We start from the raw sequence: 144179 nt of genomic DNA, 5'->3' as shown, positions 1-144179 counted from the left end.
AGCTTGGGGGTTTAAATTTAATGCTTAGTGGTTTAAATTTAAAACATTGTGGTTTAGAGAGAGTTGGATTATAAATAGAGCTTAATGGATAATAATTTATAAATTGTGGTTTAAATTTGATGGCATTTAGCCTTGTGGTTCAAAATTTGATGTCATTTGGTTTGTGGTTTAAATTTAAAGCTCGGGGGTTTAAATTTAATGCTTAGTGGTTTAAATTTAAAGCTTAGTAATTTAAAGAGACTTGGATTATAAATAGAGCTTAATGGATAAAAATTTGACACCAATTAGCCTTGTGGTTCAAAAATTGATTGAATTTAGCCTTGGGGTTTAAATTTTGATGCCATTTGGTTTGTGGTTTAAATTTTAGGTAAGTGGTTTAAATTTAAAGCTTAGGGGTTTAAATTTAAAGTATAGTGGTTTAAATTTAAAATATTGTGGGTTAAAGAGACTTGGATTATAAATAGAGCTTAATGGATAATAATTTATAAATTGTGGTTTAATTTTGATGTCATTTAGCCTTGTGGTTCAAAATTTGATGCCATTTGGTTTGTGGTTTAAATTTTTTGGCAAGTGGTTTAAATTTAAAGCTTGGGGGTTTAAATTTAATGCTTAGTGGTTTAAATTTAAAACATTGTTGTTTAGAGAGAGTTGGATTATAAATAGAGCTTAATGGATAATAATTTATAAATTGTGGTTTAAATTTGATGCCATTTAGCCTTGTGGTTCAAAATTTGATGCCATTTGGTTTGTGGTTTAAATTTTTTGGCAAGTGGTTTACATTTAAAGCTCGAGGGTTTAAATTTAATGCTTAGTAGTTTAAATTTAAAGCTTAGTAATTTAAGAGACTTGGATTATAAATAGAGCTTAATGGATAAAAATTTGACACCATTTAGCATTGTGGTTCAAAAATTGATTGAATTTAGCCTTGGGGTTTAAATTTTGATGCCATTTGGTTTGTGGTTTAAATTTAATGCTTAGGGATTTAAATTTAAAGCTTAGTGGTTTAAATTTAAAATATTGTAGGTTAAAGAGACTTGGATTATAAATAGAGCTGAGTGATTAAAAATTCATAAATTGTGGTTTAATTTTGATGCCATTTAGCCTTGTGGTTCAAAATTTGATGCCATTTAGCCTAGGGGTTCAAAATTTGATGCCATTTGGTTTGTAGTTTAATTTTTTTGGAAAGTGGTTTAAATTTAAAGCTTGGTGTTTAAATTTAATGATTAGTGGTTTAAATTTAAAACATTGTGGTTTAAAGAGACTTGGATTATAAATAGAGCTTAATGGATAGTAATTTATAAATTGTGGTTTAAATTTGATGCCACTTAGCCTTGTGGTTCAAAATTTGATGCCATTTGGTTTGTGGTTTAAATTTTTTGGCAAGTGGTTTAAATTTAAAGCTTGGGGGTTTAAATTTAATGCTTAGTGGTTTAAATTTAAAACTTTGTGGTTTAAAGAGACTTGGATTATAAATAGAGCTTAATGGATAATAATTTATAATTGTGGTTCAAAAGTTGATGCCATTTAGCTTTGTGGTTCAAATTTTGATGCCATTTGGTTTGTGGTTTAAATTTTTAGGCAAGTTGTTCAAATTTAAAGCTTAGGGGTTTAAATTTAATGCTTAGTGGTTTAAATTTAAAACATTGTGGCTTAAAGAGACTTGGATTATAAATAGAGCTTAATGGATAAAAATTTGATACCATTTAGCCTTGTGGTTCAACAATTGATGCCATTTAGCCTTGTGGTTCAAATTTTGATGCCATTCAAATTTTTAGGTAAGTGGTTTAAATTTAAAGCTTAGGGGTTTAAATTTAAAGCTTAGTGGTTTATATTTAAAATATTGTGGTTTAAAGAGAATTGGATTATAAATAGAGCTGAATGGATAAAAATTCATAAATTGTGGTTCAAAACTTTATGACATTTAGCCTTGTGGTTCAAAATTTGATGCCATTTAGCCTAGAGGTTTAAAATTTGATGCAATTTGGTTTGTGGTTTAAATTCTTAGGCAAGTGGTTTAAACTTAAAGTTTAACGGTTTAAATTTAAAACATTGTGGTTTAAAGAGACATGGATTATAAATAGAGCTTAATGGATAAAAAAATATTTAATTGGATTCAAAATTGATGCCATTTTCCCCGCCGCGGCGCACGGGATCTTTGGAAATTAGAGCCACGACGCTCAGAAGGTAAGAAAAAATGGCAATTTGAAGTCACTGCGCGCCGTGGCTCTAATTTATTTGGGTCGCGGCGCATAGTCATACATTTAATAATAATATAAATAATTTTTTTTTTGCCAATCACAACTTATGGCCTAAATTTTTTACCAATAAAATAATTTGGTTTAAATTTTAAGCCTAGTAATTTAAATTTAAAAGTTAGGGGTTTAAACTTTAAACGTAATTGTAAAGCAAAGTATGATTATGTTTTAAGCCTACAGGATTAAAACTTAAACCTTGAGGATTAAAATTTGATGTCATTTAATTTAGTTGTTCATAGTTTAAGCCATTTAAGGCTTGTGGTTCAAATTTTTAGGAAAGTGGTTTAAATTTAAAGCTTAGGGGTTTAAATTTAAAACATTGTGGTTTAAAGAGACTTGGATTATAAATAGAGCATAATGGATGAAAAATTTATAAATAATGGTTCAAAATTTGATGCCATTTAGCCTTGAAGTTTAAAATTTGATGCCATTTGGTTTGTGGTTTAAACTTTTAGGCACGTTGTTCAAATTTAAAGCTTAGGAGTTTAAATTTAATGCTTAGTGGTTTAAATTTAAAACATTGTCATTTAAAGATATTTGGATTATAAATGGAGCTTAATGGATAAAAATTTGATACCATTTATCCTTGTGGTTAAAAAATTGATGTCATTTATCCTTGGGGTTAAAATTTTGATGCCATTTGGTTTGTGGTTTAAATTTTTAGGTAAGTGGTTTAAATTTAAAGCTTAGGGGTTTAAATTTAAAGCTTAGTGGTTTAAATTTAAAAAATTGTGGTTTAAAGAGACTTGGATTATAAATAGAGCTGAATGGATAAAAATCCATAAATTTTGGTTCAAAATTTTATGTCATTTAGCTATGTGGTTGAAAATTTGATGTCATTTAGCCTAGGGGTTCAAAATTTGATGTCATTCGGTTTGTGGTTTAAATTCTTAGGCAAGTGATTTAAATTTAAAGCTTAACGGTTTAAATTTAATACTTAGTGGTTTAAAGAGACTTGGATTATAAATAGAGCTTAATGGATAAAAAATTTAAATTGAGTTCAAAATCTGATGACATTTATCCCGCCGCGGTGCCCAGTAACTTTGTAAATTAGAGCCGCAGCGCTCAGAAGGTAAGAAAAAAAGGTAATTTGAAGTCACTGCGCGTCGCGACTCTAATTTATTTGGGCCGCAGCGCACAGTTTATACATTTAATAATAATATAAATAAGTTTTATTTTTGGCCAATCACAACTTGTGGCCTAAATTTTTTACCAATAAAGTAATTTGGTTTAAATTTTAAGCCTAGTTATTTAAATTTAAAGGTTAGGAGTTTTAAACTTTAAACGTAATTGTTAAGCAAAGTATGATTATGTTTTAAGCCTAAAGGATTAAACATAAACCTTGTGGATTAAATTTTGATGTCATTTAAGTTTAGTGGTTCAATGTTACGCCATTTAAGGCTTGCAGTTTAAATTTTTAGGCAAGTGGTTTAAATTTAAAGCTTAGGGGTTTAAAATTAAAACTCAGCGGTTTAAATTTAAAACATTGTGGGTTAAAGAGACTTGGACTATAAATAGAGCTTAATGGATAAAAATTTGATACCATTTAGCCTTGTGGTTCAAAATTTGATTCCATTTAGCCAAGTGGTTCAAAATTTGATGCCATTTGGTTTGTGGTTTAAATTTTTAGGCAAATGGTTTAAATTTAAAGTTTAGCGTTTTAAATTTAAAACATTGTGGTTTAAATAGACTTGGATTATAAATAGAACTTAATGGATAAAAATTTATAAATTATGGTTCAAAATTTAATGCCATTTAGCCTTGTGGTTTAAATTTTTAGGCAAGTGGTTTAAATTTAAAGCTTAGGGGTTTAAATTTAAAGCTTAGTGGTTTTAATTTAAAACATTGTGGTTTAAAGAGACTTGGATTATAAATAGAGCTTAATGGATAAAAATTTATAAATTGTGGTTTAAATTTGATGCCATTTAGCCTTGTCGTTCAAAATTTGATGCCATTTGGTTTGTGGTTTAAATTTTTAGGCAAGGGGATAAAATTTAAAGCTTATTGGTTTAAATTTAAAGCTTATTGGGTTAAATTTAAAACATTGTACTTTAAAAGGACTTGGATTATAAATAGTGCTTAATGGATAAATTTTTTTAAATTCGGTTCAAAATTTGATGCCATTTACCCTGCCGCGGTGCATAAATTCTACGCTAGGAAGCCATTTTTTGGCAAATCTAGGAAGGGAATAAGATATGTGAAGAACAAGGAAGTGGGACTATTGGAAGAACTACTACTTCTTTTGCATGAAAAGAACAATAATGGAATTTCAATAGATTAAGAGACAAGTGAATAAGAAGAAGAAGAAGAAGAAGAAGACATAATGGTACAGTACTGAATGAAACAGAGACAAAAATTTCCATTGAATTACTATCACGATATTTTGTTTTGTTTGTTTACATTTTGAAACTACAAAACTATCTGGTTTAGTAAAATGTAAGACTCCAAAATCTATAAACTTTGAAATGAAAACCATGAGTGCATTTCTATAATTAACCTTGGCATACTTCTTCAGTCGGAGTTTCATATCCTTCATTCATGTGCTTGAAGTTTCCATGAACCCACAATTCTATTGCCATTTTCTTCCGCATAGAAAAAGCTTTATCTGGTCCAATTTCAAAAACGAATTTCCCCACCATCAATAATTCAACAAACTTTATGAGATAAATGCCACAATCAGTCCTGCAACATAAAAAAAAATATTTCATAAGATTTTTAACAATAAAAAAAAACCACAATTAATAAAACTAATTTATATTTTCAAAACTTACATATTATCTTGAAATGGAGTTGGTTCCCATGAATACTCAAACTCTTGACAACCTGAAGCATATCCTTCTCTTTTTTCACGGAAACGTAAGAAGTCAAAAATATAAGGAAGAACTTAGCAATATTTCTTTACATGATTTCTTACATTTTCATCACCATCTTCGTAGTAAGAATCATAAATAAAGATTTTTCGTTTATCAATCTCGAGAACTCCTAAGCACCAATGTTTAGGTGTTTTCCACCTAGAATAAAAAATGGCAGATATACAAAATTGACATCTAACCATGACTTCTCCTATAAGATTGATTTGCCAAGAATCCTATCAATTATAGTCACTTCCTTGCTCCAATTAAATTCTTTTATTTGAGATTCACTAACTACTACTTGCCTAAGAAATGCATCAAAAATGTAGTCCGATGTAGTACAATTTTGAAATAAAGGCGAGCAACTATGACAAATAGTCTTCCTTCTCAAATAATAAAGTGCTACATAAATATGCTGCAATATGAAAAATGAGGGACAAGAAAAATCATAAAAAAGTATAAAAAGAATAAAAAATTTCATAAAGCATAAAACAGGATAAAAAAGAAATTTAATCTTACAATATCATCAAGGAGGCCATTCTTGTCATATAGATCATGGAACCACTTCTTATAATTAATGCATTGATCGCCAAGTAGAAACCCTGGCATTGTTGCATAAAATGGATAGAATGGTTCTTTTTTAGAGCTAAAAAAAAACAAATCAGAACAAAAGCAAATGGTATTAATATATAAAACAATATAATTAACATAAATACTCAATAAGTAAACCAATTTACCTATGCTTCTTAAGACCAAGCTTATACCATGCCATAAATCTTTCTTCCAACTCCATTGAAGGCATATCATCAAAATTGCTCTCAAAAGGAAATCGTCCAATGAAATGTGCTTCCTTTTTTCTTTGTTCATTGGACAAAGCCAAAACAATTGCTGACAAATCATGGGTGTATGGAGAAGAAACAAATTTTCTTGGTTTCCTTCCCCTTTTCTTTCTTGAGTATAATTTCTTAACCTCATGATTGTCATTTGATGATTGGGATAAAATATTGAAAGTTGGAGTAGTCTCAAAATCTTTGTCATGGTCAATATCAATTTTACTTGTTGTAAATTCTTCAAGATCATTTTGAATTGGTTCCACATTGGAAACCTAAAAATCAAAATTAGATAGACAAATTAAGAAAAATAAACAAACATTTTGTAAAAAGATAAAGCACAAAATAATAAAAGGTTTTTCAATTCAAAGATAGGTTAAAAATTATACTGAAATAATTGCTAAAGGACCAACACATTCTACAGTGTTGAAGTCATTCATACTTTGATGCAAATCATCTTCAGATAAGGATTTCCCCTCTTGAGAAGAAGACTTCCGATATTTGCTCTTCACCTTCTCCTCTTCTCCTTCTCCAGGAACTTCCTTGTTTGCATCATGTTTCTTCATAAAAATCTCCATAAAATCAAAGAAACGTTTCATTCCCTCCTCAATATCATTCACCTTTGTTTTAATATCAGCAATATATTTTTTCATTACAATATTATCTTCTTTGATTTCCTGAAAAAATTAGAAGGGAAAAAATATATAATGAACAACATAGAAAAAACTAAAAAATATAAGAAATTGTAAACAACATATTTTCAAAATGCAAACTAGACAATAAACAAAAACAAGGACATAAGTTGGAAACAATAAAAAACGAACATTCAACAATGAAATAACTTCTTCATTACAACTACTTGAAGTATAACTTTTTCTCTTCTTGGTTTTTGAATTATGATCATCTTCTTCTCTCCCTCTTTTAAAACTTGAAGAGACAGAAAGCATAGCATGATGAAATAAATTTATTTCATCATTAGAAAAGGTTAAATGAGCATAAACCTATACATAAAACAAAATAAAAAAATTAATACAACAAATCTAAAATAAGAGAGCAAAATAAAAAAAATAAATAAAAACAAATTTTTACCTTTGATCTTTTGAAAGCTTTTTTCCAAATTGTCTTTACGTGAAAATTCTTCTTCCCTATCTTCCAATTCAAAATTATGGGGATTTTTGAACCAATGTGAATGGAAAACGATGATGCCAACAAAGGAATAACCTCAAATCCCCAAACTTGGAAGGCTATAGGGAAGCCACATAGCTCATGTCCTGTCTTTGATGAATCTAAGGCACTTGTGAGGTATTTTATTGTTTCGTTAAAACACCGGTGACCCCAAGGATATGCCTCAAAATTTTCTTCATCATCAACTAAATTTAGAACGAAATTGTAGTGCACCAAAAAAAATTTTTTAGATTATTTAAATTTTGTGTTTTATTTTATTTAAATGTTAAGTGTGATGAATTGTTTTATTTAAATGTTGTTTATTTTATTTGATTGTTTGATTTAATTGTTAGAATTGTTTGGTATAATCTTTTTGAAATTAAATTTGCTAATTGTTTGTTTGGTTAATTATTTTAATAAGTGAATAATTGTGTAACATGTTTATTTTACTATTAGTGTTACATTTTATATAAGTGTGACAATTGATGTGATTATGTGGGATTTGGTTGAATGCACTAAGGTGCATGGTAGATAATGATGCACCCTAGTGATTTAGTGTGTGCAAGTATATGGTAATAAGGTGCACATATGTGGATTTTCTACACATTTTATAATTGCCATTTATTTGATATTTTTGGGTAGTTTTATTTAATTGATAGGAAAATAAATAAATAAAATACAAAGAGGCAAGTGGTGTGGACGTGTAGTGTAGGATATTAGGGGGGATTGATTGATATCTTTCCATTTTTCTTTTAAGAGAATGAAATTTAATTGGATGATGATAGACATTTTGGGAAACCACCATTTGACTCTAATCTTTTATAATAAAAGAAAAATAAAAGAAATTAAAGGAAAATGGAGAAGAAAGGAAACTTACCATTTCCTCTTGATGGTGGCTTTATGGAAATGAGAATTTAAAAAGGGGATTAAGAAGGGATTAGGCCATTTCGCCGTGACCTAGAGAGAAGATAGAGAGAGAGGGAGGCGAGCTAGAGAGAGAGAAAGGAAGGGCTGCCATATTTTTCTAGAGAAGAAGAAAAAGAAAGGAAAGAGAAGGAGAAGAAGAAGAGGGTTTCGAACCCTAGGTAAGAATCTATCAACTAGTGTTTCACATATGTGCATTTGGATATTCTCCTCTTCTCTAATCTAAGGTTGATTTTGTGGTTTCTTTCTTTGGGTGTATGGTGTTTGGAAATCCTCTATAGGTGACAAGGTTTTCTTGCTAGAGTGTTCTTGATTCAACAATCAAGAGAGGTAATGGTTTTTATTAGCCTATATATTGGTTTTAATGGGTTTATCTTTGAGATTGTTGATGGTGATGTTAATGGTTTGATTATTGTAGGATTGATGATTATGATTTGTATTTTTTAAAGGGAATATGTTTTGTTTAAAAAGGGCTCGTGGGAATGATTGAGAAAATGGATTTGATAGAGTTTATATGAGGTTATATTTTAAGTTTATATTGCTATGATTATTTTTAAATCTTTGATTTATGTAAAATGGCAAAAATGATGATAGATGCATACTAGGTTTTATGTGAAGGTAGATGGGAATTTTGTGATGTTTTATGGTGGATCTTAAATGTTTAGGCCTAGGGGTAAAAAGTTCAATCATGTGCATTTTCTTGTGTGTTTTGAAATAATGATGATTTTAGAAATATGATAAGATGTATGTGATTTTTTTTACCAATGAATCTTGATATGCATAAAATGAGAAATGATAGAAATATGTTAGGGTTATTATAAAGGCATGTATGAAATATGGTGTTTATGAATTAATGTATGTTATTGCCATTGTTATTTTTGTTGGATTTCATGTGTAGATTCAATGGAATAGAAAAATGGGATTTTATAAGATTGCATGTGAATATGTTAGTAATATTCTTAGAATTATATATATAATAAGAGCATGATGAGATTTTGGACATATATGATTTTATGTGAAATTTTTGGGATAAAAGATGAATTTCATGAGAAATTAATCTTGCTGATTTTGTAAATAATTTGGTAAAAGTTTGATAAAAAAAAATGATTTGCATGCATAAGTAATGTCCTTGATGTTATGTTAATTTTATGAAATTAAAAAGGGTATTTTAAGTCCCAATAAAATGATATTTTACTCAAATAAATACCTACAGAATTTTTATTGTATTTTTAGAAAAATATGAGGTTTTAAATTGAATATGGTGATTTTTAAAGATAAAAATGGTTGCTGGAATTTTTGTAAAAAAAAATGTGAAGTGTGTTTCACTAAAATAAATTTGATGAGTTTTTGAAATAAAATTAATACCCTGAATTATGGTAATATTAAAAGTGGTATTTTAATATGGTATGAATGAATATTTTGATAAGTTATGATTTTTCTTTATTTTGATTGATAAAATATTTATATTCAATTTATTTGTGATTTTTAAAGAAATTAAATAGTAGCTGAAAGTTTGGTTTAAAAAGTTTAAAAATGATTATTTAATTGTCACATATGGATTTATGTTACATAAAACTAAGTCTTAAATAATTTAAATAAAATATATTTTCCCCACGCTTAAATATATATTTTTCTCACATCATTTATGTAACACAATTAACCAATATCAAATTTGATTTTTCTAAAGAAACATATTAATCATAGGTATTTTAATTAAATTCCAAGCTTTTGTTATTTCTTTGTAAATTGAGAATAATAAAGGAAATTGTCAAATATTTTTTTAAATCTAAATCAAATTATTTTATAAAATAAAATAATATTTTGAGAAATTTAATCAACCTAGAAATTTTAAGAAAAATAAAGCATGTTATATGTCTATTAATTTTAAAACGATAAAAGTAAGAAATGTAGAATTATCATTTTTAAAACGTCTCAATTACGCAATGTTCACACGTATGCATGTTACATGCAAATCCACTTTTACGTCCAAAATTATGTTTATTATTCAACTATGTGGTTTTTATAGAAAGATCATGAATGTAAAATAGGTCAAATGAGCAATATTCTTTTATGGCTTTATGTGTAGTTAAGAATAATTGCATGTGTGTAACTCTTATTATGTGTGCATGGTCCATGCACACATGAGTTGTATGAAAGGGAAATATTGTAATATTGTAATTTTTATGAACATAAGAAATGTTGTTTTGGTTATGGTATAGGCTCGTTGAGAGGTTGTGAAATTTCTTAACTCAAACCTGAGGTAAGGAAGTTAGATATTCTATGATTTTATGCTATGAATGGTAAGATTATTGTATGAATGAATTGTTATGAATTATGAATGCCATATGTTTATGGATGTTAGCGTGATGAACGCGACACATCAAACGAGTTACTAAGGATATAAAGACGTAACTCCTAAGGCGGACGCGCCGAGGTAATTCAAGGACCAGAGACTCTTGTTTACCTCATAGGGTGACATGGAAAACTTGCGGGCCATGTTCATCATGTATGTTGTATGAATGTGATATGATGATATGTTACGATTATGTTATGATATGCTATGATGATATGTTACGAAAACATTATGATATGCTACGATGATATGTTACGATAATGTTATGATATGCCATGATGTGTTAGATGAACGTTAGTGTTCGTATTTGTTGTATCCTTACTTGCTTATTGTTTGTACTTCCTTACTGGGCTTTTAGCTCACCCCCTTACTTTCCTTCCAGGTAGCAAATAGGATTTCTTTATGGCACGCGTGGTGACGTGAGGAGTTCTATCGCCGTGGGGTGTATGGCGTGGGGCATCCTATGGACGAAAAACGATCATCTTAAGACGCCATTTAAATTATGTTATGTTTTAAGAGACTTTCCAAATTATCAGTGGGACTTAGTTATTTAATTTTTGTTTCTTTTGAACTTTGCATAAAAATTCATGTTTTCTTTTAAAACTAATGGCGCCAACTTGCGTGGTTTTAAGCAAGTCCCCACTGAGACCTTGATAATGAGTGGTATTCTTTTATAAATAATGTTACGTGAATGTTTTATAAGTACTAGTTTAGGGCGTTATTTACAAAAATTGTCTACCAACCTATCACCTCTTTTACTTCCTAATATATTTTCAACCATGTATACTTTGATTAATTTAATGGCATCTTCAGCATCAATATCAATTCTTCTAGAATTAATGAAATCTTTCAACTGATTTCTTGAAATTGATGATTTTCCAGAGAAGTATTTAACAAGTAATCTATTATTATTGCTAACACCCATATCAGAATGAATGTCATAACAATTTAAACTTGTTATGTAAAGAACGCCCTAGACTAGTGCTTAATAAAACGGTCACATATTCATTGGTTCATAAAAGAAAAACCACTTATTATAAAAGTCTCAGTGGGGACTTGCTTAAAACAATGCAAGTTGGGCCCATTAGTTTTAAAAAGAAAATATGAGTTTTTATGCAAAGTTCAAAAGAAAACAAATCCAATAATTAAGTCTCACTGATAATTTAGAAAGTCTCTTAAAACATAACATAATTAAAATGGCATCTTAAAGTGATCATTTTTCCGTCCATAGGATGCCCCACGCCATACACCCCACGACGATAGAACTCCTCACGTCACCACGCGTGCCACAGAGAAACATATTTGCTACCTGGAAGGGAAAGTAAGGGGGATGAGTTAAAAGCCCAGTAAGGAAGTACAAACAATAAGCAAGTGAGGTACAACAAATTCACACACTATCGTTCATCTTTATACATCATAGCATCATCGTAACAAACATCATATCATCATCATAACGTAGCATCATAACATCATCATAACATAAACATCATAGCACATTCATACAAAATTCCTTGTGAACATGGTCCGCTAACTTGTCCATGCCACCCTTTTAAGGTAAACAAGAGTCTCTGGTCCTTGAATAACCTCGGCGCGTCCGCCCATGGAGTTACGTCTTCATATCCTTAGTAACTCGGGTTACGTCTTCTTTATCCTTAGCAACCCATTTTGATGTGTCGCGTTCATCACGCTAATATCCATTCATAACAATAACATATTCATACAAGCCAACATATAATCACACTATGGCATTCATAATTCATAACATTTCATTCCCACAACAATCTTACCATTCATAGCATAAACAAACATAAATTCTATCTAACTTCCTTACCTCAGGTCCGAGCTAAGTAATTTCACAACCTCTCAACGAGTCTATACCATAATCAAAACGACATTTCTTAGCTTCATAAAATTACTATTTTGCCCTTTCATACAACTCATGTGTGCATGGGCCATGCACACACAATAAGAGTTACACACAACATGCAATTTTTCTTAATTACACATAAGGCCATAAAAGAATAATGCTCATTTTACCTACTTTGCATGCATGATTTTTCTATAAAAACCACATGGTCGAATAATAGACATAATTTTGGACGTAAAACTGGATTTGCATGTAACATGCATACGTGGGAACCTTGCGTAATTGTGACGTTTAAAAACGATAATTCTACGCGTCTTACTTCTATCGTTTTAAAATTAATAGACTTGTAACATGCTTTATTTCCTTAAAATTTCTAGGTTGATTAAATCTCTCAAAACATTATTTTATTTTATAAAATAATTTTATTTAGCTAAAAAAATATGTGATAATTTCATTTATTATTCTCAAATTACAAAGAATTAACAAAAGCTTAGAATTTATTTAAAATACCTATAATTACTATGTTTCCTTAGAAAAATCAATTTTAATATTAGTTAATTGTGCTACATAAATGATATGAGAAAAATATATTTTAAGTGTGTAAAAAATATATTTTATTTGAATTATTTAAGACTTAGTTTTATGTAACATAAATTCATAAGTGACAATTAAATAATCATTTTAAACTTTTTAAACCAAACTTTCAGCCACTATTTAATTTCTTTAAAAAACACAAATAAATTGAATTTAAATATTTTTCTCAATCAAAATAAAGAAAAATAATAACTTATCAAAATATGCATTCATACCATATTAAAATACCATTTTTAATATTACCATAATTGAGGGTTGTTACACCCAGATTTCAAGGCTTGAGGTTGTGACCTCGAAAGCTGGATTCGTCAGGTGTGAGCTCGGGATGCGTAGCCTCAAAGATAGGTAGCCTCGAAGTCCTTATAAGTTCAAAAAACAGAACATCGGAGTATATCCATTGTCGAGTAGCCTCGGATCAAGTGGCCCGAACTTGGCATGGGTGCGAGCTCGGAATAAGGCAGCCTTGGTGATATTTACCCACTCCGAGCTGGTCTTGGGGAATGTAATACAACTCCTAATTTACTCAGAGACCTAGACTGGCATGATGCTGATTGCTGATCTCGAACGGCTTAGTGAGTCACCTAAAGAGACACAGTTCATGCATTCAAGAGATATTTATTGTTGTAACTTCCCTACAATAAAGGGATCTTAACTAGTCGGTTATACACCCCCTGGTCTTCAGGGGACGTTTCCTTGCATATAGGAGGTACAAACTTTAAAGTAATTAAATTTATTTATGCATAGAATAACTTCCCGAAACGTGTGGGATTGTATTCTAAGATCACCTCTATAAATAGAGAGGTAATGTACCTTTGTAAAGGACCGAAATTTTGTGATCTTGGGAGAACCTCTGGAGAATTCATTCCTGAAAAATTTCCAGAAATTTCCTAAGTCTTAATAACAAAGACTCGTGGACTAGGCAGAGTTAACTGCTGAACCACGTAAAAAACTCTCATTGTTTTACTGTGTTATTCTTGCCATAGTTTTTACTGTTTACATGCTCTACATTTTAAGTTGACGAAAAACAGCGTCAATAGTTTGGTGCTTTCATTGAGAGCCTTAAGCAGTACGATCCCTGAACAGCTATGGCCGCAAATGATCAAAATATTCCTGAAGAAAACTATCCACGTCGCCCTGGGAAGCAGCCAATGGTATATCCGGAAAACGAAGAGAGAAGTGAGTCCTCCGATTCTCGAGGACCTCCAGCACCTCCAGCCCCAAGGGATGATGAGGACATGTACTATAATCCTGAATGGTACATCCCCATTGTGGAACTTGAAAACCGACAGCTAAGAAAACAGTTGGCTGAGGCCAATAAGCGGAACGAGGAGTTGGCTAGGTTAGCCACGGAGACCCAGGCGGCTCAGTCCCCACCTCCGCGTGAGAACCAAGCCCCACCTCTGAGGGACATGCATGTTCCTCCCCGCAGGCCTCGTGGGCGACCTCGAAAAAATGCTGCCACAAGGAGACCGGAGCAACCTCCGCCACCGACAGAGCAATCCGCTCCCTCGAGACCCCGAAGAAGTACTCTGGCTAGGGCTCCGGTTAATTCAACTGCGGAGGTACCAGCGGAAAATGGGAATAACCGAGCCCCTACAGAGGCGCAGACTCAAATTCCTGGTAACACACAGAATGTTACCGACCTAACTCGGGCGAACTCAGGACCGTCCAGACCTCGAAATGGGTGGCAGCCACCGTCACCCATACGATTCCCTCCATCGCCTATAAGATACCCTTCGCCGCCTCGCAGGAACGCTCAACCAGTTCGAGATGATGAGGAAAGGCATGCAGGAAGGAAACAAGGGAATAGAGAAGCCTTCAGGGAGCGGAGAGGCGCCCATCCTACAATAAGTCAAATGTCGCGGTCTCGCACTGCAGAGCCGAGGCAGCATGAAAGAGATCCATCTCGGAATAATCATGCAACGAGCCTCGCCAGTGATGATTCAGGAGACACTAGATCAGTCAGCGTGTATGGTCAAGGTCGAAGAAATACTAGAAACCATAGGAACCGCTCCGACCTGCGGGAACATCTGAATCAGAATCGAGGTAGTGGTAATCCATCGAACCCGGACCTGAGAGATCGCCTAAATGGGCGCAAAGATCCCTTGCGAAGGCGCGAGCCTGGAATTGTGATCAATGATAGCCAATTTCAGGCAAGACCCCCTGCAGACCTGGTTCAAGAAAGAATTGATCAACTGGAAAAGGCCTTTAGGCTCTTACAAAATGAGCGAGGTTGGAGTCGGGATGAGGATTCTGATGAGGAGCTCGAACCATTCGATCCCCATATTTCCAACACTCCATTTCCTTAAGGGTTTCGGATCCCTCATGTCCCGCCTTTTGAGGGGAAGTCCAACCCGTACAACCATCTGAGTACATTTTATATCATAATGAGAGCAAGTAATGTGGGTTACGAGCTCAGATGCATGTTATTTCGAGCATCGCTTACAGGATCAGCAAAAAGCTGGTTCAAGAAGTATAAAAGACATTCGATCACTTCTTAGGATTAGCTATCAAAGGATTTCAAGAAACAATTCAGAGCCATGATCGGGGTAAGACCCGAGGCATCAACTCTGACCAACGTTCGGCAACAGCCAGGCGAAACGTTGAAAAGCTACCTCACGAGGTTTAATTTGGAAGTTGCCCGAGCTTGAAATGTGGATGATAGCGATCATCTAATGGCGGTCCAAGCTGGAGTAATGTCGGGAAGTCCTCTCTGGGACGATATGAAGAGAAAACCGGTGAGGTCCTTAATCGAGTTTAATAAGCGAGCTCAGAGGTTTGTCAATGTAGAGGAGACGAGGTCAACACTGAATATGACTTCTCAGCCCGTAACTACAATGATAAACATAAACTCTGCCTCAACCTCGGCGGACCCACCAGTTTCAAAGCCTCCTGCGGAAAACCCTTCCAAAAGAAAGAAGAACGAAGGGAGTAACCCCGAGGCAGAAGGGGGAAAGAAGAAGAAGGGGGAAAGGTATTTCTCCGTGTGCAAAGTGTACACCGAGCTCAACGAGTCTCGGGAGAATATATACCTGGCTAATGAAAACCAGGTCCCTTTCAGGCGTCCAGACCCTATGAGAAATCAGAAGTCCAAGAGGGACTCCAGCAAGTACTGTCGATTTCACAGAGACACTGGGCACACTACAGATGAATGCAGGCAGTTGAAGGACAAGATCGAAGGATTGATCTCGATAGGCTATTTCAAAAAGTATGTCAAAAATCAGAGTAATAATCAGGCTTCTACTAGCCAGAGGGCAGCTACGCCACAACCCGCTCAAAACAATAATTCCCGAGCAAGGGAAGAAGATAGGCCCCCTCCAATTGATGGAGAAGACGTAATAACCATCTCGGGCGGGCCTCATCTCGCAGGGATGGGCAAGAATGCCCAAAAGCGATATGTGAACGAGCTAAAAACTGGGGACGGGTCTCCTTATGAACCCGAACCTAGAGCTCCAAAGTGCCAAAAGATTGAATCTCAGCCGATAACCTTTACTGAGGACGACGCGTCCCATGTTCAGTTTCCCCACAATGATCAACGGGTCATCACTCTCCAGCCCACGAATAAGAGAGTTCACCGAGTTCTCATAGACAATGGGAGCTCAGTGAACATTCTCTATAAGGCCACCTTATAAAATATGGGACTCGTGCTTCGAGACCTAAAAGCATGTGTAACGACCTTGTACGGTTTTTCAGGATAGAGGATTGCCTGTATGGGATCCATCGAACTCCTGGTAACCTTGGGTGACTACCCAGTCTCAGTAACCAAGATGATGGAGTTTGTAGTAGTGGACCTTCCATCGGCCTACAATGTGATGCTCGGGAGACCCGCCCTAGTAGGGCTGGGGGCAGTCTCGTCTGTAAGGCATCTGGCCATCAAGTTCCCGACTTCTAGTGGCATCGAGACGCTGAAGGGAGACAAGTTAGCCGAAAGGGAATGCTATAGCTTTTTCGTAAGAGGAAAGAAACAGGCGAGCGAACAAGCACTCGTCATTATCTTGAATAAGGACGGGACGGTCTTGGAGATAGATGAAGAGATCGATCTAAGAGTGGAGGAAAAAGCTGATCTCGAACCATTAGAAGAGCTCGAAGAGTCATATCCCTCGAAAAATGTAAAGGTCAGGAAACATCTACGTGAAGAAACTAAATAGCAATTAATTTGCTTTTTGAAGAAAAACCAGGATGTCTTCGCGTGGTCACATTCGGACATGGTAGGAATAAGTCCGAATATAGTGAGCCACACACTAAATATCGATAAAAGCTTCCCACCGAAGAAACAAAAGCGAAGACAACTGGACGACGATAGAAAAAAGGCACTAAAAGAGGAAGTCGACAGGTTAAAAGCAAACTGATTCATTAAGGATGCTTTTTACCCCGATTGGGTAGCCAATCCGGTACTGGTCCCGAAGCCCAATGGGACATGGCGAACCTGCATTGACTACTCAGACCTCAAAAAGGCCTGTCCAAAGGACTGCTTTCCTTTACCATGGATTGACCAGCTCGTGGATGCCATGGCAGGGCATGGACTAATGTCATTCGTGGATGCCTATTCTGGATATAACTAGATTGCCATGTGTGCCCCCGACAAGGAACATACGAGCTTTATAACAGATAAAGGATTATATTGTTATAACGTCATGCCATTCGGGCTCAAAAATGCTAGGGCTACATACCAGCGGCTCGTGAACATGATGTTCTTAGAGCAAATAGGGAACAACATGGAAGTTTATGTTGACGACATGTTAGTCAAGTCTCAACTTAACGATAACCATGTTGATGATCTCGAAGAATGCTTTGCCGTGCTCCGAAAATATAACATGAAGCTTAACCCTCAGAAATGCTCCTTTGGAGTATCTTCAGGAAAATTCCTGGGTTTCATTGTAAATGCTCGAGGAATAGAAGCTAACCCAGACAAGATCCAAGCCCTGATCGATATGCCCTCACCTCGAAAACACAAAGATGTCTAGAGTTTGACCGGCAGAATGGCGGCACTAAGTAGGTTTATCTCGAAATCTACAGACCATTGTCTTCCGTTTTTCAACCTGTTGAGGGGAGGCAAGAAATTTGAATGGACGGAAGAATGTGAGTTGGCCTTCCAGGAGCTCAAGAAACACCTTGCAGAACCCCCTATCTTATCAAAACCTATTACGGGAGAAGTGATGTACTTGTATCTTGCCACTACCGAGCACGCCATAAGTGTGGTGCTAGTACGAGAGGAAGAAAAGGTGCAAAGGCCCGTATATTACATTAGTAAAAGGTTACTGGGGGCAGAGTCGAGATATCCCTTGATGGAAAAGCTAGCTCTCAACTTAATTCACTCATCTCGGAAACTTCGACCCTACTTTCAAGCGCACCCCATCCATGTACTAACTGATCAACCACTAAGACAAGTCTTGTCTAAGCCAGAAGCTTCAGGTCAACTTCTTAAATGGGCAGTTGAACTCGGGCAATTCGAGATCACCTATCATCCAAGGACAACCATTAGGGCACAAGCCTTGGCAGACTTCATAGTGGAATGTACTGGTATGACCAACAATGAAGTTATAACCCCGGCCCACGAGCTGTGGAAACTTTATGTTGATGGGTCATCTAATGAAAATGGATCGGAGGCAGGAGTAATTTTGATCACTCTTGCAGGAAGCAGATTTCATTCTACCTTGAGATTTGACTTCAATGCATCAAATAACGAGGCCTAATACAAGGCTTTACTGGCAGGACTTTGTATAGCCAAGGAGCTCAATGCTAAAGTAATACATTGCTACAGCGACTCCCAGCTGGTAATTAACCAAATTTTGGGAGAATACCAGGCTAGTGGTACAAGAATGGCAACCTACTTAGAAAAGGCAAAATCAGCATTGGAACACTTCGATTTCTATGCGATAGAACAGGTCCCCCGAGAATAAAACTCAAATTGGATGCCTTATCTCGGCTCGCCACTTCCACCGAGAATGATGAGCTAAATGTCGTACCAATTGAACATCTCTCGACACCTAGTATTAATGAGCCAGAGTAGGAAGACGTGTGTATGATTGATTCCGAGCCTACCTGGATGACTCTGATAGTCGAATATCTCGAGATCGGCGTCCTTCCGAAAGATTGGAGCCAGGCTCGAAAGTTGATGTATCAAATCCCCCGTTACACCATTATGGATGGAAGGCTGTATAGAAGAAGATATTCCATGCCATTACTTCGGTGTGTGACTCCACCCGAAGCCAAGAAAATCATTGAAGAAATTCACGAAGGGTTCTGTGGAGACCATACCGGGGGGCATAGCTTGTCTAAGAAAATCATACGCCAAGGTTATTTCTGGCCTACCATCAAGTCAGATTCTTTTGAGTACGTAAAGAAGTGTGATAAGTGCCAGCGATTCGCCACAATTCCTCGAGCTCCACCGTCCGAGCTGACTATGATGACCTCCCCATGGCCATTTGCGGTATGGGGAATCGACCTCATAGGCTCTCTCCCAACTGGCAAGGGCGGAGTGAAGTACGCGGTAGTCGCCGTAGATTACTTCACGAAATGGATAGAAGTTGAACCTTTAGCAACTATAACCTCCAAAAATTTCCTTGACTTTGTAGTGAAAAACATCATATGTCGATATGGGATGCCGAGGAAAATAGTATCCGACAACGGAACCCAGTTCGAGCGATTTTTTTACCAACTTTTGCGAAAAAAAAATGGAATAATAAAGAGTTTTTCGTCAGTGGCCCATCCCCAGGCGAATGGCCAGGTCGAAGCTGTAAACAAAACTCTAAAGAGTTCGATAAAGAAAAAGTTGGAAGAAGCAAAAGGAAGATGGCCCGAAGAATTGCCCCAAGTCCTATGGGGATATAGGACTACGGCCGAACATCGACAGGACATACCCCATTCTCTCTGGCGTACGGTTGCGAGGCTATGTTGCCAGTTGAGGTCGAAATTCTCACAATTCGAGCCCTCGCTTATGATCAAGCCTCGAACCACACTCAGCTCGAAGAAACTCTTGACTTGATCGAAGAAAGAAGGAACGAAGCTCAGCTAAAAAATGCTGCATACCAACAGCGAGCTACCAGGTACTTCAACAAAAGGGTTCGGGATCGAAAATTCGGTGTGGGAGATTTAGTGCTAAGGCGTGTATTCTTGGCAACGCGAGATCCAGCAACTGGCGTGCTCGGGCCAAATTAGGAAGGACCCTACCAGATAGAGTCATTCATTCGACCCGGTGCTTACAAGTTGGCGAGATTGGATGGAAGTTTAGTGCTGCGAGCATGGAATGGCGAACACCTATGGCCTTACTATCAATAATGTAGGAAGGGTGTTGCCTGTAACCATGCTTGTTTATCTGTACTGTTTTTCTATTTTTGGATTTTGTCAAATAAAGGGTGATTTTGTTTAATATGTTATCTTTTTTGCAATCTCTCTTAATTTAATAACCTATGGTCACACTCATAGGATATTAAGGGGGCATTAGTGGTATATATACCATCAGCTTGAAAAATAAAATAACATATACGAAATTCATACAAGTGTTTGGACATAATCAAACGCGCGAGCTAAGATAGTTTGGATGTAACCAAGCTAAATACATACAAGTGTTTGGATATAACCAAATGCGCGAGCTAAGATAGTTTGGATGTAACCAAGCTATCAAACATAAAAAAAAACGTACAAGTGTTTGGACATAACCAAATACGCGAGCTAAGACAGTTTGGATATAACCAAACTAGATTAAAATGTAAGTGTATGGATTACAAACCTAACACGACCTTAATAGGCTTGGAACAAACCAGCTGAAACTAATCGGCAGTAAGTTGGAGCATAACCCACTTCGGATAAGCCAAGACCGAGGCTGGAGTATCTTGCAAAATAATAGTTTCGACCTCATAACCTCGGAGAGATAACTGAGGACGAGAAAAAGTAACTAAAAAGTAAGATATAACTAAACTGTTTGCATTACACACCATACAAGTACTTTCGGGTGCATGGTTAAACTAATATCCGACCTTGATAAATAACGAGATTGGAAGCGGATAATTCGAGCAAACTGTGCATGAATGCATTGAACCTCGAGCTTAAATCCAAACTATGTTTGTGAGATTAAACAAGCATATACGACTCTTTAATATAAAAAGTGTGCAAAATATTTCAAACCGAGAAATGTAAAGCATATATATTAAAAGAAAGTCAAAAAGAAAGAGAAATTGTATCAGCCCTACGGGCATAAATAAAAACAATTACAAAAATAAAGGGACGCAGCCCCGAGGTATGATTTATGAAGGAGTAGTCTCCTTGGCCTTCTCAGCATCAGCGTCCTCCCCAGCTCCCTTTGCGCCATCACGAGCAGCCTCCTCCTCCTCAAGCCGAGCCTGCCACTTGTCTACGAATTTCGCCTCAAGAGGACTTAAGAAGCTGGTATCGAGGTCGACATTGTTGGCCCATATTCTATACATGGCCAGATCAACCGCCCGATCCTTTTTCTTCTTAAACTCTTCAAGAAGACGAGCCTTTTCTCCCTCAATGATCTCAAAAGTGGCGGCCTTATCTTTTTCGAGCTTGGTATTGACCCCCTTGAGCCGAACATTCTCCTTCTCAAGCTCTGCGAGCCTGGCATTCTGCTTCTCAAGCTCGGATGTCTTGGCTTTAAGCTCCTCGGCTCCCGCCTCAACCTGTGCCTTTGTTGCCTTCAGCTCATCACTCAGTTTGAGCTAAAGATCCTTCGCCTCCTAAGCATAGGACTTACTCGAATGAATCTCATTATTCAGTTTATAGTTGAGCTGAACGGAGACAGCAAGAGCCTAGCATACAGAGAAAACAACATTAACATATGGACCGTCTATAAAAACACTAGTAGCGAAAAGAAAAGTTACCATGGCAATAAGCTCGACATTCTTCTCGTAAAGTGTGTTGCAGTCTCAGGCGTTGTTCAAAAACTGCCAATGAGGAGCGTCAAAACTGCTAAAGCTCTGACCCACTCGAGACAGGATGTCCGAGCCCAGCGTAGCCCCATGGGGCCCAGTAGCATTTTCAACTACATACTCATCAACGTGAGTAGAAACTGACAACTTGTGGGTTAAGGAAGCTGAGGGTTTTTTAGGAGGTGGGCCGAGCGTTGAGTGAACCAAGATGGGAGGTTGAGGCTCGACCATAGTGGATGCCCCGACCTGTGGAGTCAGCTCCACAGTAGATCTCATGGCAGGCGGAGCTGGTGGAGGAGGTGTCTTTTCAGTCCTCTTAAGGACCTTGGTGGGCCGGTCGGTTTTTCGTGACCCCCTGGGACGCTTACTCCTCTTGGCTCCACCACTCTCAAGGATGTTGTCAAGATCGGAGTCCATTTCGCCTACACAGTTACACCACAATATGAGTTATCAAAAAATAAAATAACTCAGCATCATGCAAACATATATGGGATAAAAAGACAAGTGGAGAGAAACCTAACTGGAACTCTCCCCCGAGCTTGAGCTCGGCGACCACGAAATTCCCCCATCTTCAGAAGAGGCGAGGGGAGTACCTTCCCTATAGGTGGACGTCAACCTCGAAAGGTCCCTATAATCGTTGGTCCCATATTGGACGGCTATTCCATTCCATACCTCGTTCAGGCTATACATGATGTCGTATTTCCCGAGCCAGCTATCGAACCTATGAACCCGTTCATCTACCCAAGACCATACATAAAAATGACTCCTATCATCCTTACACAATACTAACCTATCGAGTTTATGCTTTAATAAGGAGGGGGACCACATATTCGAGCTTAGGATGACTGTACCTTGCTCATTTGAGCCCGAGCTTGAGGCCTCGTCATTGGCCTCGTTCCCTGATTGTCGACTCCTGTGACGAACTGGAGGCGGAGGCCTCGCCTCTCTCCTCAGGGGGAGGTTGCCCGTTGGTAGAGGCACGAGCTCCCAACGGTCATATTTTTTATTGGACCAGTCCGATGTGTACTGATCCTGTCCCAAGAGCCACAAGCCCGGAGCTTGTCTTCGTGCAGGAGATAGGAAAGGGATCTCCTGCCGTAAGGGAGTTCGAGCAGAGTCTCTCTATGCTCCTTCATCTCATCAGTGGGAGCATGGCGATGATAGTTGGCTGGAAAATCAAACGCATTTCAACTAAGTACGGGCCCAAAAACAAAGTTTGAGCACAGAAAAGAAGGAGGTTGAGGTACTTACGAATCCGTCTGAACGAGTAGTATCGAGACGGGGCTAGGCCATCTGTCCAGAAGAAGGCCTTCTTGAAGTCAGAAGGATGATTAGGAAGATCCTCGAACATCTTCTTCTCCTTCGGATAGCTCGAAAGGTAGTAGAAGTCGTCTCCACCCCGAGCTCGGGAAGGATTACTTTTCAAACAAAAGAGATATAAGTTCTCCATAGACGAAGGCCCTTCCCACTTCAGCTCGTGGTAAAGCGACCTTAGGGCAGACAGAACCCTATAAGAGTTGGTATTGAGTTGGAAGGGAGCCAGCCCAACATAGTCCAAGAAGCCTGTAAAGAAGGACTTCAAGGGAAAGATAGCTCCTGCCTTCATGTGCTCTTGGCTCCAAGCCGCATACCTCAGCCTGCTGTCAGGGTTTCCATCCCCCGGAGCACAGCAGCTCCGCTCGTCGGCAGTCGGAGCTCGGCACCTAAGCGAGCCCGACAGCCCTAATCCGTGAAGGGCCAGAATATCAGATATTTGTCCCAGCGATGTGACCGAGCTCCAGTAGTGTTCGGCCTCAAAAAAACTCCCTCCTCGGCTATGAGGTAGAGGACTCCCCCATCAGTGAAAACTGCAGATCACCTGGTTTGAAGGCAACTGTCACTCTAAGCTTAGGGTCAAGGGGAATCGGTCTAGGCTCGGTGTCAGGATCTGGATGAAGGGCGACCCTTAGTCTTTTCCTTTTCCCTTCTTCGACCTCGTCTATCTGACGTCGGTAGTGAGCTCGGGTTTCTTTTTGTTCACGAGCTAGCTCGTGTTCACGAATCAGACGCTGGTTCCGGGTAAGCAACGACTCCGGGCTCAGAGTTTTTGGCTTATACGGGATGGCAAGCAACGACCCATGTCGTCTTTCCAAATTCTGTGACATCTAGCAAGAAAGAAAAAATGGTGAGGGCCATGCATGCAAGGAATCAAGAATAATGATCTCGGAGGTTCAAGATCTAAATTGCTTGGATACAAGATGAGTTCGATCATGGTGACCCGATTAGTGTCATGACGTGTATTTCATGAGAATGGGAGGAAAGTGGATTTAATTTTTGAAAATCCCGAAATATCAGGAAAAAAAGTGGCGGTTATTCAAAAGTGGTATTCTCGGGAATCGTGCATTCTTTAAAACCCAGATTTTGTACCCAATATCTTGGTGTGCAAGATACGTCTTCCGAAATTTTAAAACCCATAAAAAATACCATATTTAGGTCTTCCTACATATGAACTGGACTTAGAACCAGTAATGTGGAAACCTAAACCTAATATCTATCGATCAAAGCATCCTAGTGCATTAAACTAATGAATGGACCAACAAAACTCTAGTGCCCAAGGTGCAACAGAAGCATAAACACACATGGAAAAAGTAATGCAAAGAAGCCATGAACAGAAAACTTACACGATGCGATCGGCGGGAATAGAGAAATGGACGATTGTATAAGCGACTGCAAGTACGATCTCACATAGTCAAAGATTTCAGCGTGGCTTTGCCTTCTCGGCTTCGAGAACATGCAAGAAATGGGCAAGGAGAGTTCTGGTTTTCCTGTTTTCCTTTTTTCCTCTGAAATGAACGTGAGTTAGGGAAGAAGACGACGAGGTCCAATTTATAGGCACATGAAAATGCGAAAGGCTGGATTAATCTGGGCCATTGGCCAGATTCCGTATCAAATCCGACGGTCAGGGATAAGTGACATGATGGTACTGTAAAGGTGGCAGGCGAACGATCGTGGGCAGGTTTCCAAGGTACTCAAGTACCTTGAATAAGCAATACTCAACTGACACGTGTCCATACTCGAGTATGTGTGACGGTGCGGTTCTTGAAGGAAGTAGTTCAAAAGTTTCCTTCTCATAGGATTCGAACTAATACTTTTGAGGGGGCAAAATGTTACACCCAGATTTCGAGGCTTGAGGTTGTGACCTCAAAAGTTGGATTCATCAAGTGTGAGCTCGCGATGCGTAGCCTCGAAGTCCTTATAAGCTCGAAAAACAGAACATCAGAGTATATCCATTGTCGGGTAGCCTCGGATCAAGTGGCCCGAACTTGGCATGGGTGCGAGCTCGGAATAAGGCAGCCTCGATGATATTTACCCACTCCGAGCTGGTCTTGGGGAATGTAATACAACTCGTAATTTACTCAGAGACCTAGACTAGCATGATGCTGATTGCTGATCTCGAACGGCTTAGTGAGTCACCTGAAGAGACGCAGTCCATGCATTCAAGAGATATTTATTGTTGTAACTTCCCTACAATAAAGGGATCTTAACTAGTCGGTTATACGCCCCCTGGTCTTCAGGGGACGTTTCCTTGCATATAGGAGTTGCAAACATTAAAGTAATTAAATTTATTTATGCATAGAATAACTTCCCGAAACGTGTGGGATTGTATTCTGAGATCACCTCTATAAATAGAGAGGTCATGTACCTTTGTAAAGGACCGAAATTTTGTGATCTTGGGAGAACCTCTGGAGAATTCATTCCTGAAGAATTTCCAGAAATTTCCTAAGTCTTAATAACAAAGACTCGTGGACTAGGCAGAGTTAACTGCTGAACCATGAAAAAAACTCTCATTGTTTTACTGTGTTATTCTTGCCATAGTTTTTACTGTTTACGTGCTCTACATTTTAAGTTGACGAAAAACGGCGTCAACAAGGGTATTAATTTTTATTTCAAATACTCATCAAATTCATTTTATTGAAACATACTTCACATTTTTTTACAAAAATTCCAGCAACCATTTTTATCATTAAAAATCACCATATTGAATTTAAAACCTCATATTTTTCTAAAAATATAATAAAAATTCTGTAGGTATTTATTTGAGTAAAATATTATTTTATTGTGACTTAAAATACCCTTTTTAATTTCATAAAATCAACATAGCATTAATGACATTATTTATGCATGCAAATCACTTTTTCATCAAACTTTTTACCCAATTATTTACAAAAATCAGCAAGCATAATTACTCGTGAAATTCATCTTTTATCTCAAAAATTTCACATAAAATCACACATGTCCAAAATCTTATCATGCTCTTATTATACAAATAATTATAAGAATATTACTAACACATATTCACATGCAATCCTATAAAACCCTTTTTTTTTTTTCTATTCCATTGAATCTATTCATGAAATCCAACAAAGCAATAACAATAACATACATTAATTCATAAACACCATATTTCATACATGCCTTTATATTAAACCTAACATGTTTCTATCATTTTTTTCTTTTATGCATATCATGATTCATTGATACATAATATCATATACATCTTATCATATTTCTAAAATCACCATTATTTTAAAACATACAAGAAAACAATCATGATTGAACCCTTTACCCCTAGGCCTAAACACTTAAGATCCACCAAAAAATATCACAAAAATTCTCATCTACCTTCACATAAAACCTAGTATGCATCTATTATCATTTTTGCATATTTTACATAAATCAATGGTCTAAAATAATCATAGCAACATAACATAAAATACAATCCTCATATAAATCTCATCAAACCCATTTTCTCTCAAACATTCCCATGAGCCCTTTTAACAAAACATATTCTTTTCATGAAAAAAAAAAAAACAAATCATAATCACCTCATCACCAACCTACAATAATCAAACCATTAAACACCACCATAAACAACCTCAAGGATAAACCCATCAAAACTAATATAGGTTAAGAAAAATCATTACCTCTCTTGATTGTTGAATCAAGAACGCTCTAGCAAGAAAAACCTTGTCACCTATAGGGGATTTTCAAACACCATACATCCAAAGAAAGAAACCACAAAATAAACCTTAGATTAGGGAAGAGGAGAAGACTCTAATTCAAATATGTAATACACTAATAGATAGAACTTAACTAGGGTTCGAAACCCTCTTCTTCTTCTCCTTCTCTTTCTTTTTTTTTCCTTCTTCCTTCTCTCTAGAAAATGGCAGCCCTTCCTTTCTCTCTCTCTAGCTCGCCACCCTCTCTCTCTCTTCCTCTCTTCAACTCACGGCAGCCAAGAGCACAAAATGCTCTTCCAAATTTTCCTTCCCTTCTTAACCTAATCCTCTCATAAAGCCTCTCCAAAAATGAAATGGTAAGTTTCCTTTCTTCCTTTATTTTCTTTTAATTTCTTTTATTTTTCTTTTATGATAGTTGATTGGAGATAAATGGTGATTTCCCAAAATGACTATCCTCATCCAATTTAAATTTATTCTCCTAAAAAATAATGGAAAAAAATCAATCAATCCCCACTAATTGCTACACGTCCACACTACTTGCCCTTTTATTTTATTTTATTTATTTTTCTTTCATTTAAATAAAACTACTCAATTATATCAAATAAATGGAAATTCTAAAATGTGTAGAAAATCCACACATGTGCATCTTATTACCATGTACTTGCACACACTAAATCACTAGGGTGCATCACTATCGACCATGCACCTTAGTGCATTCAACCAAATCTCACATAATCACATTTTTAAAATAAAATAAATACAAATTATTTAACAAGTAATTTTCATAAAAATATTCTACAACAATTCTAACAATTAAATAAAATGACAAACAATCAAGTAAAACAAACAACAACTAAATAAAATAAACAACATTTAAATAAAACAATTCATCACACTTAACACTTAAATAAAATAAATCACAAAATTTTTAATAATCTAAAAAAAAAAAAATTTTGGTGCACTACACGTTATAATACCGAACTCTTCAATGCCAAACTTTGTTTTGTTACCTCCAAAATTTAGATGCAGCTCATTTCGATTAGAGCTACCGTCCTCATGAAGAAGAAGAGCATGCATGATCATATGGGATGGTTCAAGCGATGCATCCAAAACCAAAATAAACCCAAGACAAGATTGTTTCAACATTTGTAATTCTTCATTACTAAGAAAATTTTGAATGCACCCAATATCACTCCAATAATATTGAGCTCAAATATTAGAATGCACAAAAAGTAATTTATCTTCACTTAAGTACTGCACAGACAAATAAAAAAATGAAAAAACATATAAGTTAATTATACAAAGAAGTATTATAAAATATCAACAAAAAATTAAAAATAATTGAATTTACAGATGATAAAACTTTTAAATACGTAAAAAACCATAAAAAAAATACTTACTTGAAACATATCGTTTGATTTTGGATGAACAATTGATAATGACTTCTTATCTTTGTTAATGGAAGATTTGGAAGACATTTTTGAAATATGCATAAACAAAAATAAACAATTAAAAAAAAATAAAAAATAACAATAATAATAAAAATGTATCTAACATTACTGAATAAATAATGCTTAATTAAAACAACTTCCTTGAAACATAAACAATAATATAAATTTGTTAATAGAAAAATATCAAAATTAAACCACATGCACAAGTATTCATAGAAGCACATAAAATGATTTGAACTACTCAATTATTCTTTATTTTGCATAATAAAACTACTTGTACAAATGAACAGTAAGAAACAAGTCATCAATCTATTTTCATATTTTAAACAAAAATTATATAATGATATTAGAAATAGGATTTTGGAATCATTAGTATAAGTTGGAAAACTATGGGATTGCACTGCAGCACAACAAATGTAGCGCTGCGGCGCTCAAGGCACAGAAAGATATGGGTTCAGGCGCTCTACGGCGCTCAGGGGACCGAAAGATATGGGCTTTGGGCGCGCTACGGCGCTCAGAACACGGGGATAGCCTGCTTCAGGGTGCGCTGTGGAACTCAGGGGACAGTAATAAAATGGGCTTTGGGTGCACTACGGCGCTCAGGAGACAAATGACATATGTGCTGGGGCGCGCTGCAGCACTACATGAATAGATATCTGTTTTGCAACCAAAAATAATACAATTTAAGCTATCTAAAACTTGGGGTTTAAATGTGATTTTTTCATTATATTTGGATCTGCAGAACAAAAGTAGGAAAACTTGAATCAGTAGGGGTTTTGAAATCAAGGGGATAATCCCCAGTCATGAGAAATAAGAATGAAGCATATGTTACTAAAAAAAAACCTTTACTATCATATCTAGAGAACTTAGGGAGATAATAGTTCTAATTGTCTTCATTATAAAATCCCCTCTCTAATAGAGCTAAACCCAATCAATAACAAAGCATAATGGTGCCAATTCTTAAGATATATAAGTGAATCCAAAGCACCCAACTAGTTGGAACTGCATCAACTCTTCCATATTTAAGCCTCAAAACCTCCTCCTACAAAAATAAGATCCCCAAGATTTTAATTATGTAAACAAAACAGGAATTCAGGATTACCCTACTATTAAATGAAAATCACCATCAAAATAAAATCATAAAGAAAGGCCAAGATCTAATTGAGATTAAACTGACTACACATTAAATTTAAATGCTCTAACAGTTGCCTCTATTATCCAAGGAACTCAGATAATTTAGCTAGCCTCGGGACTGGTTTGAGACAATCTACCCAGAATTCCATTTCATATTGGGGCAAAGTTAGATCCTAACTCTTCCTATGTGGTTGGTTCCCAATATTGTCTGAGTTTTCATACGCATTGGACGAGAGTTATCATTGGTTTGTTGATAATAGTAAGGACTTTAACAACCCTCTTCCCACAGGGCTCAAAAGCAAAAACATACAGACTAGCCAAAGACGGGTTCTTATTTTTATGCTAATTAAGCCTTGAAAATCAAATTTTAAGCATTTAAGGTCATGGCTTAAATTTTAAATTTAGTAATTTAAATCTAAAACCTTGACATTTAAATTTGTAAAGATTTTGGTTTACATTTTATAAATTATGCTATATAATTTAAAATGATAGTTTAAAGACACTTGCTTTAAAATTTAAACTGAACGGTTTAAATTTTAAGCATAGAGGTTTAAATTATAAACATAGTGGTTTAAGATTTAAGAATAGAAGTTTAAATTTAATGTTCAGGAATTTAAAATTTCAGCCAAGTGATTTAAATCTTAAGCCTAGTGGTATAATTTTAAGTCATTTAAGCCTAGGGGTTTATATTTAAAGCCATCTAAGCTTAGAGATTTAAATTTTATCCTAGTAGTTAAATTTTAACTCTAATGGTTTAAACCGTTTATATCAATCTTTAAGTTGAAAACTTCAATTTTAGCCCCAATAATACAAATGTATCTAACATTACTGATTAAACAATGTTAAATTAAAACAACTGCCAAAAAACTATTTCTACCCCTTTTAAAACTTTTTTTGTATTTCTCAAGAAAATGCTCTTTGGGATTTATAAACCTTCATCCATGAATCTTTCTATTTGTGCATGTGGTGATGCTGATTGTATTGAAGTTTGTGACATTAAGGAATGGCTTCCAAGATCAAATATGGATCATAAGCTGTGGAAACTTGTTCTTTTGCTAGGAGAATCCTATTTGGCACTTGGACATGCATACACGGAAGATGGTCAGTTGCATCAAGCATTGAATGTTGTAGAGTTGGCATGTTCTGTTTATGGATCAATGCCTCAACATCTTAAGGACTCAAGATTCATCTCATCAATGATAGGTTGCTCATTGTTGCAAACGAAATTCAGCTATGAAAATGACAGAACTAGATCATATAATGGTGATGTGAAGGATGTGATATCTAGCTTAAATGAAAGCCTTGCTGCATAGCAGTTGTCTTCATCATACTTATTCTGGGCTAAGGCATGGACACTAGTTGGAGATATTTACATTGAAAACTACATGGTTAAAGGTAATGAGATCTCGATAGAAACAGAGAGAAAATCTTCTACTACAGAGTTGAAAGTATCATCTGAGGTTGTTAAGGAAGTTAAAAGGCTCAAAAAGAAGCTCGGGCAGTATATGAAGAACTGTAGTTCATGTTCTTTGGTAAACTGCAGCTGCCAGAGTGATAGGGCAAGCAGTGGAAGCAGCGCAAGCAGCAGGAATGGAGATGTGCACTCAACAGCTTATGGCAAGAAGCATAACAAAAAATCTTATGCAAAGAATAACATCTATTCACTTTTGGCAGATCATGAAGATGACAATACTAGTGGCAAATTGGAAAACAGACAAACTGCTGATGGTGGACAATTGCATCACAATAAAGATGCTGCAAGTTTAACAGGTGTTTCTAATACAAATAAATTTGTGGTAAAAGGAGTGGCAACTACCAATTCTAAAAGAGCTGATTACGCTTTGAAAATGCTTCACATGGGATCATCTGTGACTTCTCAATCAGAAACTCCTTCGACTGAAACACCTAAAGGAAAGAATGGGGACATATTTAAGTACCTCCGAGGTCCTATAGTTTGAGATGTTGAATACCATTTGTCAGCTGCTTTAAGCTGTTATAAAGAAGATAGAAATGCAGTGACTGAATTTTCATCTGGTTTGGGAGTGTAATATTCGTTTTCTCGAAAGGGCAATTTCGTAATTTTCCCACTATGTGCATCCTTGTCATTTTTTTCTTTTCTTTTCCTTTGATGGATTATTGGATATATATGACTTCCAATGGAAATAAAATTCATGGTTTCTCATGTTTGAGTTTTTGTGAAATCACAACATGAGAATAATGTCAAGTGAATAAATAATGACTCGGGTTAAGTTATTTATTTAATTAAAAATTATTACTATTATGAGCATAATAGTAATAATAATATGCTTGAAATTATTTTATCATATTATGTGTAATTTTTGGTTTGCCATAATATTAAATATTTGAATTTGCAAAAAGACCATAATATCATCAAGTTTGAGATTGGTTCAAGGGGCATTTTAGAGACTTTATTTCTTCTGTTTTAACATGATTAAATATTCATAAAATTGGTTAAATTTTCGAAATTTAATTGATAATATCAGTTGTGGAACTTAGTCATTTTATTTTATTTTTTTAAAAGAAAAAAAATAAGGAATTCCTTGAAAAGAGGATCTTACCACTTCAAACGCTAACTTATTTTCTAAACCTATTCTATAACATGTTACCATGATAATCTGAAGGAGAAATCGTGGAAATATTAAGGGAAGCAAAGGATTGAAGAGAGAGAGTGTTATTATCGTTTTTTTTTTTTAAGAGGAGAAATTTTTGAGTTCTTGCACTTGGGAAAAATCTGGGCAGTAATGAATATTGTAGAATCATTCTAGGGGAGGAAATAAACATTTTGAGTGTGAGAAATACATTTATAAAGCCTCAGATTTTGATTCACCATTTTTATCCAAGAAAATGCATATCCTTGGATAATTTTGGATTTAAGTGTGTTCAAGAGTGTATGGTGGGCGTGGTTGGTGATAAACAATCTTAGGGGACTCCAAGAATCGGTTTTGACGTGAAGAAACAGACTGAAATTGTCTAGAGCAAGAAAAACCAATTTTGAGCTCCATTGTTGGCGGTACACCAACGTTGGAGAAGAAGACTTCGACCAAGGCGACTGTGGCGTGATTCTTTGTGTCTTAGGGTCGTTTTGGACTGCTGGAACACGTGTGGGAAGTTTCCAAGTGGTTTGGAACATTGGGGTAGCCGGAAACAAAAGAAACAACCTCGCCGGCGCGGAAGAAGACAACAACTCCAGCGAGAGCTCCGGCAAACCCGATTTGGGTATTTACTGAGGTGTTTTTTTTTTCTTTTTCAATCTTAAAAATTAGTACATTAATTTTATAGCATTTTCCAACTCGTTTCATATTTTTCTTTGAATTATAATGATTTATTGAAGTTTACATAAAGATTAATTATGAAAAATATTTTTATTGTTCAGAAAAATATGATTTTATATTTCAATGATATCTGTATGATTTAGAATGGCTTTGTATGTTTAGATTTAATTTTTTATCGTATTTTATAATTTTCTTCAATTATTTGCTTTTAAATATGTGATTTAAGAAAATAAATGTGGAAAATTATTTAAAGTATTCTAAAAATCCTAAGAATTTTTTATATGTTTCAAATGAGATTCTAAGGCTCTCTGTAATTTTATTTCGAATTTGTATCATTTATGTAATTTTCATGATTTATTTGGCTTATTTTATATTTTAAATATAAAAAACTATTAATGCTACTGTTCTGAACCCTAGGTAATTTTTGTGTGTTACTGTATGGTGTAGAAACTGATCTGTATAGTTAGATTCTATTTTTAATCAGTTATAAATTTTTCTTTAATTAATTAGTTTTTCTACAAAATTAATTAAGAAAAATAGTTATTTTTCCCAGAAAATTCTAAAATAATTTTTATAAGTTTATTTTGGATTTTTAAACAGTTCTGTATGTTAGTTTGATTTTTGGGCCGGTTGTGTATTTATTTCTATTATTTGGGTTTTATTTGAGAAATTGACGAAAAATAATTTATAAATGTTAAAAAAATTATTTTGCTGGTCTTATATGCGAATTTTCTGATTATTTAGGGTTTTGGAAAAGTTGTTTATTAAATTTTGTTGTCATATGATCATTTGTATAAAATTATTGAGTCTTTAATGTAATTATGATATTAAAGAGTATTTTGGTAATTTTCACATAAAAAGTATTTATATGAATTCATGCAATACGTTGGAAACATCGTTGTTTGTACATTTACATGATGGTTTGAACCTTTTGTGGAAAATTATTTTAATTTACGTGTCATGCATGTTAAAATGGCATAGTTAAATTATTTAGATAATTAGGGTTTTGAAATAAAACCTTAACGCCTATTTTTTATTTTTCCCGAATTTTCGCTGTGTAATTGGATGTCTAGGAGCTAGCAGTCGTCGAGGTGACGCAGCAAGTGGTTCGAGACAAGTTAGCGGGAAACGCACTCTTGAAGGTAAGAGGAGTGGACATCTGCGCACAGGATGTACGTTATGCGTACAACCTTGTTTTCTTATTTGTTAGTTATGTAATTAAATTTGTGACCTGAATTGTTGCATTAGGTTTGTCACACCCAGATTTCGAGCCTTAAGAATTGTGATCTCAAAAGCTGGATTCGTTAGGAATGGGTTCATAATGTCTGGAACACGTGTCCGCAACCTAAGCACTGGACCTACAAGCAGCAGGCAGCTTTGAAGATGGTAGCCTCGAAACCATTACAAGCTCGAAAGACAGACATCAAAACACGTCTGTTCTCGGATGGCCTCGGATCAGGGTCTCCGAGCCTGACATAAGTATGAGCTCGAAGTCGTATGACCTCCGGGAAATGTCATAGCTCGAAAGCCAGTAAGAGACCTGGGTGGGAACAGCATTGACAATGTGGATTGATAACTCTGAATATCCTAGTGAGTCATTTTAGAGAGACGCGGTCTACATTGATTGTTGTAAATCCCCTGTAATAAAGGGATATTTATTATTCAGTTATACGCCCCTTGATCTTCAGGGGACGTTTCCTTGTATATAGGATTACAGGCTTTAAATGCCATTAAATTTGTTTAAAGATACAGAATAACTTTCCGAAATATGTGGGATAGTATTCTGAAATTTCCTCTATAAATAGAGAGGTCATGCACCATGAAAAGGGACCAAAATTTTGTGATCTTGAGAGAAACTCTGGAGAATTCGTTCTTAAAGAATTTCCATAAATCATCTTAAGTTTTAATAACAAAGACTCGTGGACTAGGCAGAGTTAACTGCTGAACCACGTAAAAAATCCCATTTGTGTTATCATATTTTTCTTGGCCATAACCAATTATTGTTTTCGTGCTCTTATTTCACTGTTGACGAAAATGGCGTCAACAGTTTGGTGCTTTCATTGAGAGCCTTAAGCATTCAGTCCCTGAACAAGTTATGGCCGCTAATGATCAGAACGTTCCTGAAGAAAATTATCCGAGACGCCCTGGGAAACAGCCGATGGTAAACCCAAATGTTGAAGAGAGAAGCCGATCCTCCGATTCTCGGGGACCACCCGCACCACCAAGGGATGAGGATATGTATTACAATCCTGAGCGGTACGTTCCCATTGTGGAACTTGAAAACCGGCAGCTGAAACAGCAGTTGGCAGAAGCCAACAAGCGAAATGAGGAGTTAGCAAGGATAGCCGTAGAGGTGCAGGCGGCTCAGCCCCCGCCTCCGCGTGAAAACCAAGCTCCCCCTCCTAGGGACGTGCATGTTCCTCCCCGGAGGCCTCGTGGGCGTCCACGAAAGAATGCTGCCACAAGAAGGCCGGAACAACCTCCGGCACCAGCAGAGCGATCTGCTCCCTCAAGACACCAAAGAAGTACCCGAGCTAGGGCCCCGGTTAATCCACCTGTGGAGGTACCTGCGGGAACTGAGAACAACCGAGCCCCTGCAGAGGCTCGAACTCAAGTCCTTGGGAACGCGCAAGATGCAACCAACCCATCTCGGGCAAACTCCGGACTGTCCAGACCACGAAATGGGTGGCAGCCACCGTCACCCATACGGTTCCCTCCATCGCCTATAAGATATCCTTCACCTCCTCGCAGGAATGCTCAACCAGTTCGAGATCAGGACGAAAGGCGTGCGGGGAGGAGACAAGGAAACAGGGAAGCTTTCCAGGAGCGGAGAGGCGCCTTATCTGAAAAAAGTCAAACGTCTCGGTCTCGCACGACAGAAATGAGGCGGCACGAAAAAGACCGATCTCAAAATAATCATGCGACAATTTTTACTAGTGATGACACTGGAGATACCAGATCGGTCAGCATGCATGATCGAGGTCGAAAGAATACTGGGAGCCGCAGGAATCGCTCCAACCTACTGGAACACTTGAATCAAAGTCAGGGTAATGTTAACCCGATAAACCCGGACCTGAGGGATCACCTAAATAGGCGTAAAGACCCCCTGCGGAGGCGCGAACCTGGAATTGTGATCGACGACAACTGATTCCAGACAAGACCCCTCGCGGACCCAGTCCAGGAAAGAATTGATTAGTTAGAAAAGGCCTTCAGGCTTTTGAAAAATGAGCAAGGTCAGGATCGATATGAAGATTCTAATGAGGAGCTTGAACCGTTTGCTCCCCATATTTCCAACACTCCATTTCCCCAAGGATTTCGGATCCCTCATGTCCCAACGTTTGAGGGAAAGTCCGACCCGTACAGCCATTTGAGTACATTCAATACCATAATGAGAGCAAGTAATGTGGGTTACGAGCTCAGATGCATGTTATTTCCAGCATCACTGACAGGACCAGCCAAAAGCTGGTTCGGAAAATATAAAAGACACTCAATAACTTCTTGGGATCAGCTGTCTAAAGACTTCAAGAAGCAGTTCAAAGCCATGATGGGGGTTAGACCTGAGGCGTCAACCCTGACTAACGTTCGGCAGCAGCCAAGAGAGACATTGAAAAGTTACCTTACAAGGTTTAACTTGGAAGTTTCCCGAGCTCGGAATGTGGATGACAGCGGTCACTTAATGGCTGTCCAAGCTGGAGTTATGCCAGGAAGTGCTCTCTGGGACGACATGCAGAGAAAACCGGTGAGGTCCCTAACCGAGTTTAACAAACGGGCACAGAGGTTTATCAATGTAGAGGAAGCAAGGTCGACACTTAATGTGACTTCCCAGCCTGTAACTACAACGACAAACATGAACTCTGCCTCAACCTCGGCAGACCCATCAGCTTCAAAGCCTGCTGCGAAAAACCCTTCCAAGAGAAAAAAGAACGAAGGGAGTAACCCTGAGGCCGAAGGAGGAAAGAAAAAGAAGGGGGAGATATATTTCTCCGTGTACAGAGTGTACACCGAGCTCAACGAGTCTCGGGAGAACATATACCTGGCTAATAAAAACCAGGTCCCCTTCAGGCGTCCGGACCCAATGAGAAATCAGAAGTCCAAGAGGGACTCCAGCAAATATTGCCGATTTCATAGAGACACCGGGCATACTACTGATGAATGTCGGTAGCTGAAAGATGAGATCGAAGGATTGATCTCGAGGGGTTACTTCAGACAATATGTCAAGAACCAGAGTACTAATCAAGTGACCACGAGCCAGAGAGCAGCCACATCGCAGCCCACACAAAACAATAATTCCTGAGCTAGGGAAGAGGATAGGCCCCCGCCGATAGATGGAGAAGATGTGATAACCATCTCGGGAGGGCCTCATCCCGCAGGCATGGGCAGAAATGCCCAAAAGAGGTACGTTAACGAGCTGAAGACTGGGGACGGGTCTCCCTATGAACCCGAACCTAGAGCTCCAAAAAGTCAAAAGATTGAATCCCAACCAATAACCTTCACTGAGGAAGATGCGTCCCATGTTCAGTTTCCTCACCATGATCCGCTGGTCATCACTCTCCAGCTGGCAAATAAAAGGGTCCACCGAGTTCTCATAGACAATGGGAGCTCAGTTAACATTCTCTATAAAGCAACCCTTGAAAAAATGGGACTCTCCCTTCACGACCTGAAAGCATGTGCGACTACGCTTTACGGCTTTTCAGGAGAAGGAACCGCCTGCATGGGGTCCATCGAACTCCCCGTGACCTTGGGAGACTACCCAGTCTCAACAACCAAGATGATGGAGTTCGTGGTAGTAGACCTGCCTTCGGCCTACAACGTGCTGCTCGGAAGACCCGCCCTGGTTGGGCTGGGGGCAGTCTCGTCCGTCAGGCATCTGGCCATTAAATTCCCGACCCCTAGTGGCATCGGGACGTTGAAGGGAGATCAGTTAGCTGGAAGGGAATGCTACAGCATTTCCTTAAGAGGAAAGAAACAGACGAGTGCTTGAGCACACAAGCACTCGTCATTATTCAAAGTAAAGACGGGACGGTCTTAGAGATTGATGAAGAAATCGATCCAAGGGTTCAGGAGAAAGCTAACCTCGAACCCTTAGAAGAGCTCGAAGAGATTCAGCTCGAAGAGCCCGATCCCTCGAAAAAGGTAAAGGTTGGAAAACACCTCCCATCAAGAAACCAAATAGCAACTAATTTTATTTTCTAAGAGAAACCAGGACGTCTTCGCATGGTCACATTCAGACATGGTAGGAATAAGTCCGAACATAGCAAGCCATGCGCTAAATATTGACAAAAGCTTCCCTCCGAAGCAACAAAAGCGAAGACAGCTGGATGACGACAGAAAGAAGGCACTGAAGGAGGAGGTCAATAGGTTAAAAGCAAACTGATTCATTAGGGATGCTTTTTACCCTGACTGGGTAGCCAATCCGGTGTTGGTCCCAAAACCTAATGGGACGTGGCGAACTTGTATTGACTATTCGGACCTCAACAAAGCTTGCCCGAAGGACTATTTTCCTTTACCAAGGATTGACCAACTCGTGAATGCCATGGCGGGGCATGGACTGATGTCATTCATGGATGCCTATTCTGCATATAACCAGATTCCCATGCATGCCCCCGACCAGGAACATACGAGCTTCATAACGGATAAGGGGCTATACTGCTATAATGTCATGCCATTCGGACTCAAAAATGTTGGGGCCACGTACCAGCGGCTCGTGAATACGATGTTTTCAGAACAAATAGGGAACAACATGGAAGTTTATGTTGACGACATGCTTTTCAAGTCTCAACTTAACAATAACCATGTTGATGACCTCGAAGAGTGCTTTGGCGTGCTCCGGAAGTATAACATGAAACTAAATCCTCAGAAGTGCACCTTCGGGGTATCTTCAGGAAAATTCCTGGGCTTTATCGTGAACGCTCGTGGAATAGAGGCCAACCCTGACAAGATTCAGGCTCTGATCGACATGCCCTCACCTCAAAGACACAAGGATGTCCAAAGTTTGACCGGCAGGATGGCGGCACTGAGTAGGTTTATATCAAAATCTACAGACCGTTGTCTCCCGTCTTTCAACCTTTTGAGGGGAGGCAAGATGTAACGCCCTACTTCCTTAGAGTCGTTACCAAGTGTGTTTAAAATCGTGCTTTCAACTCGCTAATCGAGGTTTTAATTCAAAACGTGTAACTAAGCCATAATTAAAAAGAAAAAAATTAGAGAAAGTAGTTTTTCATAGCTAATCATAAAAGTTTACACTTGGGATCCCAAAACATAGTTTAGAAAATATTTACATTACAAAACTGATCAGAGTCGACTAAACGACAAAATCTAAGTTCATTTACAAGCATCTCCCAAAATCCCCTAGCTGTGACAGCCAGGCTGGCCGGACATGTACGCGCCGCCTCACGCCAGCTGTGCTCATGATTGGTTGATCTTCTCTTTACCGTTACCTGCACCACAGAGCATCTGTGAGTCGAAGCCCAGCAAGAAAACCCATAACAAATAACATATGCAATACACGAATCAAACATATAAACAGGCCACCAATGGCTAAACACATACAGCCTAGCCGTCCCAGGCGTTTACCAAGCCCTGGGTTCGCGGACCACGCCGTAAGGATATCCCAAGTATCCTGTTAGGGACTCGCCCTGGCAACTCGCACCCCACGTGCTCAACGCCGCTCCCGGCCCCTTGCCATTCTCGGCCTTGCACTCATCATGCTTGATGCCGTTCCCGGCCCCACGCCGTTCCCGGTCTACACCATTCCCGGCTCTTGTCGATCACACATATAATATCAAACACGATATAGCAACAAGCACAGAATTCAAGCATAAACAGATAAAGAGCCATGCTCTACAATTCTAGTATATAGGGCTCGGCCCTGCATGTCATTTCCATTCAATATATTGGGCTCAGCCCTGCACACAAGCTCTATGGAAACAAGGGTTTTCTTACCTGAGTTCCGAGCTTCCTGAGCACCGATGCCCCGAGCACAGTCCGCTAACGTGAGCCTCGCCGAAATCCTAGTCACAACACATAACAATATCCGACCATCAAATTCTAACCCAATAAATAACCTCAAACCCTAACCCTAACCTCCGGGACCTTGAATTCTATCAATCCGAATGATAAAATCCATCCCGAGCCTTACCCTTTAAGTTCCCAAGTCAAAAATATCATTAAAATCCTCACTGACACTAAGGGCCGCGGCCCCACCCTCTAGAGTCACGGCTAGCCTCAAAACAGAGGCTAGCTCTTCACTGACCCCCACACGGGCCGCGGCGCGCCCAGCAGGTGCCGCGGCGCGTATAAATTCTCTCAGCCCCACATGGCTGCGCGCGCACACGGGCCGCGGCGCTATACAGCGAACCCAGATTTCTACACCAGTTTTCCATCCCTCCTTCAAGCCAATTCCCACCAAAACCAAGCTAACATTCCTAGCTAATAACACCATCATTCCAGCTTAATTTCAACACCAAAACCCAACAAAAATCTACTCCAAAATATAACTAGAACACCCAAAAACAGCCTAGATTCTACCCACATGCAAAGCTTGAAAACACAGCTGAAACTTGAACATATCTTCCATGGAAAACTTACCTCTTGCTGAATTCAAACCCCTGATGTTGAACCTTAATCCACAAGCCTTAAGCTTCTGAGTTAACACAGCTGAATCCCTTGCTTATGCTAGCTTGCACCAAGAATTCCCTATGAGTTTCCTCTTGAGTGTTGTCTTAGAAAGTGAGAGAGAGATAAGCATAAACTAACTTCAGTTCAAAGAGAAGTATGGGTCGGTTTCTCAAGGTTTCTAAACAGTTCCTTTCTTTTATTATTTTATATAGCTTAAGTCTAAAGGTTATCTCAAGGCTCGGGGTGTCAAAACGTCCCCGAGGGCAAAAATGGTAAATTCCCTAAATATTCCCACCTAGGCATTCTATCCTCAAATATATCTCCAAATATTTATTTCTATGTCGCGATAATCCCATAACTCAACTAATACCCGAATTACCCCTCGACTCGCCCCGAGTCCGAATCTCAACCCCGTTGTGACTCTCTGGCTAACTGCTCCCCAGGACTGTCTCGGATCCTGCTGTACAGACATATCACACATATACAACATATATTTCATTTATCACATTTATGCCCCCAATATCCAGATGGGCCCACATGCACATTTAACTCAATTAAACATGCATCATAATCATATATACACATAAATTCACATATAAGCAAATTAAACCACTTATTGCCCTCCAGGCACACTAATCAAGGCCCTAAGCCCGATTAGCAAATTCGGGTCGTTACAACTATCCCCTCCTTACAGAGATTTCATCCTCGAAATTACCTGAACAACTCGGGGTACCGCTCCCTCATCTCTGACTCAAGTTCCCACGTCGCCTCCTCAACCTTGCTGTTCCTCCACAGCACTTTCACTAAGGCGATGGTCTTGCTCCTCAAGACCTTATCTTTTTGGTCAAGAATCTGAACCGGCTTCTCTTCGTAGGTCAAATCCTGATCAAGTTCCAAATTCTCAAAACTTAAGACATGCGTTGAATCTGACATATACTTCTGGAGCATAGATATATGGAATACATCATGAACCCCCGATAAAGCTAGAGGCATCACTAATCTGTAAGCTACCTCACCAACTCGTTCCAGTATCTCGAAGGGGCCAACAAACCTGGGGCTCAACTTACCCCGAATGCCAAATCGTTTCACACCCCTCATGGGTGAAACCCTAAGGAACACATGATCACCCACCTGAAACTCCACGCTCCTGCGTCTCAGGTCTGAATAAATTTTCTGTCGACTCTAGGAGGCGAGCATACGCGCTCTGATCTTCTCAACTGCTTCATTGGTTCTTTGAACCATCTCTGGACCCAAATACCTTCTCTCACCTGTCTCATCCCAATGAATAGGTGATCGACACTTTCTTCCATAAAGCATCTCGTACGGAGCCACACCGATGGTCGCCTGATAACTATTGTTGTACGAGAATTCAATCAAAGGAAGGTACCTACTCCACGATCCCCCAAAGTCAAGCACACAGGCCCGCAACAGATCCTCCAATATTTGAATCGTCCTCTCGGACTGCCCATCCGTCTGAGGATGATAAGCGGTACTAAACCGTAACTGCGTGCCCATAGCCTTCTGCAAGCTCTCCCAGAACTTGGAAGTGAAGGTGGGGTCTCTATCCGACACAATCGACCTCGGAGCCCCATGAAGTCGAACAATCTCCTTTACATACAACTCAGCATACTGCTCAACAGTATAGGTTGTCCTAACAGGCAAGAAGTGGGCGGATTTGGTATACCTATCCACAATCACCCACACAGAGTCATGCTGTCCCACAGTTCTCGGTAAACCAACCACAAAATCCATAGTAATATCTTCCCACTTCCATTCTGGGATCCCCAAAGGCTGCAATAACCCCGCTGGCCTCTGGTGCTCAGCCTGGACCTGCTGACAAGTTAAGCACTTAGCCACATAATCTACCACATCCCTCTTCATGCCCAACCACCAATATAAAACTTTCAAGTCTTGGTACATCTTCGTCGTACCCGGGTGCAAAGAATAAGGAGTGGTATGCGATTCATCCAAGATCTCTTGCCGGAGATCAGAATCCACCGGAACACAGATCCGACCCTTGTACTTCAATAATCCCATCTCTGAAATGGAGAAGTCCTTTGTCGCTCCGACTAAAGCACTCTCTCTATGACCTCGCAACAGAGAATCCTTCTCCTGCGCTTCCTTGATTCTCTCAAGGAGTGTAGACTGAAGAGTGATGTTGGCTAACTGTCCAACCACTAACTCTATACCCGCTCTGGTCATCTCCTCAGCTAACTTATCGGATATCTGCCTCGAGCTAAATAACTGTCCTGGGCCCTTCCGACTCAATGCATCTGCCACAACATTAGCCTTCCCAAGATGGTAAAGGATATCACAATCATAATCCTTAACCAACTCTAGCCACCGCCTCTGGCGCATATTCAAGTCCTTCTGGGTAAAGAAATACTTTAGGCTCTTATGGTCAGTATATATCTCGCACTTCTCACCATAAAGATAATGCCTCCAAATCTTAAGTGCAAACACCACTGCTGCTAACTCTAGGTCATGTGTAGGATACCTCTGCTCATACTCCTTTAACTGCCTTGATGCATAGGCTATCACCTTGCCAGCTTGCATCAACACACACCCCAAACCCTGCCTCGACGCATCACAGTAGACCCCAATTTTTTCATTCTCTGTCGGCAAGCTAAGTACTAGCGCAGTAATCAATCGCCGCTTAAGTTCCTTAAAACTGTTATCACATCTGTCCGTCCAGACATACCTGGTCTTCTTCTTTGTCAACTCTGTCAATGGCGTAGCTATTCTGGAGAACCCCTCAACAAATCGCCGATAGTACCCTGCCAAACCCAAAAAGCTTCTCACCTCAGGAACATTACTCGGTCTAGGCCAATCTCTGACCGCCTCAATCTTACTTGGGTCAACCGGAATCCCCTCCTTACTAACGATATGGCCCAGAAATGTAACTTGTGGCAACCAAAACTCGCACTTACTGAACTTAGCATACAACTTATGCTCCCTCAACCGCTGTAGTACCAATCGCAAATGTTGCTCATGTTCCATCTCTGTCTGAGAGTACACCAAGATATCGTCGATGAACACAATCACAAACTTGTCCAGATAGTCCTTGAAAACTCTATTCATCATATCCATAAAAGCTGCTAGGGCATTGGTTAATCCAAAGGACATAACCAGGAATTCATAGTGTCCATACCTCGTTCGGAAAGCGGTCTTTGGTATGTCCTCCTCTTTGATCCTTAGCTGATGGTAACCTGATCGGAGATCTATCTTGGAGAACACTGTCCTTCCCTGTAGCTGATCAAACAAATCATCGATGCTAGGCAATGGATACTTATTCTTAATGGTTAACTTGTTCAGCTCCCTGTAGTCAATGCACATCCTGAGGGACCCATCCTTCTTCTTAATGAACAACACTGGAGCACCCCATGGCGAGTAACTCGGTCTAATGAACCCCAAATCTAGCAACTCCTACAGCTGAATCTTCAACTCCTTTAACTCCGCCGGAGCCATTCTATAAGGTGTCCTAGATACTGGCTCCGCTCCTGGTATCAATTCTATAACGAAGTCAATCTCCCTCTGAGGCGGCAACCCTGGCAGATCCACTGGAAACAACTCCGGAAACTCACACACCACCCTTGTCTCACCCGGTCTAACCGGCACCACCCTAGAAGTATCCACAACGCTTGCCAGGAATCCCATGCAACCTTTCTGTATCAGGTCCCTAGCCCGTAAGGCTGAAATCATCGGTACACGCGGTCCACTAACTGTCCCCACAAACACAAAGGGTACCTCCCCTTCTGGTTCAAAAGTCACCATCATGCGCCTGCAGTCTATCGTTGCCCCATACTTGGATAGCCAATCCATTCCCAAGATCATGTCAAAATCATCCATCTCTAACTCAATCAAATCAACAAACAATTCCCTACCATCTACCTCCATAGGTAATGCCCTAATCCACTTCCTAGAGACTACCAATTCCCCTGTTGGCAAAAAAGTCTGAAATCCCCTAGCATACACACCACTAGGTCTGCAAAGCTGGTCTATCACCCTAGAAAATACAAATGAATGGGTAGCCCCTGAATCAAACAATGCAGAATACAAAGAACCAGCACTAGAGATCTGACCTGTCACCACTGAGGGGCTAGCCTCCGCCTCAGTCTGTGTCAAAGTGAATACCCTGGCAGGAGCAAGAATGTCACTCTGCTTCTGCTCTTCCTTCTTAACTTGAGGTCAATCCCTCTTCAAATGGCTGGCACTCCCACAAACAAAGCAGGCCCTGATCCTGCACTCACCCTGGTGTCGACGCCTGCACCGTGGACACATAGGAAAACTCCTCCAGTTATCACCACCACCCTGTCGGCCGGTGGTAGCACCCCGCACTCTCCTATCAATACTAGGAGGATTAAATGAATCCGGAGCTCTTCTTTTCTGCTCACTGGGGCCACTGCCCCGACTGGTCCTAACAAAAGGAGGCACTGTCCTCCTGGCATCGCGCCTAACAGCGCTGTCCTTCCATATTTGATCCTTAGCCCTCTCAGCAGTAAGGGCCTTATCCACCGCTTGGCCATAAGTGGTAGTCGCTGGATCCAAGGTGATATTCACATCGCGGGCAATCATAACATTCAACCCCCGCACAAACCTATCCCTCCTGGCCACATCTGTCGGCACTAGATCTAGCGCAAACTTCGCCAATTTATCAAACTTTATGGCATACTCTATTACTGTTGATCGATTCTGAGTCAGGTTGATAAACTCATCAACCTTCGCGGCTCGCACTGCCATACTGTAATATTTCTCGTTAAAAACACTTCTAAACTCCTCCCATGTCATAACCGCAACATTCCTCCGCTGGCTCACCGCCTCCCATCAGATGCGAGCATCAGCCCTAAGCATATAGCTTGCACAGGCCACTCTCTCTTGTCCTTCGACACTCATAAAATCCAAGATCAAAGAAATCAGGTTCATCCACTGCTCTGCCAACAATGGGTCCGAACCACCCTCAAAAGTAGGAGGTTGCTGCTTCCTGAACCTTTCATACAAAGGTTCCAACCTATTCTCCAGAGTAGACTGAACAGGCACTGGCACTGCAGCCTGCTGCATTGGCAGCCCAATAACCTGAGGCGGGGCCTGCTGCCTCATCTGTCGTAGTTCTTCCTTTGTTCTTTGCAGTCTGGCTTCCATTTCAGCCAATATCTGTTGCCAGTTCTGTGGGGCAGGTGGAGGGTCCTGACCCTGATTGTCATCCTCGGCCCTACTGCCGTGGAGTCTAGCTGATTGACGAGGCATCTCAACAAATATGCCTGCAACCAACGACGCCGCTCATTAGGCAAGATAACAACATCCAAAACCACCTCCCAGGCACATCAGTAATCCACACAAAACAGCTCATATAGCATATAACACACAACGGGCCATGCCCTAGCATCATGCATATGTTAACTAATTCATCATGCTCTATACAAAATAAATAGGTATACAGGGCATTTAAACACATATTCAGACATACCAACCATTCTTACCAACCAACCCTGAGTTAAGCCTGTCACTGACTGCGTGTGTACATGTTCGGTCAATCTCTAGATACAATAACCTTGGCTCGCTCTGATACCAAGTTGTAACGCCCTACTTCCTTAGAGCTGTTACCAAGTGTGTTTAAAATCGTGCTTTCAACTCGCTAATCGAGGTTTTAATTCAAAACGTGTAACTAAGCCATAATTAAAAAGAAAACATTAGAGAAAGTAGTTTTTCATAGCTAATCATAAAAGTTTACACTTGGGATCCCAAAACATAGTTTAGAAAATATTTACATTACAAAACTGATCAGAGTCGACTAAACGACAAAATCTAAGTTCATTTACAAGCATCTCCCAAAATCCTCTAGCTGTGACAGCCAGGCTGGCCGGACATGTACACGCCGCCTCACGCCAGCTGTGCTCATGATTGGTTGATCTTCTCTTTACCGTTACCTGCACCACAGAGCATCTATGAGCCGAAGCCCAGCAAGAAAACCCATAATAGATAACAAATGCAATACACGAATCAAACATATAAACAAGCCACCAATGGCTAAACACATACGGCCTAGCCGTCCCAGGCGTTTACCAAGCCCTGGGTTCGCGGACCACGCCGTAAGGATATCCCAAGTATCCTGTTAGGGACTCGCCCTCGCAACTCGCACCCCACGTGCTCAACGCCGCTCCCGGCCCCTTGCCATTCTCGGCCTTGCACTCATCGTGCTTGATGCCGTTCCTGGCTCTTGCCGATCACACATATAATATCAAACACGATATAGCAATAAGCACAGAATTCAAGCATAAACAGATAAAGAGCCATGCTCTACAATTCTAGTATATAGGGCTCGGCCCTGCATGTCATTTCCATTCAATATATTGGGCTCAGCCCTGCACACAAGCTCTATGGAAACAGGGGTTTTCTTACCTGATTTCCGAGCTTCCTGAGCACCGATGCCCCGAGCACAGTCCGCTAACATGAGCCTCGCCGAAATCCTAGTCACAACACATAACAATATCCGACCATCAAATTCTAACCCAAAAAATAACCTCAAACCCTAACCCTAACCTCCGGGACCTTGAATTCTATCAATCCGAATGATAAAATCCATCCTGATCCTTACCCTTTAAGTTCCCAAGTCAAAAATATCATTAAAATCCTCACTGACACTAAGGGCCGCGGCCCCACCCTCTAGAGTCGCGGCTAGCCTCAAAACAGAGGCTAGCTCTTCACTGACCCCTACACGGGCCGCGGCGCGCCCAGCAGGCGCCGCGGCGCGCATAAATTCTCTCAACCCCACATGGCTGCGCGCGCACGCGGGCCGCGGCGCACCCCTCCTAGGGTCGCGGCGCTATACAGCGAACCCAGATTTCTACACCAGCTTTCCATCCCTCCTTCAAGCCAATTCCCACCAAAACCAAGCTAACATTCCTAACTAATAACACCATCATTCTAGCTTAATTTCAACACCAAAACCCAACAGAAATCTACTCCAAAATATAACTAGAACACCCAAAAACAGCCTAGATTCTACCCACATGCAAAGCTTGAAAACACAGCTGAAACTAGAACATATCTTCCATGGAAAACTTACCTCTTGCTGAATTTAAACCCCTGATGTTGAACCTTAATCCACAAGCCTTAAGCTTCTGAGTTAACACAGCTGAATCCCTTGCTTATGCTAGCTTGCACCAAGAATTCCCTATGAGTTTCCTCTTGAGTGTTGTCTTAGAAAGTGAGAGAGAGATAAGCATAAACTAACTTCAATTCAAAGAGAAGTATGGATCAGTTTCTCAAGGTTTCTAAACAGTTCCTTTCTTTTATTATTTTATATAGCTTAAGTCTAAAGGTTATCTCAAGGCTCGGGGTGTCAAAACGTCCCCGAGGGCAAAAATGGTAAATTCCCCAAATATTCCCACCTAGGCATTTTATCCTCAAATATATCTCCAAATATTTATTTCTATGTCCCGATAATCCCATAACTCAACTAATACCCGAATTACCCCTCGACTCGCCCTGAGTCCGAATCTCAACCCCGTTGTGACTCTCTGGTTAACTGCTCCCCAGGACTGTCTCGGATCGTGCTGTACAGACATATCACACATATACAACATATATTTCATTTATAACATTGATGCCCCCAATATCCAGACGGACCCACATACACATTTAACTCAATTAAACATGCATCATAATCATATATACACATAAATTCACATATAAGCAAATTAAACCACTTATTTCCCTCCAGGCACACTAATCAAGGCCCTAAGCCCGATTAGCAAATTCGGGTCGTTACACAAGAAATTCGAATGGACGGAGGAGTGCTCGCTGGCCTTCCAAGAGCTTAAAAAGCACCTCGCAGAACCCCCCATCTTTTCAAAACCTGTTACGGGAGAAGTGTTGTACCTATACCTTTCTACCGCCGAACACGCAATAAGTGTAGTGCTCGTGCGAGAAGAAGAGAAGGTACAGAGACCCGCCTATTACATCAGCAAAAGGTTACTGGGGGCAGAGTCAAGATACCCCCTGATGGAGAAGCTGGCGCTTAGTCTAATTAATTCATCTCGTAAACTCCGCCCTTACTTTCAAGCGCATCTCATCCATGTGTTGACTGATCAACCACTTAGGCAAGTCTTGTCTAAATCAGAAGCTTCAGGTCGACTTCATAAATGGGTGGTTGAACTCGGACAGTTCGAGATCACTTACCACCCGAGGACGACCATTAGGGCCCAGGCATTGGCAGATTTTATAATGGAATGTACTGGCATGACCAACGATGAAGTTATAACCCCAGCCCACGAGCTGTGGAAACTTTACGTCGATGGTTCATCTAATGAAAATGGATCGGGGGCAGGGGTCATTTTGATTACCCCCGCAAAGAGCAGATTTCATTCCGCCTTAAGATTCGACTTCAAGGCGTCGAATAACGAGGCCGAATACGAAGCTTTACTGGAGGGACTTCGTATAGCCAAAGAGCTCAAAGCTAAAGCAATACATTGCTACAGCGACTCACAGCTTGTGGTCAATCAAATCTTGGGAGAATACCAGGCTCGTGGCACGAAAATGGCAACTTATTTAGAGAAGGCAAAATCTGTATTGGAACATTTCGAGTTTTATGCAATCGAACAGGTTCCCCGAGAGAAAAACTCAAATGCAGATGCCTTAGCTCGGCTCGCTACTTCCATCGAGAATGATGAACTAAACGTTGTGCCCATAGAACACCTCTCGGCACCCAGCATTAACGAGCCGGAGGAGGAAGACGTGTGTATGATTGAGTCTGAGCCTACCTGGATGACCCCGATAGTTGAATATCTCGAGACCGGAGTCCTTCCAAAAGACCGGAACCAGGCTCGAAAGTTAATGTATCAGCTTCCCAGTTACACCATTTTGGACGGAAAGCTGTATATAAGGGGGTATTCCATGCCATTACTTCGGTGCGTAACTCCACCCGAAGCCAAGAAAATCATCGAAGAAATTCATGAAGGGTTCTGTGGAGACCATACCGGGGGGCATAGCCTGTCCAAGAAAATCATACGCCAAGGATATTTCTGGCCTACCATTTAAGCGGATTCTTTCGAGTACGTAAAGAAATGCGATAAATGCCAGAGATTCTCCACCCACCATCCGAGCTGACCATGTTGACTTCCCCATGGCCATTCACGGTATGGGGAATCGACCTCATAGGCTCTCTCCCAACTGGCAAGGGCAGTGTGAAGTATGCTGTAGTTGCCGTAGATTACTTCACAAAGTGGACAAAGGCTGAACTGTTAGCAACAATAACTTCCAAAAAGGTCCTTGACTTCGTGGTAAAAAACATCGTATGCTGATATGGGATGCCGAGGAAAATTGTATCCGACAACGGAACCCAGTTCGATAGCGACTTGTTTACCAACTTTTGTGAGAAGAATGGAATAATAAAGAGTTTTTTGTCAGTAGCTCATCCTCAGGCGAATGGCTAGGTCGAGGCTGTAAACAAAACTCTCAAGAGTTCGCTAAAGAAAAAGTTGGAGGAAGCAAAGGGACGATGGCCCGAAGAATTGCCCCAAGTCCTATGGGGATATAGGACTACAGTTCGGACGTCAACAGGACATACCCCATTTTCTCTAGCATACGGTTGCGAAGCTATGTTGCCTATTGAGGTCAAAATTCCTACAATCTGAACTCACATTTATGACCAAAACTCGAACCACACTCAGCTCGAAGAAACCTTAGACTTGATTGAAGAAAGAAGAAACGAAGCTCAGTTGAGGAACGCTGCCTACCAACAACGAGCTACCAGGTACTTCAACAAGAGGGTTTGAGATCGAAAATTCAGCGTGGGAGATTTGGTGTTAAGACGCGTATTTTTGGCAACACGAGATCCATCAGCTGGTGTGCTCGGGCCAAATTGGGAAGGACCATACCAGATAGAATCAATCATCCGGCCCAGTGTTTACAAGCTAGCGAGATTGGATGGGAGCTTGGTACCGTGAGCATGGAATGGCGAACACCTAAGACCTTACTACCAATAGTATAGGAAGGATGTTGCCTGTAACCATGATTGTTTATCTGTACTATTTTGTCTACTTTTGAATTCCATCAAATAAAGATCTATTTCGTTCAATATGTTATGTTTCTCTTTATTTTTGCAATCTCTCTTAATTTAATAACCTAAGGTCACACTCATAGGATATTAAGGGGGTATCATTGGTATATATACCATTAGCTTGAAAAATAAAATAACATAAACGAAATACAAGCAAGCGTTTGGAGATAACCAAATGCGCCAGTTAGGACAACTTGGATATAACCAAGCTGTCAAAAACGTACAAGTGTTTGGATGTAACCAAATGCGTGAGCTAGGATAATCTAGATATAACCAAATTATAAAAATAAAATAAAAAAAGTGTATGGATTACAAACCAATCACAACCTTAAAAGGTTTGGAAAAAACCAGCTAGAACGTATCGACGATAAGTTGGAACCTAAGCCTACTTCGAGATAAGTCGAGATCGAGGCTGGAATATCTTATGGAAAAATAGTTTCGAACTCATAACCTCGAAGAAATAACCGAGGACGAGAAAAAGTAACTAAGCAATAAGATATAACTAAACTGTTTGCATTACACACCATACAAGTACTTTCGGGTTCATGGTTAAAGTAATATCCGACCTTGATAAATAACGAGATTGGAAGCGGATAATTCGAGCAAACGATGCATGAATGCATTGAGTATCGAGCCTAAATCCAAACTATGTTTGTACGAATAAATAAACATATATGATTCTTTAATATAAAATGTGCAAAATATTTCAAACCAAGAAATGTAAAGCATATGTATTAAAATAAAAGGAAATTGTATCAGCCCTACGGGCATAAATTAAAGAAATTACAAAAATAAAGGGACGCAGCCCAGAGGTGAGGTTCAGGAGGGAGCAGTTCCCTTGGCCTTCTCAGCATTAGCAGCACTAGACCCCTCAGGATGAATAGCATGACTATCCTTCTGAGCAGCCTCCCGAGCAGCCTCATTCGCCTCAAGTCGGGCATTCCACCGGTCTACATACTTCGCCTCAAGAGGACCTAGGAAGCTGGTGTCGAGGTCGGCATTGTCGACCCAGAATTTGTACATGGCTTGGTCGACCGCTTTCTCCTTCTTCTCTTTGAACTCGTCAAGGAGGCGGGCCTTCTCATTTTCCATTATCTCGAAAGTGGCAGCTTTCTCCTCCTCGAGTTTAGCATTAGCCTTCTCCAGCTCCGCAAGATGAGTCTTCACCTGTTCAAGCTCGGCCTTCACCTTCTCCAGCTCCGCAAGACGAGTCTTCCCCTAATCAAGCTCGGCCTTCGAGTCTTTGAGTTCATCAGTTGTTGCTAGAGATCCCTCGACTCTTGGGCCAGAGACATACTCGTATGCACCTCGTTGGTCAGCTTATAATTAAGCTGTGCTGAAACAATGAGGGCCTGAAACACAAAGGATGAATTAGATCACGAGCCAAGACATAAACAATTAAAGGAGAGTTGCGAAAATTACCGCGGCAGTAAGTTCAATACTCTTATCATAAAGAGTATTATAGTCTGGGGCCTTATGCACGAGATCCCAGTGGTCAGCCCTGAATCCTGAAAAACTCTGACCCACTCGAGAAAGGACATACGAGCAGAGTACAGCTCCTTGGGTTCCAGCAGTACCATCAAGCATGAACTCTTCAACATGAGGTTGGGCCAACGGCAGGGTTACCTTGGAAATTGAGTGTTTCTTCGGAGGTCACCCGATTATTAGCTGAGTTGCGGCTGGAGGAAGCGTGGCAGGCGCGGTCGAAACAGATGCATCGACCTGGGCATTCGGCTCCTCAGCTGTGCTCACAGCAGTTTGAGCCGTTGGGGTCTTCTCGGTGCACCTGGGGATTTTGGATGGCCGATCGGATCTCCGCGAGCCTCTCGGGCGTTTACTCTTTTGAGCTCCAGTTCCCTCATCACTGAAAAGCACAGCGTCAAGGTCGGGATCCATAGCACCTGCACAGTTCCAATCGGAGTTAAACATAATGAAAACAAACTTGGAAGATAAAAAAAAACCAAGTAGAGAAAGACCTAACTGGAACTCTCCCCCGAGCTTGAGCTCGGAGACCATGAGATTCCCCCATCTTCAGAAGAGGCGGGGGGAGTACCTTCCCTATAGGTGGATGTCAACCTCGAAAGGTCCCTATAGTCATTGGTCCCATATTGGACGGCTATTCCATCCCACACCTCGTTCAGACTGTACATAGTGTCATACTTCCCGAGCCAACTATCAAACCTATGAACCCGATCATCTACCCAAGTCCATATATAGAAATGGTCCCTATCGTCCTTGCATAATACTAACCTATCGGGTTTGTGTTTTAACAGGGTGGGGGACCACATTTTCGAGCTTAGGATGACTGTACCTTGATCATCCGAGCCCGAGCTCGAGGCTTCGTTGTTGGCCTCGTTCCCCGACTGCGGGTTCCGTCGGTGAACCGGAGGCGGGGGCCTCACCTCTCTCCTTGGAGGGAGGATGTCTGTTGGCAAAGGCACGAGCTCCTAGAGGTCGTACTTTTTGTTGGACCAATTTGAGGTGGACTGGCCATCTCCCAAAAGCCCGCAAGCTCGGAGCTTACTCTCATGCAAAAGATATGAGAGAGACCTCCTGCCATAGGGGAGTTGGAGCAGAGCCTCTCTATGCTCCTTCATCACGTCATCGAGAGTAGGACGGTGAAAATTGGCTGGAAAATAAGATACATTTCAACTAAGTACAAACCTACAGACAAAGTCCGAGCACAGAGATAAAAAAGGTTGGGATACTTACGAATCCGTCTGAATGAGTAATATCGAGATGGGGACAGGCCATTTATCTAGAAGAAGGCCTTCTTAAAGTCAGGTGGATGGTTAGGGAGGTCCTCGAACACCTTTTTCTCTTTGGGGTAGCTCGAAAGATAGTAGAATTCGTCTCCTCCCCGAGCTCAGGAGGGATTGCTTTTCAGATAGAAGAGATACAGAATCTCCTTGGGTGAAGGTCCTTTCCACTTCAACTCGTGGTATAACGACCTCAGGGCAGACAGAGCCCTGTAAGAATTGGTGTTGAGCTAGAATGGAGCAAAACCAATAAAGTCTGTGAAGTCCTTGAAGAATGACTTCAAAGGCAGTAACGCTCCTGCCTTCATATGCTCTTGGCTCCAAGCCGCGTACCTCAACTTGTTATCAGGATTTCCATCTCCTGGGGCACGACAGCTTCGCTCGCTGGAGGTAGGGGCTCGACACCTTAGGGTGCTTGATAGCCTGAGACCGTGGAAGGCCAGGATATCAGTTATCTGGCCTAGTGAAGTAACCGAGCTCCAGTAGTGCTCGGCCTCGAAGAAATCCCTCCTCGGATGCGAGGTAGAAGGCTCCCCCATCAGTAAAAATTGGAGCTCTCCCGGACTGTACGCAATGGTCACTTTTAACTTAGGGTCGAGGGGGATCGGCCTGGGTCCTGAATCAGATTCCGGATAAAGGGCCTCTCGAAGGGTTCTCCTCTTCTTTTCTATGACCTCAACGATTTGGCGGCGATAGTGAGCTCGGGTTTCCTCCTGTTCGCGCGCGAGATCGTATTCACGAATCAGACGTTGATTCCGAGCAAACAACGACTCTGGGCTCGGGGATTTTGGCGAGTAAGGAATTGCCAGCAACGACCCCCACCGTCTTTCCAGATTCTGTGACATCTAGCGAGAAAGAAAAAATGGTGAGGGCCATGCATGCAAGGATTCAAGAATTGCGAGCTTGACAAGACAAGCTCGGAGAATGCTCGGGTACGAAACGAGCTCGATACTAAAAACCCGATTGAAAATCAGAACGTGTATTCTACGAGAAAAAGGAGGGGAGTGGATAATTTTTTTGAAAATCCTGAAATATCAGGGAAAAAGGGTGACGGTTATTCAGAAATGGTAATCTTGGGTATCGTTCGTTCTTTAAAACCAAGATTTTGTACCCGATATCTTGGTGTGCAAGATATGTCTTTTAAATTTTGAAAACCCAGAAAAAAGAGACCTTGTTCTACATCAAAACTGGATTTGGAACCAGTGACTTAAACCTAGCATGGAGACTTAAACGTGAAAGCCTATCGGTCAAAAGCTTCCTAGCGTGTCAAACTAAGAAAATAAACTAGTGCGTTCCTAGAAATAAAAAAACAACACAGACAGAAACCGGCATAAAGGAAAACGAAAAGATCATTAGATACTTACACAATGATGGCAATTGCAGAGAAATCGTTGATTGAAGGAGAGGCTGCAAGTTTAACCTTACGGTCTCGAACAAACTGGCGGTCCTTTGTTTCTTTGGCAGGGAGAACATGCACAAGCAAAAAGCCCTCTGAGATGGCTTCTGGTTTTTCCTCTTTTCTTTTTTTTTCTGATGAGTGTAAAATAAGAGGAAGATGATGACTAGGGCCTTATATATAGATGGTAAAAAGTGGTAAAAAAGGGATTAATCTGAGCCATTGGCCAGAATCCTTATAAAATCCGACGGTCAGGGACTAATGACATGGTGGCACCAAAAAGGTGGCAGGCGAACGATCGTGGGCGGATTTCCAAGGTACTCGAGTACCTTGGATGAGCAATACCCAACTAACACATGTCCATTCTCAAATGTGTGATGGTGCGATTCCCGAAGAAAGTAATTCAAAAGTTTCCTTCTCAGAGGATTCGAACAAATACTTTTGAGGGGGCAAAGTGTTACACCCAGATTTCAAGCCTTAAGAATTGTGATCTCGAAAGCTGGATTCGTTAGGAATGGGTTCATAATGTCTGGAACATGTGTCCGCAACCTAAGCATCGGACCTACAAGCAGCAGGCAGCTTCGAAGATGGTAGCCTCGAAACCATTATAAGCTCGAAAGACAGACATCAAAACACGTCTGTTCTCAGATGGCCTCGGATCAAGGTCTCCGAGCCTGACATAAGTATGAGCTCGAAGCCGTATGACCTCCGGGAAATGTCATAGCTCGAAAGCCAGTAAGAGAACTAGGTGGGAACAGCATTGACAATGTGGATTGATAACTCTGAATATCCGAGTTAGTCATTTTGGAGAGACACGGTCTACATTGATTGTTGTAAATCCCCTATAATAAAGGGATATTTATTATTCAGTTATACGCCCCCTGATCTTCAGGGGACGTTTCCTTGTATATATGATTACAGGCTTTAAATGCCATTAAATTTATTTAAAGATACAGAATAACTTCCTGAAATATGTGGGATAGTATTCTGAAATTTCCTCTATAAATAGAGAGGTCATGCACCATAAAAAGGGACCAAAATTTTGTGATCTTGAGAGAAACTCTGGAGAATTCGTTCTTAAAGAATTTCCAGAAATCATCTTAAGTTTTAATAACAAAGACTCGTGGACTAGGCAGAGTTAACTGCTGAACCACGTAAAAAATCTCATTTGTGTTATCATATTTTTCTTGGCCATAACCAATTATTGTTTTCGTGCTCTTATTTCATTGTTGACGAAAAACGGCATCAACAAGGTTGACTAGCATGAGGATAGTGCTAGGGATTTCAATTCGTAGACATGCTTAGAGGATAGAGTAGGCGTGCTACTAGATTTTAGCTGCTTGTGTGAGTATAACACTTGCAGGAAATCTTGGGTGTGTATAACTCAGGATAATAGGATGCCACCACGGAACTGCCGAGTGTGAGTACAGCGCAGGCAGGGCAACGATGTCTCGAGGGAACGGCCGAGTGTGAGTACAACGCAAGCTAGACTAGGTGCCACCGTGGGAATGCCGAGTGTGAGTACAGCGCATGCAAGGCAGATTACATTTCATGTCTGATCAACATGACTTGTTAGTATTTATGTGTGTGAGTGTAACACACATTATGTTAGTGTGATATGGTGTTTATTATCACACGATGATTATTATGCTTGTGATGTTTATTTATGTTTAGTTGAAAGTTTATGTTTTCTGGTTTGGGGAGTTATGTCCTACATAGCTCTTCTTACTGGGCGTTAGCTCACGGGTACTCTGTGTGCAGGTAAAGGCAAAGCAAAGCAGTGAGTGGTGCGGGCTCGAGGCATGGACAGAACATGTTAGAGGCTGGGCTCCAGTTATTTTATGTTTTTAGAAATAAATGTTATGTTTGTAAATTTTCAAACTTGAATGGTTATTTTCTTTATGTTGTTGTTATTAAACCTAGCGTCCAACATTTTTATTTTTAAATAATAAGATCTCATTGTCTGTTTAAATTTTAAATAAATATTTTATCTTAGTGCCTTAAAGTATTTATTGTTTATTATTTTTAAATGGACTCCCTAAGTAACGTCTCGGGAAATCGGGGCGTTACAGGGAGAACTGCAACCGATTGTTAAAAAGATAGGGTGGGTATGCAATGAACTTGGGAGATACAGACTTGAAAGGAAAGAACTGAAAAAAGAAGAAATCGCATTTGCAGATGCTATAAAAGCATTTAGAGAAGTTTCTGACCACACTAATATAATAGTAATAAACTGTAACTTAGGTCATGGTAGGAGAGGATTAGCTGAAGTGATGGTGTCAAAAATCAATGATCTTGAGGTACATAGAATTTTTCATGATGCATACAGTCATGCTTTAAAGATTGCAAAACTTGAATATATTGAATCACTTATATTTTATGGAGCAACAAAGTCTGAATTAAATACCATGGAAGGAGAAGATGAGGCTATCTTAAGCAGCCTACGAACAGAGGTATATACACAATTTTCTCATACATATCTGAGGCTTGGCATGCTTTTGGCAAGGAAGGATGTAACTGCAGAAGTTTATGGAAGTGGAGTCACGGAAGAGGAATATTTGGGTTTCAATAGTCTTAATGGCAGAAGAACAAGAAAAGAAGTTCAAAAGCATGAGATTTCAGCTAATGATGTCATTAGGGAGGCATTGTCCGTGTATGAATCGCTAGGTGAATTACGCAAACAAGAGGTTGCGTATGCTTATTTTCAGCTAGCCTGCTACCAGAGGGATTGTAGTTTGAAGTTTATAGAGATAGGTCACAAGAAAAGTAACTTTGGTAAAGGAGAAGGCAACACTCTCGTACGGGTCAAGCAGTATGCGTCTCTTGCAGAAAGGAACTGGCAAAAGACAATGGACTTTTATGGTCTAATATCTCATCCCACCATGTATCTGACCATACTGATGGAGAGATCAGACCTTCTATCATGCCTTTCAAATCCTTTACACTCAAATCCGGTATGTTTTTTTACTAGACATTCAATTTGTTTCTCTTCATTTCGATTTGTAAATTTTTTTCTTTTAATAATTGGTATTCATCCTTACGATTTTCTAGAGAATGCTCGCTTTTTTTCCCCTCAGACTATGCCTTATTGAAATGATAACAAACATTTAAAATGTTTAGACATTCAACTTTACTCAACTAGGCCTTGCCTACATAAATCTATTTATAGAATCTCTACATGTAATAGTGTCCTTACAAAATTTCATAAACAATTTTTTTTAAGATAACTTGAAAAATACCTACTTGTAGGATAGTTAATCAAACTTAGCTACTAATTCTATTTAGTTCAATATTACCCAGGTTATTAGTCACATTCCTCATTCTACCCTTAAAAACACTATTTAGGAGTTTAGCGTAAAACAAAATTCTTCACTTTAAATCAATTTCTAACGCCAGCTACATCGGACTCCTCTGCCTCCACAATCGTCACTGCGCCTCCCAACAATACCATCATCCCTCACGGTAAGTTTTCTTCATTTTGAATCACATAATCTAAATAATTACTTCTGGTAGGGAACATCTTCAATCATGAAATACTTCCATGATCAAAGCAGATTAGTTGAACTAATAAAATCTTTAGTTTAACTTATGAACATTAGTTGAATAATTTCATCAAACACATTGTATGCATAAAATCATTATAGTGCACGTAAAAACATAAATATTGAATCCTCCAAGATAAACTAAACAAAGAAAAGAAAATGATAACAAAATATAATTTAAAATCGTAATCAAGTAAGGAAAAATAAAAATTCAAGTGTATATGAATAAATTCATAACTAAGGAAAGATCATATCAAACACAATTGAAAATAAACTAAAATAAACAATAATAACAAATCTATTGAGGCATAAAAACAAGTTTAAGGAGACATGAAACAATAGCATGAAGAAGCACAACACATTTAATATTAATATAAATATTTTTTTTTAATATTAATATAAACAACTGCCTTGAAACATAAACAATAATAAAAATTTGTTGATAGAAAAATATCAAAATTAAACCACATGCACAAGAATTCATATAAGGACATACAATGATTTGAACTATTCAATTATTCTTTATTTTGCATAATAAAACTACTTGAACAAATGAACAGTAAGAAACAAGTATACATAGACCAGATGTTCATCTTTTTGAAGACCTCAGTTTGACCATTCATTCCGGAAAGGTAAGAAAAAAATAACACTTATGGTCAAAGACTTAGAATTAATTGATAGTAACTTACATGGTTGTATAATATGTTTGATCTTTTCAGAGAGTTGCTTTGGTTGGAGAAAGTGGGAGTGGGAAATCTAGTATAATATCTTTGTTTCAAAGGTTTTATGATCCTTGTTCAGGGTGTATTAGACTTGATGGTATTGAAATTCAGAAGCTGAAACTCAAGTGGTTGAGGTAGCAAATGGAAGTAGTGAGTCAAGAACCAGTTTTGTTCAATGACACAATTCGTGCCAACATTGCCTATGGAAAAGAAGGAACTGCAACTAAGGCAAAAATCTTGGCTGCAGCAGAGTTTATGCCCACATATTCCACAACATAAAAGGAATACATTTAAAAAGGTTCTGTTTTCATCACTCTAAAAGGTTCTTCACAATATATAACTCATCTTGGAAACTTACTATGACCACCATATATGAACAAGGAAAAACTAGGAGGACTAATATATCTACAAAGTACGAAGCACAAGGTGAAGTAGTTACAATGCTACAATAAATAAAGATGGAATTCATGCTTATGCATTTTCAATCAAGCCTTAAAATTTAAAATCTAAACCAAAGCTTCTTAATAATTAAACAACAAGCCTTAAAATTTAAACCACTGGGCTTAAAATCTAAATCACGTATCACTACACTATAAATTGAAAGCACAAAGCATAACGCTTAAAATTTAAAACATAATTCCTTAAAAATTAAATCTAACACTTAAAATCTCTAATAAAGAAATGACAGACATATACAAATTTATCTCTTGACATAAGAAAAATTCAACAAAAAAAGTTTTAAAAAATAAAACCACCTTGCTATCAAGAACACAAACCCCTGATTCAAAATATTTAAACTGAAGAAACCAACTCTTCTCTTTAAATTCACCTTCAATTCCAACCATTGTTTGTTAACTATAAAGAGTATGAGCCATATATATGAAACAAACCATCAACATCTACATTCCCCAAAGCAAATTTTAGTGTCCAAAAGAAAGTGTGTATCCAAAAAAAAATAATGGAATAACAAAACATCCAAAATGATGAGAATTTTTTACTTGCATCAATTTTTGTGTTTGATCAAAACTCAAGTGTTCATGGAAAAATTCTTTGTCCCATCTTCGAAGAGATTATGATTTTTTATTATCTTATACCCCTCTAAATTTCTCCATATGGATAAAGCAAAGCAACACATAAGAAAGAAGAAGAAGAACAAAAAATATATATATGCAATCTCTATCTTGTTGTGGAGATTAACCACCAAATTATGAGCATGATCAATAAGCTTCCTATTTTGTTTCTCATTTTGCAAACACAAAGTTGATTTGATAAATTCCATCAAAGACAGAGTCCATATAAAAACATTCAAAATATACACATAGCACATGAATCATCCCAACTCTATAAAACTCTCATTAAAAACAATAAAATTGAAATATAAAAGAGGTAAAACTCATTAATCATCATGATATCAATAACACATGAGATAACCACATGAACCATATATAAGGGAGCTTACATTGCATATTCATATCTAGAGAGAATATTGGACAAGTGGGATAGAATCATCAATTTATCTATTGGTATTTTTCTTTTCATCAAAGACACAATGAGTAAAACTACTCATATACATTCCCATACACATATATGTATATACATAATACAAGACCAATAGACAAATTTAAAGAAAAAAAAATGAACATCAATGAGTACTTTCATCAAAACAAAACACAAGCAACGAAAACACTAAATAACAAGGAAAATTATTCATTTGATGTTTAATGAGGACTTTCATCAAACACATGGAGTGCAATATATTAAACAAACTTAGTTTACATACCTCACCACAAGATAAACTAGGTGGTTCGAAGAAGGCACTGGAATGGTGGAGCACCGCCGAAATCCTTGCGAGGTTGTTGAAGAATCGCCTGCGCCAGAAAGTGGGGAAGCTTGAAGGATGTTAGGGTCGGAATGCAGAAGGTGGGGGGGAATTCATGTTTGATTTAGAGGAGGAAGAAGATGAAAGTTAGGGAAGAAAGTTTGGAATTCAGGCCTGAGTTTGTCGGAGCCGTCTGAAATGAATGCATCGACGGTAGAGGATGGTCGGAGTGGTATAGAATTCGGAGACTCGGAGCCGTCTGAAAATTTTGAGCTGAGATAGTTTGAGGAGAGGAAGAGGAGAAGTTAAAAACGTATGACTATAAGGGTATAATAGGTATATTGATTGAAATAGTAGGTATTATTCTAAAACTTAAAAATTGTAGGTAAAAAAGAAAGTGTTTACTTACAAGTGGCTACTGGATCTAATTTCTACGGTAAAAATAGGCCTTACATTCTAAAACACTTAAAGGCCCAAGAGTGTAGTCAAATGGGTCAACTTGGCTTAAATCAATCCAAGTGTATATTTCGTTATTCGTTAATGGGTCTCACAAGGGCTCGCCCCAAACCCAAACCCATATTTGAATTCATACTACCAGCAGAGGTTTTGATTCAATCAACTAGATATTGAGTCAAGAGAGAGAGAGACGTTACTCCTTCAAAGATACTCTTATGACAACTCCTCTGAACTAGTCCAGTGGAACAGTTTGGAAAGGAGGAAGAGGGGACAACGAGACTGAGGGAGGACCCTATAAAATAAAGTCTGGGCATTGAGAATAAGTCCCTAGCATTTGAGTTCATCCTTTTCTCTCCTCTTCCATGCAGCCTTCACTCCTTCAATATCACTCTAGATTGATTCCGGTGAAGGTGGAAAATATGGATCAAGAATGTATAAGATCTTAATGCAATCAAGAGGAATTTCAACTTGTACTGTTGTCTAGTGAAGTTTAATCCATCAAAACTATAAAGCCTCACTAAATTTTGATTCATCAACTTGCTCGTGGATATCGTTGTTTCATTCTCCATGTTGTGAGGCATCGCTTTTTTATTATTGGAAATTTTGGATATGGACAATGAAACTTAGAAACAATTTAGGCTTGAATAAAACTTTCAAAAAAAAATATATTTCTCCCTATTATTAGGTGGAAATAAAATTAGAGAAGACATTAAAATTATCCTAGAATAATTATGAGTTTATTGTCAATATAATAAGTGAATAAAATGGACATTTTATTTCTTAGTCCCTAGTTAATTTCGACCAACACGTAAGAAAATATACGTGATATTTTCTTTAGTTTTAATTAGTTAATTAAAAGAAAAGAGGGAAGGTGGGATACCTAATTGAACTCTAAGAAATTTATTAAATAATTAGTTGATTTCGGCCATAGCATATAGAATGGGAAGTTAGAATTTATACTTTAATGTTTATTTTTCTTAGTAATAATAGATTTTATTTTAGAGATAGTGATGATTTATGAAATTAGGATATTTTTAAACAAAAACTTACCAAATAGGCCTGGAAGGAGTTAATACTTGGTCAAAGATAGAACTGGGGAAAGAAGGAAGAATGGTTTTTTTAATAACACCTCTCCTATTCGGCCTATACACTCCAAGGAGAGAAAAAGAGTCTTTTATTTTCCTCACTTGGATTTTGACCATAGAGAAGAGAGAGAAATTGAGAAGAGGGGAAGAGAGAAAAAGAGACAAATGAATATAGGAAATCAAAAGAAGAAGAAAGACTGAGTGCAGTAAGGTAGTTTTTTGAATCATCTCCTTATGGTATCTTCTCTCTTAGATCAAGCTTTCATGATGCCTTTCATGGTGATAAGGGTTCTAAGTGATCAAAGACAAGGAGATTCATCCCAGGGTTCGACTCTTATGGAAGCAAGGTAAACCATGAACTTTTCTTCTTGATGCTATGGTTTATTTATCAATTTAGGATTGTTGAGGAACTAGATCTATGTTGGTTTTTTATTATATCTATGCGAGTGCAGTGGAATATAGACATCTCAAGTAAAAATATTTATAAAAATAATTGTATATCTTTATATGAGAAAGGTCACACTCGAGCAACCATAACTAGAATAAAATTGTTTTTATGTATGTAGATCTATCAAAATTTACATAGAGTGTAGATTAGAATTTTATTTCTTGAAGGACATATCCAAGTGTGGCTCTAAAAAGTGTAGGAGTAAACTTCTTGACGACTAGTCTTCCAAACTATATATTTCACAATACAAGGAAGATGAATGATCTCCTTTGTCAATAGTGATTTTATATACACACTTTGGTATCTCAACTCATTAGAGTGTGGATAAACGAGTTTTAGACTCGTTTTAGTGTGTCCTTTTAGGGTGTGTTTTAGTCAATTAGGTTTATTTAGTTCTATTTTGCGCTTGTTTTGGTGTGTTTTTAGGTTTCGAAGGACTCGGTACATGTTGTGGTTGAAAAGGTGATGAAAAGTCGACAAAAGGACAAAATTTATGAGAAAACTAAGGTTTTGAAGCAGGTAGTGTGGTCGTAGAAGGTGTGTAGCACGATCGTGCTCCTAGAGATCTAGGCCAAATCATGCGAGTAGCGCGACCGTGCTCACAGAGATCCAGGCCAAATCATGCGAGCAGCGCGACCGCGCTAGTGGCACAACCGCACCAGGTGCCCAGAAATGAATCTTTTTGCAATTTTAAGAGGGAATTTTTGGAATTTCACTATTAAAACCTAATTAGCATTATCAATACTTTATTTGATGTGAATTAGAGGAGATTTAGATTTGGAAACTTAGAATCAATTTGGAGGCTATTGTGGAGAGCGGAAGCGAATCAACAATTAGTTTTTCTTTCTTTCTTTGCTTAGTTTTATGTTTTCTTTAATTATTTCTATGGATATTTTTATAATGAATATGAACTAATGTTTCTCTTTTAGGGTTCTAGTGTAGTCTCTTGATACTTTATTAAGAGTTAATGCAATTTTTATGATTTATTTTTCTTCATTGTGATTTATTCAATATGTGCTTAATGAACGTGAATAATTTAACATCGTTATTTGTATTATTTATGGTTTTAATTCAAAATCTCAGAAGTGATTGTTAAATATGCTATAGTTTAATAGACACAAATTTCGACAGTGGACAAGAGTAATTATATGGTTTGTGTAGCTTTTAGGATTTTTATTCTTAATGCTTGTCTTATGTTTAGAATTTATCACAAAGATGTAGAAAGTTCGCATATATGTTAGAGAGATTTATATATCCTAGTACTAATATAAATTTGTTTTGTAAATCCACTATCAAAATAAGAAAATATAATAATGGAAATTGTATTGATGAAATAATAAAATGGATAGATGATGAAATTAAATATCCTAGTTTTACATCCATTGAATTAAATCTTATTATTTGTTTTTGTTATTTGTTAATTTTTAATTTTATTCATTTTTGCTTTTGTTCTTGTCATTCTTGAAATCTAAGTTTTATTAACCAAATAGAAATAGGAAATTAAATTTTTGTAGTTAATCATCAATTTTTGTGATGACGATACTCTATTTATCAATATATTACTTGTTAATGATTATGCATACTTATGTAGCATTAAATATATCACAACAACGGTGTATCTTTTGTCTGAAAGTAAAAATCAAACACACAAAAGTTGTGTTCTTGCTTTGGGTTGGCATGAACACAAGGGAGGGAAAGAAAGTAAGAGAGTTTCCTTCTTCACAACAAATTTTGACAAATTAAAGCTTCTTCTTCTCATCTCACGTAATGTTCTATTATAGAACAAGGTAAAGAAAAGACAAGCAAAACTATGGGCTTTGTCAATTTATTTCTTTTATTTATACCACTTTTTTATACTCTATAAGTAATATACATGACTAATTTTCTCAAAAATTAATTTTTTTGATAAATTAATATTATTATTTTTTAAGACTAATTAATATTATTTTCAGCTAATAAATAGTTTTCAAATAAAATATATTAGTAATTAATTAATTACATATAATTATACATTTGCCTTAGAAAATTAATTTCGTGCAATTTAATCATTTATCAATTTATCTTGTCAATAACATCCACATCTTAGACAATGTTGTATAAATGTGACTTGGGGACCATGGACCTATAATAATAAGCTCCAATAAACAAGATTATTAATTAAACACCTTAATTAAATCATCTTATTTATTAATTCCACTATTACTCCACTATAAATATGGAATTATAGTCTTAGTAATTATAGAATTATATTTACATAATTATCTTGTGTAGTCCATTAATATAATCATTTCATATAGTTTTGTCCCCAATTATTGGTTCACAAATTAGAGTTTGTCAAAATTACCGTGTTGTCCGTGTTTTCACCAACAGACACGTGGCAATTAGGGGCCATTAGTGATAGCACAGGTCATGAGGTTCTCAGAGTGTGAACTCCTCCAAGAAACTCAGACCAACCAAGTCGTGGATGTCTCCAAGTGAGGCCATGTCCCGAGGAGCTCTCTTCACTTGCCCATCTCCTAGGTCTAGGATTCTTGTCCTCAAACCTAGAGTAGCTGCCAGATGTCAGTCACTATGGGTATGGCCCACTAAATCATCTGACACCTTTTGGCAAACCTCAATTAGTGGCGTCGGGTTCGTTCACTCGACAATCGACACTTCCCACTACGCTGCCTAACATGGAGAAAGAAACGTGTAGCTGCACCCTGATACTGTCAGAGGCATGTTCCCCATAAAGCTAGTGAAAAATTTTCTGCAATGGGCCCCGTGCAATCCGCCTGGGTCGTAGTCTCTATTTAGTGAAACATTTTTTGTATTAATTCAACATTAATACCCCTTTAAGGGGGAGTTTGTATTAATGACACAGGATCCACATTAATGACCCCAACCTCTATAAATAGGGTTGGGGTATTTTCTTGTAGAGGTTTTAGATTTTTGGAGAGAAAAAATCAATAACTCAGTGTATTATATACGTTGCCTGAGAACCACCATTGAAGCTTGCTCAAACAAGCTTTAAGCTCACTAAATACCAGATACTCGTGGACTAGGGCTCTTTTATAGCCTAAACCGCATAAAACCCTTGTGTTCTTTTCCATTATTTTCTTTAAACTCTCGAATTAGGTTGATAGCGAAAAAGGTCGTCAATATACCGTTTACCTTTCTAATTATCTCTTGTTCCTTAAGTACCATTAATTCACTAGTGAATAGCTAATTTATAATCATATTATAAATTATTTGTGCTCAATAACTATTCAGTTCCATAATTAACCCTTAAGGGAACCAATATTTGATCCATCAAGAAAGCTTGGATTCCAAATCTTGTAAGATTATATTCTCAGCCATTCATGCTATTGAATCTCCAAAACAAAAGTCACCAGCCTCATTATATTAAGAGACCTTGACAAGTGAAACAAAAGACCCAATAGACATGAACATAAGTTCATGACTAATCAGGATTTAGATTGATCTACATATAGTCGTTGTATTGATATGAATTAAATCTTTATGGCAAACTGTAAGTTTATAAAGAAATTAATTCACATAAGTTTTGCATATAGAATCTAATTATATAAATGCATTCACTAAGATGTCTATCTATATCAGCAATCTAGATCTAGAATACATGTATATAAAAAATACTTAGCGAACCGTACTAGAAACCATTGATTAAAAATTCCATAGTTTAATATGTTGCTGATTATTTTATTCATTATTTAGATCTTAATCATCATCCTCTCATTAATGAATATGAAATTTTCTAATATTTAAAATAATTATTCAAGCAATAATTCAAACATTCAATTATAAGAAAAATGTACTTTTATTAACTTCCAATAAATAAAATGTCTTTACACATGCTTTTAGGACATAAACCCCAACACTTGTTTGTGTTATGAAGCTAGTTTGGGGACAAATGAACATGTAGTTCTAAGCTCCAATAAATTAATTTATTAACTATGAGATTTCTCTACTCAAAATTCATAGTTCCACTCTTAGAACATACAATCTTATATTATAAGAATTAACTCATATAGTTGTCCATTAATATAGTCATTGCATGAGTTATGACCCTCAGCTAATTATTCATAATTAGAGCTAGGTCATCATCCATTCACCTCTCTAATTACATATTCATCAACCAGTGCCCTGGATACTCTAATGAACATTTTTGTAAATCGTTTGCAGATAGTATTTATGTTCTTAATGGAAATTGAGAACTCTATGTTCAAGTACCGCTATTAGTACTGAAATGAATAATTAATCTACAATTCCAATCAAGGAACGAGTGGATTTTGTATATGTGAAGCATGTTCCCAACTACCCATATCTCTATGACTCCAAGATATTAGGAATTAGGTCTATGTTTTCTTTCGTAAGTTGTACCCGATAAGTCAAAAGCCATAAGACTACAATTAAGAGTGCATTACTCACTTCGAGATTAAAGTCAAGTCTCAAACTGTAGGATCTCATTTATATAAGTCTATATGCATGCTCCCTATAAATATATATTCAAAACAATATACATAGTAGAAAACATAAAATCATACAAGCATGTGAATATTATAGAGATACGTAAATACAATAATAAAACAATTAGAGTACTCAAGATGCGTAGCGGAACAATGACTACACCCTTTGGATTCTTTAACCTTTTGTCATTGCTAAATGTTAGGTATTGCAATGAATCCAAACTGTTTTGAAACAAGACCTAGGCCTTACAAGTCTTTCTCTAAAACAACATAGTGTTTGTGTGGGCAAGTCTCAACACATGAGAAGAGAATTCATAGAGAGAAAACTAAGAGAGAGTGGACAGCTTGGTATAGAATATTAGGAGTGAATTATTTAGCTTGTCAAATCCATCTTACCTAATGCATTCTATAACACTAGTATATATAGGCAATTGGCTAGGACATAAAATAGGTTTTAATTTTCCATTTTATTTTTAATTATTTAATAATTATAATTAATTAAATACCTGGAAAAATTAACCAATTATAATTTTGACAATTATTTTATTCATTTTATTAATATTAATAACAATCTATCAATATTAACAAAATTATCCCAATTTGCTATAATACTCTCTTTTTGAGACTTTGCAATAAAAACATCAAAGTTTCTTCTCTTTCTTTTCTCACAAAATATAAATAAACAATTTAACATTATTTATTTTCATTGGCCTAGTCAATATGGTATTTTCTTATAATTAATAATTAAATTAATTATTCAAGACTACTAGGTTCATTTTGATAAGAGATGACATGGGGACTATGGACCCATAAACTCAAGCTCTAATAAGTTACCATGAGTTTATTTATAACAAATAACCTTACTACCTTATTAATTCTTCGTGACTCCACTATAGACTCAGAATTGCACTCTTGAATTCATAGAACGTTCTACACCAAATGTAAATGCGTTATCCACTGTTATAACCATAAGCGTCATTCAATCCTCTATAGATGATCTACTAATGAGATGTGTGCAAATTACCATTTTACCCCTCAATAGTATTTTATTCTTAACTCCCATTAAGTTCCTTGTAATTGATATTTCTGTAAACTTAATTACAGAAATGAGTACTCTATCATCTAACATTTGAATCAAGCTATAACGAAATCATCGTTTCACTTCTTAAACAAAAGCTATAGATTTCACATCTATGATAAATACACTCACTCAATTATACTACCGAATATCCAATTTGTAAGTATGAGCTAGTCCGTAGGGTAAGTTGGTAACAAACAAATCAAAAGACTTGAATAATACAATTGTTATATTATTTTATAATATAATGTAATATTATATTATATTATAATATTTTAGATTAAATAAATGTGACAGAGAGTGTCACATATTGTAACATATAATAGAGAGTTACAATATTTAGATATATGAGAAATATCCAAATATGTAATATATTTGGTGTTACAAATTCAGCTACAAATTTGTAACTTCCAAATATTACCATTTATTGTGTAAATTTGGTGTTACACAATATTGAGATGAATTTCATAAAGTCATATGTGAAATGGCTGTTAGAGATATGATTTTAACCCCAATAATGTGTTTTGGGGGTTACAAAATCATTTGGGAGGGTTTGGAACCATTTGAAAAAACAGCACAAAATTTTGTGCTGAAAATGGTCAGTGGTCGCGGCCACTGAATGTTCTTGGCCGTGGCCTATGGGACAGAGAGCAGTGGCCATGACCACAGGCCAAAAACTGACCAATTTTTAGTTTTCCAAATTGTGTTGAACGGCTCCAAAAACCCAAATAACTCCCAAATCTCACTTTTAATTCCATAAACATCCAATTTATCATTGGTAACAGCCATAGGGGTTGGTGGAATTTGAAATTCAAAGGGTTTCTTTAAACTCTATAAATAGGAGCCTATTGCTGTAACGCCCTGGATAGCCAAGACCGTTACACTGTGTGTTTATAAAGGTGCAAGACTTACTAATCAAGTCATTTAATTTGAAATGTGTCACTGAAACTACAGTTGAACAAGGGTTAAAAGATTTTGGCCTCAAAAGCTTCATTTCTTATAAACAAACATTTTCCTTACATGGGATCCCAAAAGTAGTAAAGTTAAAAGACAGTCTACAAAATTTTTGGATTAAAATACAATTACTAGCCACTCTAAGGCAAAACAGACAATTAAGCTTTTCTCATCCTGTTCCACTCCTCGGTCGTGGCGGCCGATCAGCTAATTATGTACATTCAGCCCCGAAGCTCTCCCTCTCAGGACTGGTCCAACTTGCCCTTGCCATTACCTGCACCACGTAGCACCCGTGAGCCAAGGCCCAACAAGAAAACACAATAACAAAGCATAATCATCAAGCAGACAATCAGATAACTCATACAGTATAAACATGTACTCAACAGCCTAAGCATTCGTGATATTCAAGTATTCAGCATACCAAGTACATCATTTCATATCAATATTCAATTCACATATGATAACCAGGGTTAACGCCCTTAGTCCGCACCCTCTATTTATCCCACTAACTCTGGCCCGCTTAAACTGAGCTCAGTGAATATTAAGCTGTCCTCAGCTACCAGTGGCCGAGCTGCACCCTGTGCGCAACTATTATTTACGGCACCCTTATGCCATTTATCACATGTCTCATGGAATAATACCATCTATGAAACTATACATATATAGGGAGCTCTTAGTCCCATCACAAACACATAACCGGGTGCAGTTTTCTTACTTTTAGATTTCGCTAGCTTTGTTCAATTTGATCCTCAAGCACGATCCCGTCTGAGCCCTAGTGTATACCTAGTCACAGCCATAGATCAGAATCATCACCAAACCTCAAATCCAAAACCTAGCCTCGGGACCAATCCCGAGCCCTCGGGAAGCCCTAATTCCACCAAATGGGGTGGTGGAATCAAACCCCGAGCCCCTGGGCAAAAACCCTAAGAAATAACCCAAAAACCCATTTCTGGGAATAGGGTAGCGCTACATCGCCCAAAAGTGGGTGCTACAGCGCTACAAAGAGAGCCTTCAGGCTCCCAGACACCCAAGCCTAGCGTTGTAGTGCCCTAAGGCTAGCGCTATAGCGCTAGTCACAGCCAAACACTACCCAGTTTTCTCCTCTTCGAATTTCCTCTAGCCAAATTTTCCCAAAACTCAATCAAACCTCAACCAAACTTCAAAACAAGCCTCCCCACATCCTCAACTCATCCCATAGGTCACAACCACAAGAAATTCAACCACATGCACCCCAAATCAAGGAAATCACCATAGCTAGACCTAGAGCCCAAAAACTCAACAGGAAGAACAACTGAAACCACAGAATTCAAGTGACCAAGATCAGAGCTTCTTACCTTAAATAGAGAAGTTCAATCTTAGGCTATCCTCCAGTCTTCCTTAGCTTTCACCCCTCAAAGCTTCAACCTCAATTCCCTAGAATTCCCACCAAAACTCAGCTCAAAATCCATATTTATATTAGAACCAGAAACTGAAAAGCAACCTTAAACCTTACCTCAAATGGATGGTCTACTCTTGCAAACTCCTCAAGCCAAAACAAGAACCCTAGCCTCAAGCTCCTGCCCAGACTCTCCCTGAGTTACAGCTCCAAATCCCTTCAAGAGATGAGGCAAAAACTTAGAACGAATGGGAGAAGAAATGACTCATGTTTTCCTTCTTTCTTTTTCTTCTTCTTTTCTTTCAGCTTCCTTCACATTCTAGACTTTCCACTAAGGCATAAAGCAGACTTAACTCTTATCCCTTGTAAGCCAAATGACCATAATACCCTCTCATTAAATTTAAGCCCTTAATCCTTCCAAGGGCATTCTGGTCATTTATTCCCAATTCCTGCTAATTCCTCGAGTGTCTCTAATATTTACCGCTTACTTCCCGACACCTAACTAATCACCAACTATATTCCTCAATATCAAAATAAACTCCAATATATTCTCTAAATCCCCATAATTACCCCAGGCTCGTCCCGAGCCGGGTATAAATCCCCGCCGTGACTTTTTCGCTAAATCGCTCACTAAGATCGCCTCGAGTCACAGATTACAAATATATCCACATAATAATGTGGTCTTAACAATTTATTACAATTATTTTCATTTATGCCCTCAACGGGCTAAAATTACGAATATACCCTTCTAACCTAATCAGGGCCTACATGCATACGAATACACATAGTCATGCATCACAGATATTCAAATAATCATATAACATTTTTTTAATAACTTAATTCACATATAATCCAGTTATTCCCTTCCGACACACTAATCAAGGCCCTTAAGCCTTATTAGTAAATTTGGATCGTTACAATTGCTCACTTGAAAGACCCAACTTTTATATCCATTAGAGCACTTGGCTAGAAAACATTTTGAGGCTTGATTATTCCAGAAAGCATTTCCAAAATCTGTGAGAGATCCCTTAGTGCTTGAGTTAGGGGGAAATAAGCTTTTGGACAAAGGTTTCAAACCTTGTTCAAGTTGGTGATCCCCAACACTCTTCACTTTGGTTGTGTAAGTGAGAGTTTATTGTTTTTGTTCTTGTTCTTGTTCTTATTTTCTTCTATTGCTTTTCTTCTTTTTCTTCTTGTTCTATTTACTTGTACTTTTGTTTAAGAGTTGTAATCCTTTTATTTCCTTTGTTCAAACACTTCTAGTTTATTTGTATCTTTGTAATAGAGTTGTACTTTCTATTTGTATCATCTTACATCTCCTTCTCTTTTTATTTGTATTTTCAGTTATAGAGTTATAACACTCTTTTTAATCAATCATTATTTAGTTGTAATATATTTCATAGAGTTGTATTTTCTTACCATTTCCATTGAGGCAAATACTATTTTTCCTAACATTCAAAAGCTTATCCTTGTTTGTTTCAATGGAAGGTAAAACCATCAAGATAATAAATCAAGACCTAGTAAGGTTTGATAGGTTTGATGGGTCCAATTTCACTAGGTGGCAAGACAAGGTGAGATTCCTTTTTCCCACTCTCAAAATCGCCTACATTCTAGAATCCACTCTAAAACCTCTCCCAATGCCATCCAACAAGGATACTCCCGAGGAGGTGGAGAAAAGAAGGAAGAGGGAGGAGGACAATCTCCTTTGTAGGGGTCATATCCTCAACGCCATTTCCAATAGGCTCTATGACCTCTACACCGAGACCAAATCGGCCAAGGAGATATGGGATGCACTTGAGACAAAGTTTAAGGCGGAAGAGGAAGGTACGAAATTTTTTTTGATATCTCAATACTTTGATTTCAAATTTTTTGGTGATAAACCTATTCTTCCTCAAATACATGAATTGCAAATCATTGTTAACAAATTGAAAGTGTTAAAGATTGAGCTTCCCAAGGCCTTTCAAGTTGGTGCTATAGTGGCTAAATTACCACCAACTTGGAAGAGTTATAGGAAAAGAATCCTTCATAAAATGAGGATTATTCTTTGGGGGAAATCCAAAAGCATATTCGAATCGAAGAGGAATCGATATGTAGAGATAAACTTGTGGAGGGGTCTAATGGAGAGACTTCCAAAGCAAACGCGGTGTCACAACCAAAACATCCCAAAAACAAAGGGAAAAAGGGCAACAAGAAACCTTTGGGTCCAAAAACCAACCAAACAAGTTTAAGGGCGATAAATTTTCTTGCTTTGTGTGTGGGAAAAAGGGTCACTATGCTAGAGAGTGTAGGCATAGAAAAGACCAAGAAGGACCTAAGGTGAATGCAACTCACGAGGAAAACATAGTTACTACTCTTAGTGAGGTGAATGCGGTCCAAGGCAAGGTGAAAGGGTGGTGGTATGATACATGTGCCACCATCCATGTCACCTACGACAAATCATTGTTCAAGACCGTTGAAGAGTCAAAAGGCAACCATGAGATTCAAATGGGCAATGAGGGCAAATCCAAGGTACTTGGCAAAGGTACCATTGAAGTCTTTTTCAACTCTGGCAAGAAAGTTACATTAGTGAATGTACTTTATGTTCCCGAAATGAGTAGAAACTTGGTAAGTGGTGATTTGCTTGGCAAGCCCGACATTAAAGCCATTTTTGAGTCCAGTAAACTTATACTTACCAAATCAAATGTATTTTTGGGAATGGGGTACTCTTGTGAGGGTATGGTTAAATTGTGCACCAATGATGTAACTTTCAATGTTATCAATAAAAATGCTAATTCCACCTATATTGTTGATTATGATTCTTTATTTTTGTGGCATCTTAGACTATTGCATATAGGTTTTTCAACCATGAAAAGAGTAGTGCAATGTGGTATGATTACATGCAATATTAAAAACTATGGTAAATGTGAAACATGTGTTTAAGCAAAAATGATTAAGAAACCATTTCCTAGTGTAGAAAGATCATCCAATTTACTAGATTTAATCCATAGTGATCTTTGCGAATTAAATGGTGTTTTAACTAGAGGTGGTAAAATGTATTTTCTTACTTTTATAGATGATTTTAGTAGATATACCTATGTGTTTCTTTAAAAGCATAAAGATGAAACTTTTGATGCTTTTAAATTATATAAATTAGAAGTTGAAAATCAACTAAATAAAAAGATTAAGGTGCTAAGAAGTGATAGAGGGGGAGAGTACTTCTCTAATGAATTCAATACATTTTGTGAAGAAAATGGTATAATTCATGAGTGCACCGCACTTTATACACCACAACACAATAGTGTTGCCGAAAGGAAAAATAGGACTTATCTAGAGATGATAAATTCTATGTTGGTGTTTTCTAAGTTGAATTTCAACTTATGGGGTGAAGCGTTATTAACCGCTTGTCACATTCTTAATCGAATACCGATGAAGAAAAATGAGATATCTCCATATGAGTTATGGAAAGGAAGAAAACCCAACATAGGGTACTTCAAAGTGTGGGGATGTCTTGCATATTGCAAGAAAAACGAACCTAATAGAATAAAGTTAGGTTCAAGAGCTATAAAGTGTGCTTTTGTTGGTTATGCCAACAATAGTAAAGCTTATAGGCTATTAGACTTGGAGTCTAATATTGTGATTGAATCTAAAGAAGTTGAATTTTTTGAGAATATGTTACGTGACAACAATTCTCAAGCTTCAACATCTCTAAAGGAGAATTTGTTATATGAGAACAATTCTCAAGCTTCTACATCCAAAGTTGATTCTCAAGAGGAGAATTCTCAAAAGAATGTAAAGCAACCCTTTGAACTTAGAAGAAGTCAAAGGGTTAAAAATCATAAAAGTCTAGTAGTGGATGAGATAGATTCTCAATGAATTTCATTCTACATGGTAGAAGGAAATAGAGAGGAAGCCATTAGGAAAATCCCTATTGTACTTCTCGTTGAGGATGATCCTAAGACTTATAGAGAAGCTATGCAATCGAGAGATAGTGCATTTTGGAAAGAAGCCATCAATGATGAGATGGATTCCATTCTTTCCAACAACACTTGGGAATTGGTAGATCTCCCACCGAAGTCTAAGCCAATTGGGTGTAAGTGGGTATTTAGGAGAAAATACCACACTGACGGCACTATTCAAACCTTTAAAGCTAGATTAGTAGCTAAAGGTTTTAGGCAAAAAGAGGGTATCGATTATTTCGATACCTATGCGCCTGTTTCAAGAACAACTTCTATAAGAATTTTGTTCGCTTTAGCTTCTATACACAACTTGTATGTTCATCAAATGGATGTCAAAACGACACTCCTTAATGGTGATCTCAATGAGGAGGTCTATATGGAACAACCCGAAGGGTTTGTCATACAAAAATATGAACATAAAGTATGTAGACTTGTAAAATCCTTATATGGATTGAAACAAGCTCCTAAGCAATGGCATGAGAAATTTGATCAAGCCATCATGTCTAATGGGTTTAGACATAGCAATGGAGACAAGTGTTTGTATTCCAAAAATTGTAAGGGATATGTGATCATTGTTTGCTTATATGTGGATGACATGCTTATTCTAAGTGATAGCATGAAAGGGATAGAAGAAACGAAGAGGTTTCTATCATCAACCTTCAAGATGAAAGATCTTGGAGAAGTTGAAACCATACTTGGTATCAAAGTTAAGAAACATAGTGGGGGTTTTGCGTTGGGTCAAGCACACTACGTTGAGAAAGTATTGAACAAATTTAACCATCTCAAGGTTGAAGATGCCAATACTCCATTCAATCATAGTGTAAAACTAGAGAAGAATGAAGGAAGAGCTGTAATGCCCCGAAATCCCTAATGCAGTTTAATGGTTGGATTAGTAGGTTGGGAGGGCCATAATTGTTTAATTACGCCATTAAATGATTGTATGCATGTTTATGTGAATTATATTATAATATGATGTTAAATGCATGCATGTGGGTCCGCATTTGATTATTGGGGTGTTTTGGTAATTTGGCCCGTTGAGGGCATATTTGTGTATTTTGGTGCATATTGTGATTTATGGATGAGATCCCATTATTATGGGGATATATTCGAGCTATCCGGCATGAGACGGTCTTATTTTACAAATTAGCGGTTTTGTCATAACGGGGTCATTTATTGGGATATTGGATAATGAGAATGTTTATTTGATGATAAATTGTGAGTTATTGAGATCAGGAGGAAATTCTGGAAGTTTTGACTATTATGTCCCCAGGGGTGTTTTTGGGACCCCGAGCACTAGGTTTTATTTGAGGTTACTTAAGCTTGAAGTAGCTCGTCAGATAGAACCGTACGTTAGAAAACACTTTTTTCTCTTCGTGTTAGTTCCTTTTACCGTTCGAGGCAATTTCGAAGAAATCTTGAGTTCTAGGAGTCAAAATCAAGCGAAGATCGAGGCATAGCGATCCTAGGAAAGATTATAAGCTTATTGACCGAAGGATTTAACGAGAAACAACCCAATCAAAGGTAATCTAAGCTTTAAGTTTTAAGTTTTTAGAGTTTCTGAGCTTTGAATTGGATTTTGTGAATCGATGAGTTTTTGATTCATTTAAGCCTCAGGATTTGATGATTTTGGATCATTGGGATGTTTGGGAACTTTGATTTTTGGATTTGGAAGTGTTTAGGTATGTTTTTGGAAGGTTTTAAATGGGAAAAATCGAGTTAATGGCAGGTCCTCGGGTGGGGGCCGCAGCTCTGTTCTTGGGCGCCGCGGCCCAAGCTCGAAGAAGCTGGTGGAGAAATTTGGGCGTACTGGGCGCCGCGGCACTGGGTAGTGGGTGCCGTGGCCTTGCTCCTGGTGTGGCTAGGGGCCGCGGCTCTTGAGTGGTTTTGAGGCCAATTGGGTGTTTTGATCTCGGGAACTTGGTTTTAGGCCTCGGGATCGTTCCTACTACTCAGATTGGTGGGATTCGATGTCCCGGAGGCTAGATCTTGGTTCGGGAACCTTTGTTATTCATTTTATTGATGGTGTCCCATATTTGGTTATGACTAGGTGACTGCTAAGGGGCTTAAAGGTTGATCGTTCTCAATGGTCGTTCTTATATTAACTCTCGCTCGAATCAGAGGTAAGAAAACTGGACCCTGTGTATATGACATGCATGATTGTTGTTGAGGCATGTTGGTTATTAAATGTGGACATTGATTGCATATTAAATGCTTAACAACTCCTACTTACTTGTGTATGACACTGATTAGTCAGGGATGACACTGGTCGCATATTACTGACCTGAGAGTCAGAAACGGCATATGCGTCCTGAACGCAGGGTCGATAAAAGATTAGATCTAATCGATATCAGCGTTGAGTGACTCTAGGAGAATTAATGCTGGACCGACCCTAAGGTCGATGAAAATTATAAGCGCTTGACTAGTCTAGGACTTGTTACTCAGAGCCAGAGCCTAAGGCCTAGGTGACTGCTTGTCACATGGCTAGGGAGCAGAATCCCAAGGTTGTGACTCTATGGTCATGTGGTAGGTTATATTGGTGACTAGTTCATCGAGCACCTATCTTGATAAGCTAGTGAAAGGATCACTTATTTGTAAAAGCCCAGGTGACCCTATCGTCACATGGCTAAAGGGAACGGAACCCACCTTAGTGACTTTTCAACTGTCACTCATCTGTTTTGGACCGAAAGTCCTGAATGATTATTATGATCATTGTTGATATTATATTCATGCTATATTGTGTTTTCTTGCTGGGCTTTGGCTCATGGGTGCTATGTGGTGCAGGTAAAGGGAAAGAAAAGCTCACCCAGCCTTGAGTGGAGAGCTTAGGTGGTGCTGTGTACATATTCGGTCGCTTGACCACCACGGCCAAGGAGTTCTCAGAGGAACTAGGGGGTTTACCCTATTTTTGCCGCTTAGGTCAGCGGGTTATAAATTTAAACAGTAATGACCATTTTGAGCTGTAAATAACTTGTAAATGTTTTCATGGGCCCATGAACAGTTTTACGTTTTAAATAAAATATATCATTTCCTTTTGATTGATTTTCCACCTTAGTCTATTAATAACACCTAGAAGCACGTTTTTTTACCAAAGAACTCGAGTAGCGAGTTAAATTCACGGTTCACCGTAACGGTCCTGGGGTAACCGGGGTGTTACAAGAGCGGTGGCTCAATTGGAGTACGCTAGTGCTATAGGAAGTCTAATGTACGCTGCTCAATGTACTAGACCTGATATAGCATTTGCGGTGAGTAAACTTAGTAGGTTTACAAGTAATCCAAGTGTGAATCACTGGAAGGCTATTGGAAGAGTCCTAGGTTATCTCAAGAAAACCAAAGGACTAAGCCTTCACTACTCCAAATTTCCTTCAATCTTAGAAGGACATACAGATGCAAGCTGGATATCCAATCTTGGGGACAACTTGTCCACAACTGGTTGGGTATTTACACTTGGTGGGGGTACAATCTCTTGGGGTTCCAAGAAACAAACCTGTATATCTCATTCCACTATGGAAGCAGAGTTTTTAACTCTAGCTGCTACCGACAAAAATGCCAAATGGTTAAGGGATCTGTTGATAGAGATACCCCTAATCAAAGAGAATGTATCCACTATATCGATACATTGTGATAGCCAAGCGACATTGGCTAGAGCATACAGCAGAGTGTATAATGGGAAGTCTAGACACATTAGTCTAAGACATGGATATGTAAAAGAATTGATTCAAAGAGGAGTCATCTCAATATCCTATGTGAGAACAAGTGAAAATCTGGCGGATCCTTTCACTAAGCCACTAACGAGGGATTTAGTGGCTACATCATCTCGAGGGATGGGACTTAAACTCCCTAAAGAGATTCACGATTGATGGTAACCTATCTTAACAATAGTTATTCAACATGTGTTAGGTTCAATAGGTAACAACAAGTCAATCAAGTGAATATTAGTTGTACTCAAAACAAGTCCCATCTATGATATTGAGTACTTGTGATACCAAGTTGATGGTTAAAACCAAAAGGGTTTTTAATAGAATTCAGTCTTGTGAAGACAAGTATTTTTGGTAACAAAATACTGTAAGAATTCTACCTATATGTACCTAGGGTTGGTGTTGCCTCTCATGAGAATTGGGAGTATTCTCAAGAATGTCCATGAATGGAAAGTGCACATGGCCATTAACGGTGCAAAGCGAGACATAGAGGTCTCAAGTGAACATTGAAAATTTGTGTGTGTTATCACCGATTTGTTATCATGAAAAGATGGTTCAATGCCTAGTGCAACCAAATTTTTGACAAATTTTGTGATAATTACACTATAGTAAAGTTCAAGTTGAAAAACACTTTACTTTATGGACTAATGCAATGACTCCTATAAGAGAGAGTTCTTATTTAATCAAGTGGGGGAATGTTATACTATTTTATAATATAATGTTTTAGATTAAATAAATGTGACAAAGAGTGTCACATATTGTAACATATAATAGAGAGTTACAATATTTAGATATATGAGAAATATCCAAATATGTAACATATTTGGTGTTACAAATTCAACTACAAATTTGTAACTTCCAAATATTACCCTTTATTGTGTAAATTTGGTGTTACACAATATTGAGATGAATTTCATAAAGCCATATGTGAAATGGCTATTAGAGATATGATTTTAACCACAATAATGGGTTTTGGGGGTTACAAAATCATTTGGGAGGGTTTGGAACCGTTTGGAAAAATAACACAAATTTTTGTGCTGAAAATGGTCAGTGGCCGCGGCCTATGGGACAGAGAGCAGTGGCTGCGGCCACAGGCCAAAAACTAACCAATTTTTAGTTTTGTCCAAATTGTGTTGAACGGCTCCAAAAACCCAAATAACTCCCAAATCTCACTTTTAATTCCATAAACATCCAATTTATCATTGGTAACAACCATGGGGGTTTGTGGAATTTGAAATTCAAAGGGCTTCTCTAAACTCTATAAATAGGAGCCTATTGCTCACTTGAAAGACACAACTTTTCTATCCATTAGAGCACTTGGCTTGAAAACACCTTGAGGCTTGATTATTCCAGAAAGCGTTTCCAAAATCTGTGAGAGATCCCTTAGTGCTTGAGTTGGGGGGAAATAAGCTTTTGGACAAAGGTTTCAAACCTTGTTCAAGTCGGTGATCCCCAACACTCTTCACTTTGATTGTGTGAGTGAGAGTTTATTGTTTTTATTCTTGTTCTTATTTTCTTCTATTGCTTTTCTTCTTGTTCTATTTACTTGTACTTTTGTTTAAGAGTTGTAATTCTTTTATTTCCTTTGTTCAAACACTTCTAGTTTATTTGTATCTTTTGTAATAGAGTTGTACTTTCTATTTCTATTTCTACATCTTACATCTCCTTCTCCTTTTATTTGTATTTTCAGTTATAGAGTTGTAACACTCTTTTTAATCAATCATTATTTAGTTGTAATATATTGCATAGAGTTGTATTTTCTTACCATTTCCATTGATTCAAAGACTATTTTTCCTAACAACAATTAGCATAATATTAATTACTCAGAATTAAGATTGAATTGACATATGGTCAACAATGTGATATGATTAGATTAGACTAGATAATAATGATACTTATCTTATCAATAATCAACATCTGTCCAGTCCAATGTAACAAAATACATCCGATCTTATCTGCTTGGTCAATGCATTGGATAAGACATCACACCCCGAATGTGTAAGTAGATCATATCGTAGATTACAAGTTTAGTGAAAATCCAATGCATTGACTTAATCTTAGGACTCATTCTTTTGAACATATTATTATAATTATAATCCACTGTGACCTAGTCACTATAATTGTAGTTATTTATATGTTCGTGATTTTTTTAAATGTTTGTATTATTCCAATAATCATGTAATAAAACAAGCAAGCAACACGATTGTCAAACTAAATAATTTATACTTCTTTTATTGACAATCTAAAATTGTGTTACATGTCCGACATGGTTTTATAAGGGCATAAAACCCAACACAAATGACCATCGAGTGATGAATGACGAACTTCTATATTTTAACAGAGATTATTAGAATTTATTTCTTTCACTGTATCGTTAGTCTTATACAATCTATATTGTATAAGACACCCCTATATCCATGTGTCAACTACACATAACTATCCGGATAGATTGTTAATTAATGCCCAAATGTGACTTTCACTAGCGGTAGTCGTAGTATAGATCGGGTGGTCATTTCCACAAGGAGGTAAAGAAAAAAAGTTAATAATAAATAGAGTTAAGAGATAAATAATGTGAGAACAAGATAACAAGTACTATTTTTTTGTTTTGTTTTTGAGATTTAAAAATTACAAATACAGAGAAGATAAATATGTGATATAACAAAATGTAACAAGTAGGAAGGATCAAGAGTCGCATATATGCAATACTTAATTATTTGGATTGTTGACGTGGTTTTTCACCAACAGTAGATTAAGAAATATAATAAGGATATTAGTGCTTATTTGTAAACCGTAATGAAATAATAAGAACCCTTTCGTACGCACACAACTTTTATGTGGTTCAGTGGTTAAAATCCACCTAGTCCACGAGACAGTATTATTGCTTTTCTCTCACAATTTATGTAGAGTTCCAGTAATACAAAAAGGTCGTCCCATTCCATGTCCATTATCCCTGATATTTATAGGGGAATTTCCTGGATATGTTTGGGTAACCACGTGAATAAATAAGGTATATATTCAATACAGATTATTCCCATTTACATTGGGATATAGTTTGATAACAAAATAGAATATAATCCTGCTATCTCGGATAATAAATGATAGATATGCAATACGGCTTGGGCATTAATGAGTGTATAGGAGTCTCCAAGTCTCTTGGGATTCTTCAGTATGCATTCTGACCAGCTTTCCACGAGCTAAATATCTCATCTGAGTTGGTGATCAAATATTATCTGAACCTTAGCTCGGACTAAACTCGGAGCACCCAAAGGTGGATCTGGCCATTTATAGGTCTCAAATTGGATTGTTATCCTAAGAGGCGATCTAATAATAACCTGTAGATCGTGTTGTCAGGTCCCAACTTGAGCTGATCACATGATTGTTAACCAGAGGTTCTACTTGGCTACTTTTCCACGTATCCATCTGCCAGCTACTCCCCGAGCTGGGTGATTAAACTCGTGCTAATTTTTACAGTACAACATTTTCCCCCCAAGTTCTGCTCGTGCTTGATGTCGTCACTTTCTGACATGCTTCGTAGGGGCTTTTAGGCTTCTGCCATGTAAAATCGTGCTTGCCTACTACTCAAGTACTGGAGATGTGGCTGTTTGTAATTGGCGTCCGTTTGGGTTTCGGGGACTATGACAACTGTCCTGTCAAATTTTTACTGTTGTACAATCGAATGGCCCGAATTAATTCCCATAGTTTATGTATAAATAGGGTGATCAGACCTGAACCTCACGACCTTTGCATTCAAAAACTTTCTTTTCAAAAACAAAGTTTCCCTTTTTCTCTCAAACTCTCCCCAAAAACCTTCATCGCCTTTCAGACTTGCAGAAGCTTTCAAGGAGCTTCCTGTGGACATATCATCATCTTCTTTGAACGAACATACAATATGTAAGTATTTCCTCACCTGGTTTGAATCTTTCAATTCTTTATTTTCCAGTGAGTTTTTTACTTCAAAAAATGCTCTTTGCTCAATATCGTTTAGGCTACGTCTGAGTGTAAATAGGAAATAAGGTTCAGTTTAGGCTAAATGAACGAGACCAGGCTCGCGTAGAAATAAGGTTCTCATAAAACTGAGCAAATTTTTTGGGTTTTACAAAGAAAACACTACTGGTAAATCTACTAGAATACCTGTTTGGATGTAGAAATTGAAAGAGTTTTAGGTTTGGTTCTGGGTAGCTTAAGGGTCACAATTACTTAGGCGGTTTTGCATTAAATCGCTTTCAAAAGAAAAGTAGTGCGTCTAACGAGTCTGACACACAAACCCCAAAGTATCAAGGAATTTCACGAAATCAAAGCATGTGGCCTAGGACCACGCATGGAAACACGTGTTGGGGCTTGAACACACCTTAGCTAGTGTAAATTTTAGATCCCAAAAGTAAACCACTTAAACCATCGTGTCTTCGTACCTATAACATCGCAGCTAGTAATTGTCTTAGGTCACCACTAATAGGCGATTTTGTCATCAAGCGAGCTAAATCATGCCCCCCCCCCCCCCCCCCCCAAAGAAAAACACCGTGAGCTCCTCTGCTCAGAGCAAGAATAAGGGCAAGCAGGTCGCGTCTGACTCTCCAATTCCTCACTTTGGCCCTGTGGTGGAGAGGGAACTCGTTGTCGACCCCAACGCATTCTTTGAGGCCAAGCACATAGTGTCCTGGATAACATCTCAAGGGAAAGTTAACAAGATCCTGCTGAGTCATGGGATTGAGATGAAAGTTGATGGCCTCTAGGCCTGACCTCCATTGGAAGGAGAACAGAGTTGTGCCCCTTTCCAAGATGACTATGGGGCGTGGAGTGATGTGCGCCTGAAGGCAGTAGATTTTCCACTAGACTAGTACTTCATAGATTTCCTGAACTATGTTAGACTGGCTCTGTTCTAGCTCCTGCCAAACTCATATCGACTTTTGGCGGGGTTAAATTATTTGTTTCTGAGGCACGAGTGGGAGGTCCCCACTCCGACAGACATTATGTTTTTCTTCTGCCTCAAGGCTAGTCTCGACCAGAAGGGGCGAGGTGATAGTTTCTACTACCTCACTCATTTTCCCAACTCAGCCTCTGTCATCGACCTCCCAAGCCACCCAAAAGACTATAAATACTTGTTCTTTATGTCAAATGGGTTCAAGAACTGTGAGCACCGATACTTCAACCGCCCTCATAAGTCTTCTGTCTTTATGAATTCAGCACGTGAACTTTTTTATCACTTTCACACATCTTTTTTTTTTTTTGTTTAAGTATTCTAACTGAGCTCTTTCCTTGTGCAGCTATATTTGCAAGGACAGGACAGTCTGAGACCCTTGGGGTTCAATATGAGACTTTGTCTAGTCTTCCTCCAAGGGAGAAAGACTTCTGTCAGGTTGTAAACGATGCCACCATGGTGGCTTGCAACCTGATCAGCAAGGGCCAGACTCTGGCTCTCAGGACCCAAGCCCCTCTTCCTGTCATCCCTGAACTCCCCCCTCCTCAAGAAGCATTGCCAGCCAATGAAGACATCGAGGAGGAAGAAGACGTGGCACCGCTGGTGCGTAAAAGGTGAGCTCCTGAAGACAATTAAGGACCTGATCTAGAGCAAGTTGCGTCCGGGGCAGCAGCCGACCCCTCCGCCCAAGGTAACCCATATCGAGAGTTAGATCGGGTTGCTGCCAGTTTTAGGCTAATTTGCTTCAACCCTAACCAGCTCATTAGTCGTCATCCTACCGACCTGGACCTAAACACAACCCTCCTTCAGTGTGTGGACCATTTGGTGGTATGCTATAACCACAGCTGCCCCAAAGGTACCATTGTGGTTGACAACACTCAATTTTAGGTCCACCTTTTTGAAGAGTATGGAACAAACCATAGGACTTGGCCTTCCTTACATCAGGGTGTATATGCCCCTGGTTTTAAGCAGTAGGTAGATGAATCCAGCCCCGAAGAAGGACTTGAACCCCCTAGGATCCAAGAGGTGATAATTTTAGATTCTCCCCCACCTCCACTAATCCAAGAGTTAGAAGTTGTGCCTAGCCCCGTCCATAACCCCGAGCTGATCATAGTAGATTCCTCCCCTAGCTTGGAGAGTAGGGTTCTTGACCTTTTTCTTGTCTTTACATTACTTCGACTAATTATTTCTTATGTCTGAATCTTCTGCTCCTTCTTTTTTTTAGGTGAAGAGATGGAGTTGCTAGATGCCTCGGGTTTGAGGGGTGCTTTTAAGGTCGGCGGGGCCGGAGCTGGTCCTGTGGTGAAGAGGGCCAGACTAACAAAGAAACAAACTCCCAAGACTAGGGCTTCCACCAAGTCTCCAGCTAAAGACAAAGGTGTCAGCTCCACCTGAGAGCAGCCACAAAAGAACCTCCCCCCAGCTCCAGTAACAACTATCACAGTTCACTAAGCTCTGCCTCCTCTTCCTCGGCATGTACCTCCCTCAATTCCTCAAGTGATCCAAGGCGAGGCTCCCACCGTCTAGATCCCAATCAAATTACTTGACCTGGCCAAGATCCTTGAGGCGTTTTGGGGTACTGTGTATGAGATGGCGAGCCATATGGTTGGTCATGCCTACAAAGCCAATTCCAAAGACTTGAGGGCTATGGAGGATCGTACTCCTGAGGACGTCCTCGAGTCTGCTATGGGGATGAACCTTACTGTGAGTTCTCATTCTTCTAATTTTTCTTTTTCTTTTCTCCTTAGTTTTTTTTTTTAACTATTACTGACTTGCCTTATCCTTTTGTAATCTGTCCTGGCTCAATTCCAAGGAATTGCTCAGGTTAAAGCTAGGGAGGAGGATCTCCGAGCCGCCCTGAACGCCATTCAAGGGGACGAACAGACCGCCAAAGCCGCCTTGGTTTCTTCCCAGGAGAGCGAGCGATCTGCAAAGGCCACCCTAACTGCCTCCCAGGAAGGCGAGCAGATTGCCAAGGATCAGGTTGTGGAGGTGAGTCGTCACATGGACCAGCTGCTGGCCGAAAATGAAGGGCTAAAAAAGAAGCTTGACGAGGTCGAGGCCAAGGCCAAAGAGGAAGTTGTGGAGTCATCAACTCAAATGGAGGAGATGATTTACCGTTGCTGGGCTTTCAACCAGAATGAGAACTTCTCTTTTATGCAACCTGAGTTATGGGAACCATATTTTGCCAAGTTCAAGATTTGATTCTCACAAGATCCCTCGGAGACTGTCGAAGCTTCTGAAGCTGTTGAGGGAGATGGCGAGGAGGTGACCTCTCTTGTGCAAGTCGATGGACCCCAGTGATTTATTATTTTTATTTTTATCTTTATGTTTCTATAATTAAGTCCCTTGGGACCAAAACAATTGCCTTCAGGCTCAGGTTGAGGTTTTTTCTCCTCGAGATGACAATATATTTTTTAATATGTATCTAACTTGTGAGTTATTTGTGTTCCCCTCAATCTATTATTTTCTCATGCTCGTGAATCCTTAGATTCTTGTACATTCGAAATCTTAGGGGTTGACTTTAAATCGGGATAGATTTTATTGATATCTTAGTTGTATCCAAGATTTTGCTCGCTTAATTGCGTCATACCTGTTAAGAATCAGGCCATGGACCTGGTCGCATCCAGGGGTTTTTAATAAGCTTAATAACATTGTACCTGTTAGGAATCAGGCCTCAGACCTGGTCGTATCCAAGGGTTTTAATAGGCTTAATAGCTTTTATACCTGTTAGGAATCAGGCTCAGACCTAGTCCTATCCAGGGGTTTTAATAGGCTTAATAACTGTTACCTGTTAGGAATTAGGCCTTGAACCTGGTCGTATCCAGTGGTTTTACTTTTAGAGATTTCTCAAACTTAGTTCGCGTTCAGAATTTTGAAAATTCGAGCTTTAAAAAGCCTTTGAATAATCAATTTTTCCAAACTCTAAGTTTTAATCTTTATCCGAATAAGCTGAACTCTCTTAAAAGCTCTCTTCGGTTATGTGACCCCCAAGCAACTAGAACATATAAATGTTCTTGGTTACTTTTACAGAGTGAGCTCGTGATAATAAAATGATAAAATTGATTACTTAATAGTCCAACTATTATTAAACTAAAATGGATTTTATAAATAAACCTTACATAAAAGGTAATTCTGAAAACATTAAAGACAACAAAACTATTGATAATACTTTTTTAAGTGTAGGGTATTCCAGGTCCGTGGGACTATTTCTCCACTTAGTCGGGCTAGCTTGAAAGTTCCTTCGCGTAGGATCTCCATGATCTGATATGGTCCTTCCCAGTTCGACCCTAACACATCATCCTTGGGATCTTTACTTGCTAAAAAGACCATTCGGAGAACCAGATCACCTAATCCGACTCTGTGTCCCTTAACCTTAGAATTGAAATAATGAGTGATCTTCTGTTGATAATGGGCGAGCTGTAATTGTGACGCCTCTCATTTTTCTTCGATTAGATCGAGGGATGCACTAAGCAACTCGTGGTTATGATCCTGATCAAAGGTCTTTTGTCTGTGGGTCGTCACACGGTTTTTCACCAACAGTAGATTAAGAAATCTAATAAGGATATTAGTGCTTGTTTGTAAACCGTAACGAAATAATAAGAACCCTTTCGTACACACACAACTTTTACATGGTTTAGTGGTTAAAATCCACCTAGTCCACGAGACTGTATTATTGCTTTTCTCTCACAATTTCTGCAGAGTTTTAGTAATACAAAAAGGTCGTCCCCCTTCCCTGTCCATTATCCTTGATATTTATAGGGGAATTTCCTAGACAAGTTTGGGTAACCGCGTGAATAAATAAGGTATACATTTAATACAGATTATTCCCATTTACATTGGGAAATGATTTGATAACATAATATAATATACTCCTGCTATCTTGGATAATAAATGATAGATATGCAATACAACTTGGGCATTAATGAGCGTATAGGAGCCTCCAAGTCTTTTGGGATCCTTCAGTATGCATTCTGACCAGGTTTCCATGAGCTGAATATCTCATCCGAGCTGGTGATCAAAGATTATCTGAACCTTAGCTTGGACTAAACTCAGAGCGCCCAAAGGTGGATCTGGCCATTTATAAGTCTCGAATTGGATTGTTATCCTAAAAGGCGATATGATAATAACCTGTAGGTCGTGTTGTCGAGTCCCAACTCGAGCTGCTCACATGATTGTTAACCAGAGGTTCTACTTGGCTGCTATTCCACATATCCATCTGTCAGCTGCGCCCCGAGCTGAGTGATTAAACTCGTGCTAATTGTTAGGGTACAACATGGATATTTGATTAACATAACTACACAAATAAAAAGTTTACATCCCAACTATTCATTTGGAAGATTTAACATTGAAGCACAAATATATTTCACAAAAATGTATTTGAGTGGTTAATATTCTTTACGATGGAAGGATGGGATGCATATTATGAGAAATCCAAAAATGACACTATACCATTGCCAATAATACAATAAAAGATTGGGCATAAAACATAACACAAATATTACTTTTACTATTTATAAAATACATAGAAAGAACATGATTAATTCTATATAGTTTTAGCAAAAGTAAATATATATGAATGTGATGGAGAAAATGATAAATATATTATCTTTATTATTTTTACTAATTTGATAATACATAGAAATAGCATGACTAGATCTATATAATATTAGTAAATTTAATAAAGATAATAAGATCAAGAAACAAAGATGAAAGAACATAAATTACTTAAATATATAAATTTGAAGCACATGGTGAATAAAAAATACCAAACAAATTCATAGTGCATATAAGATCATCCTAACATTCCTAAGAAGGTTAGCCTATTATGCTACACATTCTCATAAAAACTATAGAGAGAAAAGATGAGAAGTGAGACTAAAAATTAGTATAGTTTTGCTACCTAAAAATTACATACAAATTATGGAAAATGAGCTCTTATTTATAAAGACTCAAAAAGGACTAAATTAGAAAGAAAAAAAAAAGAAATAAAGTTTGGGTCTTACAAAAAAGGAGCAAACTATGAAAACATAAAAGATAATAGCTTAATTTTCTTGTTGACATAATTGTTATTTTGGTTTTTGTTGTGCATGAAGGTGGAGTGTGATGGAGGAAATGGAGAGTTTCAGCTGATGGTGTTGACTGGAATGAGCCAATGGAAACATGCCACTTGGTATGTTGTTGAAAAAAAACTGTCATTTTGTATAAATTGGCATTTTGCAAAATTTGGTATTTTCGCAAAGTAAAGACAAAACTAGCATGTCAGGGGAAAAGGGGCACCGGGCGGACTGGGCTGGGCCGCATGTCAGGCAGACTGGAAGAGAAAAAAGGCATGGGCTAGTATTGTTCATGACCCTATTCTCTAGCAAAAATGCATTATTTTCAAGTTTCACACAACATTTTTATTGTTTTTCTTTTTGCTTGCATTTTTAAATGCCAAAATGCACTTTATTCCCTACAACATAATAACAAATTAAATCTAAATTAAATATTTTCATATATAAAATAAATCATATTAATTATTTGGAAATATTAATTAAAATGTAATTTATTTTGACAATTAAAATAAATAAATGTGCATTTTTGGCCACTACTTAATTTTCGTGTCAAAGACAGAAAATTGACTGTGCTCATAATCTTAATTAATAAAAAATTTCCCACTTTGAGAGCAATTATGGACAACATTTTATGTTATTATCTTGAATTAAACTATCTTGTATATACATTTACATATATATACTTAATTCAAGATTACATGTAATAACATTGGATCTTTCTAGATAAATGACATGTAAAATAAAATATAAATATGAGTGAAATTTTATCTTTATCAAATACTCAATAATTATTTTACAAAAATACGCTTTAAGGACACATATCCCAATAATCTAGGCTCTTGATGGTATGAGGTTATTTATTATGGTGAAGTTGATGAGTAGAAAAGAGGAATAAGGACTTGATCTTGTTATAATGAAAGTTGGGGTATCATTAAGTTTTTGGAGCCATGCTTTTTTAGACATAGGTTATCGACATATGTGGAGAAGGGTCGCTAGAAAACCCTAGCTAGTGTGCAAGGGGTGGAAGTGGAAAGGGATTGGGTGCAGTGCACCCCAGTCATTGTGTGGAGAAGCTCTACACAAGGCCTCTCGACCTGGTGCATGTGTTGCGCTACACACACATGTGTCGTCACCCTAATGAGCTGAGCCAAAGATAGTCAAGCTAGGCCTTCCTGACCTAGCTATGTTGGGTTCGAGCAAAAAGCCACCTAGCTGTGGGGCTAGGTGTGTGCTAGGTAAGACCACGACCTTGGTCGTGAGGCATGTGCATGGCCATGCATGCATGTAAGGTCCTAGGGTTTATGTAATTGAGGTTAGGGCTCGAATCCTGACCCAAGGGTAATTTAGAAATTTACTAGTTAAGGGTATTCAAGTAATTTACTAGGAAAGAACATTTTAGTAACTACACAAGAGAATGGTATTTTGATCATTTCACCCAAAATTCTTAGCTTTTAGTCTAGTTTTTTATGGTGGGTTTCTAACAAGGTTTAGATTCCTTTTTTTCAATAATAATAGTACCATGAATCTAAGAAAGTGTCTTATTTGTTATCTTTCATGCTAGTTGTTGAAAGGACTCAAGTACGGCAGTTTTTGTAACTCATATGTAACTTTAAACATTGAATGTTAGTTAGCATGCATCCTCACAGAATATTTGTTGTTAGTTATAAATATTAGGATAGTGTGCTTGTTTAAACACGATCTTAATATGTAAGTGCATTATAAGGTAAGTATGGATCTCGTGCCCTAGTTGACCGCATGAGGTCTAGGAGGTCTAATAACCTTAACTATTCTTATGACTAGTTGGTAATGTGATTTCCATTAGAATGTTGTATTCAGTGATAGAATGTATGAGTTAGTTAACTGGTTTCTATTTGTCTTCCTTCCAAACTAGGCGTTAGCTCCTTCAGATACTTCTGCCTTGCAGCTAGGTAAGAGCAAAGTGTGGTTTTGTTGTGACGATAAGCCGGGGGGCCATTCGAACATGTTACAAACAGACTTGGAGGGTTCTTGACTTCTATGTTTTGCATTTTTAGACTATCAATTTGCCTTTGATTTTTATGCATGTTTTCAGGCAACGTTTTGTAATAGTTAAAGATTCATTTGAACATAAAGTGATGTTTTATTTTAGTTTAACTTGGGATTCCATACTTGCATGTTTTAGTAAAGCTTATAAAGCCTTTTCAAAGATTAAGATGTTTTAGTTTTAACACACAGTTTCACCAATTAGGTTTTAAAGTGTTAATTTACCTAAATATACTAATTGTATTAGTAAATTAACTAGCCTAATAAATCAGAGCTACTGAAATAGCTTTTGGGAAAGGACAAATTTTTGAACAACTTGCACCAAACAACATGTAAAAGTTGTTCTAAAGCTTGTATCGACAGTCAACACTTGAGTCTCTTAATGAAGTCCACCATGAACAGTCATGATGCATTAGCATTACGAGTATGAGCAAATCAACATTGCGGTGCTATGTCGCAGCACCATAAAACATGTCCACGTTGGGCTACACCAGCGTTGCGCCACAACATAGTGTGCCTAGAGAGCTCAACTCTTTGGGCATTGTAGTAGCACCAAGGAATGGTGTCGTGGTGCCCCGTGTTACCTTCCTTGATTCATTTTTAACCAATTTCTAATAGTTTCACTAAGCAATTGTAATAATTTGCAATAAGGAAATTCATATTAGGACTTCAACAAGTGTTACTTAACTTATTCTTGTTTAGTACACTTTAGGTGACTGTCTCATTTACCTCATAATTATTTTGAAATATACAGGCTTTGATTGGTGATGAATTTGGATACAATTTTATCAACTTGAAAACTTAAAGCATATGAGGCCCACAAAAATCTATGATTGGTAAGTTATTTTTGAAAACAAAATCTAAATCAAGATTCTAATTTTATGTTGTAAGATAGAAAACAAGTATTTCACGTTTTCTTCGTTTTTAAATTTTTTTTTCTAAAATCTTAAAATCAATATTCTAATTTTCCCTTTTTCTCTACTTTTTTTCTTTCCACCAATCACAAATTCAGTTTTTTAAAACTTAAAAACAATTTACTGATATTAAACCAATCATATTTTCATAAACATTTTTTAGTTACTGAATTCATATTTTAATCTAAGTTTTAAAAAAACAATTTTTTAATCGCGAACGAATTAGACCATGTATAACCTTAGAACAAAATCTCCGAAACATTTCACAAATACATAATTAGTTTGATTGGTTCACGATTAGAAAACTGTATTTTTGAAAAGTGGGATTCTGAAATGAAAATCTGAATTTAGTGCTGAAAACATGTTTATGAAAATGTGATTGGTTTAATGTCAGTAAACTGTTTTTGAGTTTTAAAAAACTGAATCTGTGATTGAGATTAAATTTAAAAATATAACAGAAACTGAATATGTGATTGGTTTAGCTGAAAGTAAAATTTAATTATATTGATAAATTAAAATTTAATAATAGTGCATTAATTAAATTCATAACAATATTGCATTGTCATTAACTTTGATTTTTTTTATATTAAAGTTATATTTTTTTAGGACATGATTAATTAGTGATTTAAAAATTGTATTTTGAAAAAGTATGATTCTGAAAAAATAATCTAGATTTAGTGTTTGAAAATATGTTTATGAAAATGTGATTGAATGTATTGTCCGTTAACTATTTTTTAGTTTTATAAAATTGAATAATTTTTTGGTAGAAAATCTAAAAATTGAATATGTAATATATATATATTTTTTATTTTTGGTATAATAATAATTGAAGTGAAAATATATTTTTATTTATTTGTTGTAATTTTTATTTGATCAATGATTTTTTTTAGTAAATATATTGTAAATTAGAATTAAATTATATTCTGTTATATAATTTTATAATTAATTATTTTACTAAATTTATATAGATAAAAATTTTAAAAAGTAGATTGACTTGTAAATGATAAAACTGTTTTTGAATCCCTACCAATCACTTAGAGATGTGTAACAACATGCACAGGTCGCGTGATTGAAAGACCCTAACAGACGGATGGGTGCGATTCTAAACCCAAACTTTTACCATATTACGGGAAGTGTTTGTAGGTAACCAATCCAAAGCGCTCCTTCTTCTGTCTACTTTCCTTCGGTGGCAGCCCGGCTTTCCGGCCACCTGTTTGATCGGATACGTCCTCCACTCTATTTAGGGTGTGATTGGTAGGGGATTCAAAAACAGTTTTATCATTTTCAGATTTTAAAAAATGAAAACAGCAATGAAAACTTGATTGGCACACTTGTTTTAGAAAATAAAAAAAACAATTTTTGAAAACTAAGTTAAAATCCTTCAGCAAAAGAGAAAACAACAAATTGTTGTTTTCTTTCTATTTTATAGATTTTAAATTTTAAAAACACCTAACCATTCAAGATCTCAAAAATTTATAATTTATTTTTAAATTCAATATTTTAAAATCATTTGATTTGAAAATAATTTTCTAAAATTATATTTTTGAATTAACTACCAATTAGCCCCTTAATGTTTTCAGTATAATCTTACTATTTAAAAAAAAAAAAAAATCTTGCTAATTTTCTTTTATTTTTCTTATAGTCTTGATTTTTTTTCTTTTGTCATTTTTACAAGTCAATCTACTTTTTAAAATTTTTATCTATATAAATTTAGTAAAATAATTAATTATAAAATTATATAACAGAATATAATTTAATTCTAATTTACAATATATTTGCTAAAAAAAATCATTGATCAAATAAAAATTACAACAAATAAATAAAAAAATATTCTCACTTCAATTATTATTATACCAAAAATAAAAAATAAATATATATATATTACATATTCAATTTTTAGATTTTCTACCAAAAAATTATTCAATTTTATAAAACTAAAAAATAATTAACGGACAATACATTCAATCACATTTTCATAAACATATTTTCAGACACTAAATCTAGATTATTTTTTCAGAATCATACTTTTTCAAAATACAATTTTTAAATCACTAATCAATCATGTCATAAAAAAATATAACTTTAATATAAAAAAAAATCAAAGTTAATGACAATGCAATATTGTTATGAATTTAATTAATGCACTATTATTAAATTTTAATTTATCGATATAATTAAATTTTACTTTCAGCTAAACTAATCACATATTCACTTTCTGTTATATTTTCAAATTTAATCTCAATCACAGATTCAGTTTTTTAAAACTCAAAAACAGTTTACTAACATTAAACCAATCACATTTTCAGAAACATGTTTTCAGAAACATGTTTTCAATCACTAAATTCAAATTTTCATCTCAGAATCCCACTTTTCAATCGCGAAACAATCAAAACCTTATTTTTGGAGCGACCTTCCCATTCTAAAGTTACGAAATCGGTGAGATAAAAAAATTAGGGAATGATTTTTCTCGTGAGAATGCTCCAGCAAACCACGCAGAACTAAATTCCCAACTCGAAACCTCGTCTGCTACCCTACCATAGCGGAGCTTATCAGCCTCTCCTTATAAAGAGGATATGGAAGAACTCGGCAGTACGATTGAGCAGAGGGAGAGGCCGGAGACGACGGACGTCGGTGGCAATGGAGATAGGCAAGCCAATAGTGGCAATACTAATGGGGAATCGCTCTCTATTCCTAGGGGCGGACCCCTTTACGTTCCCAATTTGGTGAGTCCACTCACCAGTGTTCGTCACTTTCAGTCTTCTCTTCTCCTCGAACTTCAGGTACACGTTCCCCCCCCCCCCCCCCACTACATCTTTGTTTCGTTTTATTTATATTTTAATCAGCGGGTTCAATTGATGTTCAAGAATTTAGAGTTCGAACTCAGTTTGGATGCAACTCAAGTTGAAGAAGATATTTCGTATGTGTTCATTCTTATTCTTGTGCTATATTTGTTCTTTCTTTTTTAAAAAAATGAAAAATAAAAAAATTGGGACATTTTTTTAAGAAAAAGTTTTGACTGAATTGCTTTATTGGCCATTGCACTGGGCAGAGTCGATGAACTTAAAATCTTCACTGATGAAGAGTTAGTGGATATGGCAATGAAGGAAGCATTTAAGGTTCGTTAATAATTCTTTTGTTCTTTTTGTTTTTCCTCCTCTTAAAGCTCTGAAAAAACCATTTTTATGTTTTCCCAGTTTCCCAATTCAGAGTTTGGTAATTTTTATGGTGGTGAATGATTTGTAGGAAAGTGAAGATGTGGAAAAGCCTTCAACAGTAGTAGCCAGGGTCTCCAACAGACAGTCAGTCACCTAATGCCATAGTATCTTTTTTGTGTTCATAACTCGAGTAGATCTGCACAAGCTTTACTTCTTTAAGTTAGTAACTGATTGTAAATTCTGAAATTGAAAAGACAATATGACACCGTTAGTATGTGTATTTTAAGTCCTATAGATGAAAATTCAAGTCCTGCATTACCTAATTCTGGCTCATGTGTAACAGTTTCATTATCTGTTTTGATCATCATAATCTTTATTCTACTATGTGAACTTGTTAGGTTTAGTCTGAGTAATTCAGTATATCTTTTTGGGTTTTATACAGAACAGAAGATGATCATGAAATTTCAAAAGAAAAAGATGTGTGCTTTGAAAATTCTGTAAACAATACAGATAAAACCGGTGAGAATGAGATGGTGGGCGAAAGGAGCTTAAGGAAAAGCAAAAGGAGAATGGAAAATAATCACGCAGATGAGGCACAGTTCCAGACAGATGATAAAAATGGATATTCAGAAGTTTCTGTGATAGATACTGCTGAAGCTGGTTGCAATGGGGTAATGGGTGGAAGGAGCTTAAGGAAAAGAAAAGGAAGGATAACACAAGATCATGTGGATGAGGTACAGTTAAGAATAGAAGATGATCACGGAAGGTCAAACAATGAGATAATAAGCAAAAGGAACATAACAAAAAGAAGAAGCAGCACGGCAAAAAATCGTGCTGATGAGGTACAGTTTCCTTCAAAATTTATTGGTGTTTTGTGCTCCCTGTTTTTTGTTATTGACTTGTAAAATTTAAATCAGGAATTGGTTTTTTGACAAACTTGCCACTCTTATTTTATTTCATTTCTAAACTTGGTGTTTGAGTGATGTTCTTGTCTTTAGAGGTGACCACACTGGTCATCCTGATATTTTTTAAAACATGTTTGAGAGTTCATGAAGCTTCAGCATTCATAAATTTCAAAGATGCAGCAGTTTTCTTTATTTCAGTCTTATTAAAAAAAATCATTCAAATTAGCTTTCCCACCCCGGTTTCCCACTCCATGGGGGAAAAATTGTTTCGAGTCTTATGATCCATAATCCTCTGTATTGTGATTGGTTATCCTTTTAGTATTTTTGTTATTTATCATCAAATTTACTAACTTTAACGCCATCTTGTCAGGAGGTGTACATTGCTAAGGTACAAGAACTTGCAAAAATAAAACAGAAGCAGGATGAAGATAAAGCATCAGTGAGGCTGCACTCATTCAAGTTCGTAGTATGACTTTGAAACTCATTTAATTATCTCTTCAATTACTTTACTAATAAAATTCTTTTTTATTTCCCTAGTCACAACTGCAGAACAACTAAGTCTGCCACTCCATCCTTTGAGAAAGCTGAAAGGCTAAAGCCCCTCAGGTCTGCAGCTGCAGGAACTAAGGTTTGGTCGTCTGACTTTTTGTTTATTTGCTCTTTTTGCTCAAATTTTGATTGTTTCATTTTCGTAATATTTACTCAGGCCACACCAACATCCTTCTGAATCACATATTTTGAATCTCCTTTAGCTAAATTTACTCCCTTGATCATTCACTCTTTATCTTTATTTAATTCATGATAGAATATATGAAGCTGGATTATATATTTTGTACATTCAGTAATTGAATTTTGATGCTGAGCTGAAAGAACTGAATTCAAACAGAATTTTCATTAGAACTTAGAAATAATTATGGAATCTGATGAGAATCACCTGGCTGTTGATTTTTTTAATATTCTTCGTAGTTTACAGTACTCGCCTTTAATTAAATTCCTCTGTAAGGCTCATCAAATTATGTGAGTTTAAAGAATATAAGTTTCTTTTGTGTAAATTCCTGCTTGAATTCTTCTTTTACCTTCACCAGTTCAAATGGGAATTATCATCTTTAAAAAAAAATGGGAATTATCATCTTCACATATGAACTTGGTTGGCTTGACCATTCTAACTCTACTTCTGCGTTGGGAGTCTCTTTCTTGACCACAAATGTTAATCCCTGTAATTTGATTAAAATGACCTCTTTGAGTCTATTGTGAAGATTGAAAATTCTTAGTTCTCTTTCTCTTCTATGTCTTAATGCAAAGCAGGTGAGGTCATCAGGTAATCATGAATATATTCATGTGGGGCATCCAGAAATTACTCTTTCCATTGAGATATACCACAACAAAAAAAGATGGATTAAGGTATAGCATGCTTTTATTTTATGTATTACCTTGTTGGGAGTAAATGGAATATTGTCCTTTGTGTCTGTTTTATTGATTTGCAAAAATTCATTATAATGTGGTGTAAAAATATTATGAGAGAATAATTCTTGTATATTGATTTTGAGAAGAATATTGTACATTTATAGGCTGCACAAAATAAACTAAATCCTATAAAAAAGGAAAGTATATATGTATATAAAGATCCTACCGTAGTAATCAAATCATAATGATTTGATTTTCATTATGATTTGAATTCCTTAATAAACCTGTCTACACTCTTCCTCAAACTTGACTGTAGAAGTTGATGAGTCCAAGCTTGTCTAATAGGAAATCAGACACTTGCTCTGTCAATCCATTTGTAAGTATGTCAGCCAACTGTTGATTAGTAGGCACATACTTGATACAGATAATCCCTCCATCGATTTTCTCTTAAATGAAGTGACGATCCACTTCTACATGTTTTGTTCTGTCATGGTGAACGAGATTATGAGCTATACTAATGTTGGATTTATTGTCACAATAGAGTTGAGATGTTCATACTTTATCTTCAACTCTTCATATAGTCTTTTTATCCGAATGACTTCACACACTCCATGGGCCATAGCCCTACACTCTGCTTCTGCACTGCTCCTTGCAACAATTGACTGTTTTTTACTTTACCATGTTACCAAATTACCCCATAGGAGAGTACAATAACTAGATGTGGATTTTCTGTCGTCGATTGCTCCAGCCTAATCAGCATCAATGAAAACTTTGACTTTTCGATCACTCGTTTTGTTTTAAATATAGCATTTTTTCAGGTGTTTGCTTTAAGTATCTCAAAATTCTAAACATCATTCAGATGTCCTTGACAAGGAATGCATATACTGGCTTACGAGACTAACAACGAAGGCAATGTCTGGTCGAGTGTGTGAGAGATAGATAAGCTTGCCAACCAGTTGTTGGTATCTTCATTTGTCAATCGGATCTCCTTCGAACATTTTTGTTTTGTTCCCAAGCTCAATAGGAGTTTTACTAGGCTTGCTAACTAGCATTCTTGTTTCTTTTAAGGGGTCAAAGAGTGTATTTCCTTTGAGACACGGAAATACCCTTTTTGCTCCTTGCAAATTCCATACCCAGAAACTACTTTAATGGATCAAGGTCCTTAACTTCAAATTCCTCTGCCATCATTTTCTTGATAAGATTCATTTCTCCAATATCATCATCAGTAACAATAATATCATCAACATAAACTATTAAGATAGTTACTTTCCCATTCTCTGAGTGCTTAACAAACAGAGTATGATCAGTTTGTCCTTGAATGTACCCAAGATTCTTGACCACTTTTGAAAAACGATCAAACCAAGCTCGAGGGGATTACTTTAAGCCATATAGTGACTTGTTGAGTCTGCAGACTATCTTCTTATTGAGAGTTTCTTCAAAACCTGGGGGTTCACTCATGTAGACCTCTTCTTCTAGATCACCATTTAGAAACGCATTTTTTACATCAAGTTGATGTAATTCCTAGTCTAAGTTTACTGCTAGTGAGAGTAGGACTCTGATGGTGTTGAGGGTAGACCTCTTCTTCTAGATCACCATTTAGAAACACATTTTTTACATCAAGCTGATGTAATTCCTAGTCTAAGTTTACTGCTAGTGAGAGTAAGACTCTGATGGTGTTGAGCTTGGCAACTGGAGTAAATGTTTCAGTGTAGTCAATTCCATAAGTTTGTGTAAATCTCTTGACCACCAAACGTGCTTTGTATCGCTCGATAGAACCATCGGCTTTATACTTGATAGTAAACACCCATTTGCATCTTACAATGTTTTTATCGGGGGCAATTCCACTAGGCTCCAAGTGTTATTTTGTTTCAGTGCTTTCATCTCTTCAAGTACAACTTCAATATTCCTGGAATAAAAACACTTGACAAACTGGAGGTGGAAGCTTGAATGAAGATGATAGATTAGAATAAGAAATAAACTTGGAGATAAGATGTTGGGTACAAGACCTAGTCCCTTTTCTCAACGCAATAGGGACATCTAGATTCGAATTAGGATTTGAATGATAATAACCTGACACATTTGAAGATGGAAGTTCTATCACTGGATCTGGCTCTTGACTATGATGAGGATTCATGACTTGATTATTTCTTTGAGAGACATTTCTTCTAGTGTAGACACGTAGCTCTTGCTGTTGTTGATTCAACTTAGGAAGACTTATCCTTGTTTTCATGATTGGATCAGGCTGACTATTTGGAGTGAGAATAGATGGAGCTAGAGTAGAAACTGGAACGACTGAACCATTAGGAAGAGGAGTTGGAGTAGAAGCTGGGACAACTGAGACATTCAGACAGAAGGAGATGGAGTTAGAGTAGGAAGATCTAGCGGTAATCCTAACGGTAGGGTGTCCCACGACCACTGAGCTTTTTGCTCTGGATGAGTCTGCTCCTCTTGAAGCGAGAAGGGAGGAAAATATGGAGTATTGTAAAAAAAACTGACATCACATGAGACATTTTTTTAGTGAGAGGATAGTAACACCAATAACCTTTTTGAGTAGAAGAATAGCCAATAAATATTGTCTTAAAAGCCCTAAGGTCAAGTTTACTACGATCATGAGCATGGATACGGACGAAAGCTATATAACCAAAGGTCTTTCGAGGAAGAGTATTGGTGGAAATATGGGGATAAGAAAGATTAAGTATCGAGTTTGGTGTTTGAAACTGAAGGGGCCAACTAGGTAGACGATTGATAAGATATGTGGCTATTAAGATAGCATCTCCCCATAGATACTTTGGAACATTCATGGTAAACATAAGAGCACGTGCTACTTCCAACAAATGGCGATTTTTCCGCAACACCATTCTGTTGAGGGGTATAAGCACACGAACTTTGATGAAGAATCCCATTTTGTAAAAAGTATGGATCTAAAGTGGAATTAAAATATTCTGTTCCATTATCCGTACGTAGTATACAAATTTTGGTCTGAAATTGTGTCTGAATCATACGGTGAAAATTTTGAAAGACTTGAAATGCCTCGAATTTGTGTTGATGGAGATATACCCAAGTGGTGTGTGATCATCAATGAAAGTTATGAACCAGCATTTCCCATGAGAAGTAGTAACTTTGGATGATCCCCATATGTCACTATGGATTAGGGAGAATGGAATCGTTGGAGTATAGGATCTTGGAGGAAAAGAGGTTTGTGTGTGCTTAGCAAGTTACAAATATCACATCAAAAAGAAATAGAACTTTGATTAGTGAATAAGGACGAAAACAACCATTGTAAGTAAGGAAAACTTGGGTGACCAAGTCTATAATGCCACAATATTATTTTGCTAGAATTGGAAACAGAAGCAGAACTAAGAACTAGATATATGAGATTTGTGTCTTATAGAATATTGAGTCTAAAAGAAATATAGTCCATCATGAATCCTAGCACTGCCAATCGTCCTCCCCAATGATAGTTCCTGAAATTGACAAGAATTGGGCACAAACTTTAGCAACAAAGGGATTATCGAAAGTCAGTTTGCTAACTGAAATCAAATTACACGTAAATGACGAAACATGAAGGACTGATTTAAGGAGAAGACTAGTAGATAATCTAATAGTGCGTATGTCTACAACATAAGACAAAGTACCATCGACAATACGAACATTAGATTTATTAGAACATGGAGTGTAGGAATCAAATAAATGACGAAAACCTGTCATATGGTCATCAATTATCCATGGTACTTGAGAGCCTACCGAAGAGATTAGGGAAGAATAGAGATTATCAGAATGTGCAACAAAACATGAACTTAGATTGTTCCCAAAGGGTGCTGGTGATTGATTAAGAAGGTTGTATGAGGACAAAGAAGATTCTCTGTCATCGGGGTGGCGAATAGGTTGGCTTTCAATGATTGTTGGTTGCGGATGATGGGGGTTGCCAATGGAAACTGAGTATTGCTTAGCACAATGAGCTTCGGCTAGTCCTGGCAGAGGTGACAACAAAGACGAGAAGATATTCTGAGCATCAGAGGGATTGCGATTGCATCTAAGGTTTGAAAAGAGTTAAGGGGCTCATTGGACTGAGAGGAGGCGGCGTTGCTAGTGGCCATTGCCGGAGAAGAAGAACAAGGCAGCGAATGAAAAAAAAAAAAAAAGAGAACCTTATGGCTTTGATACCATGTAAAATTATTATAAAAGAATAATTTTGTATATTGATTTTGCGAAGAATAGTGTACATTTATAGTCTTTACCGAATAAAAGGCACAAGTACAAAATAAATTAAATGCTATAAAAAAGGAAAGTATATATATATAAATAAAGATTCTACAGCTGTAATCAAATCATAATGATTTGATTTTTATTTTGATTTGATTTCCTTAATATATCTGTCTACATGTGTAGTGGAATTGGATTAAAAAAATATTTAGAGGAGAAATATAGAAGAAAATTAGTTTAATTATTTGCCAACAATATTTTAGGTGATAACAAGATGGATGCAAAGTTGCAAGTGTTTTTCTTACCACATCCCAAGTTTCCCAATGGGATTAAGTTATTCCATACTAAAGGGATTATTTAGGTTGTTGGATTAATTTTTTCAATATCATTTCTAAATTCATAATAAAATCACATGATAAAAAATATCAAATCCAATACTATGCAAACGTGGCCTTAATGTTATGACTCAGGTCGTTGGTGTGGGTTGAAATATTTGAAGTAACATAACTAATATGTATACTTTTATTATTCTTAGTGGTATCAAATTTCCGGGATTGAAACATTGTTTTACTCTCTAAGATGCAGTCTTCTATTTTTTCACCACATAATATCCAATACAATCTCTGGAAGCAGCCAAAAAAATATGTTCCTAGTAACAATTTGCATAAACATTCTCAGGCCTCCATGAAAGAAAATCTAATTTTGGAGTTTCTGTTGTAGATTTCTTGTGCATGACACAAGATATGTTCATGCAAAATAGGTCTCCTTAAATTCCGAACTATATTTAAGAAATGGATGTGAATATGAGTTATCTTTAATTGATTTTATATGATCTTATCTCATGTAGATTTTCTGAGATCAGTATTTCTCTGAAAGTATTTCTAGCTTGAAAATATACGAATATTTCTCTTTCAATAATCTTCATTGAGGATGTAGAAATGTTTTCGCTTCTATAGTTGTGAAATATGAATGAGATATACTCCCAAGCAATTTATTTTGTATATTGTATCATGTGTTTGGCTTGCTCTTGCTGCTTTTCCTTGCCATTCATTCCCCAAATGTGCGGTGTCTGATATTTCAATGAAATTGTGTGAAGACCCAGGAATTCTTGGTCGTAGGACAACAAGCATTGACTGAACTGAGAGATAAAATCTACTGTGTAACAGACCATGTCATGCAAAAGGCAGGGCAGTATGATCCTTCAGGATATTTTCTCATAGAGGTAAACCTCCATCTATTCCAATCTTTTTCATGATGCCGCTTTACTTTGATCACTTAACCTAACAAAATGCTTTTGTTTGCAGGATGTTTTTTGCAATGATTTGAGGGATCCATCTGCAATAGATTATAGCGAGCCTATATTTGATTGGCTAAGAAACAATGAAGAAGAAGTTAGCAAAAAATGGGATTGTATAATTACTGGAGAGTTGCAACAAAAGCAGAAGGCAGTTATTGGTAATGTTACAGTCTCACAGTTGCCCCATTTCAAAGCAGTGGACATGCATAAGACGCGGTTTTGTGATTTGAAATTTCGCATTGGCAATGGCTATCTATACTGCCACCAGGTGCATATCTCTAGTGCCATTTTCTCATAAGTTTAAAAGGACTAAGTTTTGTGATTTAAGATTTAGTTTAGACGCTGTTTTGTGATTTGAAATTTCGCATTGGTCAATGGCTATCTATACTGCCACGAGGTGCATATCTCTAGTGCCATCTTCTCACAAGTTTAAAGGATTAGGTTTTGTGATTTGAGATTTGGTTAATGACTGAAATTTCCGGACATCGCTCATCTCAAACTTTAACGCCCCTCTTATTAGACCGTCCTCGCATTTTAAGCTGGTTTCATGTGTCACATTTGTGTCCCCATGTCATGTCGTTTCTTAACGCAACTACTAAAATCTAATGTGCAGGGAGACTGCAAGCACACAATAGTCATACGAGACATGAGGCTTCTTCATCCAGAGGACGTGCAAAACCAGGCAGCTTATCCAATTGTCATATTTCAACTGAAACCTCGGGTGCAAAAATGCTATGTTTGTAATATTTATAGAGCCACAAAGGTGACTGCAGATGACAAGTGGGCTCAGGGGAATCCTTGCTATTTTTGTGAGAATTGTTATTACCTTCTGCACTATAAGGATGGTTCTCTGCTGTATAGTGACTTCTCAGTATATGATTATCTGCATGACTAATTGCTATGATGTGATATAGAATTGCCCCCTCTGTTTTTTAAACTGGTTTTGAAAGTTAATTAGATTATTATAGTTCGAGGGCAATGTGAGAAAGCATTTTGAGCACTGGCACCATCTAGATTATTTTTTAAGTTAATGTTGTTGAAATGAGAATGAAATGAATATAATGTTGTTCATTAAACTTATGCATCATCCCCTTAAGAAGCCTAATGGACCAAATGCTATGGTCCATATCAATAAGCACTCGAGTTGAACTTGAATTAATTGCCTCATTAAGGTGGTAAGTATTCTTCCAAAGATGAATTATTCATACAAAACCAATGCACCGGTAGCAATTATATCCACTTCTACATCTAATGAATTCCCTCAAACAAGATGATAACCGCTAACTTATTCTAACCCTCAGCTACAAACATAGATTGGTGGGAAAGTAAATTGACAAAGGAAAAAAAAGCGTTGTTACTCTATGATACAAAAACACTTGGCTCATTAGATCCATTCCTTTGGGTTGATGCATGCATCCAATAGTTTCCACTCTTCACTTCCCTCTTCTGGTTTCTGCAAACCAGAAACAAATCCATTTAAGTAGGAGGCTCAAAATATTGTACTATAAATAACAAGTGAGTGAATCCAATTTGCTTACATGATCATATTCCCACCGAGCAGTGAGAGGGAGAGAGACAAGAATACTCTCTATTCTACCTCCGGTCTTTAGTCCAAATGTTGTGCCACGATCATAAACCTTCAATTTGAAAACGAAGAACAAATAAATAGGGCCTCAATTAAGATATTTGTAAATAAAACTTTTATCTTCTAAAACTCTCTTCCATACCAAGTTGAATTCAACATAGCGGCCCCTCCGCAATTGTTGCCATGCCTTGTGCTTATCATTAAATGGTGTATCCTTTCTTTTTTCTATGATGGGTATGTATGCAGGAATAACAGAATTCGCACATTCTGCAAGTTCAGGAAAAAGTGCATGAAGGGAAGTTTGATTGACTTAGTGTATAATTTGATAAAAATCGCAAAATGTTCAACAAATGTCAACCAATTACCATTTGCAAAAGAAAGAAGCATCTCTTGATCATAATCATTAAGATCATCGAAAAATATTCCTCCAAGACCACGCCTCTCATCTCGATGCTGCACACAGAAACGAAGATGAATTATGAGGCTAAACAAGGATCATAACTTTAACATTTCCTATTATAGTTGGTAAAAGACCAGCTAATTTGGACAAATGAAACTGTTTTTTCCGAAAAGAGAGAAATTTTGCAAGCAACTATATTCCTACTCTTTCTTGTTTGATTAATTTAATTCATTTTTTACTTTAACTTAATATTAGAACCCAATCACATCACCTAACCATTTATGAGGTTTAGAAACATACTTTGATGTAGAAATAATCGTCACACCATTTCTTGAACCGTGGGTAGAATGTGGGCTCAAATTTGTCACAAGCAGATTTTTGAACCTGCAGGAAGAAGCTAACGTAAATATAAAGTTCTTGAAAACAGTTGATGTGCATCATCTACAAGCCACATCATTTCTAAAATGTTGCAATAATATTTCTTAGCCCAACAAGAAGAATGTGAAAAATCTATCAAGTATTTCTTAAAGCGGAATGATGCTCACAGTAATATTATTATGTTAGAGGTGACAATAAGCCTCTCAGTTATCATTTTCCTTCTCTTGGCCGTATTTTGTTCTAAAAAAGCTAATCATGTGCTATTCAATTAATAGAAATGTTTTCGATAACATACCGAATGAAAGTGCTTGACATCTTCCTCAAAAATATAAGCAGGAGTTAAATCAGTACCACCACCAAACCACCATTGCCTAGGTGCTCCAGGAATGTCTGCAGAATTTGACAAAGCGAAAAAGAGTGCAAACTGTATAGTCATCAATAACACATTAGATAAAAATTAGGTAAGAAGCATGTATGGAGTGAAACGGAAAAACAAAATAATTTTATCACCAATCCTATATGCTGTTTCATATTCATTTGCACATAACGGAAGTTCTACTGTCACTAGGTCCACCATTTCATAGTATATGATTGTGCTCTTTATGTTAATTGAATCATAAAATGAAATAATCACCAATCACCCACTCCAGTAAACTACATTCATCACTTCCCTGCAGGTAAGAGTCCAACCCCAGCATCACAAAATATTGAAATGGTATCACTAACATCGAGTGACATGTTTTTAGTTTGTTCTGCAGGATGAATAAAAGATCTTCGACATCTGCTAAGTGTTAAGTCAATGTTTTGCCTTCATATCTTCCTATATTTCCACTATCCCAGGAGTTAAGAAATGATCAAATTGATAATGCTATTTAGATAAAAAAAATTCTTGAAAGCATGGATTAACAATACGACATTTTCAGACAAACATGCTACCTTGCTAGCTGCCTTTCATTTTGGGGCATAATACTTGTTAAAATGACTCTAAGGGGAATTATTTCCAAAAATAACTTAGCCCATTCCTATTCATTCTATCCAACGTTTACTAATTTCCAAACAATATAATGGTCCACAAATCATAGCCCTAGAGATCTTCTAGAAGACTGGAGCAGAGACTGAGTTATCGGCACCACCCGTCAAAGGACGAAAACTGTGTTACCGGTAGAGCCTACTAAGTCTCACAAACTAATCTACCTAAAATACGGTCAAATCTTCCAATAGGGCTACTAGAAACCAAATGTTTTATTCCCGAACCAAACATGTAATGCCACTAAAAAAAATTGTGAGGAATCAAAATTTACGGGCATAGCAGAAGCATATAAATTACCTTGAGGCGCATCAGTCTCGAAATATCGATAATTGAAATGCAGAGTGGGCGCAAAAGGGTTCTTCGGATGCAAAACCTGAAGGGAAAAAAAAACCAAAATTGAGAAGTCCTGAAAATTATGCAAACTCGCCGTAAAATTTCGAGCTTAATTGGAATTTCCAGGTACTCACTGAGCTAATGCCGGCGGCGAAGAACGGAACCGGACCAGGCTTGGTATCAGCAGAAGCAGCCTTGGCAGCTCTATAAGCCTCAGGAGGCATAACACCATAAACCACAGACACATTAACGCCAGCCTTCTCCCAAACGGCACCGTCCTGAAGAACCCTGCTGATACCTCCACCGCCACCGGGCCTGGACCAAACATCCTCCTTGAATTTGGCCCCTCCATCGGCTGCCTCGATGGCCTGGCAGACGGTATCCTGGGCGTCCCTTATCATCTTCTCGAAGCGGGCCCTGACAGAGGAGGAGGAGGACTCGCCCCGGAGAAATGTGTCAGGCCTGTGGGTCTCCGGCGTCTCCTTCTCGATCGAAACTGCGGATTGGACCATGAGTCGTCGCAGTGGCCTCGAAAGGGAAGAAAATCGCGAGCTCTTGGAGAAGCCAATGGGGAAAGTGTCCGTACGGATGGGCAAAAATGCAGCGATGGGAGAAGAAGAAGAGGATGAAGTAGTAGAATTGGGAGAAGTTAAGAGGGAGAAAGAGGAGGAGGATGAAGTTGAGAGAGCGATTGAGTGTCTCATTTTCAAAGCTGTAAGAATGAAACGAAATCCCAATCTGAGGAAGAAGAAGTGAGCATTCTACCACTATTTATATCTATTTCGATAAGGCAGACTTTATTATTATTATATTCGAAAGTCAAAAAAGAAAACTAATTTGCATTAAACAAAAAATAAAACTAGGGATTTTTAATTTTGGTTAGCCACGCCCACAGTTTTATTAAAATCAAAGTTGGTATATTTTAGTCTTCGTAGAGTTAATCTCTATTTTCCACTTGTAAACATCGCAATGGCTACTTTCAAAATTTAGTATAATAAAATTACCCTCCCAAACAAACAAGGTACAATAATAAAAAAAGTAAATAAAAACATGTAAAATAACAAAATTAAAAATGTAATTTTACATGATACACTTGATTTTGCAAAAAAAATTAATTTTTTATGTACTATCAAAGTTTTTTTTTTTTTTTTCAATTTTACATTTATACAGTTTTGTTTGTTTTTTTTGTCTTTTGTGCTATTTTTTTAATTGTTTAAGTTTATATATAATTATTTTTTAATTGTTTAAGTTTATGTATAGTTGTATTGGTGTTTATTTCAGATATATTTTGATATTTTTTTAAATGTGATAGTATAGAGCGGGTTGACTTTTAGTTTATTTTTAGTTGTTTTCTAACATGTTAGTATACAGTGGGTTTATATCTAGTTGTTCTCCAATTGTTAATTTTTAATTGTTTTTTAAACACCGTATTTTTTAAAATAAAAAACTCTGAAAAATCATATTTTTGAAAAACCTAAGGTAATATTTAAAAAAAAAACCGTAAAAAAATAAAAAATATCAAAAAGTATATATTTATGAAAAAATCCCAATTAAATATAGGAAAAATTATTTATGTAGGAATATTTGCAGCAATTCAATGCTTATGTAAAAAAATTTAAGGCCAAATATTTTGATGCAACTAGCAATCCCTTAATGTTAACTTTGTTCCAGAGGTCACGTGGCCTCGTTCCATAATGGAAAATTTGTGGCAAAATTTACTGAGTAATTAATTTTGTATTACTTAAATACATATGTCAAAATTTAGACGACAATAATACCTAAGAAATTTATTTTTGATGCAGTCGTATGTCCTACGCTTAAAACTAAGGGTTTTTTTTATTAATACATTTATACGAAATTTTTGTTTCATTTATACGGTAAGTACGTTTATTTCATTAATATATAACATAATTTTTTTTTCAAAGCTACAGTCTGCACTACAAAACTCTTATTCTCAATCTCTCTTTTCTCATATATCATACTAATTGCCACTAAATGACTTTTGGTTGTACAAAAGGTTGGTTTCGTATATATATATATTATCAAATTGAAATAACACAGTGAAAATATATATAGTATTGTCATCATATATATATATTCATAAAATAAAAGTACATTCATGCATCTACTACTATTGCATGCATACAATACTAATAAGTTGTTCTTCATCTTCATACAATTTGATCATATGAATGAAAAGTCACAATTATTTGACAATAACCTATTGATGTTTATATATATAAGCTTACAGTACATATATAGTTACATTCTTGCAACCAATCATTCAAATATAGTTAAAAAAAAAATGTAAGTTACATATGAGGTTATGGTAAGTTACTTTAGGTAGCAAAGTTGTTGCTTAACATGTATTAATTTGCATATGATGTTATTGTAAGTAGATTTAGGTTGCATAGAAGGTTTCTTAACAAGTTGAAAATCGAATAGCATGTTGGTTTTTTTAATTGTTTTAGTTGCATAGTAGGTTGTTTAACGTGACTTAATTTAATTTGCAAAATTGAGTTTTTTTTTTAAGTTGTTACAGGTTGTATGAAATTACTTAAGGATGATTAATTTGCATAATGAGAATGATATAGTTGCTTAAGTTGTTATAATTTGTAAATTAGTTTTTTTTTTTAACTTGCTTTAGGTTGAGTAGGTTGCAAATGAAGTTACTTAACATGTTTTCATTTGCATATGATATTCTTTTAAGTTGTAAATGAGGTTGTTGAAGATGCTTTAGTTACATATTAACAAGTTGCATAAGAGATTAATATGATAATTTCTTGTTGTTTTAGGGTTGCAGTGAATTGTACTAGTTCTATAAGGGTGAAATTAACATTTGAGATTTTAAGTTGTATAAGCTTGCATTTGAGGTTATAGTGGGTTACATAAGTTACGTAAAGATGAAATTAGCATATAAGTTATTAAAGTTATATGGGGTTGCATTTGGTTACATGGACTTGCATTTGAAGTTGCATTGAGTTCTATTAGTTGCATAAGGGTGAAATGAGCACATGAATTTTTAAAGATTCCATGGGGTTGCAATAGGCTTGCATTTAAAATTACAATGAGTTGTATATGCATATTTGTTTTTAAATTTCTATGAGGTTGCATTAGTTTTATAAAAATAAAATTAGTATATTAAATTTTTATAATAAATGTTTAACACATTAGTTTCGAATTAATGATTTAAATTTGGCTAATGATACCAGTGGACTCTTTAGCTTCATATCATTATGCCCGCAATATGCTTTGTGGGAACAAACCTTGGTATATATATATATATATATCTGTGTGTTTCTATTATATAATATATATTTAATTGCTTTTTTTTACAAAATGTTACAAAAAAAATTGGGTCATAGAATAGCTGAGCTTTCATATATATATATATATATATATAAATATATGTATATATATATATTTATACATATATAATGGGATTTTAGTAGATATGAGTGTGGACAACCAATATATAATTAATAATAACAACTACATAGGCATGTCATGATAATGAATTTAGTATATATATATATATTTATCAATTTATACAATGTTTGGAGAAATACTTGGCAATGAAACGGGAAGAAAAGAGGAATTAGCACGAGAAAAAGAGGGAAAAAAATGGATCCAATATATAAAAACTAAAGAGCAAACAGTATACATAAAAATACAAAATTAATTAAGTAGTTTTAATGAAAAAAATTCTTCATAAAATTGATAAGAAATTTTAGTGGTAGTAAAAGTGAATTTGTTTTTACAAAATGTAGTAATTGTGGTAAATTCTCTAAAACTAATTGAAGACGTGTGAAACCCACGTGACTTCACCTCATTGGCCCAAAACATATTTGATTTATTAAATATTTTAAAAATCATTCAAGATCTACTTTAAAAACTCTAAATAATTTAAAAATCAATTAAATTCTTTTAATAATCAATTAAAACAATTTAATAATCATTAAAAAACCCTAAAATATAATTTATAATATAAATCAATTAAAACTTTAATTAGAAAAACAAACTTAAATCAAATAAAACACGAATCTAAGAAATAATCTTCATCTTCTTCCTTCCAAACCCAGATCCGACCTCACCCCTAAAGCTTCGCCCTCACACCCACATCTTGTTCTGCCTCCACCTCTCCCTTGCAGACCCAACCCAAAAACCTTTGCTGGCATGCCTCGCCTGGAATCCAGTTCCCCGACCTCTCCCCGCATGCCCAAACCTTTTTTAGACCTCTAGCTCACCTCCTTTACTGGCATGCCAATAATTTTTTTTTTTTGGAAATGTAAATTTAGGTTTCAAATGTTTCAGTAATATATATATATAGAGGAATTCTCCTATAGGGGCTTCATTTTAAGCCCTACCGGTAGGGCTCTCAGTGTTCTCAACCCGTGAAAGGTTTTTGGCGCGATTTTTTTTATAACTGTGTATATTGTAGCTATTTAGAGCATTCTGCAAATTTTCAAAAAATTCTGAATAGTTTACAGTACCGAAAACAAAGTTCAAACATGTTGTTGCACGTGTGACTAATTTTTTTTATGCGCGTAGAAAGCAACATGTTTGAACCTAGTTTTCGGTATTGTAAACTATTCAAATTTTTTTGAAAATTGGCAGGATGCTCTAAATAGCTACAATATACATGGTCATAAAAAAAATCATGCTGAAAACTGTTCACGAGTCGAGAAACACTGAGAGCCTCACCCGTAGGCTTAAAATGAAGCCCCTATAGAAGAATTGTCCATATATATATATATATATATATAATTTACACGCCTTTGAGATCGACCAACATCACGAGCTCGTCATTCTGGTTAACCTCGTCCTTAGCCAGTAACTTTATCGAGATCATCCCCTTCGAGCTTGCAATGCCCAGGCTCAAACCTTCCCGATTGGTGCTCAATCGCCAATAAGAACAAATCAGGAAATTTATACAAGTGTTGAACCCTTGCAATTGATCAGTTGGGCTTCAAGCTTGACTAGTAACCTCGAAACACCTTCGAGACCGCATGTAGCTTCGAGCTCACCAATTCCATTGTCGTCATCTTGATACCAAGCAAAACTGTAACATCCCAAAATTACCTAATAAGGCTTAGGGCCTCGATTAGGGGGCAAGGATGACATCATATGGAGTTATGTGCTTATTTGCTATATTTAATTGTAATTATGTAAATTATATGATAATATGACTAGTTGTGCATGTTTAAAGATATTAAATGTGCATGTAGGCCCGTTTCTCATTAAAAGGGAAATTCGAATAATTTGGCCCATTGCGGACATAATTATATATATATGTGCATATATGTGAGAGACCACATTATTATGTGGGTTTATTTGGGTTACTTGGCACGAGGCAATCCTAGGGATCAAGTTAGCGGGAAAGTCACAACAGGACCCAATACTCGACTCGGGGCGAGTCAAGGGGTATTTTGGGTATTAGGAATTTAATTGGGTTATCAGGTAATGGAAATGAATAATTTGTGATATATTTGGAGTTAGTGAGTTTAGGAGAGAATATTGGGGAATTTGACCATTTTTCTTTCGGGGACGTTTTTGGTACCCGAGCCTCGAGATTAGCTTAAGTCATTTAAGGTTAAGGAAAAAAAAGACAAGAACCACAAAACACTTCTCCAAACCGACTTACACTCTCTCACCTCACTCTCTTCCTCTCTAAGTTTCTTAGGTATGTGTCTTTGAAGAACCAAGGGGATTTTTGACTAGAAATCAAAGAATTAAAGCCTAAAACTTGGGGGATTAGTCCTGCTGCAGCTTGCGAGATTAATCATCAGTTGAGGTAAGCTCTAGACCATGTTTTTGCCTTTGAATTCTGTGTTTTACTTGGCTGTTTTGAAGAGTTTTGAACCTTTTAGCTCAAAAATTGAAAGTGGTATTTTGATGAGTTATAAGGCTGTTATTTTGTTAGTTTTCGTTGTTGGGAAGGTGTTAGATCTATTGTGGTAATTGAATTATGGTTTTGGGGTGAGTTTTGGTTAATTTGGATTGGTTTTGCCTGCTAAAAATTATGGAACATCTGGGTTTGTGGGGCCAAGTCGCGACCTTGTTCTTGAGGGACCGCGACTCAGCTTGAACCCAGGCCTTGGGAGGTCTCTGTCTGGGAGGCGCGCTGCGACTTACAAGAGCAAGTCGGGGCCCACGTCCCTTGACAGAGGGGGGAAGGCTTTCGGATAGGAGGGGTGTGCTGCGACTCTCAGGGCCAGGTTGCTGCCCGCCTGGGCATTTTTGGCCTTGGGAAGCTTTTTAAAAAGGGAACCTTTTCCTTAGGGTTCGGGATCAAGTCCACTACCTGGTTCAGTGGAGCTCGAGGCCCCGGAGGCTAGGAATCACTCCAGAAGCCTTTATATGCTCGTTATTGATGGAATCTTATATTATGGTTGTGACTAGGGTATCGCTAGGGGCTCAAAACCAGGATCATGCTCGGGGGTCGGACCTGAGGTAAGAAAACTACACCCAATACGTGTTATATGTGATTAGGGCTTGGCCCGACTATTATCAATTATCTTGACTAGGGTTTGGGCCCCAAGGACATTTATATTTAAGCTTTTTCTTCATATGTTGGTTGGTGTCTGCTTAAGTGCTTTATGACTATTATGTGAATTTCGTGGTTAGGGCATGAGGCCCCGTTAAATAGGTATGATTAGCATTGTGAGAATGATTGTTCGATGGTGTTATGTGATTAACATCCATATGTGTGTATTCTGTTGGGATATGCCTATCCATATCTGTTTCTATATTGAGGTTTATAATCCTGGATTAGGGCTTGACTTATTAGTCAAGGACGACAATAGCACGCTGCGCACTGGTCGAAAGGCTTAGGCCTAAACCAGCAACGTATTATTATGTTGGCCAACCCTATGGTCGATGAATAATTAAAGCGCCAGGTACGCTGGACTAGCTCTACGACTAGTTACTCAATGCTAAGGGCAAAGGCCCCAGGTGAGTCTATGGTCACGTAGCTTGGGCATAGGGCCCCAGGATTGCTCCATGTTCAATTGTTTAGGGCAGTGGCCCCAAATTGGTCCAATGACCACTTGTTTGTAACTGAATGATGATATGTGTAGGTTATTACTGTTGTACAAGCTTGATAAGTATCTAGAAGTTTATATTTTCTGTTTATGCACATGTTGAGTTTTCTTGCTAAGCCTTGGCTCGCGGGTGTTTTGTGGTGCAGGTAAGGGGAAAGGAAAGCTTGACCAGCCATGAGTTGGAGAGCTTCGGTGGCAGTGTGTACATATGCGGCTACTCGACTACCACGACCGGGGATATCTCAGAGGAACTAGGGTTATAGCCCTGTTTTTGCCGCTTAGGCTGGCTGAATGTAATTTTGATGAATATTCACCTTTGTAAATTTTTAGTTGTAATATTTTGGGATCCCACGTTTGTATGAAACTTTTTAAATAAAAGTCCGCGGTTTTTTTGAACAAAATTTTTAACCCTGGCCCTTGACATTAACCTTAGTTACACATTTTAAACCAAATGACTTTGTTAGCAAGTCTGACACAATTTAATGTACACAGTGTAATGCTCCTAGATTAGGAGGACATTACAGAAACGGTCAAACTTAGTTCGCGCATATGTTGATGACGTGGCGTACTTGCTTATTCCGAGCTCACATTTTACCAGCCTACATTTCGAGACCATAATTTGTATTCTCGAAATTTGGGTGTAACATTTTGGCCCCTCAAAAGTTTTGGTTCGAATCCTATAGAAGGAAACTTTTGAACTTCTCCTTTCAAAAAATGTGCCACCTACCATACTCGAGTACAGACACGCGTCACTCAAGGATTGCACACCCAGAGTACTCAAGTACTCCCTATCTCTACCCACGTCCCTTAATATATCTCCTTTTTGCCGCCAATGTTATAATCCAACCCCATTCATCAGATCAAGCTCCAATCCAAACCAAAGGTCCAAATTTATCTAACCTTTGATATCCCTCTGGGACATATATATACATGCCTTCTCTTCTTCTTCCTCACTTTCATTTTATTATTCAGAGAAAAGGAAAAAAATGAACCAGAGCCACATTTCTCCCTTTGCATGTTCTCTAATCCAACAAAGCAAAGTAACTCCGGTATATTCGACTCCGTGAAAGTTTTTCTACAACCACTCCTCCAGTCAACGATTTCCTCATTCCCACGATCAACTCTGTGTAAGCTCATGTTCTTGGCTACTTTTCTTTGGCATGCTTATATATATATTTATGTTTCTTCTGTATTGTGAGAGTATCTTTACTGGTTCTTACCCGTTTTATAAGGCTTTTACGTCAATATTAGGCAAGCTTTTGATCCGAGTTGTTTTGATGTAGTCAGAATCACAATTTTAGACCAAAGATTTCTAGCATAACCATGTAAAAATGGGGTTTTTTTTTTCTGGCAATAGAGGGTTTCGTGTAGCTTAAGAAATAGGGGCTTTTGGTTTAGGATTTTAAACGCAAAAATCCAAAAAATATCACCTTTTTGGGTAACTGCTAGGTGTTTTCCTAAAAATCTGGGATTCTTTTTAACTGGTATTAACCTCCCCACTGACGTGTGAGTGCACTCTCGATGCCCGAACTTTACAATAGTTTGGGGATGACATCCGAGTTAATCTCGCCCTTTCGATGCTTCAGTCTCGATTGGGGCAATCTCGTTATCTCGAGCTTTCGAGCTCGATTTATCAAAATTAGAATTTCTTGTATGTTGGGCCTTCATCTTTTTATTCCTTGTTAGATGTCGCATTACTCTGAGAATCGGTGGGGGCTCAAGTTCGCTATCCCTTACCACCCATCAACACCCAGTCCTGAGTCACCTTTTACCCAAAACCAATGACTGATCCGCGAGCACAAAGAAAGGTGTGAGTAAGAGGATATACGAGACCACTTTCGACGTCAGATAGACGAGGTTGAAGAGAAAAAGAGGAGAAGACTCTGAGTGGCAGCTTATCATGATCTAGACCCCGATATCAGGCCTATTCTGCTAGATCCCAAACTCAAAGTGACCGTCTCCTTCGCACTTGGTGTACTTTCATTCTCCCTAATGGAGGACTCTTCAACACGTCCTTTAACCTCCTAAGCTCTCTCAGTCCCCACCTCGAGGGAGGATTTTTTCGAGGCTGAGCACTACTGGAGCTCAGTCACGTCCACCAGCCAAATATCTGAGTTGTTGGCTTATCATGGCATTAAGATCTCTAGTACCCTGATGTGCCAACCAGCGACCTCAAACGAAAAGAGCTGCTACGCTCTGAGGGATGGCAATCCCGACAGCAAAATCAAGCTCGTCGCATGGAGTCGCGAGCACATGTGGGCTGGGGGTCTGCTACCACTAAAGACATACTTCAATAATTTCTTGGACTTTGTCGAGCTCGCCCCCTTCCAGCTCCAAACCAACTTCTTTAGGGTCTTGTCAGCCCTCAGGTCGCTGTACCACAAGATGAAGTGGGAAGGGCCTTCGGCATAAGAGATATTATATCTCTTCTATCTTAAGAGCAACCCTTCTCGAGCTCGTGGAAGAGACAACTTCTATTATTTAGGGAGCTATCCGAAGGAAAAATGGCTTTTCAAAGATATGCCAAATCATCCTCCAAACTTCAAGCTCGCCTTCTTCTGGACGAATGGTCTCACTCCTTCCAGATTTTACTCCTTCCAACGCATCCGTAAGTATTACATCATACTTATCCCTTTTTTCATTGAATAGTCAGGCTCGAAATATTCTCACTTGTTTGTTCTTGCAGCCAACTACCATTGCCCCACTCCATCAGAAGCGATGATGGAACATAAGGCATCCATCCTTCAACTTCCCTATGGTCAAAGGTCCTTGTCCTACCTTCTTCACGAAGACAAGCTCCGAGCTTGCGGCCTATTAGGCGAAGGTGAGTCCACTGATGACTCGGGGTATCGTAATTACCTGAGGTGGGAACATGTGACACTCCCAACTGTTAGACTTCCCCCCATGAGGAGATCTCCAGGCTCACGGTTTCATGCCGCTGCATCTCGCCGACACGATCCACCAGTCTCGGGCAACGAAGCCCATGATGAAGCCTCACCAATCTCGGCTGACGGAGGTAAAGTTGAGCTCGAATCCTCCATGTGGTCTCCCTCCTTACTTAAGCACAAACCCAGCGTGATGATCCTCTTTGAGGACCACATAAATAATTTCCTAGTATGGTTGTGGGTAGACCTTAGGGTTCGTAGGTTTGATAGCTGGCTAGGGCAATACCAGACTATGTATAGTTTAAATGAAGTCTGGGATAGGGTAGTCGTTCAATACGGAACTAATATTTATAGAGACCTTTCGAGGTTGTCTTCCACTTATAGATATGGGACTCCCCCAGTGTCTTCAAAAGATGGGGGAATTTCCTGGTCCCCGAGCTCAAGCTCAGTTGAGAGTACCAGTTAGGCTTCTATTATCCTTGAGTCTTATTTCTTTTAGTAACCCTTTCTCGATTACTAAAGTATGATTTTTATGTTTTTCCAGGTGAGATGGACTCAGACTTAAATAATGTGCTCAACTAGCCTATGACCGCGAAGGCGAGTAAGCACCAACGAGCCTCGCAAAAAGGAGGTCACCCCTCCAAGATGCCCAAAAAGACCGAGGTGGCCCTTCCAGTCTCAGTTCCTCAAAAGTTGAGTCAGGCTGTTGATCCCACACCCGAGGTCGGACTGAGTACTATTATCGAGGCAATGGTGCCTGCCACAACTCTGCCTCCTCCTGCTGTCCAATCAATTCAAGGAACCCCTACAGTCTTAGCTCAAAAAGGCATGGCTCTTGTGTGGGAGCACTTACTGTCAATCTCGACTCATGTTCCTGAGTTTGTGGTCACTAGTGCAGCGGGATCTCACGGAGTCAACCTAGGCTTCGATGCCTTGACTCGCGTGGGTCACAGTCTTAGCCACCTCGGGGCCCCTCAATGGGATTTTCTGACCTCTTGCCGAGATGCCAACACTATTTTTGACAAGGGTGCCAAACTTCTCTCCTCGATTAGTTACTTTTTCCTTGACCTTCTTGTTTTGTATTAACTTAGGCTACACTTTGCTAACTTGTGTTTATTTTTATGTGTAGGCACTCATATCCTTCGTTTAGCACAACTTTATGCTGAATAGCAAAGTGACCGCGAGCAAGGCCCTTGCGCAGGATGCTAGAGACGCCTAATTGTGGCTCAAGGATGAGCTGAAAGCAGCAAAGTTGGAGGTGGCAGCAAGGGATGCGACCATTTAGAAGGGTTCTAAGCTCGAGTCAAAGCTAGAGGTTGCTTTGAAAAAGGTCCAGAAAGTCCCCGACCTCGAATCGACGCTGGCAGTGACCTTGAAGGAGGTCGAGGCCAAGAATTCTGAGATAAAGGGAATTAGAGAACTCAATGCCAAGTTGGAAGAGGAAAATAAGATGACCTTCGAAGTTATTGAAGGTGAGAAGGCTCGTCTTCTGGAGGAGTTCAAAACCAAAAAAGATCGCTCCGTAGACATGGCGATGTATCAGATTTGGGTGAACAATCTCGACCTCGATACCAGTTTCCTAGCCATCCTGGAGACCGATTTCATCGCCAAATGGCAAGCTCGGCTTGAGGAGGAGGAGGCCATACTTGAGGCTAAGGAAGCAGCAGAGGCTTCAGGGGTTGCGGCTGGAAAAACATCTAAGTCTTGAAGCCAAGATTATGGGCTGCGACCCATTGTAATAATTTTTGTAATTACTTTTATGATTTTTGTGCCCTCGGGGCAAAGAAAATTCATAGCTCGATTTTTAGCTATCTTAATTATCAATTTATAACAATAGCAATTTTTATGCACACAATTTTCTAGCTCGAAAATCTTTATGCATTCGATTTTTCCTTTAGCTTTTTGGCTTAATATTATGCTTTACATTTCTGGATCAAAATATTTTTAGCTTGCCATTATTAAGGACTTGCTTTTATACTTGTTTATTCGTACAAATATATCTATTGGAGTTACGTTTGAATTTCAATGCATTCATGCACAATTTTTTCAAAGTATCCACGTTCGACTTCGTTACTGTCAAGGTCGAACCTTACTTTTACCATGTACTTGAAAGTACTTAATTGGCATGTAATTTTATTAGTCTAGTTATATTTTTCTTTTTCAGCCACTTTTCCTCATCCTCGAGTATGACCTTAAGGTTGCGAGGTTGAGACTTGTTTGAAAAAATTTCTAGCCCTAGTGTCGACTTAGTTTAGAGTTGGTATATTTAGAATTCCAACTTTTTACCGACGGTTAGGTTTTGCTGGTTTGTTCCAAACTCATTTAGCTCGCGTGTTTGGTTTATAATCCATACACTTATTTTCATGTCAGGTTAATAATCCATACATTACTTTATATTTTATTTATGTTATATTTTTTCAAACCTATGGTATGATTGTATACCACTTATGTAATGCCCCGAATTCTCCGATGTGGTTTAATGGCGAGAATAGTAGTCCGGGAGGGCCATACTTGTTTAATTGTGCCATTAATTGATAAAATGCATGTATATGTGAATTATATTATAGTATGATGTTAAATGCATGCATGTGGGTCCACATTTTTAATTACAGGGGTGTGATGGTAATTTGGCCCGTTGAGGGTATAATTGTATGCATGTCAATGATATGTTGTTGAGACCACATTATAATGTGGGTTTGTTCGACCCTTTCGGCATGAGACGACCATGGTTTATTAATTAGTGGTCTAGTCATAACAGGTTTAAGTTCGAGGCTCGGGATGGGTCTCGGGGTGATTTTAATGATTAGAACGTTACCGGGAATTAAAGGGTAACGGGATATGAATTATTGGTGTTTAGGATTATTGAGAATAGTGGGAATTGGAGAGCGTTAATTATGATTAACGAGATAGGTTGGAAAGGACAAATTTGCCCTTGGGTGCCTTTAGAAACCCTTAATTGACCTAGGGGTATAATGGTCTTTTTTACCCCTAGGATAGATATAAACTGATTTAGGCTGTAGCATTGAGGAGAAAACAGAGCAAGTTAGTGAAGCTTACTCGTACCTTCTCCTTCCTCCATCTCCTTTGTGATTTTTGAACTCTTGTTGAGGATTCTAGCTAGGGAAGTAGGCCTTGGGAGTTTGGAAGAGTGTTCCACCATTGAAGAGCACTACAACCTGAGTTTGAGGTAAGTTTTTAGCCACTAGTTTCCATGTATGCTCTGTTTTAGTTGTTAGTTTCAGCTTATGCTTTTGTGGTGGATTGTTGGAATTGATGGAAGTTTTGGTTGGGGTTTAACTTGGGTTTTGCTAAGGGTATGATATAGATCAAGTTAGGGGTTGTGTTGGAGGTTTGAATGGTATTTGATCTTGGTTTGAAAGGTTGGTTCGAAGGAAAATCGCTGGGGAAGAAAAAAAACCAGAGTTTTGGCAGAACTGGGGGTTGGGTCGCGGCATGGCCAAGGAGGGCCGCGGTCCTTGAAGGATGCTGAAGGAGGCCGCCTTTGTTTGAGGGGCGGGCCGCAGCATGGCCAAGGAGGGCCACGGCATGGCCAAGGAGGGTCGCAGCCCTTAGTGGCATTTTGGCCAGAAATGAGTTTTTGGCTCGGGGATTCAAGCCTTAGGCCTCGGGATCGATCCTACTACCCGATTTAGTAGTATTCGATGTCTTAGAGGCTAAGTTTTGGTTTGGGAACCTTTGTTATTCATTTTATTGATGAAATCCCATAATTGGTTATGACCAGGTAACCGCTAAGGGGACAAAAGATAGGTCGTTCTCAAGGGTCGTTCTTACATTAATCCTCGCTCGAACCAGAGGTAAGAGAACTGCACCCCATATGTAACATGCATGGTTGTTCATGAAGCATATTGATTGAGTAAATGTGGACATGGATTGATTATTGAATGCTTAGAAAATCTTGCTCACTTGTGCATGGTACTGGCTCATTAGTTAGAATTGGCAAAGGTGTCAGTATCAACTGTGAAGTTGTGACTCATTAGTCAGGTTCGGCAGTGGTACTGGGCAATGGTCACACAGTACTGACTCATAAGTCAGGACGGCCTTAGCATGTTCAACGCAAGCCAATAAAGATTAGATCTAATCGATAACTGCATTGGATGACTCAGAGAGCATTAATGTCGGACCGACCTCAAGTTCGATTAATACTATAAGCGCTTGTGTGACTTACCCATCAATCTCTCATCTGTTAAGTTAGAGACTTACCTATCAGTCTCTCATCTGTTTAAGGCTAGTGGCTTACCTAGCAGCCACTCTTTTGATTAAATTAGTGACTTGCTTGTCAGCCACTCAGTATGGTTTTCTAGAACCTCAAGTGATATTCACTCATCTGTTTAAGAGCTATGAGCTCTATGTGATTATAATCATAATCATTTGATAATGTTACATATAATGCTGTATTTTCTTGATGGGCTTTGGCTCATGGGTGCTATGTGGTGCAGGTAAAGGGAAAGAAAAGCTCACCCAACCTTGAGTGGAGAGCTTAGGTGGTGATGTGTACATATGCGTCCGCTTGACCACCACGGCCAAGGAGTTCTCAGAGGAACTAGGGGGTTTACCCTATTTTTGCCGCTTAGGTCGGCGGATTTGTAATTTTGAAACAGTAATGACCTTTTTTAGTTGTAAATAACTTGTAAATGTTCTTGTGGGCCCATGAACAGTTTTATGTATATAATAAAACATATCCTTTCCTTTTTGTTGTTTTTCACCTTAGCCTGTTAATAACACTTAGAACACATTTTTAACCAAAGGACTCGAGTAGTGGGTCAAATTTTCAGTTCACCATTCACCGTAACGGTTCTGGGGTAACTAGGGCATTACAACTTATGCCCCCGTAATATCCTATGATTGTGATCTTAGGTTATTGAAATCTGAGGGTTTGCAAAAAAAAAAAAGTATAACAATAAACAATACAACTTTTGATCGAAATTCAAAATTTAAAAAATCAAGCACATGTTTGGTTACACTGAAAACATCATTCCTACATTACTAATAATAAGGTCGTAGATGTTCACCATTCCAAGCTCGTGGAACCAATTCTCCATTTAACCTCGCTAACTTATACACTCCAGGTTGAATAATGGACTCGATCTGGTAAGGCCCTTCTAAGTTGGGTCCAAGTACCCCAGCAGATGGGTCTCGTGTGGCTAAGAATACGCGCCCTAGCACTAGGTCTCCCAATTCAAAATTTCTATCTCAGACCCTTTTGTTAAAATATTTAGCAGTTCATTGCTAGTATGCAACATATTTTAATTGGGCTTCATCTCGTCTTTCTTCAATGAGATCCATCCTTTCTTCGAGTTAGGACATGTTCGAGGCCTGATTGTATGCATCACGCCTTATTGTTGGGATTTCAAACTCAATATGAAACATGGCCTCGCATCCATAAGCTAGGGAGAAGGGAATATGCCCCGTCAAAGTCCGCGCTATGGTTCTATAAGCCCACAAGACTTGAGGCAACTCCTCTGGCCATTTCCCCTTTGCCTCTTTTAAACTTTTCTTCATGGATCTCTTTAAGGTTTTATTGAATGCTTTGACCTGGCCATTTGACAGGGGATGGGCCATAGAGGAGAAACTTTTATTATCTTGTTTTTTTTTTTGCAGAAGTGTGTAAATAAATCGCTGTCGAACTGGGTCCCATTATCTGATACTATCTTCTTGGGCATCCCATATCTGCAGATAATATTCTTTACTATGAAATCTAGGACTTTCTTCGAGGTAATAGTGGCCAAGGGTTCAGCTTCGATCCATTTTGTAAAATAATCAACTGCGACCACAACATACCTTACTCCACCTTTTCCTGTTGGCAAGGAGCCTATGAGGTCAATTCCCCATACTGCGAATGGCCATGTGGAGCTCATCATGGTGAGCTTGGTGAGTGGAGTTCATGGAATTAAGGCAAACCATTGACATTTATCACATCTTTTTACATACTCAAACGAGTCTGCCTTGACTGTGGGCCAGAAGTACCCCTGCCTAATCACCTTTTTCGAAAAACTATGCCCCCCAGTGTGATCTTCGCAAAACCCTTCATGGATTTCTTCCAAAATATTTTTTTTTTACTCGGGAGGAGTTACACATAGAAGTAATGGCATAGAGTACCCCCTTCTATAAAACTTCCCTTCCACAATAGTGTACCTTGGAATTTGGTACATCAGTTTTCTAGCCTCATTCCGATCTGCTGGGAGACTTCCGATTTTGAGGTAGTCAACTATTGGGGTCATCCAGGTTGGTTGTGAGTCAATCATACATAAATCTTCTTCGTCAGGCTCGTTATACTCAGGGTCGATAGAAATTCTACTGGGACCACATTAAGTGTGTCAGCCTCGTTAGTTGTGGCGAGCCTGGCTAATGCGTCTACATTTGAATTTTGCTCTCGGGGGATTTGTTCTATAGCGTAGAACTCAAACCCTCCGAGTGTTGCCTTTAAATTCTCTTGGTACACAGCCATTTTATACCATGAGCCTGATACTCCCCCAGGACTTGGTTAACAACCAACTGTGAATCACTATAACAATGTATGGCCTTTGCTTTGAGCTCGGTGGCTATTCAAAGTCCTGCTAATAACGCCTCGTATTCAGCCTCGTTGTTTGACACCTCAAAGCCAAACTTTAGTGCCAAGTGGACGCGATTTCATATTGGGGTAATTAGAATGATGCCTGCCCCTGATCCATTTTCATTAGAAGATCCATCGATATAAAGTTTCCACAGCTCGCGGGCTGGGGTTACAACTTCATCGTTGGAGATCCCAGTACATTCGACAATAAAATCTGCTAGAGCCTGTCCTTTGATTGTCGTTCTCGGGTGATAAGTGATCTCGAACTGTTCGAGCTCAACAGCCCACTTCAACAGTCTTCCAGATGCTTCAGGCTTGGATAAAACCTACCTCAGTGGCTGATCGGTCAACACATGAATAAGGTGTGCTTGGAAATAGGGTCGAAGCTTTCGAGATGCATGCATTAGGCACAGGGCCAGTTTCTCCTGTGAATGCCAAAAATTGACTAGAGCCATAGTCGACAGTTACCCTCAATTAGCCTCGGGCAAGCAAAAATGCCCAGAAGGACCTAAGGGGCATCGCTATGCGAGGCTTTCCTTCACCCATGCGTGCCTGCCAAGGCAACAAGGGCCTCACTACGCGAGGCTGCCCTTCCCCCACGCATGCCTACCAAGGCCACAAGGGCCTCACTATGCGGGGCTGCCCTTCCCCCGCGCATGCCTGCCAAGGCCACAAGGGCCTCGCTACTCGAGGCTGCCATTCCCCCGCACGCGCCTGCCAAGGCCACAAGGGCCTCGCTATGCGAGGCTACCCTCGCTCGCGTGCCTCGCAACCCAAATGCGTTCCAACGCCTCGCACAACAAGACTCACCTCACCACAACTGTGTGCGTCTCGCGAGGTACGACCACACTAAGGAGCCTCGCGCCACCATCGCCTTGTGGCCCTCATGCAACCCTTTTCACACCTTGTGAGACCCATCTCCAACCCTCGTGATTGCCCGGGTCATGCATGGGTACTCACTTAGGCACCAAGGGTCACACCTTGTGAGACCCATCTCCAAGCCTCGTGAATGCCCGGGTCATGCATGGGTACTCACTTAGGCACCAAGGGTCTCGCCTTGTGAGACCCATCCCCAAGCCTCGTGAATGCCCAAGTCACGCCTGGATACTCACTTAGGCATCAAGGGTCTCGCCTTGTGAGACCCATGCCCAGGCCTCGTACATGCCTATTTCCACGCCTCGTACTTGGAGGTGAGGATGGGATAAAAGAAGTATGGATCGACACTTACTAAAATATAATGAAACCTAGAGAAGATATTTAGGTAAGGAGGACCATTAGGCATGAGATAAATGTACAAGCACGGGATGTACAACCCTGAAAAAGGGCAACGGCATGACTCTGACATCTGTATCCTACAAGTAGTGGAGGTACGGATTTGTACAGAGAGTGGAAGCACTACATGCATACCTCTGACTATGTACCAGGTCGACACCATAACCTTCTGCTCCACCACGACCTATGCCACTACCCTGACAATGTACCTACGTACAATCTTGTCCCCTGGGACCACAGTGTATGGGGAGCCATTAGAGCTCCAGTATAAATAGATCATCACCCCTCCAGAAAAGGGGTTGGGAAATTGATTATATGCTAAGGCTGTTAAGTAATATACAATTTCGACTCCATTGTAGTTCTTCATTTTTACTCTTTCAAGTTTACTCCATCTTCTTCCAAGATACCTTTGGCAATACAGTCTTAATTTTCTAACCTTATATCGTTGACGAGATTTCACCGTCAACATCTCCATTAATGGATATCTTGATTCTGCCCCCAGTAATCTCTTGCTGATACAGAATACAGGTTTTTGTATTTTCTTATCCTCCCATACCAGTACTGCACTAATGGCGTGCTTGGTCGTGGTGAGGTATAAGTACAAAATTTCTCCTATATTAGGTTTAGACAAGATTGGTGGTTAGACGAGATGTTTCTTAAGATTTTGAAATGCGAGTTCACACTCCTCCAACCACTCGAACTTTTTGCCCCCTCTTAAAAGATTAAAAAATGGGAGGCAACGATCTGTAGATTTCGAGATAAACCTACTTAAGGTCGCCATTCGTCCAATTAGGCTCTGGACATCTTTATGTTTTCAAGGTGAAGGAATGTCTATTAATGCCTTGATCTTGTATGGATTAACCTCTATTCCCCGAGCATTTACTATAAATCCAAGGAACTTACCCGAAAATACTTCAAATGAGCATTTTTGTGGGTTAAGTTTCATGTTGTATTTTGGAGTATAGCAAAACACTCAGCGAGATCATCCACATAGTTATTGTTATGTTTAGATTTGACCAAAATATCGTCCACATAAGCTTCCATGTTATTCCCTATTTGTTCAGCAAACATCCTATTTACCATCCTTTGGTATGTGGCTCCAACATTTTTGAGCTTGAAAGGCCTGACGTTGTAGCAATACAATCCATTATCGGTTACAAAGCTCGTATGTTCTTGGTCAGGTGCATGCATGGCAATTTGGTTATACCCAGAATAAGCATCCATGAATGACATTATGTCATGGCCTGCAGTGGCATCTACGAGCTGGTCTATTCAAGGTAAGGGAAAGTCGTCTTTGGGGCACGCCTTGTTGAGGTTTGAATAGTCGATGCAAGTTTTCCATTTGCCATTGGGTTTTGGGACCAACACCGGATTGGTGATCCAATCAGGGTAAAATGCATCTCGTATAAACCGATTTTCTTTTAACCTCTTGAGCTCCTCTTTGAGGGCCTTCTTTCTATCTTAGTCCAGGAGCCTTCGTTTTTGCTGCTTCAGGGGGAAGCTTTTATCGATGTTAAGTGCATGGCTTATGACATTCAGACTAATTCCTACAATGTTCGAGTGCGACCATGTGAATATGTCCTGGTTTTCTTTCAAAAAGCAAGTTAATTGCTATCTTGCATTTTCATAAAGTTTTTTTCCTATTTTTACCACCCTCGTGGTATCCTTTTCATCGAGCTCAACTTCTTCGAGCTCCTACAGTGGTTCAAGATCGGTCCTTTCTTTGACTCTAGGGTCGATCTCTTCTTCTATCTTGAAGATGGATCCGTCCATCTCCTGAATGACCACAAGTGTCTGGGCACTTGTTTGGTTTTCCCCCTCATGGAAATGTTGTAGCATTCCCTTCCTACGAGCTGGTCTCCCTTCAGCGTCCCGATGCCACTAGACGTCGAGAATTTGATGGCCAGATGCCTGACAGACGATACTGCCCCAACCCAATCAGGACGGGTCTCTCGAGCAGTACGTTGTTGGTTGATGGGGCATCCACCACCACGAACTCCATCATCTTGGTTACCGAGACTGGATAGTCTCCCAAGGTCACAGGGAGTTCAATGGATCTTATACAGGCAACCCCTTCTCCTGAAAATTCATACAACGTCGCATAGGCTTTCAAATCTCAAAGCGTGAGTCCCATCTTTTCTAGAGTGGCCTTGTAAAGGATATTCACAAAGCTCCCATTATCGATCAGGACCTTGTGTACCCTCCTGTTTGCGAGTTGAAGAGTGATGACCAGGGGGTCTTTGTGAGGAAACTGGACGTGTGACATGTCCTCTTCAGTACACGTGATGGGTTGAGTTTCAACCCTTTGTTGCTTCCCCAGTCTTTAGCTCATTAATGTATCTCTTTTGGGCGTTTCTACCTGATCCTGCAATATGTGGTCTCCCAGAGATAGTTACCACATCTTCTCCATCTATTGGGGGAGGTCGATCATCCTCCCGTACTCGGGAAATGTTCTGCTGGGCAGGTTGTGTAGTTGCTGCCCTTTGACTTGTCGTGGCTTGATTGGGATTTTGGCTTCTTACATACTGTCCAAAATATCCCCTCGAGATCAAGCCTTCGATCTCGTCCTTCAGCTATCGGCACTCATCAGTTGTGTGTCCGACATCTCTGTGGAATCTATAATATTTATTAGAGTCCCTCTTTGCCTTCTGATTCTGCATTGGGTCAGGTCGTCTAAATGGGACCTTATTCTCATTGGCAATAAATATATTCTCTCGAGTCTCATTGAGCTCGGTGTACACTGTGTAAATGGAAAAGTATTTGTCTCCTTTCTTCTTTTTCCCTCCGTCAACCTTGGGGTTATTCCCTTCATTTTTCTTTCTCTCTGAAGGGTTATCCCCAGAGGGTCTTGACATCGATGGGGCCACCGAGGTTGAGGCTGAGTTAACATTTGTCATTGTAGTTACAGGCAGAGAGGTCAGGTTTAATGCTGACCTCGCCTCTTCTACATTGAAAAATCTCTGGGCCCTCCAGTTGAACTCAGTTAATGAACTTATGGGTTTTCTTTGCAAATCCTCCTAAAGGGGAATCCCTGGTAATATACCAGTTCTTACAGCCATCAACTGGCTACTATCATTGATGTTGCGGGCCCGAGCCACTTCTATATTAAACCTTGTAAGGTAACTCTTCAGTGATTCTCCCTACTGTTGTCTGACATTGGTTAAAGCTGAGGCTTCGGGTCTGACGCCTACCATGGCTTTGAAATACTTCTTAAATTCCCTTGCTAGCTGATCCCAAGATGAGATCGAGTGTCTTCTAGACTTCTTGAACCAGTTTTTTGCTGGTCCTGTCAGGGTAGCCGGGAACAACATACATCAGAGATCGTAACCAACATTGATGGCTCGCATGATGGTATTGAAAGTGCTCAGATGACTGTGTGGGTCTGAGTTCCCATCAAGTGGTGCTACATGGGGTATCCTAAACCCCTGCAGAAACGGAGTGTTGGAGATATGTGGGGTGAAAGGCTCAAGCTCCTCATCGGAGTCTTCAGCCTTATCCATATTCCTTTCGTCCTGTACAAGCTTGAATGCTCTTTTGAGCTGGTCAATTCTCTCCTGGACCAGGTCCACTGGAGGCTGAGTTTGAACTTGGGGGAGCTAGTTATTGTTTATAAAAACTCCAGCCCCTTGTCCCGGTATAGGGTTATTCTGGTTTCCATATGCCGACAGCTTTTGATTATTTAAATGGTCGTGTAAGTCAGGGTTTTTGGGATTAGCTTGCCCTCGATTATGGTTCAGGTGATCCAGAAGGTCAGGATGATTCCCCCGATTCCCAACATTCCTAGGCTCGGCATTATATATGCTTACGGACCGAGTGTAATTTGACCTCCCGCTTATGAAGCTAACAGTTCTTTCTGGCTGAGAGGCTCTGTTGTTACAAGGGGGATCATCCACTGGCCTCCTTGCCTCATCCGTTTGTGATCTCGACACATGGCTTCCCGACGTTTGGGGAGCCCTGTGTTCTCGAGTAGTCTCCTGCTCGCTCCTATGTCCGGGTCTGGCCTAACGGTTTCCATCTCGACTGCCACTGGCGGCCTCCCATTGTTGGGCCTAGATGGTCCAGAATTGGCCTGGACATGTTCTGGGTTGTTCCTTACCGTCTCAAGGTTCGGGTTCCGAGCTACTGGAGGAGCTTGGTTATTCCCCGTTCCTGTAGACAGCTCCGTAGTCGGATTTTTAGCAGCCTCAGCCCGAGTGTTTCTCCTGGGGCGTTCATCACCAAGATTTGTTCTGGGTCTCAGCTGAGCCTGCTGGGTCCCTTGCTCAGATCTCCTGGCGGCTGTGCTTCCTCGAGGACGTCCTCTTGGCCTCCGGGGTGGTGCTTGGGCCTCAGCAGCCTGTCTAGCCAACTTTTTGTTGTGCCTTGTAGCTTCTGCCAATTGTTGGCGTAATTGGAAATTCTCCAGTTCAACAATAGGAACATATCTCTCTGGATTATAATAGAGATCCTCATTAGGCATGGGAGCAGGTGGTCCCTGGGAATCAGATGAATCGTTCCTCTTCTCAGGGCCCTGGTTAGCCATGGGCTGCTTCCCAGGTTAACGTGGGTAGTCTTCAGTGCAAGGAGTTTGTTCCTCTGGTATTTGGGGCGCTGGTCGCCCACCCGTGCTGGGGTTGTTTGTGGCAGCCATTGATAATTCAGGAGGTCTCTGATTAAACAGTCTAACGACTTGAGTTCAACTCTCAATGATTTAAGAAAACTAGTAAAAAACACACGAGATTTTACATGGTTCAGTAGTTCAACTCTTCTTAGTCCACGAGTCAATATTATTGAGTGGTGGAACTCTCTCAAAGCTTTTTGGAAGAAATTCTACAGAGTATTCTCAGTACCAAATTGACTCTGTTTCCAAATGACATTCTCCAGTCTATTTATAGCCTGATTTACAAAATATCTTCCTTTTTATTTTGAGAAGTTACAATTTAAATTTGAAATAAATACAAATAAATGCATTAATTACAAAATATCCCATAATAATCGGGATTAATTATCAAATTACAACAAATCCCCAAGTAATAAGGATTTTCAAATAGTAATCATGTTCAAACTAAATTACCGACCTCGAACGCATAATTTACACGTTTTCGAGATCGACCAACATCACGAGCTCGTCATTCTGGTTAACCTCGTCCTTAGCCAGTAACTTTATCGACATCATCCCCTTCGAGCTTGCAATTCCTAGGCTCGAACCTTCCCGGCTGGTGCTCAATCGCCAATAAGAACAAATCAGGCAATTTATACAAGTGTTGAACCATTGCAGTTGATCAGTTGTGGCTTCGAGCTTGACTTGTAACCTCGAAACACCTTCGAGACCGTGTGTAGCTTCAAGCTCACCAATTCCATCGTCGCCACCTTGATACCAAGAAAAATTGTAAAACTCAGTTCGTGCATATGCTGATGACGTGGCGTACTCGCTTATTCCGAGCTCACATTTTACAAGCCTACATTTTGAGAGCATAATTTCTATTCTCGAAATTTGGGTGTAACAGGCGCCGTTGTCGAGTAGTTGCAAGAAAAGAAACAAACTTTTTCTTAAGGTTAGTGAATTCTTCTATTAGTTATTTTAATTTTTGCACTTAAAAAACTATATATATATTTATGTATATATATATATAAAAGATAAGAAAAAAATTTGGGATGGTTCTACCACCCATAAAAAAACCTTACTTATATATTTATTACATTTTTTAGTTCATGGCACTTGTGCCTCATAATTTTTTTTTGTAATATTTTTATTTTTGCTACATTTTTGTTAGTTGACGACACTTGTGCCTCCTAACATTTGTTGTAATTTGCTTTATTTATTTTTGTTGTTATATTTTTGTGCAAATTTACTAGTTGATGATAATTTTTGCCTCCTAGTTATTGCTTTATTTTCTTTATGGTTGATGGCATGCTATGACTCCCAACTCTTTTCTTTAGTTGATGGCATTTGTGCCTCATAGCTTATTATATATATATATATTTACCTCATTTACTAGTTGATGGAAATTTTGCCTCCAAGTTTTTACTTTATTTTTGTTATGGTTGATGGCATGATATGCCTCCCAACTCTTGTCAATTTGAGTTAACATTATTTATTTTGTCTTATTTTATTTCTCTTATCATATTATTGTGTAATTGTTAAAAAATACTTGAAAAAAACAAATCTTGTCCTTTCACCATAAACAATCTTTGCTTAAAGAAAATTTGAACAAAATTCTCAATCTGTCTCTGATAATTAACCTTAAGGAGTTGTTAGTAGTGTGCGAGTAAGTGGAATAAAATAAGCCTGAGGACAAGTAAATCATAAAAAATATATTGTTGTGAAATCTCTAGAAATTCTAAGTATGCTCTGTGGTTGCGATTTTAACTGATCTTCTACATCAGAAAATTGTTTGTTTGAGATTATTTTTGTTGCCTTGTTTGTGAAAATTGTATGCATCATTGGGAATGTAATTCTAAAAATTGATTAGTAAAAATATGTTTATCTTTATTTGAAGTTAAAAATTTGAGAATCATGGAACCAATTTCTAATATTAATAGAAATCCCGTTGATGAAAATGTTGTGCATGAAAAAACCTTACTTCAATATTTTGCACCTATTTCATCTAATGCTCATTCATGTATTGTATTTTCTACCACTTTTGCTACCCATTTTGAGCTTAAGCCATTAATCATTCAATTGTTGTCATCTTTTAATGGGTTAGATAAAGAGGATCCTTACATGTATGTCAAAGATTTCTTAGAAATTCGCTCAACATTTAGATTTCAATATTTTTCTGATGAGTCAGTCAAACTAAGATTATTCCCTTTTTCATTAAAAGACAAATCAAAAGCTTGGTTAAATTCTCTTCCCACAGGATCTATAACCACATGGGATCAACTTTATAATAAATTATTGTTGAAATTTTTTCCTATGTCTAAAACTGATAGTCTAAGGAAAGAAATCTTCGAGTTTTGTCAAAAAGATAATTAAGAGTTTTATGAATATTGGGAAAGATTTATTATTAAAATGTCCTCATCATGGTTTTGAAAAATGAAGACTTGTAAAATATTTTTATGATGGTTTGGCTCCTTCTAATCTTCAAATGACTCATTCTATCCATACTGGAAATTTTTTGCAATTTCAAGGGCAAAAGGCTTGGGACGCCCTTGAAGATTTATCTGTCAATTCACTACAATGAAATTATTTTGATCCTAGGTCTAGGTCAACTAATTCACCAAAAATAGGAGGAATGTATGAATTAAAAGATGAGTTAGACTTAAGAACATCCTTAGACAAATTAGCGAGAAAACTAGAAGATTTAGCCATAAGCCAAACTATAAATTCTCCAATGCAACCAAGAAAAGATGCTTGTTCTATATGTTCTAGTCCTTGTCATAATGCCCAATCATGTCCTTCATACCAAGAGTCCTTTTCTCAGGAGGCCAATGCTTTTCATGCTTATGGAAAACCAAATGATAGCCCATTTTCATCCACTTAAAATCCAAATTGGAGAAATCATCAAAAAATTTCATGGAGATAAAACCAGCCTCCAATGAATCAAGGACACTAATACAACACGAAAAACCAAACTCATGCCCCACAAAATCAACCATATCCCCAACAAAGGAAACCTTCCTTAGAGGATACTTTACAACAATTTATGCAATCCACTCAACAAATCCTAAAAACCAGCCTCAATCAATTACCAAACTCGAGACACAAGTAGGACAACTCACTATTGCTTTAGCTGATAGAGAAAAAGGAACATTTCCTAGTCAACTTATCATAAATCCAAAAGGTCAATATGTAATGTCCCAAACTACCTAATAAGGCTTAGGGCCTTGATTAGGGGGACATGATGGCAAATTATGGAAATTATGTGATTATGTGATATATAAGTGTATCATTATATGATTATGTGAGTTATATTATAATATAACTTGATATGCATGTGGGCCCATTTCTAGTTAAAAGGGAAATTTTCAAAATTTGGCACGTTCTGGTATATTTGGCATATATGTGATATTTGTGTGAGACCACATTATTATGTGGATATATTTGGGTTACTCGGCACGAGATGATCCTAGAGAGTAAGCTAGTGGGAAAGTCACAACGGGACCGATACTTGACTCGGTGTGAGTCAAATGATATGTTGAGTATTTAGTACATTACTAGTTTATTGGGTAATGGGAATAAATATTTGATGATATATTGGGAGTTAATGAGATCAGGAGGGAATTATGGGGATTTTGACTATTTTACACCTGGGGGCGTTTTTTGGACCCTGAGCATTTGGATTTGCTTGAGGCTACTTGAGCTTGAAGTAACTTGCCAGAAATAAAAAGAACGTTCAATCACGTTCTCTTTCTCTCCCGTTCTCTTTTTGGCGTTCGTTAGCATTTTCGAAGGAAACTCGAGTTTTAGGACTCGGATTCAAGCAAGGTTAGAGTCATAACGATTCTAGGGAAGATTAGAAGTTTGTTAGCCAAAGTATTTAACTAGGAACGACTCAATCAGAGGTAATCAAAGCTTTAAGTTTTGAGTTTTGAGTTTTCGAGTTTTTAAGCTTTGATTGGATTTTATGTATTGATGAGTTTTTGAATGGATTGGGACTAGGGTTTTGATGGTTTTGAGCCATTGAGATGTTTGAGAACTTTGTTTTTGGGATTTGGATATGTTTGGGTAGATTTTTGGAGGATTTTGAGATGGGGAAAAACATAGAAAATGGCTGGGTTCGAGGTTGGGTCGCGACCTTGTTCTTTGGTGTTGCAACCTATGTGAACCCAGGGCCAGGAGGGGTTCTGCTTTGGGGTGCACCGCAACTCTAAGGGGCAAGTCACGCCCTGTGCTCTGAAGCCCAGGTAGAGGGTTGTCTATCTGGGAGGCGCACTGCGACCCCTAGGGCCAAGTCACGGCCCGCTTGAGCATTTTGGCCCGGTTGGGCTTTTAATGATGGGATTTCAAACCTAAGGGCTCGGGATCGATCCTACTACCCGTTTTGGTAGGATTCGACATCCCAGAGGCTAGGACTCAGTCCAAAAGCCTTTATTTACTCATTTTGACCAGATTCTATATTATGGTTGTGACTAGATCATCGCTAGGGGCTCAGAATCAGGATCGCACTCGAGGGTCGTTTATTGGTAACATGTGCTTGGACCAAAGGTATGAAAACTGCACCCAGTATGTGATACATGTGATTATGGCATGGCCTAAATGTTGAATATGGAATTGATCAGAGGTTGAGTCTCTATAAATGTGCATGATTATGATTATGCTTGTGATTATTTATTAAGCATGTTGAATGCTTTATATCTGGATATTTGACATATGATATATGCTGTTCGCATTATCTTATTGAGAAAGGCTTGACTTATCAGTAAAGGATGACAATGGCGCTGAGTGTTGGTCATAAAGCATTGACTTATCAGTCAAGGTCGGAAATAGCACTAAGCGCTGGTCGAAAGGCATTGACTTATTAGTCAAGGGTGGCAATAACACTGAGCGTTAATCATTTTGGTTAGGCGAAATAGAAGTGTCAAGTACGCTTATACAGAGGATAGGGCTAAGGGACCCGGGGTGACTTATTAGTCCTATATCCTAGCATTGACTTATTAGTCAAGAACGACCTTAACACGTCGAGTGCTGGTCAACGCATTATACGCTTATACAAAGGATAAGACTATGGGATCCGGGGTGACTTATTAGTCCCATATCCTAGCATTAACTTATTAGTCAAGAATGACCTTAGCACGTTGGATGCTGGTCAGCGCCAGGTACGCTTATACAAAGGGTAGGGCTAAGGTCCCCGGGGTGACTTATTAGTCCCATATCCTAGCATTGACTTATTAGTCAAGGACAAAATTAGCATGGTGAATGTTGGTCGTAAAGCATTGACTTGTTAGTCAAGGACGACATTAGCACATCAAGTGTTGGTCGTAAAGCATTAACTTATTAGTCAAGAACGACATTAACACACTGAATGTTGGTCGTAAGGCATTGACTTATTAGTCAAGCAGGGCGATAGCACTGGTCCATATGATCTAGCATAACCAGAAGCGTATCATACGCTTGACCGATCTATTGGTTTAAGAAAACTAGCGCCAAGTATGCTAGATCAGCTCCAAAGCTGGTTATACTGAGGACAGGGAAAAAGACCCTAGGTTGACTCTATGGTCATCTGATTAGGACTGCAAGCCCCAAAATGATTCCATAATCATTTATTTGTACTTGTACGTATGCATGAGTAGGGTTATTGCTGCAAGGCATGCTTATTATTATTTGGTAACATGTTATTAACTGCTTATGAGCATGTTTAAGTTTTCTTGTTGAGCCTCAGCTCATGGGTGCTACGTGGTGCAGGTAAAGGGAAAATAAAGCTGGACTATCCTTGAGTTGGAGAGCTTAGGTGACGATGTGTACATATGTGGTTGCTCGACCACCACGTTCGAGGGTTCAAATAGGAACTAGGGTCAAACCCTATTTTGTCGCTTAGGTCGGCTGGTTGTAACTCTTTTGTGTAATTAACCTTTTAAATGTATTTTGGGATCCCATGTATATAGTAAACGTTTTAGTGAAACGTTTGTATCTTTGACCAAAATTTTTAACCCTAAACTGTTAATCACGTTTAGTTACACGATTATGGCCAAATGACTCGCTTAGCGAGTTTAGCACTATTTAAAGTACACAGTGTAATGGTCTCTGGGTAGTAGGCTGTTACACAATATGAGATAGGAAAATCTAGTCATAATGGAGAAGCCAAATCAATTTCAACTCTTAAGTTTGGAAAGAACATTGTCAAACCCGATTACATACCTGAGGTTGAAAAAGAAAAAGAAAAGGAAAGGAGTCAACCTTCTAGTTCTAATGCCAATAACTCTCCAAAGGAGGATACTCTAGTCCATAATTTCATTCCCAAAGCCCCATTCCCACAAAGATTACTTCCAATTAAAAAGGTGACCAATATAATGATATCTTAGAAGTTTTTAAGCAATTTAGTATCAATATTCCTTTCTTATATGCCATTAAACAAATTCCCGCCTCCTTTAATTTTTTGAAGGATCTTTGTACTGTGAAAAGAAACACTTATGTTCCTAAAAAGACATTTTTAATTGAACAAGCTAGTTCCATTATTCAATATAAGAGTCTTATTAAATATAAAGATCCTGGGAGTCCCACGATTTTATGCATTATTGGTGATCATTTTATTAACAAAACATTACTTGATTTGGGTCCTAGTGTGAATTTATTGCCTTATTCTGTTTATAAATAACTTGGTCTTGGTGAACTAAAACATACTTCTGTAACTCTTCAATTAACCGGTCGTTCTGTGAAAATTCCTAGAGGAATTAGAGAAGATGTTTTGATAAAAGTTGATAAATTTTACTTTCCTGTTGACTTCATTGTTCTTGATACTCAACCTGTGGAAAATGTGCATGTTCAAATTCCCATCATTTTAGGTGGACCATTCTTAGCTACATCTAATGCAACCATTAATTGACGTTTTGAAATTATCTTTTGGAAATATGAATATTGAAATGAATGTATTTAATGTTGCTAAATTTTTTGAGTGTGAGGAAGAGAATGAAGTTAACATGATTGAGAATATTTTTGAAGAGGATCGAAATGACTTGCTTGGCTTTTATGAAAAAATATTTTGGTATGAGCTTACATGTTGATGATTCTATAAATGACATGAATTCTTTGTTAGAGTATATGCCCTTAAATGATACCATAACTGAACCTTTTTCACCCCTAGAGCATATTCAATCAATTTCTGAGTCTCCAAAGTTAGACCTGAAACCTTTGCCAGAAAATTTAAAATATGCTTTTCTAGGAGAGTTTGAAACCATGCCTGTGATCATAGCATTCGCCTTAGATAAATAACAAGAAGATAAATTGTTAGATGTTATTATAAAATATAAAGAAGCCATAGGTTGGACCATTAGAGACATTAAAGGAATTATGTAATGTCCCAAAATGCTAATAAGGCTTATGCCTTGATTAGTGTGCCAAGAGAACATAATTAGATATATATGTGTGTGTGTGAAACTGATTGATTAAATGTGTGACTATGTGGCATACGTGATTTATATGGTAATATGAATATATATGCATGTTTATGTGTATTAGGTATGCATGCAGACCTTAACTTATTAATAAGGGCATATTTGTAATTTTGACACGTTGAGGGTATAAATGTTATTTATATGTGTTAAATGATTAGTACCACATTATTATGTGGATATATTTGTAGTATTTGGCTTGAGGCGATCCTAATGAGCGAATTAACAGAATAGTCACAATGGGGTCCAATACCCAGCTCGGGGCGAGCCTAGGGGTATTTCGGGAACTTAGTGCATATTTGGGATTTATTGGTTAACGGGAAATCATTTGGTGATTAATTGGGCATGCGGAGAATTTATAGAACCACTTGAGGATTAGCGGGAAATGCGGTAAATGCCAGGTTTGCCCTTAAAGGCATTAAGAGGCTAAGATAACACTAGGGGCATTTTGGTCATTCCCTAGGATTAAGATAGACTTAACCATGGGATATCATAGTCATTAGGACTCTATAGAAAGAACTAGAATAGAAAGAAAGAATCTCTCAGAAGCTTACTCTCTTTCTCTATCCTTTGGGGTGCATGAAAGTTTAGTGAAATTCCTGGAGAATTGGTTCAACAGTTGTGGATTTGAAGCTTGAGGACAGCGGATTGAAGCTAGGATTAAGTAGAGCAACTCAGGGGGATCAAAATCTCAGTTGAGGTAAGCTTATCTATATTTCTTGATGAATCTAAACCATGGTTTTAAGTGTTTTTCTAGGTTTAAGACTCTATTGCTGATTTTGAGTTTAAGGGTGTTTAGAGGGTTTTTAATGAATGCTTTGTCATAGTCTTGTACTACTGATGAAATTCTGTGGTTAAATGGATTATAAATCAAGTATAGGGTTGATTGAGGGAGACTTTTGTGATTCTGAAATTGCTATTTTTCTGGGTTTGCGGGGTCGCGCCGCAATGTTCTCGAGCGCCGCGGCCCGCATGGACCCAGAAAGCCAAGGAAGGTTGTTGAAATGCCTAAGCACCATGATGCTAGTTCAAGCACATTGCAACTCATGTCTTCCAGGAGAGATAGCCCCTTGCTATCTAAATTGTATCACGTCGCGGCCCTTAAGGCCTCGGCCGCGACTCTAATTGAGAGAAATAGCCAAATCATGTCTTTAAGCTCGGGAACTCAAACCTAAGTGTTCAAGAAGGATTCTACTACCTGGTTTAGTAGAATTCAAGGTCTCGGAGGCTTGTATGTTATTGTGGAGTTTTTAATCGATTTAGGTTTTAATGGTTATTTTTTATTGCCTTGTGACTAGGGTTACCATTACGACTTGGGATTGAGGATCATGCTTGGGACCGCTCTACACCTTCAACTCAAGAATCGTGGTAAGAAAACTGCACCCTGGTTGTGATTGGGGCTCAGACCTCTATTAATAATTATGATCATGACTATGATTATATGTGAGAATATGGTTATAAGTGTGTTTGAAAATACTCGATAGGGCATGCTTATATATGCTGCCTCTGATTACTTGTTGTGTAATGTATATTTGTGATTATATCTATTCTGAAGGCCAACCTAAGGGTGCTAGGGGCTGATAGCAAGCATGCAGAACGCAGCTCGACCGAAGCTTATCGATGTCAGCTATAAGACCAAAGGACTCGACCTAAGGGCGTCGGGCCTGAGCATTGTATAGTAAATAGAAGTGGTGTTTGCACTTAACTAATTATATTGGTTGATGAGACTGGTTTATGTGTATGATTAAGCTGAACATTACTGTTAAGCTTATTGCATATATCTTGTTATTGATTGAGTTTATTGATTTACATTTACTGTACATATACTTTTTCTTATTTGTGCCTGTTGAATTAAGTTTTCTTGTTGAGCCTTAGCTCACGGGTGCTATGTGGTGCAGGTAAGGGAAAGGGAAAGTTGGACCAGCCATGATTTGGAGAGCTTTAGGGGCGGTGTGTACATCAGCAGCTGCTCGACCGCGATGACCGGGGGATTGATAGGGACTAGAGGCAAATTGTATTTTGCCACTAAGGATGGCTTCAGCTATATTTATTTTGAGGGTTGTAATTTCCTTGAAAACACCTTTTTGGGATCCCGTGTACCAACTCTTACATTTTAATGAAAAAAATAACTATTCTATGATCAAAATCTTTTAAACCTAACCCGTTAATTCACCTTAGTAACACGTTTATTCCAAATCGACTTGATTAGCAAGTCCTGCACTATTTAAAATACACAGTGTAATGGTCTTATATATCTTGGGCATTACAACTTATTATCAGAGCGGTCTAGGTTTAAGGGTTCCTGAAGACTGGCTGAGCATGTACACTCGCTGCTAAAGACAAGCTCGACTCAGGGTTTGGTAACCATTTATGTGATTTTGTGTTTGATTATTTAAATGAAATATAAATGTCTTATCTGCTTGTTTATTAGAAAGCATGAGATATATTGATAGGGCTTGACCCTTGACTGTTGTGTGTATATGATAAGGCATGCTTATTAGCATTGCTATTGTATGTGATAATTGTTAAAATGCATGTTTTCATTGAAATTGTATAATATTGCTCGAATATTGGCATTAGACCATGGGGTGATTTCAAAACCTGTTATCATTGACTGATTAGTCGAGTTGTTGATTACAGATAAAATTGGAGAGTTATGCCTCTAAGGCGATCAGTTCGACTAGCCGGTGCTGAGATCGGGGCTAAAGATGATAACCAGGGTCAGAACCCTTCGCCAGTCCCTGAGAGCCGGTAGCAGATGCTTGCTGATATGCAAGCTAGACTTCAGAGTAAAGAAGAAGAGATTCATCTTTTGAGACAGCAAGTTATGCCAGGGAACGCTGCACCATACTTGCCACCTACTGTGGCACCGATAGTACATCGACTTGAGATTGGGAACATGTGGGAGTCGCTGTACGAATGGTTTAAGAAGTTGCATCCTCCAATCTTTGAGGGAGGACCAGTTCCACTTAAGGCTGAACAGTGGATGATTTTGATCACCTCCATCCTAGACTTCAAGGGGGTGTTAGGTAAGGATAGGGTGGCCTGCACCACTTACATGTTTCAAGATGATGCTCGCATTTTGTGGGAGCTGGCATCCCAGACTCGAGATGTTTCTACCATGAGTTGGGATGAGTTCAGAGATTTGGTCAACCATAAATACTACAGCATTGTCGGGGCAGCAAAGGTGAATGAGTTCACTGGTCTAGTACAAAGTAGCATGAAAGTTACTAAGTATGCCCTGAAATTCGACAGACTAGCAAATTTTGCACATGATCTAGTGCCTATAGATGCGGCCAGTTAAGACATTTTTGTTCGGTGGCTGAGTGCTATGATAGCCCGAGATGTACGAATCACATCAGTACCTGGGGAGACGACTTATGCCCAGGTGGTTGAGAAGGCCCTCACAGTTGAGGAGGCGGAGAACAAGATACGGAGGGAGAGCACTGCAAGATAGGATGTTCGGAGGGCAGTGCATCCACTTACATGATCTTGTAGGGGCGGAGGCCCCAGTGATCAGAAGAGGAAGACCCTTGACACCTCGACCACTACTGGTCCTGATAGGAGGGGTCGGGTGTCTAGGGTGGCCGCTAGAGCGATGATGAGACATGGAGAAGCTACCAAAAGTGTGCTAGATGCAGGAAGCGCCATCTAGTAAAATGTCAGGCAAAAGCATGCTATTTGTGCGGGGTGATTGGGCACCTTAAGAAAGACTACCAGACTTTGAAGAAAGAAGAACCAAGGAAGGCAGATAGCTTGACTCCACCTCAAGTGTTCGCCTTGATTCAGGCAGAGGCTAAGGCTAGTCCATCAGTGGTGATAGGTCAGCTTTATAGCGCTTGCACTTCATATATTGTATTGATTGAATCTGGTGCTACACATTCATTTGTTTCTAGCAAAATGATTGCTAGGTTGTGTAGGCCTAGTGAGTATTATACTACAGGGTTTGGGACTATATTACCTATAGGGGAACTGGTAATATCTAGGAGATGGGCTAGAGCACTACCAGTGATGGTTGACAGAAGGGAACTATTAGTAGACTTGATTGAGTTGGGTATGGATGACTTCAACGTGATTTTGGGGATGGATTGGTTGGTTAGGTATGGGGCGACTATAGACTGCAAGAAGAAGATGGTGACATTTGAGCCTGAGGGTGAGGACCCCTTAGTTTTTGTTGGTACTGTGCATGGACCTCACATTCCCATGATATCAATGTTGAGGGCTAGAGACCTATTACAAGAAGAATGTATAGGTTTTCTAGCTAGTGTGGTGGATACCACTAGGGTCATGCCAGTGGGACTAGGGGAGACTAGACTGGTATGTGAGTTCTTGGATGTGTTCCCTGAAGACCTACTGGGAGATCAAGTTCGTTATCGAGTTAGCACCAGGTACATAACCAGTGTTGAGGGCACCATACAAAACGACTCCGACATAGCTAAAGAAGTTGAAGGTACAACTACAGGAGTTATTAGACTTGGGATTTATTTGACCTAGATTCTCACCATGGGGTGCTCCAGTCTTGTTTGTGAAGAAGAAGGATGGGACCCTGAGGATGTGAATAGACTACCAGGAGTTGAACAAGTTTACTATCAAGAACAAGTACCCACTACTGAGGATAGACGACTTGTTTAATCAGTTGCAGGGTAAGGTAGTATTCTCGAAGATTGATCTTCGATCTGGTTATCACCAGCTGAGGATCAAGGACGAGGATATCCCGAAGACGGCTTTCCATATGAGGTACGGGCATTATGAGTTCTTGGTCATGTCATTTGGATTGACCAACGCCCCAACAGATTTTATGGATCTGATGAACATGGTGTTCAAGGATTATTTAGACCAATTCGTGATTGTCTTCATTGGACTCTTGGTTTACTCTCGTTTAGAGGCAGAGCATGAGCATCATCTTTGATTGGTATTGCAGAGGTTAAGGGAGCATTAGCTATATGCTAAGTTTAAGAAGTGAGAGTTTTGGCTACCGGAGGTCACATTCCTTGGACATATTTTCAGTGGAGACGGGATTAAGGTAGATCCGACCAAGGTAAAAGCAGTTAGAGATTGGACTTTGTAGGAGGCTTTCCCAGGATAGTGGGGCAACATAACTCGGTATGGGTGATAGTAGATAGATATACCAAGTCAGCTCACTTTTTGTTAGTGAGGACAAACTATACTGTGGATCAGTATACGAAGCTATATGTGAGAGAGATCGTATGTCTCCATGGGGTTCCAAAGTCTATAGTATCAGACCAGGATCCCATATTTACTTCAAAGTTTTGGGGTGGTTTGCAAAAGGCTATGGGAACTTAGTTGAAGTTTAGTACAACCTTTCATCCTCAGATAGACGGGCAGTCTGAGAAGACAATTCAAATATTTAAGGCCATGGTTAAAGCATGTGTGCTAGACTTTGAGGGGTCTTGGAGTAAGTATCTCCCATTGATTGAATTCTCGTACAACAATAGTTATAAGTCAAATAATTGGAGTAGCTCCATACAAGATGTTGTATGGAAGGAAGTGTAGGTCGCCCATTCATTGGGATGAGATGGAGGGAAAGGAAGTATTTGGGACCGGAGATGGTTCAGAAGACTAATGAAGTTATTGAGAAGATCTGAGCTCGAATGCTCACTTCGCAGAGCAGACAGAAAAGCTATGTTGACCCAAACCGTAGGGACGTGGAGTTCTAGGTAGGGGACCACATATTTCTGCGAGTTTCGCGATTGCGAGGAGTAAGGAGATTTGGGAAGAAGGATAAGTTGAGCCCTAGATTCGTAGGACCTTTTGAGATCTTGGAGAGGATCAGGTAGGTAGCCTACAGATTGGCTTTGCCCCCGTCATTATCAGGAGTTCATGATGTGTTTCATATCTTAATGCTTTGGAAGTTGTGTCAGATACGACCCATGTATTGGGATATGAGGATCTGGAGCTACAGACAGACATGTCTTGTGAGGAATGACCAGTTCAGATCCTAGATAGAAAGGAGAAGGTTCTAAGGAACAAGACGATTCCTCTAGTCAAAGTCTTATGGAAGAATAGTAAGGTTGGTTATGCGAGATCAACATCCCGAGTTATTCAGGTAAATTTCGAGGACGAAATTTTCAGTATGAGGGGATAGTTGTAACATCCCAAAATGCTAATAAGGCTTAGTGCCTTGATTAGTGTGCCAGGAGGGCATAATTGGATATATATATGTGAAACTGATTGAATAAATGCGTGACTATGTGGCATACATTATTTATATGGTAATATGAATATATATGCATGTTTATGTGTATTAGGTATGCATGTGGGCTCGTTCTTGTTAATAAAGGCATATTTGTAATTTTGATCCGTTGAGGAGATAAACGTGATTTATATGTGTTAAATGATTGAGACCACATTATTATGTGGATATATTTGCAGTATTAAGCTCAAGGCAATCCTAGTGAGCAGATTAGCAGAATAGTCACAACAGGGTACAATACCCGGCTCGGGGCGAGCCTAGGGATATTTCTGGGACTTAGTGCGTATTTGGGATATATTGTGTTGACGCCGTTTTTCGTCAACAGTGAAAGAAGAGCACGTACACAATAATTAGTAATGGCCAATAAAAATATGATAATACGAACACGATTTTTTACGTGGTTCAGCAGTTAAATCTGCCTAGTCCACGAGTCCTTCTTATTAAGACTTAAGAATATCTCTGAAAATCCTTCAAGGATGAATTCTCCAGAGTTTTCCTTAAGCTCACAAAAGTTCGGTCCTTTACAATGGTACATGACCTCTCTATTTATAGAGAAGATTGCAAAATACTATCCCACATATTTTGGGTAGTTACTCTATATTTGCAAATAGATTAAATGGCATTAAATGCCTGCGATCCGATGTAAAAGGAAACGTCCCCTGAAGACCAGGGGGCATATAACTGATCAAATAATATCCCTTAATTGTAGGGGATTTACAGTAATAAATGTAGACCGCGTCTTGTTGTTGGTGATTCATTAGGATATTCAAAGTTATTATCCTATTTCACCAAGGCCATATTCTCCCAGGTTTCTTACTGACTTTTGAGCTATAACATATCCCAAGGCCACATGGCTTTGAGCTCGTACGCGCATCAGGCTCGGACCCCCTGATCCGAGGTCGTCCCAGAGAACAGATGCACCTCAGGGCCTATCCTTCGAGCTCGTGAAGATTTCGAGGCTACCATCTCCGAAGTCGTCTCTGCTTCGTAGGCTCGTTGATTAGGTTTCGAACATATTCCAGAGTTTACAAGTTCACTCATTATGAATCCAGATTTCGAGGTCACAATTTTCATGGCTTGAAATCTGGGTACAACATCTTGCCCCCTCAAAAGTATTCGTTCGAATCCTATGAGAAGAAAACTTTTGAACTACTTTCTTCGGGAACCGTACCGTCACATACTTGAGAATGGACACGTGTCAGTTGGGTATTGCCCATTCAGGGTACTCAAGTACCTTGGAAATCTGCCCACGATCATTCGTCTGCCACCTTTTCGGTACCATCATGTCATCAATCCCTGACCGTTGGATTTTATGAGGATTCTGGCCAATGGCTCAGATTAATCCTTTTTATCACTTTTTTCCCTCTATATATATAAGGTCTTCTTCTTCCTCTTATTTTACACGCACCAGAAACAAAAGAGAAGGGACAAAACTAGAGGCCATCCCAGAGAACTTCTTGCTTGTGCATGTTCTCTCAGCCGAAAAAACAAAAGACCTCCAGTTTGTTCGAGACCGTGAGTTCATATCTGCAGCCTCTCCTTCAGTCAATGATTTCTCTGCAATCGCCATTATTGTGTAAGTGTCCAATTTTTATTTTCCCTTATACCCGTTTCTGTTCATATTGTTCTTGTTATTTCTGTGAATGTACTAGTTTATTTTCTTAGTATGATACGTTAGGGAATTTTTGACCGATAGGTTTTCACATTCAAGTCTCCATACTGGGTTTACATCACTGGTTCCATACCCAGTTTTGGTGTTTGAGCAAGATCTCTTTTTTCTGGGTTTTAAAATTTCAAAAGACATTTCTTGTACACCAAGATATTGGGTATAAAACCTTGGCTTTGAAGAATGCACGATACCCAAGATTACCTTTTCTGGATATCCGCCACTCTTTTTCCCCTGATTTTCAGGATTTTAAAAAAAAATTGTCCACTCCCCTCCTTTTTCTCGTGGAATACACGTTCTGACTCTTTAATAAGGGTCTTAGTTTCGAACTCGCTTCGTTCTTAAGCTCCGAGCTTGTCCTGTCAAGCTCGTAACCTTTGAACTCTTGCATGCATGGCCCTCACCATTTTTTCTTTCTCGCTAGAAGTCACAGAATCTGGAAAGACGGTGGGGGTCGTTGTTGGCAATCCCTTACTAGCCAAAAACCCCAAGCCCGGAGTCGCTGTTTGCTCAGAATCAACATCGAATTCGTGAGTACGACCTCGCGCGCGAGCAAGAGGATATTCGAGCTCATTATCGCCGCCAAATAGATGAGGTCATAGAGAATAAAAGGAGGATCCTTCGAGAGGCTATTTATCCAGAATCCAACTCAGGGTCCAGGCCGATCCCACTTGACCCTAAATTGACAGTGACCGTTGCGTACAGCCCGGGAGAGCTCCAATTTTCACTCATGGGGGAGCCTTCTACCTCACAACCGAGGAGAGACATCTTCGAGGCCGAGCATTATTGGAGCTCGATTACCTCGACAAATCAGATAACTGATATTCTGGCCTTCCATGGCCTCAGGTTGTCAAGCTCCTTGAGGTGTCGAGCTCCGACCGCTAGCGAATGGAG

General features: G+C 38.3%; 2 protein-coding genes and 2 pseudogenes across 4 annotated transcripts; 2 read left to right on the top strand and 2 right to left on the bottom strand.

Annotated features, from left to right (window-relative positions):
- Positions 1–30223: 30223 nt before the first annotated feature.
- Positions 30224–84319, top strand: LOC133814522 (uncharacterized; annotated as a pseudogene).
- An 8998-nt stretch (positions 84320–93317) lies between these two features.
- On the top strand, positions 93318–102860 carry LOC133818231 (snRNA-activating protein complex subunit). 3 transcript variants are annotated; one of them, XM_062250983.1, is made up of 11 exons: positions 93318–93697; positions 93782–93834; positions 93967–94033; positions 94161–94216; positions 94515–94914; positions 95348–95436; positions 95515–95605; positions 96283–96378; positions 101681–101806; positions 101889–102149; positions 102495–102860. In XM_062250983.1, the coding sequence occupies exons 1-11, from the start codon at positions 93491–93493 to the stop codon at positions 102774–102776; spliced, it is 1728 nt and encodes a 575-aa protein (XP_062106967.1). In that variant the 5' UTR covers positions 93318–93490; the 3' UTR covers positions 102777–102860. The 3 variants fall into 3 exon arrangements, with proteins under 3 accessions (XP_062106967.1, XP_062106968.1, XP_062106969.1); XM_062250985.1 differs by having other exon boundaries at positions 93557–93697; positions 93789–93834; XM_062250984.1 differs by lacking the exon at positions 96283–96378.
- A 165-nt stretch (positions 102861–103025) lies between these two features.
- LOC133818232 (oxygen-dependent coproporphyrinogen-III oxidase, chloroplastic-like) lies at positions 103026–106365 on the bottom strand. Its single transcript, XM_062250986.1, has 8 exons — positions 105742–106365; positions 105572–105647; positions 104540–104634; positions 104167–104250; positions 103832–103919; positions 103609–103733; positions 103420–103518; positions 103026–103334 (listed from the first exon to the last, which is right to left on the bottom strand). Exons 1-8 carry the CDS (start codon positions 106309–106311, stop codon positions 103266–103268), a joined length of 1206 nt encoding a protein of 401 aa, XP_062106970.1. The 5' UTR covers positions 106312–106365; the 3' UTR covers positions 103026–103265.
- A 23923-nt stretch (positions 106366–130288) lies between these two features.
- On the bottom strand, positions 130289–130387 carry LOC133820323 (small nucleolar RNA R71; annotated as a pseudogene).
- Between the last annotated feature and the right edge of the window lie 13792 nt (positions 130388–144179).

This window comes from Humulus lupulus, chromosome 2 (assembly GCF_963169125.1).
Source record: "Humulus lupulus chromosome 2, drHumLupu1.1, whole genome shotgun sequence".
In the NCBI taxonomy this organism is placed as follows: Eukaryota; Viridiplantae; Streptophyta; class Magnoliopsida; order Rosales; family Cannabaceae; genus Humulus; species Humulus lupulus.
The sequence above is the reverse complement of the archived record's forward strand: the minus strand, read 5'-3'. Positions and strand labels throughout refer to the sequence as shown.

Bases quoted from the DNA above. Each gene is read 5' to 3' on its own strand.
- LOC133818232 (XM_062250986.1), bottom strand. From the start codon at position 106,311: ATGAGACACTCAATCGCTCTCTCAACTTCATCCTCCTCCTCTTTCTCC. The intron at 103,734-103,831 runs GTAATTGGTTGA...CTGAACTTGCAG, and splicing joins GCTTCTTTCTTTTGCAAATG to AATGTGCGAATTCTGTTATT. The intron at 103,335-103,419 runs GTAAGCAAATTG...TCTGGTTTGCAG, and splicing joins CTCGGTGGGAATATGATCAT to AAACCAGAAGAGGGAAGTGA.
- LOC133818231 (XM_062250983.1), top strand. From the start codon at position 93,491: ATGGAAGAACTCGGCAGTACGATTGAGCAGAGGGAGAGGCCGGAGACG. The intron at 96,379-101,680 runs GTATAGCATGCT...AATTGTGTGAAG, and splicing joins ACAAAAAAAGATGGATTAAG to ACCCAGGAATTCTTGGTCGT. The intron at 102,150-102,494 runs GTGCATATCTCT...TCTAATGTGCAG, and splicing joins GCTATCTATACTGCCACCAG to GGAGACTGCAAGCACACAAT.